The sequence below is a fragment of the Dendrobates tinctorius genome, unplaced genomic scaffold, assembly GCF_039654945.1.
Source record: "Dendrobates tinctorius isolate UK_male_01 unplaced genomic scaffold, ASM3965494v1 ptg000046l, whole genome shotgun sequence".
NCBI lineage: Eukaryota > Metazoa > Chordata > Amphibia > Anura > Dendrobatidae > Dendrobates > Dendrobates tinctorius.
Window position 1 is genome coordinate 27,292,726 of NW_027361714.1, and position 144,179 is coordinate 27,436,904.

Here is a 144,179-nt window from a genome sequence, read left to right on the forward strand (position 1 = left end):
CTGGAGAGAAGTGGCTTCTTTGCTGCCCTCCTTGAGACCAGGCCTTGCTCCAAGAGTCTCCGCCTCACAGTGCGTGCAGATGCACTCACACCTGCCTGCTGTCATTCCTGAGCAAGCTCTGCACTGCTGGTAGATCCCGCAGCTGAAACACTTTTAAGAGACGGTCCTGGCGCTTGCTGGTCTTTCTTGGGCGCCCTGGAGCCTTTTTGGCAACAAGGGAACCTTTCTCCTTGAAGTTCTTGATGATGCGATAGATTGTTGACTGAGGTGCAATCTTTCTAGCTGCGATACTCTTCCCTGTTAAGCCATTTTTGTGCAGTGCAATGATGACTACACGTGTTTCTTTAGAGATAACCATGGTTAACAGAAGAGAAACAACGATGCCAAGCACCAGCCTCCTTTTAGGGTGTCCAGTGGTGTCATTCTTACTTAATCATGACAGATTGATCTCCAGCCCTGTCCTCATCAACACCCACACCTGTGTTAATGGAGCAATCACTGAAACGATGTTAGCTGGTCCTTTTAAGGCAGGGCTGCAAGGATGTTGAAATGTGTTTTGGGGGATAAAGTTAATTTTCTAGGCAAATATTGACTTTGCAAGTAATTGCTGTTAAGCTGATCACTCTTTATAACATTCTGGAGTATATGCAAATTGCCATTAGAAAAAATGAAGCAGTAGACTTTGTAAAAATATTTGTGTCATTCTCTAAACTTTTGGCCATGACTGTACGCAGCTCATATCAGAACACATATATTGTCTAGTGTGTTAACTCCTTCACCACTGTAGTGGTTCGCTATTTACAAGGTCAAATCAGACTTTTGCCACAGTTGGCTGTCAACTATATTTACTGATATAATCCAATCTCTGCACTTTCCAATGTTAAATCTGGGGAGGGGGAAGAGGATTTTTACTACTTCTCATCCTAAGTGTGACATGGACCAGCAGCAGCCTACGGATGGGTGGTCTCTGATAGAAGCGCCGCAGAGCGCTCTGTGTCATGGCGGGTGTAGACTCATTATATAGTCCGCTATATGGATCTATAAAGGGGTATTCTTAAGCTTAAAATGATCCCCTACTGCATAGGGGCTAGGCTTCTGGGGGCCCTAAGTGATCCTGAGAACGGGGACTTTGAAAAACCTCGTGTGAATGGAGCAGAGGTTGATGGTGCGATCTACCACTCTGATCGTGACCAATCTAGCTCCATTCACAAGGGGCTCCCAGAATCATTGGGGGCCCAGCAGTTGGAAAAGTGCCCCTTAGCCAAATGGACACAGACAGAAAAGGGCAATAGAGGGGCCCTGTGCAGCCCAAGAGCTCTTGTAAAAGTAAAATCCCCCCTGCTTTGGGGGTGGAAGTGCCCCCTTACCTCTTGGGCCCCTGTGCACCAGTGCTATGTCAGCCCCTGCCTTATCCAGTTTATAGGGGGTAACTGAGAAGCTGACTTTGGGGGCCACTGACTCCGACACACAGGGGTTCGTGGTTTTCCCACTGTTCATGACTGCAATAGTGCCGCATGCAGTGACAATTGGCGGAGGGTAAGGCCTGGTGGGCTGCTGGAGGGGTCCTGCAGCTGTCATTGCCCCCCAGGCTCCGCCCTCGCCCCCCCCTGTCGGGGTGGAGAGTCTCCAGCACTGATGGCACAGCTCGTCCTGTGTCAGCCACGCTCACAAGGCAGGATCATGAGCCGGCCAGCTGGTGGCGCTGCTGCGTCTCTTCCTACTGCAGCTGAGCCTCGCCTGCATCCGGAGGGCAGCAGCAGAAAACAAGAGCGGTCATCGTCGCCAGCCAGACCCCGGGACTTCGCGGTCAGACCAGCGGCCAGGTCGCTGACGGGAGCCCGGGCTGCTGCTGGGAAGCAGGTGGCGAGAGGCGGCCGAGCATCCTGCAGCAGAGCAGACGCGCAGCCTCCCTGGCACGGAGCTGTCCGCAGCGGCGGTGGTGCTGAACACGCAGCATCCAGGGCGGAGGCCGCTGCGGGACGCCCGTCACCGGGAGCCCTGGAGGCGCAGCGCCAAGAGCCCTCCGACCTGTCCCCTGCAAGGACGGAGCCGGGCAGAGTGGCCACCCCGGAGCAGGCGGGGGACGGATCCCCGAAGAACGTGAAGCCGAAGGGGAAAACGTCCCCCAAAGGCGGGGATGGCGCCCAGGCTGCAGGGGCGGCGGGGAAGAGCCCCAAGAAGCAGAGCAGCGCGGGGGGCTACTGGAAGGAAGGCTGCCTGCACACCGAGCTCATGCAGTTCCACCTGAAGAAGGGCCTGGCCGCTGCGGGAGGGGAGGCAGAGCCGGCGGGTGGGCAGCAGGCAGAGGCGTCCAGGGCGGACAGCCAGCTACAGGAGGAGGTGGACAAGCTGAGGGAGGAGAACGACAGCCTGAAGGTGAGGGGCTGCCATTGTCTGCAGCGGTGATGTCACCCGGCCTGTCTGATCATGGAGAGAGGGCTCCTCATCTGTGCACACATGGTGGAGGGAGTGATGTCATCAGGCCTGTCTGATCATGGAGAGAGGGCTCCTCATCTGTGCACACATGGTGGAGGGAGTGATGTCATCGGACCGGTCTGATCATGGAGAGAGGGCTCCTCATCTGTGCACACATGGTGGAGGGAGCGATGTCACCCGGCCTGTCTGATCATATGGAGAGAGGGGTCCTCATCTGTGCACACATGGTGGAGGGAGTGATGTCACCCGGCCTGTCTGATCATGGAGAGAGGGCTCCTCATCTGTGCACACATGGTGGAGGGAGTGATGTCATCAGGCCTGTCTGATCATGGAGAGAGGGCTCCTCATCTGTGCACACATGGTGGAGGGAGCGATGTCACCCGGCCTGTCTGATCATGGAGAGAGGACTCCTCATCTGTGCACACATGGTGGAGGGAGTGATGTCACCCGGCCTGTCTGATCATGGAGAGAGGGCTCCTCATCTGTGCACACATGGTGGAGGGAGCGATGTCATCCGGCCTGTCTGATCATATGGAGAGAGGGGTCCTCATCTGTGCACACATGGTGGAGGGAGTGATGTCACCCGGCCTGTCTGATCATATGGAGAGAGGGGTCCTCATCTGTGCACACATGGTGGAGGGAGTGATGTCATCAGGCCTGTCTGATCATGGAGAGAGGGCTCCTCATCTGTGCACACATGGTGGAGGGAGCGATGTCATTCGGCCTGTCTGATCATATGGAGAGAGGGGTCCTCATCTGTGCACACATGGTGGAGGGAGTGATGTCACCCGGCCTGTCTGATCATGGAGAGAGGGCTCCTCATCTGTACACACATGGTGGAGGGAGTGATGTCATCAGGCCTGTCTGATCATGGAGAGAGGGCTCCTCCTCTGTGCACACATGGTGGAGGGAGTGATGTCACCAGGCCTGTCTGATCATGGAGAGAGGGCTCCTCATCTGTGCACACATGGTGGAGGGAGTGATGTCATCAGGCCTGTCTGATCATGGAGAGAGGGCTCCTCATCTGTGCACACATGGTGGAGGGAGCGATGTCACCCGGCCTGTCTGATCATGGAGAGAGGACTCCTCATCTGTGCACACATGGTGGAGGGAGTGATGTCACCCGGCCTGTCTGATCATGGAGAGAGGGCTCCTCATCTGTGCACACATGGTGGAGGGAGTGATGTCATCAGGCCTGTCTGATCATGGAGAGAGGGCTCCTCATCTGTGCACACATGGTGGAGGGAGCGATGTCACCCGGCCTGTCTGATCATGGAGAGAGGACTCCTCATCTGTGCACACATGGTGGAGGGAGTGATGTCACCCGGCCTGTCTGATCATGGAGAGAGGGCTCCTCATCTGTGCACACATGGTGGAGGGAGCGATGTCACCCGGCCTGTCTGATCATGGAGAGAGGACTCCTCATCTGTGCACACATGGTGGAGGGAGTGATGTCACCCGGCCTGTCTGATCATGGAGAGAGGGCTCCTCATCTGTGCACACATGGTGGAGGGAGCGATGTCATCCGGCCTGTCTGATCATATGGAGAGAGGGGTCCTCATCTGTGCACACATGGTGGAGGGAGTGATGTCACCCGGCCTGTCTGATCATATGGAGAGAGGGGTCCTCATCTGTGCACACATGGTGGAGGGAGTGATGTCATCAGGCCTGTCTGATCATGGAGAGAGGGCTCCTCATCTGTGCACACATGGTGGAGGGAGCGATGTCATTCGGCCTGTCTGATCATATGGAGAGAGGGGTCCTCATCTGTGCACACATGGTGGAGGGAGTGATGTCACCCGGCCTGTCTGATCATGGAGAGAGGGCTCCTCATCTGTACACACATGGTGGAGGGAGTGATGTCATCAGGCCTGTCTGATCATGGAGAGAGGGCTCCTCCTCTGTGCACACATGGTGGAGGGAGTGATGTCACCAGGCCTGTCTGATCATGGAGAGAGGGCTCCTCATCTGTGCACGCATGGTGGAGGGAGTGATGTCACCAGGCCTGTCTGATCATGGAGAGAGGGCTCCTCATCTGTGCACGCATGGTGGAGGGAGTGATGTCACCAGGCCTGTCTGATCATGGAGAGAGGGCTCCTCATCTGTGCACGCATGGTGGAGGGAGTGATGTCACCAGGCCTGTCTGATCATGGAGAGAGGGCTCCTCATCTGTGCACGCATGGTGGAGGGAGTGATGTCATCAGGCCTGTCTGATCATATGGAGAGAGGACTCCTCATCTTTGCACATATGGTGGAGGGAGTGATGTCATCAGGCCTGTCTGATCATGGAGAGAGGGCTCTTCATCTGTGCACGCATGGTGGAGGGAGTGATGTCACCAGGCCTGTCTGATCATGGAGAGAGGGCTCCTCATCTGTGCACGCATGGTGGAGGGAGTGATGTCACCAGGCCTGTCTGATCATGGAGAGAGGGCTCCTCATCTGTGCATGCATGGTGGAGGGAGTGATGTCATCAGGCCTGTCTGATCATATGGAGAGAGGACTCCTCATCTGTGCACATATGGTGGAGGGAGTGATGTCATCAGGCCTGTCTGATCATGGAGAGAGGGCTCCTCATCTGTGCACACATGGTGGAGGGAGCGATGTCACCCGGCCTGTCTGATCATGGAGAGAGGGCTCCTCATCTGTGCACACATGGTGGAGGGAGCGATGTCACCAGATCTGTCTGATAATGGAGAGAGGGCTCCTCATCTGTGCACACATGGTGGAGGGAGTGATGTCACCCGGCCTGTCTGATCATGGAGAGAGGGCTCCTCATCTGTGCACACATGGTGGAGGGAGTGATGTCACCCGGCCTGTCTGATCATGGAGAGAGGGCTCCTCATCTGTACACATATGGTGGAGGGAGTGATGTCATCAGGCCTGTCTGATCATGGAGAGAGGGCTCTTAATCTGTGCACACATGGTGGAGGGAGTGATGTCACCCGGCCTGTCTGATCATGGAGAGAGGGCTCCTCATCTGTGCACATATGGTGGAGGGAGTGATGTCATCAGAGCTGTCTGATCATATGGAGAGAGGACTCCTCATCTGTGCACACATGGTGGAGGGAGTGATGTCATCAGAGCTGTCTGATCATATGGAGAGAGGACTCCTCATCTGTGCACATATGGTGGAGGGAGTGATGTCATCAGGCCTGTCTGATCATGGAGAGAGGGCTCCTCATCTGTGCACACATGGTGGAGGGAGCGATGTCACCCGGCCTGTCTGATCATGGAGAGAGGGCTCCTCATCTGTGCACACATGGTGGAGGGAGCGATGTCACCAGATCTGTCTGATAATGGAGAGAGGGCTCCTCATCTGTGCACACATGGTGGAGGGAGTGATGTCATCGGGCCTCTCTGATCATGGAGAGAGGGCTCCTCATCTGTGCACACATGATGGAGGGAGTGATGTCATCAGGCCTGTCTGATCATATGGAGAGAGAGCTCCTCATCTGTGCACACATGGTGGAGGGAGCTATGTCATCAGAGCTGTCTGATCATGGAGAGAGGGCTCCTCATCTGTACACACATGGTGGAGGGAGTGATGTCATCAGGCCTGTCTGATCATGGACAGGGCTCCTCATCTGTGCACACATGGTGGAGGGAGCGATGTCACCCGGCCTGTCTGATCATGGAGAGAGGGCTCCTCATCTGTACACATATGGTGGAGGGAGTGATGTCATCAGGCCTGTCTGATCATGGAGTTTGGGCTCCTCATCTCTGCACACATGGTGGAGGGAGTGATGTCATCGGGCCTGTCTGATCATGGAGAGACGGCTCCTCATCTGTGCACAGATGGTGGAGGGAGTGATGTCATCAGGCCTGTCTGATCATGGAGTTTGGGCTCCTCATCTCTGCACACATGGTGGAGGGAGTGATGTCATCGGGCCTGTCTGATCATGGAGAGACGGCTCCTCATCTGTGCACAGATGGTGGAGGGAGTGATGTCATCAGAGCTGTCTGATCATGGAGAGAGGGCTCCTCATCTGTGCACATATGGTGGAGGGAGTGATGTCACCCGGCCTGTCTGATCATGGAGAGAGGGCTCCTCATCTGTGCACACATGGTGGAGGGAGTGATGTCACCCGGCCTGTCTGATCATGGAGAGAGGGCTCCTCATCTGTGCACACATGGTGGAGGGAGTGATGTCATCAGAGCTGTCTGATCATATGGAGAGAGGACTCCTCATCTGTGCACATATGGTGGAGGGAGTGATGTCATCAGACCTGTCTGATCATGGAGAGAGGGCTCCTCATCTGTGCACACATGGTGGAGGGAGCGATGTCACCCGGCCTGTCTGATCATGGAGAGAGGGCTCCTCATCTGTGCACACATGGTGGAGGGAGCGATGTCACCAGATCTGTCTGATAATGGAGAGAGGGCTCCTCATCTGTGCACACATGGTGGAGGGAGTGATGTCATCGGGCCTCTCTGATCATGGAGAGAGGGCTCCTCATCTGTGCACACATGATGGAGGGAGTGATGTCATCAGGCCTGTCTGATCATATGGAGAGAGAGCTCCTCATCTGTGCACACATGGTGGAGGTAGCTATGTCATCAGAGCTGTCTGATCATGGAGAGAGGGCTCCTCATCTGTACACACATGGTGGAGGGAGTGATGTCATCAGGCCTGTCTGATCATGGAGAGGGCTCCTCATCTGTGCACACATGGTGGAGGGAGCGATGTCACCCGGCCTGTCTGATCATGGAGAGAGGGCTCCTCATCTGTACACATATGGTGGAGGGAGTGATGTCATCAGGCCTGTCTGATCATGGAGTTTGGGCTCCTCATCTCTGCACACATGGTGGAGGGAGTGATGTCATCGGGCCTGTCTGATCATGGAGTTAGGGCTCCTCATCTCTGCACACATGGTGGAGGGAGCGATGTCACCCGGCCTGTCTGATCATGGAGAGACGGCTCCTCATCTGTGCACAGATGGTGGAGGGAGTGATGTCATCAGAGCTGTCTGATCATGGAGAGAGGGCTCCTCATCTGTGCACATATGGTGGAGGGAGTGATGTCATCAGAGCTCTCTGATCATATGGAGAGAGGGCTCCTCATCTGTACACATATGATGGAGGGAGTGATGTCATCAGGCCTGTCTGATCATATGGAGAGAGAGCTCCTCATGTGTGCACACATGGTGGAGGGAGCTATGTCATCAGAGCTGTCTGATCATGGAGAGAGGGCTCCTCATCTGTGCACACATGGTGGAGGGAGTGATGTCATCAGAGCTGTCTGGTCATGGAGAGAGGGCTCCTCATCTGTGCACACATGGTGGAGGGAGTGATGTCATCAGGCCTGTCTGATCATGGAGTTAGGGCTCCTCATCTCTGCACACATGGTGGAGGGAGCGATGTCACCCGGCCTGTCTGATCATGGAGATAGGGCTCCTCATCTGTGCACAGATGGTGGAGGGAGTGATGTCATCAGAGCTGTCTGATCATGGAGAGAGGGCTCCTCATCTGTACACATATGGTGGAGGGAGCTATGTCATCAGGCCTGTCTGATCATGGAGAGAGGGCTCCTCATCTGTGCACAGATGGTGGAGGGAGTGATGTCATCAGAGCTGTCTGATCATGGAGAGAGGGCTCCTCATCTGTACACATATGGTGGAGGGAGCTATGTCATCAGGCCTGTCTGATCATGGAGAGAGGGCTCCTCATCTGTGCACACATGGTGGAGGGAGTGATGTCACCCGGCCTGTCTGATCATGGAGAGAGGGCTCCTCATCTGTGCACACATGGTGGAGGGAGTGATGTCATCGGGCCTGTCTGATCATGGAGTTAGGGCTCCTCATTTCTGCACACATGGTGGAGGGAGCGATGTCACCCGGCCTGTCTGATCATGGAGAGAGGGCTCCTCATCTGTGCACAGATGGTGGAGGGAGTGATGTCATCAGAGCTGTCTGATCATGGAGAGAGGGCTCCTCATCTGTACACATATGGTGGAGGGAGCTATGTCATCAGGCCTGTCTGATCATGGAGAGAGGGCTCCTCATCTGTGCACACATGGTGGAGGGAGTGATGTCACCCGGCCTGTCTGATCATGGAGAGAGGGCTCCTCATCTGTGCACACATGGTGGAGGGAGCGATGTCATCAGGCCTGTCTGATCATGGAGAGACGGCTCCTCATCTGTGCACACATGGTGGAGGGAGTGATGTCATCAGAGCTGTCTGATCATGGAGAGAGGGCTCCACATCTGTGCATACATGGTGGAGGGAGCGATGTCATCAGAGCTGTCTGATCATGGAGAGAGGGCTCCACATCTGTGCATACATGGTGGAGGGAGCGATGTCGGCCGATCATGGAGCTAGGCCTCCTCATCTGTGCACATATGGTGGAGGGAGTGATGTCATCAGAGCTGTCTGATCATATGGAGAGAGGACTCCTCATCTGTGCACACATGGTGGAGGGAGTGATGTCATCAGAGCTGTCTGATCATATGGAGAGAGGACTCCTCATCTGTGCACATATGGTGGAGGGAGTGATGTCATCAGGCCTGTCTGATCATGGAGAGAGGGCTCCTCATCTGTGCACACATGGTGGAGGGAGCGATGTCACCCGGCCTGTCTGATCATGGAGAGAGGGCTCCTCATCTGTGCACACATGGTGGAGGGAGCGATGTCACCAGATCTGTCTGATAATGGAGAGAGGGCTCCTCATCTGTGCACACATGGTGGAGGGAGTGATGTCATCGGGCCTCTCTGATCATGGAGAGAGGGCTCCTCATCTGTGCACACATGATGGAGGGAGTGATGTCATCAGGCCTGTCTGATCATATGGAGAGAGAGCTCCTCATCTGTGCACACATGGTGGAGGGAGCTATGTCATCAGAGCTGTCTGATCATGGAGAGAGGGCTCCTCATCTGTACACACATGGTGGAGGGAGTGATGTCATCAGGCCTGTCTGATCATGGACAGGGCTCCTCATCTGTGCACACATGGTGGAGGGAGCGATGTCACCAGGCCTGTCTGATCATGGAGAGAGGGCTCCTCATCTGTACACATATGGTGGAGGGAGTGATGTCATCAGGCCTGTCTGATCATGGAGTTTGGGCTCCTCATCTCTGCACACATGGTGGAGGGAGTGATGTCATCGGGCCTGTCTGATCATGGAGAGACGGCTCCTCATCTGTGCACAGATGGTGGAGGGAGTGATGTCATCAGGCCTGTCTGATCATGGAGTTTGGGCTCCTCATCTCTGCACACATGGTGGAGGGAGTGATGTCATCGGGCCTGTCTGATCATGGAGAGACGGCTCCTCATCTGTGCACAGATGGTGGAGGGAGTGATGTCATCAGAGCTGTCTGATCATGGAGAGAGGGCTCCTCATCTGTGCACATATGGTGGAGGGAGTGATGTCACCCGGCCTGTCTGATCATGGAGAGAGGGCTCCTCATCTGTGCACACATGGTGGAGGGAGTGATGTCACCCGGCCTGTCTGATCATGGAGAGAGGGCTCCTCATCTGTGCACACATGGTGGAGGGAGTGATGTCATCAGAGCTGTCTGATCATATGGAGAGAGGACTCCTCATCTGTGCACATATGGTGGAGGGAGTGATGTCATCAGACCTGTCTGATCATGGAGAGAGGGCTCCTCATCTGTGCACACATGGTGGAGGGAGCGATGTCACCCGGCCTGTCTGATCATGGAGAGAGGGCTCCTCATCTGTGCACACATGGTGGAGGGAGCGATGTCACCAGATCTGTCTGATAATGGAGAGAGGGCTCCTCATCTGTGCACACATGGTGGAGGGAGTGATGTCATCGGGCCTCTCTGATCATGGAGAGAGGGCTCCTCATCTATGCACACATGATGGAGGGAGTGATGTCATCAGGCCTGTCTGATCATATGGAGAGAGAGCTCCTCATCTGTGCACACATGGTGGAGGTAGCTATGTCATCAGAGCTGTCTGATCATGGAGAGAGGGCTCCTCATCTGTACACACATGGTGGAGGGAGTGATGTCATCAGGCCTGTCTGATCATGGAGAGGGCTCCTCATCTGTGCACACATGGTGGAGGGAGCGATGTCACCCGGCCTGTCTGATCATGGAGAGAGGGCTCCTCATCTGTACACATATGGTGGAGGGAGTGATGTCATCAGGCCTGTCTGATCATGGAGTTTGGGCTCCTCATCTCTGCACACATGGTGGAGGGAGTGATGTCATCGGGCCTGTCTGATCATGGAGTTAGGGCTCCTCATCTCTGCACACATGGTGGAGGGAGCGATGTCACCCGGCCTGTCTGATCATGGAGAGACGGCTCCTCATCTGTGCACAGATGGTGGAGGGAGTGATGTCATCAGAGCTGTCTGATCATGGAGAGAGGGCTCCTCATCTGTGCACATATGGTGGAGGGAGTGATGTCATCAGAGCTCTCTGATCATATGGAGAGAGGGCTCCTCATCTGTACACATATGATGGAGGGAGTGATGTCATCAGGCCTGTCTGATCATATGGAGAGAGAGCTCCTCATGTGTGCACACATGGTGGAGGGAGCTATGTCATCAGAGCTGTCTGATCATGGAGAGAGGGCTCCTCATCTGTGCTCACATGGTGGAGGGAGTGATGTCATCAGAGCTGTCTGGTCATGGAGAGAGGGCTCCTCATCTGTGCACACATGGTGGAGGGAGTGATGTCATCAGGCCTGTCTGATCATGGAGTTAGGGCTCCTCATCTCTGCACACATGGTGGAGGGAGCGATGTCACCCGGCCTGTCTGATCATGGAGATAGGGCTCCTCATCTGTGCACAGATGGTGGAGGGAGTGATGTCATCAGAGCTGTCTGATCATGGAGAGAGGGCTCCTCATCTGTACACATATGGTGGAGGGAGCTATGTCATCAGGCCTGTCTGATCATGGAGAGAGGGCTCCTCATCTGTGCACAGATGGTGGAGGGAGTGATGTCATCAGAGCTGTCTGATCATGGAGAGAGGGCTCCTCATCTGTACACATATGGTGGAGGGAGCTATGTCAACAGGCCTGTCTGATCATGGAGAGAGGGCTCCTCATCTGTGCACACATGGTGGAGGGAGTGATGTCACCCGGCCTGTCTGATCATGGAGAGAGGGCTCCTCATCTGTGCACACATGGTGGAGGGAGTGATGTCATCAGGCCTGTCTGATCATGGAGAGGGCTCCTCATCTGTGCACACATGGTGGAGGGAGCGATGTCATCAGGCCTGTCTGATCATGGAGAGACGGCTCCTCATCTGTGCACACATGGTGGAGGGAGTGATGTCATCAGAGCTGTCTGATCATGGAGAGAGGGCTCCACATCTGTGCATACATGGTGGAGGGAGCGATGTCATCAGAGCTGTCTGATCATGGAGAGAGGGCTCCACATCTGTGCATACATGGTGGAGGGAGCGATGTCGGCCGATCATGGAGCTAGGGCTCCTCATCTGTGCACACATGGTGGAGGGAGTGATGTCATCAGAGCTGTCTGATCATGGAGAGAGGGCTCCTCATCTGTGTACACATGGTGGAGGGAGTGATGTCATCAGAGCTGTCTGATCATGGAGAGAGGGCTCCACATCTGTGCATACATGGTGGAGGGAGCGATGTCGGCCGATCATGGAGCTAGGGCTCCTCATCTGTGCACACATGGTGGAGGGAGTGATGTCATCAGAGCTGTCTGATCATTGAGAGAGGGCTCCTCATCTGTGCACACATGGTGGAGGGAGCTATGTCATCAGGCCTGTCTGATCATGGAGAGAGGGCTCCTCATCTGTGCACACATGGTGGAGGGAGCGATGTCATCAGGCCTGTCTGATCATGGAGAGGGCTCCTCATCTGTGCACACATGGTGGAGGGAGCGATGTCATCAGGCCTGTCTGATCATGGAGAGGGCTCCTCATCTGTGCACACATGGTGGAGGGAGTGATGTCATCAGGCCTGTCTGATCATGGAGAGGGCTCCTCATCTGTGCACACATGGTGGAGGGAGCGATGTCATCAGGCCTGTCTGATCATGGAGAGACGGCTCCTCATCTGTGCACACATGGTGGAGGGAGTGATGTCATCAGAGCTGTCTGATCATGGAGAGAGGGCTCCACATCTGTGCATACATGGTGGAGGGAGCGATGTCGACCGATCATGGAGCTAGGGCTCCTCATCTGTGCACACATGGTGGAGGGAATGATGTCATCAGAGCTGTCTGATCATGGAGAGACGGATCCTCATCTGTGCACATATGGTGGAGGGAGTGATGTCATCCGGCCTGTCTGATCATGGAGAGACGGATCCTCATCTGTGCACACATGGTGGAGGGAGTGATGTCATCAGGCCTGTCTGATCATATGGAGAGAGTGCTCCTCATCTGTACACATATGGTGGAGGGAGTGATGTCACCCGGCCTGTCTGATCATGGAGAGAGGGCTCCTCATCTGTACACACATGGTGGAGGGAGTGATGTCATCAGAGCTGTCTGATCATGGAGAGAGGGCTCCTCATCTGTGCACACATGGTGGAGGGAGTGATGTCATCAGAGCTGTCTGATCATGGAGAGAGGGCTCCTCATCTGTGCACACATGGTGGAGGGAGTGATGTCATCAGGCCTGTCTGATCATATGGAGAGAGGGCTCCTCATCTGTACACATATGGTGGAGGGAGTGATGTCATCAGGCCTGTCTGATCATGGAGAGACGGCTCCTCATCTGTGCACACATGGTGGAGGGAGCGATATCATCAGGCCTGTCTGATCATATGGAGAGAGGGCTCCTCATCTGTACACATATGGTGGAGGGAGTGATGTTATCAGAGCTGTCTGATCATGGAGAGAGGGCTCCTCATCTGTGCACATATGGTGGAGGGAGTGATGTCACCAAATCTGTCTGATCATAAGGAGAGAGGACTCCTCATCTGTGCACATATGGTGGAGGGAGTGATGTCATCAGGCCTGTCTGATCATATGGAGAGAGGGCTCCTCATCTGTACACATATGGTGGAGGGAGTGATGTCATCAGAGCTGTCTGATCATGGAGAGAGGGCTCCTCATCTGTGCACATATGGTGGAGGGAGTGATGTCATCAGGCCTGTCTGATCATATGGAGAGAGGACTCCTCATCTGTGCCCATATGGTGGAGGGAGTGATGTCATCAGGCCTGTCTGATCATATGGAGAGAGGGCTCCTCATCTGTGCACACATGGTGGAGGGAGTGATGTCATCAGAGCTGTCTGATCATGGAGAGAGGGCTCCTCATCTGTGCACATATGGTGGAGGGAGTGATGTCATCAGAGCTGTCTGATCATGGAGAGAGGGCTCGTCATCTGTGCACACATGGTGGAGGGAGCGATGTCATCAGGCCTGTCTGATCATGGAGAGAGGGCTCCTCATCTGTGCACATATGGTGGAGGGAGTGATGTCATCAGGCCTGTCTGATCATGGAGAGATGGCTCCTCATCTCTGCACACATGGTGGAGGGAGTGATGTCTTCCGGCCTGTCTGATCATGGAGAGAGGGCTCCTCATCTGTGCACACATGGTGGAGGGAGTGATGTCATCAGATCGGTCTGATCATGGAGAGAGGGCTCGTCATCTGTGCACATATGGTGGAGGGAGTGATGTCATCAGGCCTGTCTGATCATGGAGAGATGGCTCCTCATCTCTGCACACATGGTGGAGGGAGTGATGTCATCGGACCTGTCTGATCATGGAGAGAGGGCTCCTTATCTGTGCACAAATGGTGGAGGGAGCGATGTCATCAGACCGGTCTGATCATGGAGAGAGGGCTCGTCATCTGTGCACATATGGTGGAGGGAGTGATGTCATCAGGCCGGTCTGATTATGGAGAGGGCTCCTCATCTGTGCACACATGGTGGAGGGAGTGATGTCATCAGACCGGTCTGATCATGGAGAGAGGGCTCGTCATCTGTGCACATATGGTGGAGGGAGCGATGTCACCCGGCCTGTCTGATCATGGAGAGAGGGCTCCTCATCTGTACACATATGGTGGAGGGAGCGATGTCATCAGGCCTGTCTGATCATGGAGAGAGGGCTCCTCATCTGTGCACACATGGTGGAGGGAGTGATGTCACCCGGCCTGTCTGATCATGGAGAGAGGGCTCCTCATCTGTGCACACATGGTGGAGGGAGTGATGTCATCAGGCCTGTCTTATCATGGAGAGGGCTCCTCATCTGTGCACACATGGTGGAGGGAGCGATGTCATCAGGCCTGTCTGATCATGGAGAGACGGCTCCTCATCTGTGCACACATGGTGGAGGGAGTGATGTCATCAGAGCTGTCTGATCATGGAGAGAGGGCTCCACATCTGTGCATACATGGTGGAGGGAGCGATGTCATCAGAGCTGTCTGATCATGGAGAGAGGGCTCCACATCTGTGCATACATGGTGGAGGGAGCGATGTCGGCCGATCATGGAGCTAGGGCTCCTCATCTGTGCACACATGGTGGAGGGAGTGATGTCATCAGAGCTGTCTGATCATGGAGAGAGGGCTCCTCATCTGTGCACACATGGTGGAGGGAGTGATGTCATCAGAGCTGTCTGATCATGGAGAGAGGGCTCCACATCTGTGCATACATGGTGGAAGGAGCGATGTCGGCCGATCATGGAGCTAGGGCTCCTCATCTGTGCACACATGGTGGAGGGAGTGATGTCATCAGAGCTGTCTGATCATGGAGAGACGGATCCTCATCTGTGCACATATGGTGGAGGGAGTGATGTCATCCGGCCTGTCTGATCATGGAGAGACGGATCCTCATCTGTGCACACATGGTGGAGGGAGTGATGTCATCAGGCCTGTCTGATCATATGGAGAGAGGGCTCCTCATCTGTACACATATGGTGGAGGGAGTGATGTCACCCGGCCTGTCTGATCATGGAGAGAGGGCTCCTTATCTGTACACACATGGTGGAGGGAGTGATGTTATCAGAGCTGTCTGATCATGGAGAGAGGGCTCCTCATCTGTGCACAGATGGTGGAGGGAGTGATGTCATCAGAGCTGTCTGATCATGGAGAGAGGGCTCCTCATCTGTACACATATGGTGGAGGGAGCTATGTCATCAGGCCTGTCTGATCATGGAGAGAGGGCTCCTCATCTGTGCACACATGGTGGAGGGAGTGATGTCACCCGGCCTGTCTGATCATGGAGAGAGGGCTCCTCATCTGTACACATATGGTGGAGGGAGCTATGTCATCAGGCCTGTCTGATCATGGAGAGAGGGCTCCTCATCTGTGCACACATGGTGGAGGGAGTGATGTCATCAGGCCTGTCTGATCATGGAGAGGGCTCCTCATCTGTGCACACATGGTGGAGGGAGCGATGTCATCAGGCCTGTCTGATCATGGAGAGAGGGCTCCTCATCTGTGCACACATGGTGGAGGGAGTGATGTCATCAGAGCTGTCTGATCATGGAGAGACGGATCCTCATCTGTGCACATATGGTGGAGGGAGTGATGTCATCCGGCCTGTCTGATCATGGAGAGACGGATCCTCATCTGTGCACACATGGTGGAGGGAGTGATGTCATCAGGCCTGTCTGATCATATGGAGAGAGGGCTCCTCATCTGTACACATATGGTGGAGGGAGTGATGTCACCCGGCCTGTCTGATCATGGAGAGAGTGCTCCTCATCTGTACACACATGGTGGAGGGAGTGATGTCATCAGAGCTGTCTGATCATGGAGAGAGGGCTCCTCATCTGTGCACATATGGTGGAGGGAGTGATGTCATCAGAGCTGTCTGATCATGGAGAGAGGGCTCCTCATCTGTGCACACATGGTGGAGGGAGTGATGTCATCAGGCCTGTCTGATCATATGGAGAGAGGGCTCCTCATCTGTACACATATGGTGGAGGGAGTGATGTCATCAGAGCTGTGTGATCATGGAGAGAGGGCTCCTCATCTGTGCACATATGGTGGAGGGAGTGATGTCACCAGATCTGTCTGATCATAAGGAGAGAGGACTCCTCATCTGTGCACATATGGTGGAGGGAGTGATGTCATCAGGCCTGTCTGATCATATGGAGAGAGGGCTCCTCATCTGTACACATATGGTGGAGGGAGTGATGTCATCAGAGCTGTCTGATCATGGAGAGAGGGCTCCTCATCTGTGCACATATGGTGGAGGGAGTGATGTCATCAGGCCTGTCTGATCATATGGAGAGAGGACTCCTCATCTGTGCACATATGGTGGAGGGAGTGATGTCACCAGGCCTGTCTGATCATATGGAGAGAGGGCTCCTCATCTGTGCACACATGGTGGAGGGAGTGATGTCATCAGAGCTGTCTGATCATGGAGAGAGGGCTCCTCATCTGTGCACATATGGTGGAGGGAGTGATGTCATCAGAGCTGTCTGATCATGGAGAGAGGGCTCGTCATCTGTGCACACATGGTGGAGGGAGCGATGTCATCAGGCCTGTCTGATCATGGAGAGAGGGCTCCTCATCTGTGCACATATGGTGGAGGGAGTGATGTCATCAGGCCTGTCTGATCATGGAGAGATGGCTCCTCTTCTCTGCACACATGGTGGAGGGAGTGATGTCATCCGGCCTGTCTGATCATGGAGAGAGGGCTCCTCATCTGTGCACACATGGTGGAGGGAGTGATGTCATCAGATCGGTCTGATCATGGAGAGAGGGCTCGTCATCTGTGCACATATGGTGGAGGGAGTGATGTCATCAGGCCTGTCTGATCATGGAGAGATGGCTCCTCATCTCTGCACACATGGTGGAGGGAGTGATGTCATCCGGCCTGTCTGAACATGGAGAGAGGGCTCCTCATCTGTGCACACATGGTGGAGGGAGTGATGTTATCAGACCGGTCTGATCATGGATTGAGGGCTCGTCATCTGTGCACTTATGGTGTAGGGAGTGATGTCATCAGGCCGGTCTGATCATGGAGAGAGGGCTCCTCATCTGTGCACACATGGTGGAGGGAGTGATGTCATCGGACCTGTCTGATCATGGAGAGAGGGCTCCTTATCTGTGCACAAATGGTGGAGGGAGCAATGTCATCAGGCCTCTCTGATCATGGAGAGAGGGCTACTCATCTGTGCACACATGGTGGAGGGAGTGATGTCATCGGACCTGTCTGATCATGGAGAGAGGGCTCCTTATCTGTGCACACATGGTGGAGGGAGCGATGTCATCCGGCCTGTCTGATCATGGAGTTAGGGCTCCTCATCTCTGCACACATGGTGGAGGGTGTGATGTCATCCGAGCTGTCTGATCATGGAGAGAGGGCTCTTCATCTGTGCACACATGGTGGAGGGAGTGATGTCATCAGGCCTGTCTGATCATGGAGTTAGGGCTCCTCCTCTGTGCACACATGGTGGACGGAGTGATAACATTGAAGCTGTCTGATCGTGGAGAGAGGGCTCCTCATCTGTGCATACATGTTGAAGGGAGTGATGTCATCAGAGCTGTCTGATCATATGGAGGAGGGCTCCTCATGTGTGCACACATGGTGGAGGGAGCGATGTCATCGGACCAGTCTGATCATGGAGTTAGGGCTCCTCATCTGTGCAAATATGGTGGAGGGAGTGATGTCATCAGGCCTGTCTGATCATGGAGTTAGGGCTCCTCATCTCTGCACACATGGTAATGGGAGTGATGTCATCAGACCAGTCTGATCATGGAGTTAGGGCTCCTCATCTGTGCACATATGGTGGAGGGAGTGATGTCATCAGGCCAGTCTGATCATGGAAAGAGGGCTCCTCATCTGTGCACACATGGTGGAGGGAGTGATGTCATCAGACCGGTCTGATCATGTCGTTAGGGCTCCTCATCTGTGCACATATGGTGGAGGGAGCGATGTCGTTAGGCCGGTCTGATCATGGAGTTAGGGCTCCTCATCTGTGCATACATGGTGGAGGGAGTGATGTCATCAGAGCTGTCTGATCATGGAGAGAGGGCTCCTCATCTGTGCACACATGGTGGAGGGAGTGATGTCATCAGAGCTGGCTGGTCATGGAGCGAGGGCTCTTCATCTGTGCACACATGGTGGAGGGAGTGATGTCATCAGGCCTGTCTGATCATGGAGTTAGGGCTCCTCCTCTGTGCACATATGGTGGAGGGAGTGATGTCATCAGGCCTGTATGATCATGGAGAGACGGCTCCTCATCTGTGCATACATGGTGGAGGGAGTGATGTCATCAGAGCTGTCTGATCATATGGAGAGAGGGCTCCTCATCTGTGCACACATGGTGGAGGGAGCGATGTCATCGGTCCAGTCTGATCATGGAGTTATTGCTCCTCCTCTGTGCACATATGGTGGAGGGAGTGATGTCATCAGGCCTGTCTGATCATGGAGAGAGGGCTCCTCATCTGTGCATACATGGTGGAGGGAGTGATGTCATCAGAGCTGTCTGATCATATGGAGTTAGGGCTCCTCATCTGTGCACATATGGTGGAGGGAGTGATGTCATCAGGCCTGTCTGATCATGGAGTTAGGGCTCCTCATCTCTGCACACATGGTGGATGGAGTGATGTCATCAGACCGGTCTGATCATGGCGTTAGGGCTCCTCATCTGTGCACATATGGTGGAGGGAGTGATGTCATCAGGCCTGTCTGATCATGGAGGGAGGACTCCACATCTGTGCATACATGGTGGAGGGAGCGATGTCATCAGAGCTGTCTGATCATGGAGAGAGAGCTCCTCATCTGTGCACACATGGTGGAGGGAGTGATGTCATCAGAGCTGTCTGATCATATGGAGAGAGGGCTCCTCATCTGTGCACATATGGCGGAGGGAGCGATGTCATCGGACTGGTCTGATCATGGAGTTAGGGCTCCTCATCTCTGCACATATGGTGGAGGGAGTGATGTCATCAGAGCTGTCTGATCATGGAGTTAGGGCTCCTCATCTCTGCACACATGGTGGAGGAAGTGATGTCATCAGGCCGGTCTGATCATGGAGAGAGGGCTCCTCATCTCTGTACACATGGTGGAGGGAATGATGTCATCGGACCGGTCTGATCATGGAGTTAGGGCTCCTCATCTCTGCACATATGCTGGAGGGAGTGATGTCATCAGGCCGGTCTGATCATGGAGAGAGGGCTCCTCATCTCTGCACACATGGTGGAGGGAATGATGTCATCGGACCGGTCTGATCATGGAGTTAGGGCTCCTCATCTCTGCATACATGGTGGAGAGAGTGATGTCATCAGAGCTGTCTGATCATATGGAGAGAGGGCTCCTCATCTGTGCACATATGTTGGACGGAGCGATGTCATTAGGCCGGTCTGATCATGGAGAGAGGGCTCCTCATCTGTGCACACATGGTGGAGGGAATGATGTCATCGGGCCTGTCTGATCATGGAGTTAGGGCTCCTCATCTCTGCACACATGGTGGAGGGAGTGATGTCATCAGGCCTGTCTGATCATGGAAAGAGGGCTCCTCATCTGTGCACACATGGTGAAGGGAGTGATGTAATCAGGCCTGTCTGATCATGGAGTTAGGGCTCCTCATCTGTGCACATATGGTGGAGGGAGTGATGTCATCAGGCCTGTTTGATCATGGAGAGAGGGCTCCTCATCTCTGCACACATGGTGGAGGGAGTGATGTCACCAGAGCTGTCTGATCATGGAGAGAGGGCTCCTCATCTGTGCACACATGGTGGAGGGAGTGATGTCATCGGAGCTGTCTGATCATGGAGAGAGGGCTCCTCATCTGTGCACACATGGTGGAGGGAGTGATGTCATCGGAGCTGTCTGATCATGGAGAGAGGGCTCCTCATCTGTGCACACATGGTGGAGGTAGTGATGTCATCGGAGGAGTCTGATCATGGAGCGAGGGCTCCTCATCTGTGCACACATGGTTGAGGGAGTGATGTCATCGGGCCTTTCTGATTGTGGAGAGAGGACTCCTCATCTGTGCACATGTGGCGGACCGAGTTATGTCTTCAGAGCTGTCTGATCATGGAGAGAGGGCTCCTCATCTGTGCACACATGGTGGAGGGAGTGATGTCATCGGGCCTGTCCGATCATGGAGAGAGGGCTCCTCATCTGTGCACACATGGTGGAGGGAGTGATGTCATCGGAGCTGTCTGATCATGGAGAGAGGACTCCTCATCTGTGCACACATCGTGGAGGGAGTGATGTCATCGGAGGAGTCTGATCATGGAGCGAGGGCTCATCTGTGCACACATGGTGGATTGATTGATGTCATCGGGCCTGTCTGATCATTGAGTTAGGGCTCCTCATCTCTGCACACATGGTGGAGGGAGTGATGTCATCGGACCAGTCTGATCATGGAGTTAGGGCTCCTCATCTGTGCACATATGGGGGAGGGAGTGATGTCATTAGGCCTGTCTGATCATGGAGTTAGGGCTCCTCATCTGTGCACACATGGTGGAGGGAGTGATGTCATCAGACCAGTCTGATCATGGAGTTAGGGCTCCTCATCTGTGCACATATGGTGGAGGGAGTGATGTCATCAGGCCAGTATGATCATGGAGTTAGGGCTCCTCATCTCTGCACACATGGTGGAGGAAGTGATGTCATCAGGCCGGTCTGATCATGGAGAGAGGGCTCCTCATCTCTGTACACATGGTGGAGGGAATGATGTCATCGGACCGGTCTGATCATGGAGTTAGGGCTCCTCATCTCTGCACATATGCTGGAGGGAGTGATGTCATCAGGCCGGTCTGATCATGGAGAGAGGGCTCCTCATCTCTGCACACATGGTGGAGGGAATGATGTCATCGGACCGGTCTGATCATGGAGTTAGGGCTCCTCATCTCTGCATACATGGTGGAGGGAGTGATGTCATCAGAGCTGTCTGATCATATGGAGAGAGGGCTCCTCATCTGTGCACATATGTTGGACGGAGCGATGTCATTAGGCCGGTCTGATCATGGAGAGAGGGCTCCTCATCTGTGCACACATGGTGGAGGTAGTGATGTCATCGGAGGAGTCTGATCATGGAGCGAGGGCTCCTCATCTGTGCACACATGGTTGAGGGAGTGATGTCATCGGGCCTTTCTGATTGTGGAGAGAGGACTCCTCATCTGTGCACATGTGGCGGAGCGAGTTATGTCTTCAGAGCTGTCTGATCATGGAGAGAGGGCTCCTCATCTGTGCACACATGGTGGAGGGAGTGATGTCATCGGGCCTGTCCGATCATGGAGAGAGGGCTCCTCATCTGTGCACACATGGTGGAGGGAGTGATGTCATCGGAGCTGTCTGATCATGGAGAGAGGACTCCTCATCTGTGCACACATCGTGGAGGGAGTGATGTCATCGGAGGAGTCTGATCATGGAGCGAGGGCTCATCTGTGCACACATGGTGGATTGATTGATGTCATCGGGCCTGTCTGATCATTGAGTTAGGGCTCCTCATCTCTGCACACATGGTGGAGGGAGTGATGTCATCGGACCAGTCTGATCATGGAGTTAGGGCTCCTCATCTGTGCACATATGGGGGAGGGAGTGATGTCATTAGGCCTGTCTGATCATGGAGTTAGGGCTCCTCATCTGTGCACACATGGTGGAGGGAGTGATGTCATCAGACCAGTCTGATCATGGAGTTAGGGCTCCTCATCTGTGCACATATGGTGGAGGGAGTGATGTCATCAGGCCAGTATGATCATGGAGTTAGGGCTCCTCATCTCTGCACACATGGTGGAGGAAGTGATGTCATCAGGCCGGTCTGATCATGGAGAGAGGGCTCCTCATCTCTGTACACATGGTGGAGGGAATGATGTCATCGGACCGGTCTGATCATGGAGTTAGGGCTCCTCATCTCTGCACATATGCTGGAGGGAGTGATGTCATCAGGCCGGTCTGATCATGGAGAGAGGGCTCCTCATCTCTGCACACATGGTGGAGGGAATGATGTCATCGGACCGGTCTGATCATGGAGTTAGGGCTCCTCATCTCTGCATACATGGTGGAGGGAGTGATGTCATCAGAGCTGTCTGATCATATGGAGAGAGGGCTCCTCATCTGTGCACATATGTTGGACGGAGCGATGTCATTAGGCCGGTCTGATCATGGAGAGAGGGCTCCTCATCTGTGCACACATGGTGGAGGGAATGATGTCATCGGGCCTGTCTGATCATGGAGTTAGGGCTCCTCATCTCTGCACACATGGTGGAGGGAGTGATGTCATCAGGCCTGTCTGATCATGGAAAGAGGGCTCCTCATCTGTGCACACAAGGTGAAGGGAGTGATGTAATCAGGCCTGTCTGATCATGGAGTTAGGGCTCCTCATCTGTGCACATATGGTGGAGGGAGTGATGTCATCAGGCCTGTTTGATCATGGAGAGAGGGCTCCTCATCTCTGCACACATGGTGGAGGGAGTGATGTCACCAGAGCTGTCTGATCATGGAGAGAGGGCTCCTCATCTGTGCACACATGGTGGAGGGAGTGATGTCATCGGAGCTGTCTGATCATGGAGAGAGGGCTCCTCATCTGTGCACACATGGTGGAGGGAGTGATGTCATCGGAGCTGTCTGATCATGGAGAGAGGGCTCCTCATCTGTGCACACATGGTGGAGGTAGTGATGTCATCGGAGGAGTCTGATCATGGAGCGAGGGCTCCTCATCTGTGCACACATGGTTGAGGGAGTGATGTCATCGGGCCTTTCTGATTGTGGAGAGAGGACTCCTCATCTGTGCACATGTGGCGGAGCGAGTTATGTCTTCAGAGCTGTCTGATCATGGAGAGAGGGCTCCTCATCTGTGCACACATGGTGGAGGGAGTGATGTCATCGGGCCTGTCCGATCATGGAGAGAGGGCTCCTCATCTGTGCACACATGGTGGAGGGAGTGATGTCATCGGAGCTGTCTGATCATGGAGAGAGGACTCCTCATCTGTGCACACATCGTGGAGGGAGTGATGTCATCGGAGGAGTCTGATCATGGAGCGAGGGCTCATCTGTGCACACATGGTGGATTGATTGATGTCATCGGGCCTGTCTGATCATTGAGTTAGGGCTCCTCATCTCTGCACACATGGTGGAGGGAGTGATGTCATCGGACCAGTCTGATCATGGAGTTAGGGCTCCTCATCTGTGCACATATGGGGGAGGGAGTGATGTCATTAGGCCTGTCTGATCATGGAGTTAGGGCTCCTCATCTGTGCACACATGGTGGAGGGAGTGATGTCATCAGACCAGTCTGATCATGGAGTTAGGGCTCCTCATCTGTGCACATATGGTGGAGGGAGTGATGTCATCAGGCCAGTATGATCATGGAGTTAGGGCTCCTCATCTCTGCACACATGGTGGAGGGAGTGATGTCGTCGGACCTTTCTGAACATGGAGTTAGGGCTCCTCATCTGTGCACATATGGTGGAGGGAGTGATGTCATCAGGCCTGTTTGATCCTGGAGAGAGGGCTCCTCATCTGTGCACACATGGTGGAGGGAGTGATGTCATCAGACCAGTCTGATCATGGAGTTAGGGCTCCTCATCTGTGCACATGTGGTGGATGGAGTGATGTCATCAGGCCTGTTTGATCCTGGAGAGAGGGCTCCTCATCTGTGCACACATGGTGGAGGGAGTGATGTCACCAGAGCTGTCTGATCATGGAGAGCGGGCTCCTCATCTGTGCACACATGGTGGAGGGAGTGATGTCATCCGAGCTGTCTGATCATGGAGAGAGGGCTCCTCATCTGTGCACACATGGTGGAGGGAGTGATGTCATCGGAGCTGTCTGATCATGGAGAGAGGGCTCCTCATCTGTGCACACATGGTGGAGGTAGTGATGTCTTCAGAGCTGTCTGATCATGGAGAGAGGGCTCCTCATCTGTGCACACATGGTGGAGGGAGTGATGTCATCGGGCCTGTCCGATGGTGGAGAGAGGGCTCCTCATCTGTGCACACATGGTGGAGGGACTGTTGTCATCGGGCCTGTCTGATCATGGAGTTAGGGCTTCTCATCTCTGCACACATGGTGGAGGGAGTGATGTCATCGGACCTGTCTGACCATGGAGTTAGGGCTCCTCATCTCTGCACACATGGTGGAGGGAGTGATGTCATCAGACCGGTCTGATCATGGAGTTAGGGCTCCTCATCTGTGCACATATGGTGGAGGGAGTGATGTCATCAGGCCTGTTTGATCATGGAGAGAGGACTCATCTGTGCACACATGGTGGAGGGAGTGATGTCATTGGAGCTGTCTGATCATGGAGAGAGGGCTCCTCATCTGTGCACACATGGTGGAGGGAGTGATGTCATCGGAGCTGTCTGATCATGGAGAGAGGGCTCCTCATCTGTGCACACATGGTGGAGGTAGTGATGTCATCGGAGGAGTCTGATCATGGAGCGAGGGCTCCTCATCTGTGCACACATGGTTGAGGGAGTGATGTCATAGGGCCTGTCTGATTGTGGAGAGAGGACTCCTCATCTGTGCACATACGCCGGAGCGAGTCATGTCTTCAGAGCTTTCTGATCATGGAGAGAGGGCTCCTCATCTGTGCACACATGGTGGAGGGAGTGATGTCATCGGGCCTGTCCGATCGTAGAGAGAGGGCTCCTCATCTGTGCACACATGGTGGAGGGAGTGATGTCATCGGAGCTGTCTGATCATGGAGAGAGGGCTACTCATCTGTGCACACAAGGTGGAGGGAGTGATGTCATCGGGCCTGTCCAATCGTAGAGAGAGGGCTCCTCATCTGTGCACACATGGTGGAGGGAGTGATGTCATCGGGCCTGTCCGATCATGGAGATAGGGCTCCTCATCTGTGAACACATGGTGGAGGGAGTGATGTCATCGGAGGAGTCTGATCATGGAGCGAGGGCTCCTCATCTGTGCACACATGGTTGAGGGAGTGTTGTCATCGGGCCTGTCTGATTGTGGAGAGAGGGCTCCTCATCTGTGCACATATGGCGGAGCGAGTTATGTCTTCAGAGCTGTCTGATCATGGAGAGAGGGCTCCTCATCTGTGCACACATGGTGGAGGGAGTGATGTCACCAGAGTGATGTCATCGGGCCGGTCTGATCATGGAGGGAGGGCTCCTCATCTGTGCATATATGATGGAGGGAGTGATGTCATCAGGCCTGTCTGATCATGGAGAGAGGGCTCCTCATGTGTGCACACATGGTGGAGGGAGTGATGTCATCAGAGCTGCCTGGTCATGGAGAGAGTGCTCCTCATCTGTGCACATATGGTGGAGGGAGTGATGTCACCAGATCTGTCTGATCATGGAGAGAGGGTTCCTCATCTTTGCACACATGGTGGAGGGAGTGATGTTATCAGAGCTGTCTGACCATAGAGAGAGCTCCTCATCTGTGCACACATGGTGGAGGGAGTGATGTCATCTGAGCAGTCTGATCATGGAGAGGGCTCCTCATCTGTGCACACATGGAGGAGGGAGTGATGTCATCAGAGCTGTCTGATCGTGGAGAGAGTGCTCCTCATCTGTGCACACATGGTGGAGAGAGTGATTTCACCTGGCCTGTCTGATAATGGAGAGAGGGCTCCTCATCTCTGCTTACATGGTGGAGGGAGTGATGTCATCTGGCCTGTCTGATCATAAAGAGAGGGCTCCTCATCTGTGCACAGATGGTGGACGGAGTGATGTCATCAGAGCTCTCTCATCATGGAGAGAGGGCTACTTATCTGTGCTCACATGGTGGAGGGAATGATGTAATCAGGCCGGTCTAATCATGGAGAAAGGGCCCCTCATCTTTGCACATTTGAGTGGAGGGAGTGGGGCTCACCTTCTTTACAGTCATTGTGGACCCCAGTCTGCGACCTCAGACTGTTCTTATGGCTGCATTGTCACTAATTTGGGGCAGTGTTCAAACGATGTGACCCAAAAGGGTTAATGGTGAATTCAGTTCTGCTATAGCTTTTTGCCATGTGAAACAGAGCCAAAAATAATGGGCTATAAGAGAGTTTGGTGTTGTGGAACTTGTTCACCCCCCAAAGTGCGATTAAAAATTTGAAGTTATGTAGCTGGTAAAAATCCTTGAGCTTTCCTGATTCCACCACTCTTTTCCTTTTTGCATTGCTTGCTCTATTGCAGAGATAGTCAGAGGTATTGCTTTTGGAGTGCAGTATGTGAAATCTTCTCTTCTTGTTCAGTTGGGCATTTCTTCAGTCTTCTCAATGTGCATTCTTTTTCAGACCTTCACAGACACTGCCAATTACTGCTTTGCAGTGTCTGAGACTGCTAGATCAGCTGCCAAACTATGATTGCCAGCGTCTGGGAGGGGAGAAAGTGCACACCCCCAGAGAAGACTGAAGAATATCCTTGCTGAATTTTATGCAGAAATTTCACACAGTGTGCTCCAAGAGCAACCGGTGTGAATATCTCTGCAATGGAGTGATTCGTAAAACGGAAAAAAGTGTCAAAATCCGGGGAGCTCAGGGATTATTACAAAATATTTAACACCTTTTTTGAGCAAGTGACAGGTGCTCTCTAAAATACTTATACAGTCATTTGGGGGACTGCACCCTTATAAAGCTCGTACCTGCAGTTTACATTTTAGTTCTTCAGTAGAACAGTAAAATGATTTTATTGCACATGTGAATAAATGGTCTTTGGTCATGGCCAAGGGTTCAGTGCACTGCTCCTCCCACTCACTCAACATGCTGTGAACCTCCTCTTAGCTTGATTGACAACCACGCTTGCCTGAGTGCATCCTGAATTGAAACCCCTGCCCTATACGTTCACACTTGAAGAGGTTTTCCCAGAAACAAAGTTAATTATAAAGTTGATTTTAATCAATAGAGCTTGGGATAATAATAAGTTTCTCAATTGGATGTGTTTAAATAAAATGTTCCTGTGCTGAGATAATCTTATTAATGTGTGCCTGGTGTGTGCTGTGTAATGGCTGTGTCTGAATGTGCAGGAAAAAGGTCTGATCATACCACATCTCTTGGGCGGGGGGGAGGCAAAATATTATATAAACATTACAGCAAGGGATCACAGCTGCTTCTTTTTGCGAGATAAAACATTTCATTGTCTGTTTTTAAAAAATGCTTTAACCTCAAAGAAAGAATCAGCTTCAATCCCCTGCTGTCGTGTCTGTATACTCTTTTTCTTCCTCCCCTGCCCAGGAGCTGTGGTATGATCAGACCTTGTTCTTGTACGGTCAGACACAGCCATTACACAGTACATAGCAGGAGCACATTTATAAGATTATCTCAGCACAGGAACATTTTATTTAAACATATCCAATTGTGGAAATTATTATTATTCCAAGATCTAGGAATTAAAATCAACTTTGTTTGTGGAACAGCCCCTTTAACACTGCATGAACCAAGCGCACACACAGTGTCAATATGGGTGTGCTCTTATCCCTGTCCTGTCTGTAACACACAGCTGCTCGCCCGCAATGTGTATGTGTGCTCAGCTCGCACCGCTTTCTGTGGGCACGCAAGTTCTGCCAATTAAGCTAAATAGAGGTTTGAATCATGTTCATTGGGGGGAGGAACGGTGCACTGAGCTTTTGGCCACCCCAAGGGGGCACCAAGTAGTCCTTGTTTACATGTGAAACAAAACTGGTCTATTAAAGAAGTGGAATCTACACTGCAGTTATGAGTATTAGGCCACTTTCACACGTTCAGTATTTGGTCAGTATTTCCTATCAGTATTTGGTCAGTATATTACATCAGTATTTGTAAGTCAAAACCAGGAGTGGAATAATCAGTGGAAAAGTATAATAGAAACACGTCACCACTTCTGTATTTATCACCCACTCCTGGGTTTGGCTTACACATACTGATGTGAAAAACTCACCAAATACTGAATGTGTGAACATGGCCTTAGAGTGGCTAAGTCCCCAATAGGACTGTATAAGTAGTTTAAATTGCATTTGGGTGTGATTGACACCCTTTAACGGTAATCATTACTCACACTTTATGGTTCTCTCCCCCCCCCCACAAATTTGTGATCAGAGTGAAATTGAAGAGATGAGAACGGAGATGGATGAGATGAGGGACACCTTCTTTGAGGAGGATGCTTGCCAGTTGCAGGAAATGCGTCATGAGTTGGAGAGAGCCAATAAAAACTGTCGGATTCTACAGTACCGCCTCCGGAAAGCAGAGCGCAAGAGGCTTCGCTATGCTCAGACTGGGGAGATAGATGGGGAGCTCCTCCGCAGCCTGGAACAAGACTTAAAGGTAAGAGCTGATGTACAGCTTGGGCCATTTATATGGATACACCTAAATAAAATGGGAATGGTTGGTGATATCAACTTCCTGTTTGTGGCACATTAGTATATGGGAGGGGGAAACTTTTCAAGATGGGTGGTGACCATGGCTGCCATTTTGAAGTCGGCTATTTTGGTTCCAACTTTATTTTTTTCAATTGGAAGAATGTCATGTGACACATCAAACTTATTGAGAATTTCACAAGAAAAACAATGAACTGCTTGGTTTTAGCGTAACTTTATTCTTTCATGAGTTATTTACAAGTTTATAACCACTTATAAAATGTTTTCAAAGTGCTGCCCATTGTGTGGGATTGTCAATGCAACCCTCTTCTCCCACTCTTGACACATTGATAGCAACACCGCAGAAGAAATGCTACCACAGGTTTCCAGTATCCGTTGTTTCAGATGCTGCACATGTTGTATCTTCACAGCATAGACAATTGCCTTCAGATGACCCGAAAGATAAAAGTCTAAGGGGATCAGATCGGGAGACCTTGGTGGCCATTCAACTGGTCCATGACGACCAATCCACTTTCCAGGAAACTGTTTATGTAGGAATGCTCGGACATGACACCCATAATTGATGGTATGGTCTGATACATGGGGTGATATATGCCACTGGATATCTGAAATTGCTACATGATGATGAGTTGCTCTCTTTATGCACTGAAGATGGCACGTTCCCTGAGTTTTTCCAGCAAGATGGTGCACCACCACATTATGGGTGTCAGGTCTGAGCATTCCTACAAGGAATCTGACCCTCTTGGTTTTTTTTTTTTTTTTTTTAGAAAATTTTGGAATTATTTTTCACCACTTAGATAAAAGAGAAACTAGACATGTTTGGTGTCTATGAACTTCTAATGACCTGGAGAATCATAGTAGCAGGTCAGTTTTAGCACGTAGTGAACCTAGCAAAAAAGCCAAACAAAAAACAAGTGTGGGATTGCACTTTTTTTGCAATTTCACCGCGCTTGGAATTTTTTTCCCATTTCCCAGTACACGACATGGTAAAACTAATGGTGTCGTTCAAAAGTACAACTCATCCCGCAAAAAATAAGCCCTCACACGGCCATACTGACGGAAAAATAAAAAAGTTATGGCTCTGGAAAAAAGGGGAGCGAAAAACGAAAAATCGAAAAAAGCTCCGGTCATGAAGGGGTTAAAAACCTTACGTGATGCAGATTTTTGTAGCACATATTCCTGTTCAGCATATCAAAATCTAGAAGATACAATAAAATTTTCTCAGGGGACAAGAACTTCCCTGAAATTTGTTGCACAGTGTTAGTAAAAGAAACTAGACTGCCAAGTAGAATAGCAGTAAAACATACAGTAAAGGTTTGGATTATGCGACATGTTGAAGTAAGATAATAGAGAAATTTGATTTAATGCCAGAGGTCACAAGTTTGGGAAAATGGAGCAAAGAAAAGCATTTCTCCTAAATAAAACCCAACCAACAAATCACCAGTAAATATAGGGCACTGTGTTCTCTTCTTCTGCCAAGTATTAACATCATAGTCTGTAATCACTCAAGATTAGACGTAGAAGGATTAGCAGAGAAAACTGTTTTTCTTTTGTTTTAAAAGACAACCTAAAAGAAAAAAAACTATAATAGTGACAAAGGAATCCTTTTATTTTGTGGTGTCTTCCTATAGGTTTTCTACTTTTGCAGTAAGTTATGATAAAATGCTGCACACATATTAGGTAATCTGGCCTCCATCAGTTTCCATTAATACCAGATTTAAGGATTGCACTGGTTATTCCTATGTTGGGGGGTGCAATAACAGAAAGATACTTTGGATGATACAAAATTAGGTTGGCAGAAAATTCTGCACTGCAAATTCATCAGCAGAATTTATGCCTGGAGTGTGACGTGAACCCTGCTTTAAAGGGTCTCAAGTGATTAAATTACTTTAGTTAACAAGACAGCATACAAACTCAACTGACTTGGCTTTGTCTATCAGTTGCCATTCTCCTGCAATGAGAGCTTTTATCTTTCATAGTTAACAGCTGGTTTCCATTGAGATTGCCGCCACTAGTGCCCAAGTCTGCTCAAAACCCAAGATAAAAGCTTAATAAGTAAATACCCTTCAGTAAATAACTAGCAATAGTGCATGAAAATAATATAGGGTAGTTTGTTAACATAATTTTGATAAAAAAACATAAAAGCTGTCCCATCATGTCTCGTTGACCCTATTCAGGATGGTCCTAACCTCTAGTATAAGATGCTAGCTACATTCCAGGAGAAGAGTTAACTCATTATATCCCAGCCAAATCTCCATCCCATAGAATTCTGTATGCCTGCCTCCACCGCCCCCTCAGCTCCTGACAAACTGCTGTTATAAACAAGCCTGTGGAGCGAAGTCTGTGTCCTTTTTGGTGGAGTCGATATAGTATGGACTCCTAAAATATATAATAAATTTAGTGCAGGATGTGCTGTACATTTTCTCATAAGAATTTGGGAAAGGTATGAAATGTCCTGTCAGTGTCTGTTATAGATCTAAGGATCTCGGCATTTAGCGGAGATGAATCTGTGCTGCACTTTATGCACATGCTCAGTAGTGACCGGAGCTGTGGCGTCGGAGTTGGAGTCAGAAATCAAGGAAATTGAGGAGTCGGAGGTTTGGCATACTGACTCCACAGCCCTGGTTAGAAATCTAGCAAATCACCAGTCTGCAGCATAGGTTTCTAGCAGGTCTCCTAATAACTGCTCTCACTGTCATGAACTGTGCGTTTGTTCAAATACTCAGATTTTTTCTATATGTAAATATAGTGATAGCGGTGTAGGCTCCAGAACAACATATTGATAGCTAATTGTGTTACAGCAAAACTTGTGGTGGGCTTCATAGTTCTATAATTACAAGTCTGCTGCTCAGCAGAACAGTCTATCAGTGAGGAGAGCCCGCCCTGCCAGACACCAGGAAACTGAGGGAAGTGAGGAGACTGCATAGCTCTGAGTTGCTCAAGATACAATTTGAGAATATCCTTTAATCGCATATTCTGGAGCATCTGAATTATTAAACATCTCTAATACGTGCTTGTATTCTCACTGTTTCTAATAAAGTTACTGTCTGGAATTTTTTAAAATTACAAAGCAGGGAATATGATATAATATCTAATGCTTACCAGCTGAATCCCCTACAGGTCTTGTGTGGTCGCTTCAGTAGATCTGCAGTCTTATTTTTACTGCAGTGATGACATACACATATGAGCCATCTATAGCCTCAGCGGGCTTGCGTCCTACAAATAAATGAGTTGTCCAGCCTTTTCTAAAATTCTCAAACAATTTAATAGTACAATATTTGACAGATATATGTGACAGGTCTGTCTACCAGTTCAGGATCTCTTCGAGTTTCCTGGCAGTCTATTAATCACATATGCTTTCTGTTTTAATATTTTATCATATTTGAGATAATTGAGCGGCAGGTGAAATACCATGTATGACTTTCTCTATTGCTCGAGTACTAGTGCACTATTCTACAATTATCTTACTCTAGGTGGCCAAGGATGTATCAGTGAGACTTCATCATGAGCTGGAGAACGTAGAAGAGAAGCGTACTAAAACAGAGGAGGAAAATGAGAAACTTCGACAGCAGCTGATTGAGGTCGATATCGCCAAGCAGGCACTGCAAAATGAGCTGGAAAAGATCAAGGAGGTCAGTGTATTGCACTAATATATTCTGGGAGGATGAAGGCTTCTTCTACATTAATTTTTCTGGCTTATATCTTTTTATAGCACTAGTCTTGCACTAGGGAAAAATATTAAAATTCAAGATACGCCACCTTCTGCATGCCCAGCAATGCCTCTTTGACGCTGCCCTGGTTCTTTGTTGACAAGCTGTAGCAGTGGAGTCACAATCATGGAAGACATGCCGCTGCAGCCAATCAACGAGCTCAGTCGATATGCCTATGTAGACTGCATGAACCGCTGAACCTAGTGATTGGCTGCAGTGATTATATGCGCTGTAGTCTTGACATCATCACTAAAGCCTGCCAAAAAGGATCGGACGAGTGCAGGGGCAGCTGGCAGTTAGTAACTTAGATTTTATTATCTCTCCCTGGCCAAGCCTATGGCAACAAAAAAACAATTAAAACAGAAAATCATTTTAAAGCAGTTATAGACAGTTAATTTTCCCAAGAGGCAACATCAGAGACCGTGACTGTTGTGGAGGGCTGAACCAATAGGCTGAAATTAATTCTGCTCAGTATGAATCCACACACGCAGCCCCTATATACATTGCGATCCCACATACCCCCCTATTTACACTATGATCCCACACACTGTCCCTATATACAAAATGAAATGAGCCCCTACATAGCTCCCATATACACAGTATGAGCCCCATACAGTCCCCTATATATAGTATGAGACCCACACAGCCGCTATATATAGTATGATCCTAAACAGAGCCCCCCTATTTAGAGTATGAGCCTCTTTATACAGTATGAGCCCCCACAGTCCCACAATATACAGTATAAGCCTCCTCATAGACCCCTTATATATACACAGTATGAGCCCTCACATATACTGTATATAGAGAGGCTGTGTGGGGGTTCATACTGTATATAGGCTTATACTGTGCAAAGGAAAACACACAAGAGAACCGGGGGATATGGATATCACCCCGCCGTCACCAATATGTGACGGCGCTTACACAGTCGCAGCTCTCTTGCACCTCCCTTACCCTCAGGTCAGTCAGGGAACTGCACCTAGGATAAGTAGTCGCCAGAGAGGCAGCCCTGTCGCGTACTGGTTATCGGGGCACTCTACAGTGAGGGTGGTATATTTAGTCCCAGGCTGGGAATATATATATAAACCTCCGGTACATCACTGCCAAGATCCCCCAATAACACCAGGACGGTATACTGCCACCAGTTCCTTGTTAGATATAAGCCCGTTAACAAGCTTATATCGGGTCAGAAACCAACCCCAGGTAGCGTATAAGTACTAGCCGGACTCACAGACGTTGGAAATCGGGTTTCGAGATAAAAAAGTAGCCTAAAATTAATTGATATTTTAATTGCCAAAAGGCGTGCTAGATACTACAAATATATACAGAGTAATATACAGATATTACAGTCAGTAGTACAGATAAAAGTAGGGTACAAGTTGGGGATAGCAGTTAGCTGTATGTGTCACGTTCCCGTTTCTTATCACGTGTGGCTGAAGGGAGGCTCTCGTATCCACACGCACCTTCTTAGTTTCTGGTCAGTCTCCACACGTGACATGACGTAGCTTCCATGGCAGAACAAAGACAAAGGCTAAAAGTGTGTAACTAGCTTTTAACCCCTAGCTCACCCCCTCCCATATTTGCCACCACCCCTCTGGGTTGGACTGAATTCTCTCTTGACCTCCTAGCTGAAATAAGTCTCAATATCTAGGATGGGTCATTACTTCCTAGCGGGAGGTACAAACGGGACGACTGAATTCTCAACGAGTTTGTTGGGGCTGGACCGATATGGACTGTCCAAACTTGGGTCGGCTAAGTGGTTCTGGAGAACCAGTCTTGATAGCTCGGTATCCGGGACCGCTAGAGAGAGATGAGATGCAGGGGTGCCTGTGGAGGGCTCCCAGGGTTCCGGTGGTATATTGGACTTAACTCTGAGAATCACGGTACTCTTATAATTCATCTCTAGTTGTCGATGACGCTCGGTCTAGAGTTTCCATTGATAGATAATTGATGCTGGCCACCTTGCACAAAAGACAGCAGAGGACGTCACCTCTGCTTCTCATTGCCTTCATTACAAGGACAGGCTAGCCCAGCATTTCTACTGGCCTAAAATGGGGGCTGATGTGGCTGCCTACTGCTGTTTGTGTGACACCTGTCAGAGGGTGGGGAAGGCGGGTCCTCGCCCCAAAGCCCCACTGGTAACTCTGCCCATCATTGAAGAGCCTTTCAAGAGGGTAGCTCTGGATCTCATTGGACTGCTGTCCATTCCCAACTGCTCCGGGAAATGCTTCATACTGACAGTAGTATTTTATGCTACCTGGCACCCGGAAGCGCTAGCGTTGTCGTCCATTCAGGCCGACAAGGTGGCTAACGCCTTACTGGAGATTTTCTCCCAAGTGGGATTTCCCCAGGAAATTCTCACCGACCGAGCGACCCAGTTCATGTCGTAGCTGATGGAGCCCCTCTGTAGCCAAATGTGCAACATCTGGTGGCCAGCTCGTACCACCTACAGGCTAATGGTCTGTGCGAGCGGCTCAATGGCACATTGAAGCAGATGCTTAAGATGTTGGTCAACTCTCACGGGAGAGACTGGGAGGGATAACTTCCACACCTGTTATTTGCCTCCCGGGAGGTTCCACAAGCCTCAACAGAATTCTCCCCCTTTGAGCTCCTGTATGGGTGGTGTGCGCGGGGTCCCCTGGCCCTGGTGAAAGAGGCATGGGAAGGGGACTTGGACACCCCTGGAGTGTTGATCATCGGATATGTCCGTGCACTTCCGGGACAAGATGATGGCCTTCACACGGCTGATACATGACAATATGGCCCATGCTCAGACTGACCAGAATGCTAGGACCTATCAGGTGGGTCAAAAATTGTGGGTACTGGTCCCCATACCACAGAACAAGCTTCAGGTGGCCTGGAAGGGCCCATATCTCGTGCACCAGCAGCTCAACGCCGTTACGTATCTGGTCACCCTCGACTACGCCCGTGGAAGGAGGTAAGCCTTCGACATGAACATGTGTCAGCTCTGCTCCTCATTGCCTTTAATAACACGTGCCCTCTAGTTCTCTGGCATATGGTAAAGTTCTGTTCTTTTGGGAATTGTGTACTTATCCCAAGGGTGGGGGAAGATCTCTGGATAATCGATGGGGCCTGAATTATTAAATCCAAACTGGAATCTCCCTCGTCCCTCACATACTGTATAGAGTGAGGAAAAGGAAGAACTGAAAGAACGACATCATCAGCTCACAGAATCTGACTATGTTCCGGAGTCTACAGAGAGACTACAGACTGGCGCTATACCTGGAGAAACTCCCGGACCCCAAAGACCGCAAGATCCTGAGCCAATATAGACTCAGAGCCCACAGTCTGGCCATCGAATCCGGCCGACACAGGCCGAGCTACAAGACCAGGGAGGAAAGACTGTGCCAACACTGTGACCAGGAAGCCCTGGAGGACGAAAACCACTTCCTGCTACACTGCTCCAAATACTCAGTAGTGAGGGACACTCACTTCAGGAGACTCTCACATCTCTTCCCGGATTTCATCACCATGACTGAGGAAGAGAAAACATATCCTGCTGGGGGAAGAAGAAAGAGCAGTGGAGATAGCGGCGCGGTATGTGAGCGAATGTCATAGACTGCAAGAAAGAGAACTATGATATGCCATGGACTTCCACCATAATTTCCAAAATAAATCTTGCCAAATCAGACTAGCTGATTTTCTGGATTTGTTTTCTCATTTTGACTCTCATAGTTGTGGTCTAACTATGATGTCAATTACAGGCCTCTCTCATCTTTTTAAGTGGGAGAACTTGCACAATTGGTGGGTGACTAACTACTTTTTTCCCCGCACTATACGGAGGCTATGTGGGGGCTCATTCTTTATATAGGCTGGCTATGTGGGGGCTTATACTGTATATATGCAGGCTATGTGGGGGCTATGTGGGGGCTCATTCTGTATATAGGCTGGCTATGTGGGGGCTTATACTGTATATATGCAGGCTATGTGGGGGCTCATTATGTACATAGGCAGGCTATGTGGGGGCTTATACTGTATATAGGGAGGCGAAGCCCCCACATAGCTTAACTATATACAGTATGATCCCCACATAGCCTCCCTAAATACAGTATAAGCCCCCACATAGCCTGCCTATATGCAGTGTGAGCCTCCACCTAGCCTCCCTACATACAGTAAGAGCCCCCACATAGCCTCCCTTTTTACAGTATAAGCCCCCCACATAGCCTGCCTATATACAGTATGAGCCTCCACATAGCCTCCGCACATGCAGTATGAGCCTCCACATAGCTTCTCTACATATAGTATGAGCCCACATACTATGAGCAGTCACATGTCACACACATTCACACATGTGGGCCTCTGTTTTCAGCATTTCAGCTATCATGTCTGAGGGGCGAACTGGAACAACCAGAGGGCCGGGTATGGCCCGCTGGCTGTTCCTTGCCCAGGTCTACTTTAAAGTGAATCTGTCAGCATTTCAGCTATCATGTCTGAGGGGCGAACTGGAACAACCAGAGGGCCGGGTATGGCCCGCTGGCTGTTCCTTGCCCAGGTCTACTTTAAAGTGAATCTGTCAGCTGAATTTCATCCCCAAACTTTTTATATGTGCATAAATTTCTTTCATAGACAAGTCCACCAATATCTTTACATAGTCAGTCCGTTACTGGCCATGTAAAGGTATTACTGGCCTCATTTGCATATTACTGAATTGATATGCAAATGAGGCTGAAAGACTGTGGTAGATCTGAAGCTTCCATCACTCCAGCTCTATTCCCCTCCCAGCACCTCCTCCTCTTGCTTGACTGAAATCAGTCAGACAATTAGGAGAAGGCGGCGCTGGGCAGATAGCAGAGGTGGACTGACAGAGGCTTTAGATCTATTGTAGCTCTTCGTCTTCATTTGCATATCAATTCAGATTAATTACTAAGTGACAAAGGAACAGACTGGCCATGTAAAGATATTGCCGGAATTGTCTTTCAAAGAGCTACTTGCGATTATAAATAGTTTTGAGGGCGAAATCCTGCTGACAGATTCCGTTTAAAGCAAATGTCAAGATGCCTGCCTTAGAACTTTCCTCACTTATGACATTGTATTCTGCAGAGTTAAGCAGGAATATTTAATGGATCGTTCTGCACTGTCATCAGAGTATTAAGGGTTAGTTGTCAAGAATTGCTTCCATTAACCCAGTTTAAGAAACTGCTATGGCTAAATGTTTCACGCCTTTGGATTTTTACCGCTTTACAATTTTACTTTAACATGAAAAGTGAAAGAGAAGAAAGGAAAATGGCTTTGACATTAAACGAGATGACTCATAAGTTCACTCATACGTAAGAAAATCTGCTGCACTCAGCCAGCAAGCATGAACAGCTGCCGTTTTTCTATACGCACTTCTTCCTGACCCTGGTTTCTGAGACTTGAGAGAAGCAAGGGTAAAGGGAAATGTTGATCATGTTTGCCAGCAGTGTTGTCACCATTTTTCTGTATGTTAACTGATGGAATAAATGAAAATGCTTTTATGGAGTGTGTTAGAGCGGCTCACTCGGCTGCACACGGAGGTAGACACGGATACACTGCAGCTTTAAGAACTTCCTTTTTGTTTATTGTAGGCAGCATAAATCCAGGTGTGTTAAAGAAAATACAGCCCTCTGGGCAAAACAGGAAAACAAAACAAAATGGTGGCAGAACAAATGCACTCTTTCTGTGAGCGGGATCCCTCCCGCTTACGGCTGGCAGAACACACACTGTTTGGTTGCCTGCAATGCTCCTTCCTCTGGCTGATCACAATAAACACTGAAAAGTTCTTTCCTTCAGCCATTTAAGCCCAAATCATGTGACTCCTCAACCATGTGACTGATCACATGACTTCGACCTCTCCCAGGTCCTGTCAGCACCCAGTGGTGCTAGCTCTATATGGGGGGATATGCGGGGACACTCCCCACCCGCTCTATGAATGTCCCCCTAAAAACCAGCCCATAACATAACTTAACCCTAGCAACACTTACTATGCTGGAGAAAATGCAACTCTGGATTTTATAACACTGACGCCATTAGGCCTAGTGAAAAATATCTCCCCTCTATTACATCACCAGTGACTCTGTCACAGGAGTCATGAGAATTAGAGATGAGCGACTTTGCCTTTTTTAGGGTTGAGTCGGGTTTCATGAAACCCGACTTTCTCAAAAGTCGAGTCAAACGAAATCGGCCGACTATAGGGAAAAGTCGGGAAAAGTCGGGAAACATGAAACCCAATGCAAGTCAATGAGGAGAAAAGTCAGCAGTGAGTGGAGGACTGTAAACACACCTGGCATGAATTTTAATCTCTCTCTGTCTTCTCTCTCTCCCTCTCCCTCTCTCTCTCTCCCCCACTCCCACTCCAGCTACGCTACGCTCCGCTTCTCTCTTTGGCTGAAAAAAGTCACGTGCAAGCATTCGGCGAAACCTGACTTTGGCGCTTGGGTCGCCGACTGCATGGCCAACTTCACACTGTGGTCGGGTTTCGTTTCATGAAACCCGACTTGGGCGAAAGTCGGCGACTTTTGAATCTGACCGACCTGTTTCGCTCAACTCTAATGAGAATCATTGTTTTTTCTTTTATATAAGTAACTTTATGCAAGAAAACGCTTTAATGTTTAATCTAAAATTCTCTGATGCAAAAATAAAACATTTCTTTTGATGTTCCTATATAACATAATTGTAAGTAACTTTAGCCATGACTATTGAATACTAGTATGAGGGCCCCAAGTAATTCATTTCTCCTCATTAGCAAGTCTGCATTAAAGTAGAGTCAGCTGCCACTCCATACAATTAGGAAAAGGGAGACTGCCGAGTGGGGGTCCTGTGTCTAGATTTCCTTTTTTGAGGACTCCCCGTAATCTAACATTTCTGTGAGATAGATGATGATGATATAAATGTTGTTACATGTTAAATGTTAAAGAGTTTGGAATAATAATAAATTCCACAATTGAGTGTGTTAAAAAATGCTCCAGCACTGAGTTTTCTTTTTAATGTGCTATTGCTTTGTACTGTGTATTGGCTGTGTCTGACCATACAGAGCTGCTCCAGTTCATGGCCAGCACATACCACATCTACTGGCTGCGGTGGGGAGGAGGGTAAGCATAAGTGACTCATGATAAGTGAGTATACAGACAAAACATCATTTTGTGTGAAGGAGCACATTTCTCTGCCTGTTTGATTTATCACAGCAGTAAGTGATTCTGCCACATCTCCAGCTGTCTGAGTTTGTCATGAAATCAAGTCAATGAAGTAGAAGCTCCAGCATTTGCTGATCTTATACGTCACTGACTTGATTTATTAGGAGCGCACAGGACTGGTGATGTGGCAGAAACACTCACTCCTGTGATAAATTAAACAGACAGAGAAATGTGCTTCCTCGCTCCAACAAACAGCTGTGAACCCCTGCTGTTTTGTCCGTATTCTCACTTGTCATAAGTCACTTATGCTTCCAACCCACCCCCAGGGAGGAGCTGTGGTATGTGTCAACCAGGAACTGGAGGAACTCTACATGCTTCGACACAGCCATTACACATTACAGAATGGGCACATTTATAAGATTATCTCGGCACAGGAACATTTTTTTTAACATATCCAGTTGTGGAACTTATTATTATTCCAAGATCTATTAATTAAATGTACTTTGCTTGTGGGACTACTCCTTTAAATTTCAGTTTGAGCTTATATGTCTGCTATTAGGACAGTGTTTGTAACAGTGTCCTGTATTTCTACTTAGTTATCATTAAAAAGAAGAGGAAGCAAAGATGCCCAGAAATCGGAGAAAAAAACTCTTCAGACACCCACTGAGGTATGTTGAATGTCTTAGTTATAAAGATAAGGAGCTACTTTCATAATATTGTCTTCAAATTAGTAAACATCACACTTACATGGGGACTCTTTTTGTAGTAGTTGATATTTTGTAGATAAACATCAGTAGAGATGACATTTTGGAGCAATTGACCATGCTAACTAAAGTCCACATTATTTGAAATTTACATTAAATACTTCAGGTAGAATCTTTTAGATGTGGACCAGTTTTGGAAAATATGAGTGATCCTGCAAAATTCTGTTTGTTAATTTAGGCCTATTGGTCAGGTGAATAGTGTGTAATCATAGCCCTGATCAAAGGTGTACACAGCCGCTGAGCGTAACGTACGCCCATACACTGTGTTTATAGGGAAAAGTTTTCCGAAAGACCACCTTTTTTTGCCAGCTGAACAACCCTGAGGTTGACCATTTTTTTTTTGACACTGACATTTTTTTTCCCCTCATTTAAAGAGCTTTCATAAACATCCTTTCTATCTATTAGTAAGACTAAGTTCAAGCAAACATTAAACAAACATCCAATTTTCATCTGTATTGTCATCCATACGTTAAAGAATGGCAATATATCCATAAACATTGGACGCTCTCTGATTGATCCATGTAGGATTCAATTATTTTTGCACACCCATAGACTTAAATAGGTGAGCCTCATCTGAAATATGGGAAAGGATAGTACGTACATGCTGTGATTTTTATCAGGCGGACATTCAATCCATGTGGAAAAACTGCCATCTGAAAAGCTCTATTTAATAATATTGGTCTGAGTGCTGTCTATTTTTTCATGGACATCACAAAACTGAGAGGTTGTGAGTTCTCCTCCAATGGAAGTTTTCAAGAAGAGGCTGGACAGACATCTGTCTGAGAAGATTTAGTGAATCCTGCATTGAGCCAGACCAGATGACCCAGGAGATCCCTTCCAACTCTGCCATTCTATGATTCTATGACTGAAAACACTGTTTTGTGAACGCAGCCTAAGTGTGTTCAGAGGGTTTTGGCTAGCTTGTGTCATAATGATCTAGAAAATGGAATGTTGCTGGGTTCCAAATATCAGTGGAGAAGTTACATGCACGTCATTACCCACTAAAGTCAGTGGTAGTTATTGTAATTATTAGGCATTTACTGCTATATGATTATAACTACTTGCAAGTTAATTTCTTTACAAATCAATAGCTTCAAAATGTTTTTCTTTACAGCTATGTCTATTATCAAAAATATAATTTCTTTTTCCTGTGTTGGGAAATGGTTGTGTGCAAAAACTGTCTAGTAAATGCAAAGAATGTAAATATGCACATGTATCTTTTGCTTAAAAATTGAGATCATATCATGCCAAGTTTTACATAAATACCTGTTCATTCCAATTCATAATATATAATAGCCCGTACAGGTTAGATACATTATAAAATTTCATATATAACTTAAAATGTTGACCAGAGGAAGACAAAAACCTTGAGGCAGATGCTAATTTCACAATATTATTGGAAAAATTCACGACTGTAAGAGGTCACAAGCTCAAAAAGGCTACATTGGATGGACTTGGCAGAAACCACACCGTCTGACAGATTCCAGAGGTACCCCAACCTTCACCCTTAAATCACTCTATAGCAGGGATGTCAAATTCAAATACACAGAGGGCCAAACTTGAAAGCTTGGACAAGGACGCGGGCTAACCTTGATATTTATTAAAAAAATGTCTACAATTGAGGAAGTTTTTCCTTATCATTAAATATAACAATGAACTTTTTCATGTGGCAAGAAACTTAAATGGGTTGCCCCACGAACAAATTACATTTTAATTAATTGATCTTAGAGTTAAATATTGGAATAATATGTTATGTAAAAGCAGTAAAAAGCATATGGCCAATTGGCCTAATTTAAATATGTAATAACACAGGAAAAAAAACTTGAATAATACAGATATAAAGATGCAAACAAAAGTGTCACCCAAACACAGTAAGATACTCCAACAGTGAATTCCTCAACAGTACCTTCCACACACATGGTATGATGACCCTACTGTACTCCCCTCCCTCAATCCCTTTACAAAGAATGGTGACCCCATCACAGTATGATTCTCCAACTGTATTCCACACACAGCCCTCCATACAGTATAATGGCCACAAAAAGTGCTCCATACAGCATCGTGAGACCCACATAGTCCTCCATATAGTATAACAGAGCCCTGCATTGCCTTCCATGAAGTATAATGGCCCCACATAGTGCTCCATACAGTATGATGCACACCCAAAGTGATTCATAGAGTGTAATAGTCCCATATAGTGCTTCATACAGTATAATAGGCACCAAATAGTGCTCCACACAGTATAATAGGCACCACATAGTGCTCCATACAGTATAGTAACCAGAAAAAGTGCTATACAGCATTGTGGGCTCCACATAGTCCTCCAAATAGTATATTGGGGCCCTGCATTGCCTTCCATGAAGTATAATGGCCCCACATGGTGCTCCATACAGTATGGTGTACACAAAAAGTGATCCATACAGTGTAATGGCTCCATATAGTGTGTCATACAGTATAATAGGCACCACATAGTGCTCCACACAGTATAATGGGCACCACACAGTGCTCAACACAGTATAATTACCTCCCGTAGTGCTCCATGCAGTATAATGGGCTCACATAGTGCTCCATAGAATATAATGGTCCTACATAGTGCTCCATACAGTATAATGGCCACAAAGAGTCCTTCATACAGTATAATAGCCCCACATAGTGCTCCATACAATATAATGGCCACAAAAAGTGCTCCATACAGTATAATGGCCTCACATAGTGCTCCATACAGTAAAATGGCCTCATGTAGTGCTCTACACAGTATATTGGTCCTGCATTATGCTCTAAAAAGTATAATGGGCCCCACATACTGCTCCATACAGTTTAATGGCCTCACATAGTGCTTCACTCAGTATAATGGGCTCACAAAGTGCTCCATACAGTATAATGGCCTCACATAGTGCTCCATACAGTATAATGGCCACAAAAACTGATCCATACAGTATAATAGGCACCACATGGTGCTCCTTACAGTATAAAGGGCACCACATAGTGCTCCATACAGTATAATGACCTCACATAATGCTCCATTCAGTATAATGGCCTCACAAAGTGCTCCATACAGTATAATGGCCCCACATAGTGCTCCATAGTGATCCATACAGTAAAATGGCCTCACATAGTGCTCCATACAATATAATGGCCTCACATAGTGCTCCACACAGTATAATGGCACCACATAGTGCTCCATACAGTATAATAGCCACAACAAGTGCGCCACAGAATAATAACCCCACATAGTGCTCCATACAGTATAATGACCTCACATAATGCTCCATTCAGTATAATGGCCTCACAAAGTGCTCCATACAGTATAATGGCCCCACATAGTGCTCCATAGTGATCCATACAGTAAAATGGCCTCACATAGTGCTCCATACAATATAATGGCCTCACATAGTGCTCCACACAGTATAATGGCACCACATAGTGCTCCATACAGTATAATAGCCACAACAAGTGCGCCACAGAATAATAACCCCACATAGTGCTCCATACAGTATAATGGCAACAAAAAGTGATCCATACTGTTTAATAGGCACCACATAGTGCTACTTACAGTATAATGGGCACCACATAGTGCTCCTTATAGTATAATAGCCACAAAAACTCCTCCATACAGTATAGTACCACTACAGTGTAATGGGCCCCACATAGTACTCCATACAGTGTAATTCTCCCCACATATTGCTCCACATAGTATAGTGGACCCCACATAGTGCTTCATACTGTATAATAGTCACCACATAGAGTTTTATTGACACCACAAATTTTGTTGTATAGACAAGCTAAGTTAGATAATAGGTCTGATGTGGATGCCTTTTCTGCTAGTCCTCAATTTCAAAGGCTGTTGTTATTCCTAAAAAAACAAAACAAAAACAAGTGGACCTCTAAAATATAATTTTTATTATAAAATTTTAAAAAACCTTGCAGGTTAGGCAAGTGAAATGCACGGCAAACAATGCCAAGTGTGGAAAAATCAAAAAGGGGAATGTTTTTTTTTTTATAAGGGTATAAGGGTCTACCACAAAGAGATCAAATAAATTCACAATATGTATGGGTTAGTATGCCCTAAAATTCCCTCAAGGATGCTCTACCTATCAATGGAGGTCGGATCCCTTAGTTTCTGCAGTGTGGCGCCCCCACTCATCGGCAGCCATCCCTAAATGCCCTAAGATACGCTTAACCTAACGTGTAGTAGAAATAATCAAATAACACCACAGTTATGTGTAAGAATAGCAAAGATAATTTATGATACAATACAATATCACAAATATAGGTAATATGGCCAAAGACCACAGGGTTAAAAATGTGTGTATTGTGGCCACTAGCCTATTATTGGGGTTAGGAGCAGAGGGTGTAGACACCATATAGTAAACGTGTCCACGGGAAAACAAAGGGATCAGGCACTCTAAAGGAACCACAACCTAAAGATTTACTAGGGATGCAGTCATATGTATGAGTCAGCATTTGATTATGCATAGATGTGGCCTATTGAAAGGAATATCAGATCCCAGTTCCTGCTGCATTATTCTACCAGAGATAGAAACAAAAGACAACACAGAAATACATGTTGAGGATATAATTGCAGACACCCAATACATGCAGATGACCCAAATATATGAGGTTCCAAGATGGAAAAGACAGAGAAAATTGTTCTAGAGGGCAATCAAACACATAACATCACCGGTATTGGCAAAAAAAAGTCCTCTAAATAAAGGTATAGAGGTAAGTAATAATATACTCATCTGTGATGCATATTAGGTATAACAAAGTTCTTTTAAAGCCAGAACCATCAGGTTTCACCACTGTTTGTGGCCATAGGACAGAGCCAGCGATCCCCTGATGAACCCCAGTGCTTCTGGAGGGGAAACGCGTTGGGACATTGAAAGTGTGACTTAACTGAAGTGTGACTTACCTGCTGGGTCTGGCTTTATAAGAACTTTGTTATGCCTATGCTCCATCACTCCTCCATGACTGGCCACGCTCCCCCTTCCACCATCACATTTTTTAGGCTGAGTGGAGTCACTTCTTTCCCCTCCCCCAGCCTAATAAACTCATCATTCACTCTGAAAATACAGCTCATATCCATCTTGCCATACTGGAAACAAGTGCGTAGATATAACCCTTAAAATTAATTCATATTTATTAGCGAATATTAAAGAGACACCTAGACAAAACTGTTAGTGCACAACAATAATACAAAAAAACAACACGGAACGTCTGGGATAACAGACTAAACTATCAAGTGTCTGAGAAAATCAAAGCACGGTAGTCTTATGAGTCATATTAGTTCATAAATCCAATAAATTGACACTTAATATGTCTCCTCTTTTTGCATGTATCATTATCTATTAGGAATATAACAGTCAATTGATCACAATGTCAAAAAGGACAGGTGTACTTATTTAAGTTATGAAACGATATGAAATCCCAGGTCATACCACATGTGGCCCATGAAGCTCTGAGATATATTCTATATTCTCCCTGCCTGGCAGTGGAGGTTGGCACCCTAGATAACACAGTTTTGGCACCCCTGCTCCATGGCGGCTCTCCCTCACTTTCCCTATATGTCCCTGATTACACAAATGAACCTAAACTAGACAGTCATCTACTTTCTTTTTGGGAGAGTTTTTCCAAACAGGAAAAAACATGATGTCATATAAAGCATAAATCACTAATCATTCTGATTCTTGTCAATGCGACATTTCTTGTATTCCTCTGCCTTAATGCGTTTCTCCTGTAGTGCTTCATCAGGGGAATAGAATTTTTGTTTTTAAGAGGTACAGATGCCGAGAGATGATCATATGCCCATTGTGGTATACATCTTGCTCAAAACAAGACAGGCTGTGCCAGGTCAGCTAGGTGTCCCTAAAGGGAGGGGGGAGGAGTTGTAAGAAGCCAAGTGAATAGTAGAGAAACAGATGCGGGTTATAGCTGTGTTATAGGAGAGCTGGATTCATACCTACACTGCTCAGTACTTGTATATAATTTCCTAAATGCCTCTGCTTCTTCTGTCTGTGTGCTACCAAAGGGAAAGAAAGAGGAATCTATCACTGTATGTTGTGATTTCTATAGGAGGCATCATAGCAACAAGTCCTCACCAACTAGCTCAGACACAACTGAATATTAGAGATAGAGCTTACAGGGGAAAACTGGTAAAATTGCAGGATACAGGCCCTATTATGGCCAGAAATATTGTTATTCCTCGTGTAATCAATGGCATCTTGTTTTGAAAAGGTTCTTGAAATTGATTTAACCTGTATCAGTATCCCTGTAATAGTACAATGCTGTAAATGTTTAGGAAAGAATTTACATGTATTGTAATTTAAAAAAAATGGGAAAAGCAGATAACAAATGCAATTATATAAAACATTTCCTCAGAAGGAGAATCATTACAAGAACAAATATGAAACAAATGAAAACCTCTGAAACACAGACTACACCCGACATGCATTATGCCAACAGTTTTCCTTTGGGTGGGTGGTGGAAGGATAGCTCGCAAAGTGAGCAGTGCATTTGAGGTCACATCTCTCAGAAAGAGAGGTAAAATAACAAAACCCCTGTATGTTATCTGTAAATTATAGATCTTAGTCCTGATAATGTGTCCCCATGAGAAAACTTACTGGCCTGTTTCCTAATAAGTCATTATTATAGAGAAAGTGTGTGGATTAAAGTCTGTTTTTAAGCAAGTTCACACATGATTGCCAATTTGCACAGTATTGCCAATTTGTAAGCCAGGGAAATGTCATAATCATGGTCATGTTTGGCATTGGATATTGCATGCAACACTAATTACTTTGTTAGTTCTCCTTTAACCCTTTCCCAACATCTGATGTGCTGCTTCCTTTCAAGCAGACTCAGAAGCTGAGCCTACTTTACTGCCAGCAGACGATGTCTGTGTTAATCAGCCATCACCTACCTGTGGGGAATGTGAACGTGCCGCCGATACACTTCTTGTTCCTCCACTGGCCTCCACTTGTTTCTCTGAAAGAGGACCTCATTAGAGGGTGATGATAGAAAATGGGTGTATGACACCAGTAGCAACCCATAGCTTCTGTCACCACCATAAAACTAATCGTCAGCATGAGTCTGCGCCAGTGTCACTCACACTGCTTCTATCACTGCACCCTTATGACATTCTGTTTTATACAAATAAGCTGTTGGTTGGCTTTGACAGAAGAAGTGTGCTGGCACTGCAGTGACCTCTCCCTCTATCAGTGAGATTGATTCTGCATATCATCATTGCAGGAAACTGTTGTAAGTGACCACAGCGCTGTCCTCTGATGATGTCCTGTTCCTGGCAGGATTATAGAAGGGAGAAGTGACCGCAGGGCTATCTTCCTGAGACTCTCCTCAAACGAAACATCACGAGAACTAAAGTAAAGAAAAGCACATATAGGGATTAGCTTAATAGGGAGAATATTAGGGAACTCTATTAAAAAGCAAATTACAAAAGTGGTCAAGCGTTAAAAAGGTACCTTCATATCAGAATAACTTCAGCACACATGCAACAACTTAAATCTACAGCTTAAACAATCTCCCATGTAAATTGATATATTCTAGATATCTATTTTGTGTGGACGTTTTCTGTTAAGTGGGTTCACCTTTGAGCACCATCTTTATTTTCTAAATGCAGCTCTATACTATAGCACAAGCTATAGTAACGGACTAGAGCAAAACAAGCAATTATTGACTTATTGTTGACTTACCTCCAAATTTATGAGTCTTGTTCACTATTGTAATAACTTTTTCTTCTTTGTACAAGGAGGACAGTGAAGATTTGAAGTGTCAATTACAATTTGTGAAAGAAGAAGCAATGCTGATGAGAAAGAAAATGGCTAAGATTGACAAAGACAAAGACAGGCTTGAACATGAACTTCAGAAATACAGGTCCTTCTATGGTGACCTTGATAGTCCATTACCAAAAGGAGAGGCTAGTGGGCCACCTACAACAAGAGAAGCTGAACTGAAACTCCGACTTCGTCTGGTTGAAGAGGAAGCTAACATACTTGGACGAAAGATAGTAGAGTTAGAAGTAGAAAATAGAGGCTTAAAAGCTGAACTTGATGACTTAAGAGGTGATGATTACTCTGGAGCTTCAAACTCAGTCCCAAGGGAGCAAAGCGAATCTGTCTCAGAGTTGAGACAACACTTACAGTTGGTGGAAGATGAAGCAGAACTGTTGCGACGGAACCTTACTGACTTAGAAGAACAGAACAAACGTATAACTGCAGAAATGAACAAGTATAAATTTAAAGCTGGAACACATGATAGTTCTCGACATAGTGACAATGTCAAGACTGAAGCATTGCAAGAAGAGCTGAAAACTGCCCGTTTGCAGATCAATGAGTTAAGTGGGAAAGTTATGCAGCTCCAATATGAGAACAGAGTTCTTATGTCTAACATGCAACGCTATGACCTGGCCTCTCACTTAGGAATCCGAGGAAGTCCCAGAGATAGTGATGCTGAGAGTGATGCCGGTAAAAAAGAAAGTGATGATGATTCTCGACCTCCCCATAGAAAGCGAGAAGGACCTATTGGGGGTGAGAGTGACTCTGAAGAGGTACGCAATATTCGCTGCCTTACTCCTACTAGGTCATTCTATCCTTCCACTAGTGTCTGGCAAAAGAACTTTGCAGAAAGACAACAAATGAAAGATATTCGATCTGAAGCTGAACGTTTGGGGAAGACTATTGACCGTCTTATATCGGACACCAGCACCATCATCACTGAAGCTAGGATTTATGTAGCCAATGGTGATCTGTTTGGACTCATGGATGAAGAGGATGAAGGAAGCAGGATAAGGGAACATGAGCTGCTCTACCGTATTAATGCACAGATGAAGGCATTTAGAAAAGAGCTTCAGACCTTTATCGATCGTCTTGAGGTTCCAAAGTCATCTGAAGACCGAAGCGCTGACGATCCTCTTTCAGTCAGTCAGGTATGTTTTAATGATCAAATATTACATTTATTTCATAGTGTTTATCTAGTAATGCTATAGTCTTGTATATGTAGTAGTATATATATTAGACAACACATTTATTAAGATAGAGCTTAAATTCATTTACTAATAAGTAAACACAAGTTTGTCTAGAAATGTTGACTCTAGAATTCAGCACAATAATGAAGAACAGAATAAAGAGATGGTCACAAATCGTGAAATCTTGGTTTCCAGGAGCAGTGGTTTTTTTTTGAAAAAGACAAACCACTCTTTACTCATCATCCCTGAATCAAGCGTTGAGTCTCTGCTACTGCTCCTGATGTTCGGTTTTGGATGCGGTACTTATGTCACATCGACACCTCAGCAGTAGTGATGCGCGAGTGTACTCGTTGCTCGGGTTTTCCCGAGCACGCTCGAGTGACCTCCGAGTATTTTGGCACGCTCGGAGATTTAGTTTTTTCGAAGTAGCTGCATGATTTACGGCTAATAAACAGCCTGAATACAAGTGGGGATTCCCTAACAAACAGGCATTCCTCACATGTATTCAGCCTGTCCAGCAGCCGCACACCATGTAGCTGCGTTGACACAAACTAAATCTCCGAGCACATCCAAATACTCGGAGGACACCCAAGCATGCTCGAGAAAACCCGAGCAACGAGTATACTCGCTCATCACTACTCAGCAGTCAATCAATGAGCTCAATGGCTGGACCCATGTAGAGTACTAAATGCTCCGCATAGAGCCTCTGAGCTCACTGATTGGCTGCCACGCTGTCAAAGTGATGTGAGCACCGCAGCCTATACTGGACACCTGGAGAAGCGGCAGATATTCAGTACTGGACCCAGGGATGTTGCATAAAGCGCAGTTTGTTTTTATATCAAACTGCAACTGGGGACAAATATTTTCTGAAAGGGGACAGCCCCTTTAACTTCCTAGGCTTTGCGTAATCACATAACATAAATAGTGTTAAATCTGTGCAAGAAAAAAATGTGCTAGTAAAGCCAAAATCTAAAAATTCCACTCCAAAACCTACCTAAGGTTATAAGAGATTTTGTAATTTAGAGGGATTCCTAAAGATTAGCTGTAAAATTGTCACCTTTTGACTATGCTTTATATACACTGCTCAGAAAAATAAAGGGATGACTAAAATACCACATCCTAGATATCACTGAATGAAATATTCCAGTTGCAAATCTATATATTCATTACTTAATGGAATGTGATAAGCTGCTGAATAACAGGCTCTGTGCTGGTGCCTGTTTAAAAGAGCTAAAACTGATAAGAAAAGAAATACACCACGCTATACTGGGAAATGAAAAAATAATATAACTGAGTACTCACTTGCTGGTGTGAAAAAATCACGTTGTGGTGGATGTATAGCACACCAGCAACTGAGTACTCAGTTATATTATTTTTTCATTTCCCAGTATAGCGCGGTGTATTTCTTATCAGCTTTAGCTCTTTTAAACAGGCACCAGCACAGAGCCTGTTATTCACCAGCTGCATCTGGGAATAGTGGACCTTCCTTCTCTGTCCAAGTGGACTGGCGCCAGTGTGTTAATCTTAAACTAACTTATTGGAATGTGTTTATAACCTTAAAACATAAAAATGATCAATGCAAATCGAAATTAATATCCCATGGAGGTCTGGATTTGAAATAATATTCAATAGCAAAGTGGAAAATCAAATTACAGGCTGATCCAACTTCAGTGGAAATTCCTCAAGACAAATAAATGATGCTCAGTAGTGTTTGTGGCCTCCATGTGACTTTATGACCTCTCTACAACACCTGGGCATGATCATGATGAGGCTACGGATGTTCCTTTAGGGATCTCATCCCAGATCTGGATTAAAGCATCAGGCAGCTCCTGGACAGTCTGCGGTGCATTGTGGCATTAGTGGATGAAATGAGACATGATCTCATTCCGGTACCTAATGACAGTCAGGGTATCTCTGGTTACCATAATGAGGACTGTGCAGCCCTCCAAATATATGCCTCCCCACACCATTACTGACCTACTGCCAAACCAGTCATGCTGGAGGATGTTGCAGGCAGCAGAACATTCTCCACGCCGTCTCTTGTCTGTCACATGTGCTCAGCGTGACCCTGCTCTCATCCATGAATAGCTCAGGGTGCCAATGTCGAATCTGTCAATCTTAGTGTTCTCTGAGAAATACCAATCGCCCTGCATGGTATTGGGCTGTAAGCACAACACCTGCTTATGGACTGATAGTTTCAGCAGACACATGGGTGTTAGTGGCTTGTTAGAGGTCATTTTGCAGGGCTCTGGCAGTGCTCCTCCTGTTTCTCCTTGCACAAAGGAGATGGCAGGTGTCCTGCTGCTGGGTTGTTGCCCTCCTACGGCCCGCTCCACGTTTCCTGGTGTACTGGCTTGTCTCCTGGTAGCGCCTCCAGCCTCTGGAGACTACGCTGACAGACACAGCAAACCTTCTTGCCACAGCTTGCATTGATGTGTCATCCTGGATGAGCTGCACTACCTGAGCAACTTCTGTGGGTTGTAGACACCGACTCATGTTACTGTACCTCTAGGTGTGAGCGACTTTACATTACTGAGCATCATTTCCTTGTCTTGAGGCATTTCCACTGAAGTTGGACTAGCCTGTAATTTTATTTTCCACTTTGATGTTGAGTATCATTAAAAACCCAAACACTATGTAATGACTGTAGATTTGCAAGTGGAATATTTATTTCAGTGATACCTACGATGTGGCATTTTAGTGTTCCATTTATTTGTTTGAGCAGTGTAAATAAATAAATATATATATAAATATATATATATATATATGTATACTGTATATATATATGGCTCCTCCTTATTGTATATATAAGTAGAAACCACTACTCGTTGTCACACACACTGTCTGGTGTATGCACAATGTAACAGACGTAAGAGCCTTCTTTGTATGTTGGGAATGATGAGAAGAAAGTCTAATAGCGCAGACTATTGTGCTGCCAGGGTTTCTTTCTAATCACCAAGATTCTTAAAACGGTTTTCTCCTGATGTATTTTCAGGAATACACCACTCCCCAAATTCCTGGATTAAAATTAAAAATCCCTCCTTTCTGTTTTATCAGTTAAAGAAATTGACAATAACCCTTTAAGGGTTCTTACAGTAGCCCACAAGATGAGACCTCACTAATAATCTTTAAATAGATGTAATATATCATATATATTCTGTAGCTATTCTTTTGATTAGCTGCTTGGCTTTAATAAAATACTTACCTCCTTCTAGCCATCCACTATATTTCTTACACTAAATTTCTGTTCCTTAAAGGAGCTTTCTCAATTAAAGAGGATATTCTGGCATGTAGTTGCTAGCAGAGGAACTACCTGCCTGTTGTACCCGGTGCCGGTCATTGTTCGCTCCTGCCAGAGATTCAGCTGCTCATTGTTTACAGAGAAGCAGTTTCTCTTCCTGTTGACAGGGCGGGACTACTTGCATCATGCTGATTGACAGCTGGATTCCCCCAATTAAGCAGGGGAGGGCCAGCTATCAATCAGCATGATGCAAGTAGTCCCACCCTGTCAAAAGGAAGACAAACTGCCTCTCTATTGATGTGATGTCAGTAGAAGTCTGAGACCGCTCTGTGGCAGTGGAGAATGATGCCGGGCCCAACAGGCAGGTAGGTAGCAACTTAAGCTTAAAGCTTAAGCTAATTTTTTGTTTTTTAAAGTCCCAGATATCCAGCAATACCTTTTTATGGCCAGTCCATTCCTCAGTTGCTGAGAAATCAGCAGCTGAACTGATGTGCAAATGAAGCTAAAGATCAATAGTAGATCTGAAGCCACTGTCACTCCAGTTCTAATGCCTTCCGAGCGCTTCCTCCTGCTTGACTGACAGCTCTTTTGCCAGAAGTCACATAGCATAGAGGTCATCGGCTAAGCAAGAGGAGGCGGCACTGGGCGAGGAATGGAGCTTGAGTGACTGTGGCTTCAGATCTACCATAGCTCTTTAGCCTCATTTGCATATCAATTCATGTGCTGATTTCTCAGTAACGGAAAAACTGGGCTGGCCATGTAAAGGTATTGCCGGACTTGTTTTTGAAAGAGCTACATGTGCATATAAGTAGCATATAAGTAGCATAAGGTCAAATCCCACTGACACATTCCCTTTAAGACAACTGTGAATAATGTTGCATTATTTTTATTGCTATATGGTATATTGACAAATGTTTCTAGCTTCCTTATTTGACAAGCGATATAAGATTACAATGCCTGTAACTGTTCTACATCTTTGTCCTTTCGACAAAACTTCTTGCCTCATGCATGTCAAGTAATAATACCCCTGGCGACGAAGCTAGCTATAAACAAATCATATTTTTTTCTACATATTTTTATTTGCTTCTCTAAATCTTCTAGTTCGCCTTTAACCCTGAAATAATGATGTGCCCTGTTTTATATTTCCTCTGCTCAGGAAACTATTCAGGGACTTGTCTTGCAGATGATAAAACTTCCTGTAAATGATAAATCCATGGCCGTGTTCTTGCCTGCAGTTCTTGCTTGCTTTTTCATGTGTACTGTCTTTTGCTGGCAGCACTAAGTGAATAAATCTTTCTGTCTCTGTATTTACCTTCCCAGATGTTCCAGCCTATTATTTTACTTATCCTCATCCTAGTATTATTTTCCTCTCTTTCCTACACAACTATATTTAAGCTTGTCTTCCTTTTCACCCTCTTTTTTGTCCTGTAACATTTTCCGCCATTTTTCTTTTTGTTTTGTGTCGTTATTTATTTTCAGTTTGGTTTGTTTTGTCCATTCACCAAGATAAGAAGTAAAAGAAATATAGTTTCTGCTCCCGCAATTCTTACAGAAAACACTGAAGACTACATACTTGTATATAGAAACCAGCAAACACTTTTGGCAGCTTCTACAAGTAAGTTCCAGGAACATATGCCTTCTGTTACCATCAATAAAGCTTATTTCCTCTCTTTTCTTACAAAGACGCTCCTCATGATGAACTATGAAATCATGATATTTTAAGTTTAAAATGACACGTCTTAAAGAGAACCTGACAGGCCCCCCTATCCTCCAAATCACCAGCAATCCCTTTATATTGTTTGATACATTAACACATCTTTAGAAAAAGTATTTGTTTGCCCAGATTAGTTGTCCCACTCGGCATGATATCACGCCCACATTTTCTAAAGATCTGTTAATGTGTCCAACACTATAAAGAGACTTTTAGGCCACGTGTTTATATGGGGGGGTTGTCTACCTTCGAGGAAATCTGTTTTGTAATTGTGTTTCATTAAAAATGTTGCACCCATTTGCTTTTACAAGCTCTTTGTTTCCCTGTAAATTCAATTTCGCTGTGGTCTGGGACCATAAATCGGCCAAAAGGAGATCAGAAAAAAGAGATAAAGCGATATAAACTCTCTTCTCATATCATCAGAACAAGCTCACTGATGGATTCTCAGCCCTTGCTGCCTCCCTGAAACGAAGCATCATCGGGGCAGAGACTGTAGTCACTGTTGCAGCCCCTGCTTCCCTCCCTGAAGTAAAGCGCCATCAGAGGCTGAGACTGTGGTCACTGTTGCAGCCCCTGCTCCCTCCCTGAAACGAAGCATCATCAGGGACAGAGACTGTGGTCACTGTTGCAGCCCCTGCTCCCTCCCTGAAACAAAGCTCCATCAGAGGCAGAGACTGTGGTCACTGTTGCAGGTTGCAGCCCCTGCTCCCTCGCTGAAACGAAGCATCATCAGGGGCAGAGACTGTGGTCACTGTTGCAGCCCCTGCTCCCTCCCTGAAACAAAGCACCATCAGAGGCAGAGACTGTGGTCACTGTCGCAGCCCCTGCTCCCTCCCTGAAACAAAGCACCATCAGAGGCAGAGACTGTGGTCACTGTCGCAGTCCCTGCTCCCTCCCTGAAATGAAGCACCATTAGGGACAGAGACTGTGGTCATTGTTGCAGCCCCTGCTCCCTCCCTGAAATGAAGCACCATCAGAAGGCAGAGACTGTGGTCACTGTCGCAGCCCCTGCTCCCTCCCTGAAACAAAGTATCATCAGGGGCAGAGACTGTGGTCACTGTTGCAGCCCCTGCTCCCTCCCTGAACCGAAGCATCATCAGGGGGAAGAGACATTGATCACTGTTGCAGCCCCTGCTACCTCCCTGAAATAAAACATGATCTTGGCGCAGAGACTGTGGTCACTATCACAGCTTCTGATGCCTCCTTGAAATGAAACATCATTGAGGGAAGAGACTGTGGTCACTATAGCAGCTTCTGCTCCCTGCCTGAAACGAAATATCGTCAGGGGCAGAGGCTGTGGTCAATGTCGCAGCCCCTGCTCCCTCCTTGAAAGAAACATTATCAGTGATGCTCGTATCAGGGGCTGGTCCCTGATTGTCTCCCCCCCATGACCAGTTTCCCCCAGAGCCCTGTGTGATGAACGCAGTGTCCAGTCTACTTTCAGCTTAGATGAATAGTAATAAGCCAGTTGCAGAGCTGTTTCACTGTACCCAGCGGAAACCAGTGATGTCACTTGCAGGGGCGGCCTTTTAGTCTGCACGTTGGATACAGTGACACCGCTCACAAACTCTCAGGCACAGAACAGGGACCAGCCCTGGAAAGAGTGTCCCAGATGACACTTCATTTCAGGAAGGGGGCAGGGACTGTGATGGTGACCGCAGCATCTGCCCCCCGGGTGATGCTTCGTGTGAGTATCCCAGCATGCACTGGTGATGTTCCCAGGAGTCTTTGTCCTGAGAGTGGAGCTGTGCTGTTTTTTCAGCACAAGAGATAGCGAGGAGCACCACTGTGCTGGAGAAATAATGAAGAGTGAATGGGCTACAGCACAGAACTTCAGGCTCCTTCAGACCTCCACCGATGAGAAAGCTATGGCATATCTTAGCAATATGGCATTACTTCCTATAATGTAAAGACCTCTTTAAAGCAAATGTTCACCTTTGAATATTTTGGATTTAGTTCCAAAATTCTCAGTGATCCTCATACAGTGCCCTGTACAGCAACATAGATAAAGAGGTATCAAAAGTTGACAAACATGGTGGCTTTGTTCCAAAAACTGTAGCACACCTGTTCATGTGTTGTGTTTGCTACCGCATCTCATCTCCAGTGAATGATGTAAAGCTTTGTCACAGAATAGCAGAGTACTGACCCCATAAGGATATATCACAGTGGACCTGTCACCAGATTTCCAGATACAAACTGCATACATTCTTAAACTGATCACTTAAAATTGACAAGACTAATGTACTTACTTTGTACATTTATGTGAGAATTATTCTAGATTCATTTTGGAAAGTTTCCTGTACTAGTATTGGATTCAAAGGAGTAATGTTTCTCCTTGTTTAGAGTGACATGGCAGGTTTGACATGCCAGTATGAGGAGACTTAAACACTTTGGACATTCTTCTGGAAAATTAAATTTGTAAATTGTCTCTTCAGGGAGGAAGGGGACTTGATCTCTAGTGCTACCTATTGAAAGTCACAATCTTACAAGTCAATATTGACCCTTTAGCCCCTTCCCGACCAATGACGCCACATAGGCGTCATGAAAACCTGTGCCATTATGACCAGTGACGCCTATGTGACGTCATGACTTTCAAGCCCCCTTGCGGGTCGGGTGACTGGGGTCACTGAAAGGTCACCTGACCCGCAGATACAGGGGGCTTTGTACTTTACCATGGGGGGGTGGCTTCGCCCCCACGTGGCTACGATCGCTCTGATTGGCTGTTAAAAGTGAAACAGCCAATCAGAGCGATAGTAATATTTCATCAATGAAATTTGATGAAATATTACTATCCAGCCATGGCCGATGCTGCAATAGCATCGGACATGGCTGGAGACCGTGATCCGACCCCCCCCCACCGACTGACAGCCGCCACCTATTAACGGCGGCAATCGGTAGCCGCTGCAATAATCTGCTTCCCCCTGCCTTCCGATCGCCCCCTATAGCCCCCCCCGGTACCTCATGAGTCCCGGTACCTCCCAGTGTCCCGCCGTCTTCACTCCATGGCCGCCGCTATCTTACAAAATGGCGGGCGCATGCGCAGTGTGCCCGCGAATCTGCGAATCACAGTGATCAAAATACAAAAAAAGTAAATAAAGCCCCCCTTTATCACCCTCTTAGCTAGGGACACATAATAAAATAAAGAAAATATATTTATTTTTATTTTTCCTTTAGGGTTAGGCTATGTTCACACGTAGCGGAACTCTCGCGGAAATTACCGCGAGAATTCCGGATTCCATTCCGCGGGAAAATCGCATTTTAAATTTCCGCTCCGACGTCATCGCGAATGACTGCGAGACGTCGCGATCCCGGACGCCATCGCGGTCATTCTCGCAAAGGATTACTGGGACCGGGAGCGTGGAGAACGGCGGGAAGGCTGCGTGGGATGCTGGAAGGTAAGAATAACAATATTTTATATTTTAATTCTATTTTTTACAGGGATATGGTACCCACAGCCCGGAAGAGAGTCTCCTCTCCTCCGGACCGTGGGTACCATCCGCAAATGTTCTGCTTACTTTTCGTATGGTGTGCACAGCCACATGCGGAAAGTAAGCAGAACAATGCATTCCTATGGGTGCGGGATCGCCGCGATTCCGCTAAATTAATGAGCATGCTGCGTTTTTTACCGCGAAGCGATTCCGTCGCGGAAAAAACTGCAGCATTAGCACAGTATTGCGGAATCCCATAGGAATGCATGGGATGCTTATTTTTCGCATTTTCATGGCAAAATCGCACGTTTAAATCTGCCACGATAACACGAAAAAAACGCTATGTGTGAACTCAGCCTTAGGGTTAGAATTAGGGTTAGGGTTAAAATTAGGGTTAGGGTTGCAATCAGGGTTAGGGTTGCAAGCAGGTTTAGGGTTAGGGTTGCAATTAGGGTTAGGGTTGCAATTAGGGTTAGAGTTAGGGTTGCAATTAGGGTTATGGTTGCAATTAGGGTTAGGGTTGCAGTTAGGGTTAGGGTTGCAATTTGGGTTAGGGTTAGAATTAGGGTTGGGATTAGGGTTAAGGGTGTGGTGGGGTTGGGATTGTGGTTAGGGTTATGGTTTGGATTAGGGTTGGGGTGTGTTGGGGTTAGGGGTGAGTTAGAATTGAGAGGGTTTCCACTATTTAGGCACACCAGGGGGTCTCCAAACGCGACATGGCACCACCATTGATTCCAGCCAATTTTGCGTCCAAAAAGTCAAACAGTGCTCCCTCCCTTCCGAGCCCCGACACGTATCCAAACAGTGGTATCAGCGTACTCAGGAAAAATTGCACAACAACTTTGGGGGTCTAATTTCTCCTGATACCCTTGGGAAAATAAAAAATTGGGGGCTAAAAAATGATTTGTGGAAAAAAAATGATTTTTTATTTTCATGGCTCTGTGTTATAAACTTCTGTGAAGCACTTGGGGGTTCAAAGAGCTCACCACACATCTAGATAAGTTCCTTAGGGGGTCTAGTTTCCAAAATGGTGTCACTTGTGGGGGGTTTCCACTGTTTAGGCACATCAGGGGCTCTGCAAACACAACATGGTGTCCAATCTTAATTCCAGCCAATTCTGTGTTGAAAAAGTCAAACTGCGCTCTTTCCCTTCCGAGCTCTACCGTGCACCCAAACAGAGGTTTACCCCCATATATGGTGTATCAGCCTACTCAGGACAAATTGCTCAACAATGTTTGGGGTCCAATTCCTTTTGCTACCCTTGGTAAGGTAAAAAATTGGGGGCAAAAAGATCATTTTTGTGAAAAAAATATGATTTTTTATTTTTACGGCTCTACATTATAAACTTCTGTGAAGCACTTGGGGGTTCAAAGTGCTCACCAAACATCTAGATACCGTATATACTCGAGTATAAGCCAACCCGAGTATAAGCCGACCCCCCTAATTTTGTCACAAAAAACTGGGAAAACTTATTGACTCGTGTATAAGCCGAGGGTGCACAGTGAGTGGCCTCAGTTATCTGCAGTGTGTGGCCCCAATTATGATGCACAGTGAGTGGCCCCAGTTATCATGCACAGTGAGTGGCCCCAGTTATGATGCACAGTGAGTGGCCCCAGTTATCATGCACAGTGAGTGGCCCCAGTTATCATGCACAGTGAGTGGCCCCAGTTAGGATGCACAGTGAGTGGCCCCAGTTATGCTGCACAGTGAGTGGCCCCAGTTATGTGCACAGTGAGTGGCCCCAGTTATGTGCACAGTGAGTGGCCCCAGTTATCATGCACAGTGAGTGGCCCCAGTTATCATGCACAGTGAGTGGCCCCAGTTATCATGCACAGTGAGTGGCCCCAGTTATCATGCACAGTGAGTGGCCCCAGTTATGATGCACAGTGAGTGGCCCCAGTTATGTGCACAGTGAGTGGCCCCAGTTGTCATGCACAGTGAGTGGCCCCAGTTATGATGCACAGTGAGTGGCCCCAGTTATGATGCACAGTGAGTGGCCCCAGTTATGTGCACAGTGAGTGGTCCCAGTTATGTGCACAGTGAGTGGCCCCAGTTATCATGCACAGTGAGTGGCCCCAGTTATCATGCACAGTGAGTGGCCCCAGTTATGCACAGTGAGTGGCCCCAGTTATCATGCACAGTGAGTGGCCCCAGTTATGCACAGTGAGTGGCCCCAGTTATCATGCACAGTGAGTGGCCCCAGTTATGCACAGTGAGTGGCCCCAGCTTTGCTGCACAGTGTCTGGCCCCAGTTATCTGCACAGGGAGTGGCCCCAGTTATCTGTACAGTGTGTGGCCCCATCATGTTGCTGCTGCCGCTGCCTCCCTTACAAAAAAAACCCAAAAACCTGTATACTCACCTCAGTCGCTGCCCCCTGCTCATCAGCGTTGCGCTCTGCAGTGACTGTGCAGGCAGAGAGCGATAGCGCTGCAGAGGACGCAAGACAGCAGAGCGCAGGGACAGGTGAATATGCCTCCCAACCCCCCATCATACTCACCGGGTCCTGGCGCTTGTCTCTGCAGCTCCCCTGCTTGTTCCAGGTTGTCGGTGCTTCTCTCTTCCTGGTTCAGCGGTCACGTGGCACCCGCTCATTAAATATGCGCATATTTAATGAGCGGGTACCATTTGACAGCTGAAGCAGGAAGAGAGAAGCGCCGACAACATGTAACAAGCATGGGAGCTGCAGAGAAGTGTGAGTATGATCTGACACCCCCGCTCCCCCTCCCCCGCCGCTCCCCCGGTATATGACTCGTGTATAAGCCGAGAGGGGGACTTTCAGCCCAAAAAAATGGGCTGAAAATCTCGGCTTATACACGAGTATATACGGTAAGTTCCTTAGGGGATCTAGTTTCCAAAATGGTGTCACTTGTGGGGGGTTTCTACTGTTTAGGCACATCAGAGGCTTTGCAAATGTAACATGACACCCGCAGACCATTCCATCAAGTCGGCATTTCAAAACGTCACTACTTCCCTTCCGATCCCCGTCGTGTGCCCAAACAATGGTTCTCCCCTACATATGGGGTACCAGCGTACTCAGGACAAACTGGACAACAACTTTTGGGGTCCAATTTCTCCTGTAACATTTGTAAAAATAAAAAATTGCGGGCTAAAAAACAATTTTTTGAGGAAAAAAATAATTCTTTTATTTTCACGGCTGTGTTATAAACTTCTGTGAAGCACTTTGGGGTTCAAAGTGCTCACCACACATCTAGATAAGGTCCTTAGGGGATCTAGTTTCCAAAATGGTGTCACTTGTGGGAGGTTTCCACTGTTTAGGCACATCAGGGGTTCTGCAAACGTAACATGGTGTCCAATCTCAATTCCAGCCAATTCTGCGTTGAAAAAGTCAAACGGTGCTCTTTCCCTTCCAAGCTCTACCGTGCACCCAAACAGAGATTTACCCCCACATATGGGGTATCAGCATACTCAGGATAAATTGCACAACAACTTTTGGGGTCCAATTCCTCTTGCTACCCTTGGTAAAATTAAAAAATGGGGCAAAAAGGTCATTTTTGTGAAAAAAAATATGATTTTTTATTTTTACGGCTCTACATTATAAACTTCTATGAAGCACTTGGGGGTTCAAAGTGCTCAGCACACATCTAGATAAGTTACTTGGGGGGTCTAGTTTCCAAAATGGGGTCACTTGTGGGGGGTTTCCACTGTTTAGACACATCAGGTGCTCTGCAAACATAACATGACGCCCGCAGACCATTCCATCAATTCAACATTTCAAAACATCACTACTTCCCTTCCGAGCCCCGACGTGTGCCCAAACAGTGATTCCTCCCCACATATGGGGTACAAACTGGACCACAATTTTTAGGGTCCAATTTTTCCTGTTACCCTTGTGAAAATAAAAAATTGCGGGCTAAAAAATCATTTTTTGAGGAAAAAGAATGATTTCTTATTTTCATGGCTCGGCGTTATAAACTTCTGTGAAGCCCTTAGGGGGTTCAAAGTGCTCACCACACATCTGGATAAGTTCCTTGGGGGGTCTAGTTACCAAAATGGGGTCACTTGTGGGGGTACTCAATTGTTTAGGCACACAGGGGCTCTCCAAACACGACATGGTGTCTGCTAACGATCGGAGCTAATTTTCCATTCAAAAGTCAAATGTTGCTCCTTCCCTTCTGGGTCCTGCTGTGTGCCCAAACAGTGGTTTATGACCACATATGAGGTGTTGGTGTACTCAGGAGAAATTGCCCAACAAATTTTAGGATCCAATTTATCCTGTTACCCATGTGAAAATGAAGAAATTGAGGCTAAAACAAATTTTTTTTTAAAAAAAAAAGTACTACTTTTCTTACGGATCAATTTGTGAAGCACCTGAGGGTTCAAAGTGCTAGCTATGCATCTAGATAAGTTCATTGGGGGGTCTAGTTTCCAAAATGGGGTCATTTGTGGGGGAGCTCCAATGTTTAGGCTCACAGGGGCTCTCCAAATGCGACATGGCAGCCGCTAACGATTGGAGCTAATTTTCCATTCAAAAAGTCAAATGGTGGTCCTTCCCTTCCACGCCCTACCGTGTTCCCAAACAGTGGTTTATGACCACATATAAGGTATCGGTGTACTCAGGGGAAATTGCCCAACAAATTTTAGGATACATTTTATCCTGTTGCCCATGTGAAAATGAAAAATTGATGCTAAAAAAAATTTTTGTTGGAAAAATTAAAATGTCCATTTTTTCCTTCCACGTTGCTTTAGTTCCTGTGAAGCACCTGAAGGGTTAATAATCTTCTTGAATGTAGTTTTGAGTAGCTTGAGGGGTGCAGTTTTTAGAATGGTGTCACTTTTGGGTATTTTCTGCCATATAGACCCCTCAAAGTGACTTCGAATGTGAGGTGGTCCCTAAAAAAAAATGGTTTTGTAAATTTTGTTGTAAAAATGAGAAATCGCTGGTCAACTTTTAACTCTTATAACTTCCTAAGAAAAAAAATTTTTGTTTCCAAAATTGTGCTGATGTAAAGTAGACATGTGAGAAATGTTATTTATTAACTATTTTGTGTCACATAACTCTCTGGTTTAACAGAATAAATATTCAAAATTTGAAAATTGCGAAATTTGCAAAATTTTTGCAAAATTTCCGTTTTTTCACAAATAAATGCAAAAATTATCGCCCTAAATTTACCACTATCATGAAGCTCAATATGTCATGAAAAAATAATCTCAGAATCGCTAGGATGCGTTGAAGCGTTCCTGAGTTATTACCTCATAAAGGGACACTGGTCAGAATTCCAAAAAATGGCCTGGTCATTAAGGTCAAAATAGGCTTGGTCATGAAGGAGTTAACGAGCCTTGCAATATGACTTAGGATAAAATCCAAATCAGAATCTCAATTTGCAGATACAGTGTTTAGGGATATTGGCCCCTCATCAACGCAAAGTATGAGATCTAATTTGGCTAGGTGAGAGACTAAGACTGGGATCTAAGGGGTAAGGTTTTTCCTTGTGGATAGTGACATGCCAGGTGTGGCATGCCAGAACGAGGAGACTTAAACACCTTGCATGTTCCTCTGGGAAATTAAATATGCAAATTGTCTCTTCAGAGAGAAAGAGGACTTCAACTCGTTAAAGGGTCATTATTGACTTGTAGGATTGCTACTTCCAATAGGTGGCACTAGAGTTCAAGTCCTCTTCCTATGAAGATAAAATTTGCATATTTAATTTCCCAGAGGAGCATTCCCAGTCTAAGATTTGCACCATGCCAAATCAGATATCATACTTTGCAATGATGGGAGGCAATACCCTAAAACATCATGTCTGCAAATTGAGATTCTGATATAGCTTTTATTCTGCGTCATATACCAAGGCTCCTTAAATGGTGAATATTAATTTGTAGGATTGCTACTTCCAATAGGTGGCGTTAAACGTCAATTCCTCTTCCTCTCTGAAGAAGAATTTGCATATTTAACTTGCCTAATATTAAAATAATCTTGATACACAGTTTCTATTATGAATTAAATGACTAATCCGATCTTAAACATTATAAGATTTTTGAAGCATTAAAAAATGTGGACAGTTATGAGCAACTCCATATTTTTATTATAGGGGATGTATGTAACATGGGGAGGAGCATGAGCATGTAGAAAGCACTTTATAATACCACCCAAACACAGTATATAAATATCAAGCTCTAGCATTGAACATGGGGGTAAAGCCCCATTCTCACATAGCGAGATCGCTGAAGCGTCACCGATTTTGTGACGCAACAGCGATCTCACCAGCTATCTCGCTACATGTGACACGCAGCAGCGACCCACCCCCCCCGCTGGATATCGCTGATCGTGCTCGAATGTCCTGGACCATTTTTTCATCGTCGGCATCCCGCTGGCCAGCGCGCATCGCTGTGTCGCTGTGTTTGACGCCGACGAGCGACCTTGTTGGCGACGCAGAACACAGGGATGCAGGAGGGAATCGTTTGAAAAGCTGCTGTGTGACAAGGTACCAACGACCAGCTAGGTCGTTAGATGGATCGCCGGATCATTGCTGCGTCGCTGAAGAGATCTGCTTGTTTGGCAGCTTACTAGCGACACACCAGCGATCCTTTCCAGGTCATATCGTTGACGGGATCGCTGGTGCGTCACTAAGTGAAACGGGACCCTAATACATTTTGTTTACTGGAAGTGGCTTGGTATTTATTACTATATCTAACTGATGGTAGGACATAGCCTAGGGGTTAGTATTCCTATTTCTCTTATTTTTGGAGAGCTTTAAGCCCTTTATCTATGGTTTATGTAGAGGAAGGTGTAAATGGTGATAATCTAGGGGGTCTAAGCAAGTGAAAGGGTTACTGTCTCATGCCTTGTGTCCTGTGTCTCTGACAGATGTAATTAGGGAGGGTGAGTAATGTGCTTCGTTCTGGGCCACATCTGTTAAGTTTTTGGAATCACATCACATTTATTCAGTGACACACCCTGAACTTCAGACCGAGTAAAGAAACAAGGCTTAAAGGAAATTCCTCAGTAAATCAATGCAAAATGGAAATGGAAACCTTATTTTTGCTATTCACTATGATACTGAAAAAGATTTTCAAGAGTTAAAGAAATAACCTTACGGAGGAGGCAGATGGGTCTGTTTACTGTATTCTCATTGTGATGCAGCGTATTCCTCAGCTATAGAGATGGGCGGACACCTGGATGTTCAGGTCTGGCGGGTTCGGCCGAACAGTTACAAAAAGTCCGGGTTCGGGTACCAGAACAGGACCCGAACCCGGACCCCATTCACTTGAATGAGGGGCCTGAACATCCAGTGTTTGCTGCGCTGTCAATGTGCATGACAGCGCTGCAAACACCGCTTCTGATCGGAGGAGAAATCACCCCCGTCAGTCAGAGAGCCGCGGTTCCCACGCTGTAAAAAGACAGCGTGATCGCTCAGCGGTGATCGGAGGTATAAACTTTACCTCCAGTCACTGGTGTCGGCTGATGGGACGGCTGTTCCCATCATCTGACACCTATTGCCGCTAATTACAGTGAGAGCAGGAGCGGCGGATGGCAGTATTCATTAGCTGCTCATGCGCTGTAAATAAATAATTTAAAAAAAAGGAGTTTGTTCCCCTGTATTTTGATAACCAGCCAGACAAAATTCACACCTGGGGGCTGCAACCCTCAGCTTCAGCAAGGCTAGTTATTAAGAATAGAGGGGTCCCCACACTGTTTAAGTATTTAAATAAATAAAAAAATGGCGTGGGGTCCCCCCTATTTTTGACAACCAGCCTTGCTAAAGCAGACAGCTGGGGGCTGGTATTCTCAGGCTGGTAAGGGGCCATGGATATTGGCCCCTCCCCAGCCTAAAAATAGCAGCCCGCAGCTGCCCAGAAAAGGTATATCTATTAGATGCGCCAATTCTGGCGCTTTGCCTGGCTCTTCCCATTTGCCCTGTAGTGGTGGCAAGTGGGGTTCATATTTGTGGTGTTGATGTCACCTTTCTATTGTCAGGTGACATCAAGCCCACTACTTAGTAATGGAGAGGCGTCTATAAGACACCTATCCATTACTAATCCTATAGTTGTATGGTAAATAAAGACACAGCAAGAATAAAGTCCTTTATTTGAAATTAGACTAACTACAGGTTTCCATTTTTATTTAAAGCAAACCTGTCAGCAGTTTTGGCCACTATAAGATACGGCTAGTGCGAAGGTGCCGGGAAAGGTCAGAGAGGCCCAGCGCCTGCGCACTGCAGTACTTTGTTGTCCTCTCAACAGGGCAGAGAAGTACAGTGTCTTGCGAAAGTATTCGGCCCCCTGGAACTTTTCAACCTTTTCTCACATATCATGCTTCAAACATAAAGATACCAAATGTTAATTTTTGGTGAAGAATCAACAACAAGTGGAACACAGTTGTGAAGTTCAACAAAATTTATTGGTTATTTTAAATTTTTGTTGAAACTCAAAAACTGAAAAGTGGGGCGTGCAATTTTATTCGGCCTCTTTACTTGTAGTGATTCAGTTGAGGGCACAGCTCAGGTAATAGGAGGGCACAGCTCAGGTAAGAGAAGGGCACAGCTCAGGTAAGAGAAGGGCACAGCTCAGGTGAGAGGAGGGCACAGCTAAGGTGAGAGGAGGGAACAGCTCAGGTGAGAGGAGGGCACAGCTCAGTTGAGAGGAGCACACAGCTCAGGTGAGAGAAGGGCACAGCTCAGGTGAGAGGAGAGCACAGATCAGATGAAAGGGTGGCACAGCTCAGGTGTAAGGAGGGCACAGCTCAGGTGAGAGGAGGGCACAGCTCAGGTGAGAGAAGGGCACAGCTCAGGTGAGAGGAGGGCACAGTTGAGGTGAGAGGAGGGCACAGCTCAGGTGAGGAGGGCACGGCTCAGGTGAGAGAAGGGCACAGCTCAGGCGAGAGGAGGGCACAGCTCAGGTGAGAGAAGGGCACAGCTCAGGTGAGAGAAGGGCACAGTTGAGGTGAGAGGAGGGCACAGCTCCTGCCTAGCGCACACTCAGAGTAGTGTGGGTGCTGTAGAAAGCATACTGGAGTTGTGCACTTATGTCACCTGAGCTATGCTTTTCTAAGATGACTTTTGATCGATAGACTGGGTCTTCGGGCCTGGACCATTAGAAGCCCTAAAACATAACAAAAGAAAATAAAAGTTTACTTACTCATTTTAGATCTGTGAGGCCAAATCCCCTATGAATGATAGAGAAAGCATGTGAGCCTTAGTCAACACTGAGTAATTGACATCTTTTACCGCATGACTTTTCAAAATGCTATCAATAACTCTGAGTGTGGGGGTGGGGTAATAGGACTTGCAGGCTTTCTGCGACTCACTACATGATAGGCATCGTAATGTTTTATAGCTAAAGAATTCTACACTTCAACTATAAAATCCTATCCAAAGTTCAACATGTAAATTTCTATTGTTTTCTGAGTACCTTTATAATGATGTTATGCTGTAAGCAGAGGCATAGCTAGTATTAAGTATTCAACAAGTCACCAATTTTCTAATAGAGTGGATGGACATCTATGATTTGATTTCTTTGCCTGTGTGGATTGGATGGGTTGTTACTGACATCTGATGAGAATTTCATCTCAATATAGCACCTTTAGAAATATGCAGTATTTAGTTAGAGACTTGGTTACGTTCAATACTTATTTGAGCCTTCTACATGGTAAAATTGACCTTTAGAAAATGTTTATGCCCTCTGTGAGTTCCCTAGAAGATAATATCGCCACCTGTTTGCCCTCTTAAGTATCCCCACAACAATTTGAAATGCCATAATTGCCCCCAAAAAGTAATAATACCCTTACCTCAGTGCCGCACAAAAAGTGGTAATGTCCCGTGAGCTCCCCTTTTACAATAATTCCTTAAATGCTCCACTAAAAGTAATAAATTCTCCCACTTACAGTAATAATGTCCCTTTAAATTCTAAATTTCTCCACATATAGTATTTGTATTTGTAGTCTTTGTATAAGCAAGATGAAATGCCAGCATAGCAATGTGTAGGGTTAATCAGCCAGAGGAGGGCAGCATAGTGAGGAACAAGCATACATAGGCAGATCAACCTGCAGCTGCTAGCAAATATATTTCACTTTCACGTTCTGGATTCACAGCCACACAGCTCAGTACTGCTTAATAATATCTGCAATGATGCTGCCTCTTTGTGCTACAGAGATAAAAAGCAGTAATCAATCTCTGCTTTGTACGAGAGACTTTATGGCAGCTAGGCTCTAGCCATTTGGTCGGAGACAGCCGAAAGTTAGTGATAGAGCCTGCACAGGTGAAAATAGCTTGTTCTAAAAAGTTTCACGGAACAACAGGAGCAATATAAAGTCAAAGAAAGCATTGGATTTTGTCTAATTAGATGAGAAGAATGTTCCCAAAGTACGTCTTCCTGATTTCATAAGATTTGGCTCTAATCATACAGCTTTTGGACTGAACCCCTAGTACACTTATGTGCAGAAGCGCTTTATACTGAGAACTTGCTACATTGTGTCCAGTCCAGGTAATCCTATAAACACTACAATTTTATGGGCTGACATACCGAAATTATCAGCTTGCAAATAATCAAGAAGGTTCCTGTTCTTTCACCACATACATACAAGTAGTAAGAATGCATTTTTCTGACATTTATATGTATCTAGCATACAGTAAACTCTTTTATTAAACCTAGTTAGGAGTGTATTGCAGCAAATATCACTCGTAATGATCAGCCTGCCACAATATGCCAGAATGCCAAGAAATTTGTAATAAATTCCAAGTGTATAAAAGGGTTCTGCCAACTCTTCTTATTTTCTGAATTTACTCATATGAGTCATGTTTGGCCACTATTTTGGCCAGTATTTTGCATTAGTATTTGTAGGTTAAAGACTGCAATGCAACAAACACAGAGAGAAAGTAATGGAAACATTTTAATGTTTTCTGTGCTCAGACCTGCTCCTGGGTACGACTTATGGACACTGACCAAAATTCTGCTGTATGATAGAAGCCCTAAGTTGCATAGAGACATTGCCTACTGAGATGCATGCAGTGGCGTATCTAGAGTCTGGTGGGCTCCGGTGCAAGATTTGTTCTGGGGCTTAATCCACTGATTTATTTATATGTCTTCAATCCTGGTATATTTGTCCCTAATTATGGTATATATGTATGCCTTCCATCCTGGTATATGTCCCTTATCTTTGGCCCCATCCTAGTATATATATAACATGTATTTAACATATAGAAACAAAGTAAACCATTAAACTCACTAGAGGTGAATATAGAAGTATAATACACTTCACATAGTCCCCTCTATAGTATAATGCTCAGCCTATAGCCCCCCCTACAGTATAATGAACACCCATAGTTCTCCGCATAGAACTATGCACTGCCCATACTCCTCCATACAGTATAATGAACCCCATAGTCCTACATACAGTATAATGCACAGCCCATAAACCTCCCTATAGTATAATGCACCCCATTGTACTCCAAATAATATAATGCACTCCCCATAGTCCTCTATAGAGTATAATGCACCTCCCATAGTCCTCCATACAGTATAATGCGCAGCCCATAGTCATCCATGTAGTATAATGCACAGCCCATATTCCTACATGTAGTATAATGCACAACTCATAATCTTACTTCTTGTATAATGCACAGCCTATAGTCCTACATATAGTATAATGCACAGCCCATTCTGGTATATATACCTAATCCTGGTATATGTCCCTCATCGTGGTATATGGCCTCCATCCTGGTATGTAGCCCTATCCTGATAAATGTCCCCTTCCTGGTATATGTCCCCCATCCTGGTATATGTTCCCATCCTAATATATGTCCCTCATCCAGGTATATGTCCCTCATCCTTTTATATGATTGACATTCTGGTATATGGTCCCTCCACCCTAGTATATGGCTCCCATCCTGGTATATGTCTCCCATTCATGAATATGTCCCTCATCCTAGTATCTGGCCTCCATTCTGGTATATAGCCCCAGTCTGATATATGGCCTCCCCATCCTGGTATATGGCTCTCATCCTGGGCCCCATCCTGGTATATGGACCCATCCAGGTATATGGCCCCTCCATCCTGGTATATGGCTCTCATTCTGATATAAGGTCCTCATCCTGGTATATGTCCCCCATTCTGGGGTATGGCTCTCATCCTGGGCCCCTTCCTTGTATATGGCCCCATCCTGATGTATGGCTCCTCCATCCAGGTATATGGCCCCCATCCTGGTATATGTTCCCTCATCCTGGTATAGGTTTCCTTATCCAGGTGTATGGCATTCATCCTGGTATATGGCCCGCATCCTGGTATCAGTGGCGTACCGTCATTAGTAGCAGACCACGCAGCTGCTATGGGGCCCGGACAGGTGAAGGCCGCTGCGGTTTGGCAGCTGTGCTGTGCTGAGACAGTACTATCTCCTTTAATTAAATGTAAGCGCCGGCCGCTGTATACCCCCTTGAAGCTCCCCTTTCCTTGTTTCCTGGTCAGCAGTTGGCTGAAGTCTCTGACTGGATTTGCATAAGAACGCCATGCCTCCTGGCAGCCAGAGAGCAGCACAGGGGCATTGCAGGAAGCAGAAAGCAGAAAACATTCATGAGCCTCTCTCACTCAGGGAGAGGGACACACACACAAGATGATGAGCCCGGCTGGGGGTGGATTTTTTTTTGTTAAATGTGTCCCACGCACTGTGGAGGGTGGAGGAGGCCATGCATGCACTACAGGTGTGTGGATTCCTCTGGGCCTCTCCTGACGTCATCTGTGCTGCTGTGGCTGCCTCTCCTGACATACTCTGTGCTGCAGTGGCTTCCTCTACTGGCATCCCTTGTGCTGCTGTGGCTGGCTCTCCTGACATTCTCTGTGCTTTTGTGTCTGGCTCTCCTAATATCCTTTGTTTTGCTGTGGCTAGCTCTCCTGACATTCTCTGTGCTTTTGTGGCTGGCTTTCCTGACATCCTCTGTTCTGCTGTGGCAGGCTCTCAAGACATCCTCTGTGATTCTGTGGCCGGGCCTCTCCTGAAATCATTTGTGCTGCTGTGGCAGGCTCTCCTGACATCCTCTGTGATGCTTTGGTAGGCTCTCCTGACATCCTCTGTGCTGCTGTGGATGGTTCTCCTGATATCCTGTATGCCGCTGTGGCTGACTCTCCTGACATCCTCTGTGCTGCTGTGGCTGGTTCTCCTGACATCCTTTGTGCTTCTGTGGCTGGCTCTTCTGACATCCTCTGTGCTGCTGTGGTTGTCTCTCCTGACATCCTCTGTGCTTTTGTGGCTGACTCTTCTGACATCCTCTGTGCTGCTGTGGTTGTCTCTCCTGAGATCCTTTGTGCTTCTGTGGCTGGCTCTTCTGACATCCTCTGTGCTGCTGTGGTTGTCTCTCCTGACATCCTCTGTGCTTTTGTGGCTGACTCTCCTGACATCCTTTGTTCTGCTGTGGATGGTTCTCCTGATATCCTGTATGCCGCTGTGGCTGGCTCTTCTGACATCCTCTGTGCTGCTGTGGTTGTCTCTCCTGAGATCCTTTGTGCTTCTGTGGCTGGCTCTTCTGACATCCTCTGTGCTGCTGTGGTTGTCTCTCCTGACATCCTCTGTGCTTTTGTGGCTGACTCTCCTGACATCCTTTGTTCTGCTGTGGATGCCTCTCCTGATATCTTGTATGCCGCTGTGCCTGACTCTCCTGACATCCTCTGTGCTGCTGTGGCTGGTTCTCCTGACATCCTTTGTGCTTCTGTGGCTGGCTCTTCTGACATCCTCTGTGCTGCTGTGGTTGTCTCTCCTGACATCCTCTGTGCTTTTGTGGCTGACTCTCCTGACATCCTTTGTTCTGCTGTGGTTGCCTCTCCTGACATCCTCTGTGCTGCTGCGGCAGGCTCTCCTGACATCCTATATGCTGCTGCGGCAGGCTCTCCTGACATCCTCTATGCTGCTGTGGATAGCTCTCCTGATATCCTGTATGCTGCTGTGGCTGACTCTCCTGACATCCTCTGTGCTGCTGTGGCTGGGTGTTTGACCTATAACATGCATGCCTGGAGTTAAGAGCACCTGTTGATTTTTTTTTTTTTTTTTTGGGGGGGGGGGCATTCTGACTTTTGCTATGGGGCCCCATGATTTCTATGTACGCCCCCGCCCCATCTGTCATGCAATCCATCAGCGCCATACATTCATATTCAGAGACTGTGGTATATACATACAATGAGGGCAAATTCATTAGAAAAGGAGATGCTACTCGGAATAGTCAGTGGTTAAAGGAATGCCAAAGGCCTGTTCACTGCATAATATTAAGAAGGACATGGGAATGAACATCAAGAAAGTGAAAGAAGCCATGGAAAGTTAGGAAACGTGGCGAGAACTGGGCACCAGAGTATCCAAGGGTCAGACACATCTGAATGGATAGAAACAGGGTATGCAGTGTATAAACCTGGTATGACCATAGCTGTGCTAAGCCGTAGATTCAGATTACCAGGTCATTTTTACCACAAAGTGAAGGAGATAAAAATAACACCCTCAAACTACTTGTGGAATTGCAGGTGTTTTTCATTGCTGAAGCTGCTTCTGGGTGTATCAATGTCAGCGGGAGCGGTTGTCAATCAGAGTCAGTGAACTGCCCAGTATACAAATTGGGGTGGGTGTAACTGTACACCAAGCTCTTAGCCACACCAAGTGTGCACCAAAGCCCTTCCATTTGCATATGAAATATAAGGCATTTTCAATAATGGTGCTATATAAAGAAATAATAGTAAAACTTTTTTTTTCAGTTTAGTTTAGATTTCAGGGGTGACCGACTCCCTTTAAACAGTTTTTCCATCCCAGGGAAACTTCTGCCTAGCAGTGCAGTTGCCAAAAGTCACTGATCGGATACCGCTCTGCTAGCCGCGTGAAGCAGGCGGTCACATATGCAATTTGCATACTGGAGGTTACATGCTGAATAGCTCCTCAATCATGGCTCTCAATGGAACATTGAGAGAAGCAGGAAAAGTATCTAGTTGGCACGTGATTGCAACCATGCAAATCGCATTCTTGCGCTTCTTTCATGACCGTTCGAGCTGTCAAAAGAACAGAACCCTAACTGTGCAAATTGCACAATGTCAGCAATCAGCAATATATAGTGACCGCAGAAATGTATCTGAATCTTGAAAACCCCCTCTAGCCTTCATTTCATCTCTTGAACCCAGTACAACAAATATGTAATGTGAATCCATAGAAAATGCGTTTTTTGATCTCTTCTGTAAAAACTCCCTCTGGAACTGCGTCTCATCGACAATTGTGGTTGCCTCACTGACGACTCGAGAACTGCCCTTGGTTCAAGCAGCACTGTCATAGCGTAAAAATAAAATCTGCTACATGTTGGAATACAAATCACGGTAATAAAACTAAAAGTTTTAGAGATTATCCAATCAACAACATGTAAAACTAATCCACGGGATAGGTGATAAATGTTGGATAGCTGGGGATCGGACCAATGGGTTCTCCACCATTTATGAGATTGGGGATCCTGTGCAATGTTGAACACTCCTACTATACATGAGAGCAGTGGTCACTATCATTCATGTAGACTTGTTGAAGTTATGCATAGGCTGTGCTGCTCTATTAATCTGAGGGACATTTAGATGGTCTTCTATTCTTTAGTCCCACAACGTACTGCCATATACATACAATGTAAAGCGTGGGTGGTTAGAGACGAATTTTGGGAGTGACAAAGTAGTAGTAGTTTGTGCCCCCTACAGTGCAGAAGAAGTTAAGTACGCCAGCATCTTAGCTGTTCTTTATGTGGTTCGGACTGTCCTAAATATAAATGTGGTCTTTTCCAAACACTTGTTTTTGCAACGGCTTAGGCTATGTGCACACACTGCGGTTTTTGCTGCGGTTCCGCTGCGGTTTTGAAACTGCAGCAGTTCCGCAGACATGGTACAGTACCTTGTAACCCTATGGGTTTTCAAAACCGCAGTGCTCACGCTGCGGTTTTTTCCACGCTGTTTTGCTGCGGTTTTTTTTCCGCAGCATGTCAATTGTTTCTGCGGAATCTGCTGCGGTTTCACACCTTTAACATAGTAGAGGTGTGAAACCGCAGGAAAACCGCAGGTCACTTTACCTGCGGTTCCGCAGGAAAAAAACTGCAGGTGAAACCGCAGTGTGTGCACATAGCCTTATACAGTTATTTATACTTGATACATTGCAGGTAATGCACTTGTCAGATTCAGAAAGGGCCAGAGCAGGTGTGAAAGTCTCATTCTCCAACCAACAAAGGCGTTCCCTATTGAGTAAGAGAGATTGCATTATACCGCATTCACACACGTGTGTCACAGTCCGAATTCTGACCTGCGGGTCTCCTGCCTGGAATTGACAGTCTTATTAATGCCTATTCTTCTGCCAAGTTGAGGTCAGGAGACCCGTAGACAATCCGTTCATCATGGTGTGTATTCGGGCTGTGACACAAGGATGTGTGAATGAGGCTTCAGTCTAGAGATGAGGACACCTGCAGCTTTTATTGCAATTATGCAATGTTTTTGTAGAAACACCATAGTTTTTCTACAGTTAGGAAAATCACAATCAAAAACATGATAATGACAGTGATAAAGATACATCTAATCAGTGTACATTGGCGGGTGTCTAAGAGGGGGTATAAGAGAGCAAGTGCTATAATTTGGTTACTGCTCTTCTCTGAGTGCCAAAATGGCATAAAATAAGTTTCGAAAGTGTTCTCATATTGGAGTATTCGCATTATGGGTCGTCAAGTTGCAGACTTTGACTGCAAATCGCCTTGTAATTCCCAATAAACTACCATGAGCTCACCCTAAAGGCCTAAATGCATATTACACTGAAGTAATCTGAATGGGCCGATATTGACTAGATTGGTCATCAGTCTAATATATATGGGGGGGCCTCCCAGTTTTTACCCAACTGGTGATCTAAGGAAGCCCCTATACACATTAGGGATAAGTGTCTGGCAGTTTGAATTGAAACAGCCAACACTTTTCTATTCTGGAGTAAAGCTCCTGCCAGACATGTCTGGCAGCAGCTTTGTCCGCTTCGAAAACCCATGACCGTTCAGCCATATAAAGGGGGAGTTGGGAGAGATGGCTGTCAACCAAACTATCATTCGGCCAACAGCTACTGTACCTAATGTGTATAGGAGTCTTACAACGCACCTACACTATTACAAGGAAACAATTATAATGCTGGAATTTGCATTATACCGGTTATCATTTTTCTAAATCATTGTATTACAGATTTTTTCTAGTAACCCACAGTACGGACCACCCAAAGTGTGTGAAGTGGGCTACACTAAACTAAGTGGCATCCTTTTCCTGCTGCTATACTACCATCTTTAGTGCAGGAGCGAGTGTCATAGGATTTTTCAGTGCTCTCTCCCACACTGAACACGATAGCTACAAGGGACAAGTAAGACATTATTCAGTGTATACTTTGGGTGGTCCGTACTACAGGTTTTTGGCAAAAATTGCTAATAGAGTAATTTAAAAAAAAACTGATTATAATGCAATGCAGTTGATTTGTGAAAGTGGAAGCAGCCTTTAGGTGAGACCAGTGGAGTGGGCAGATGTAAGCATCTTAGTGGGTGAGCTCCTGAGTATTGGTATGACTAATAAATTAATTGACCCATAAAACTGCATTCCAAAAGGTCATCATCTTTAAACTGTAGAGTATCCTGAACTTTGTCAGGAGCTTTCATTACATTACCGTTCCCCTTGGTAAGCGTAGATTATTAATTACATCTTTTATTTCCTATTTGCTTTCATTTCTGTCCATTATGACATTCAGCCCTTGTCTTCTTTAATTTGAGACTGAACTGGCAGATCACAGCGTTCGTGTGACTTCACATTGCTTCGATTTTAGTCTCATGAATTTCCGAGCTACACTATAAAGTCTAAAAATGTCTTGGACTTGAAGTTGTTTACACAGAATACCAGCAGATCTAAAGTTACAGAATGGGGGCTGGATGTGAAGGCATAAAAATGGTCTACTCCCAGGTTTACGTCACTGGAGACTCATCTGCCTGGGTCACTTTAATCTGGATTAGTTTACTTTCAAATGTTGTGGGATTTTTTTTTTCTTTTTTTAAACGGTTTGCTCTGCACATCCTAGCTGAAGTGACAGCCTTGATCCTTGTCGTTGTAGTTGGAAGAACTTCATAGAGATTCTGTAGCGCGATCCATTCCGCTAGACAATGTCCTCACAGTAAGCCTGCATCCAGCTGCCAGTGGTACCGCATTCAGTCAGCTACGTTCACCAGATAATCCCTTAGCCGCAGAAGGTAAGTTCTTCCAGATGTTGTCAAATATTCTTCCTAAACCTCAGTAACAATCCGAGTACCGGAGTGCTTTGCTGAAATGTGACTCTGCCTTGGAAGACAGAGACGGGATCTTCAGACACCTCAGCTGTTCATCTGCTCTTCTGGCCAGTGATTTATTAACAAGATAATATTGACAAGTCGTAATGTCTCTCGGAGGTAATCACGACATTCCTTCTATGTAGGTTTCCTTCAACAGCTGTTGAGGGAAATGACAGCATGAGCTTTTTATTTGGGCCAGCACGTTCCTTATTTAGAAAGATGGTTTCACCTGTAGTATTTTTTATGATCTTCCATGTATATACATATATATGTTTACACAGAATGCCATACCACAAAGAGAACGTGTTAAAAATACCATCCCTGCTTTACGTCAGAAGACGTTTAGATTTAGAAGCTGTACTCGGTTCATATGCTCTGACCCTCTTTTTCCAGCTAGCAGGCATTAGCTATAGTGTAGGATCCGCGAGAGGAAAAAAAGGAAAGTTGGCCGCATGACAAGGATAGCGACTAAAGTAAGGATGTTTATTAGTAGAAGTATGAAGGCAGCGTCCTGGTGACCTTGAAGAAGACGCGTGGAAGATGCCAAAGACCCATGATCCAGAAGGAAATTATGACTCCAGCTAATAATATGGATATTTACACCTAAAGAGAAACCATGCGGCATCAAGGGGGAGGGAATGAGTAGATTTCCCATCTGTTGAGACTGATCAAGCTATGTGGAATGAAAATGAGAACACTCCAGAGTTATGTAACATCCTGAGATACCAGGGCAGGTATGGGGCTTGTCATTTGTCTGGGAGCAGCAGTAAGGTAAAACATAGAGACAGAAGTCACAGTACTTCCCAGAACAGGTCCATCAACGCTAAAGCCCTCCTGAATAGTGGTGGCCAAGACGATAGATTGGGACTTCAGGAGCAGAATCTGCAGTTGAAGAAGAAATGTGACAATCTCCGGAGACGCCACATAAAGGAACGGGAAGTGTGGACGAAAGAGAAGGAAGGACTTTTGAAGGAAGTTACGGATTTAAAAGTAAATTCTGTGTTTTATTTGTGAATTATTCTGGAGGGATGATGGTAATGTGGGGGGTCCTAAAAATGCAAACTTAAAATGTTTGTCAAATGACTGCGTAAAATAGTAATGTGAGGATAGTTTTAGTAATAGGAGATATTTCCGAGTTTCTTGCTGAAAGTTTTAGTATTTTCTCGTTCTCCATTTCCGTAGATTACCGTATTTTATAAATTACACCGTAGATGCCTTTTGCATAGTAAAATAGATAATCTTTTATTGCTACAGACATCAGTCTTTTCTGTAATGAGAACAAAACCACAGGGCTGCATGAGTGAGAAGGCTGGCATAGTCCTGTGCATGGTTTACATAGGAAGTGGACAATATGGTTTACGTGATCACATTCTAAAATAGTGTACACACTACATTATGTCACTGATACAGTGTATGGCTGAGACGCCTATGGCAAGTCATTTGGGAATGTAATCTTTATGAAAAAGGGGTTTCCAAGACTCTAGTTTTTTTATCCCTTTGAGGGAACTGATACTTTTAAAGTAAAATGTGAAAACATTAGCAATTTTGTGTCACCCTCGCTCTTGATATCTCCGATACATATAGGTAGCCTAAGTTACAAAACTTTTCAGCAGTTGCCTAGAAGGTATTTTGTTACCTATTGTGTTATTAATAAGTAAATCAGGTGGTCTACATCATCACATAAGTTAGGATTGTATCTGGTGTGATGTATTAATTGAGAAAAGGAAGACTTGAGCTTCATTGGGAATACATTTGGCTGGGATGCATCATGCAACACCAACTGTATTACCTGCGCTTTTTGAAATAACTATAAATATCATAGGCAATATTTTTTTATTTTCAGTCAGTGGAAGAGATATAGGCGTATGTTTGGCCTCATCGTCTCAAATGGTCTGGCCGATTGTAATCACCGACTACTGTCTGAATTTAGCCTAAATCCCCAGCTGTGGCAATACAGCTAGAAGAGTAAAATAATTCACTGCCCTTGTGGATCCAGTACAGGCAACTCCTGAGGTCCTCGCTGGTTCTGGAAGTGGTGTCTGCCCTGTTCGGAAGTCTTGGCACCACTGTTGCCTGATCACTGCAGCAGTATTGTGACTTCTGGATGGAGCAGACATGGCTTTCAGAAGGTGTGAATACATCCGTTTTTAATTTTTAACCAATCCATGCCAAAAAAAAAAATGAAAGGACAACCCCTTTATAGTTAGGATAACAAAATAGATTTCAACTGTTTCATTCTTCTTTTTGGGAATCCTCTCTGACAACCAGTATAGTCACCATTTTGACCCTCACAATGGTTGGCACTGGTGATGAGCGAACGTGTTCGAATAAGGTGTTATCGTTCCCGAATACTGTTCCAGTTGCATCGGCTGCATGTCTCACTGGTGTTCAACAGCCACAACATATGCAGGGATTGTCTAACAAACAGGGAATCCCTCAAAGTGTTGTGACTGTCGAACCGCTGCAAGACATGCAACCGCGGGGAGTTGAACATGATATTCAAGCATGCTGAAGATACTCTATTAGCACTCAAGCATGCTCGCTCATCACTAGTTGCCACACAAGATTTCCCAGATGTTGAATGCTACGTAATCAGTGAAACCAAAGCAGATTGTGTTATTTAGGAGAATATGGCGTTCATAGGAATAATTTGCAGAGTGTCACATAATGTGTTTGTTTGGCACAGGGCGTGTGTTTTAGCTTTCAGAGTCCAGCAGATGAATCACTGACAGATGTTGTTTCTGAACGCAGATCAAACCTTTTAGAACGGGAAGTCTCCAAGGCTCATATTCGGAGGGATGGGCATACCATTAAGGGAGAGAAGTGTGACCAATTGTTCACATTGTTACTGTTTTTCTGTTTTTTTTTCTATTCTAATGCCGAAAGTGTGTATGTAAAAAAAATTGCCAAAAGTTGATTTTCCAGAGTACAATCTGAAGATGAAGAGCAGAAATGCTGAGTAGAACCAGGATGATATCATAAAATATTCAGAAAGAATTCCTAATATATATGGCAGCACTGACTATCATGTGATAACATATCGGCATGGCACAATGCTTCCATACAAATTGTCATGCTGCTTGCTTGTGGGTTGATTTTGCTGACTTTTTTTTTTTCTTCTCTTGGAGGCTGGGGACTTGGCTTGTCCAAAAGTAGTAACAGATTTATTTCGTCTCCGGAATGCTGCGTCCTTTGTGTGTATGGTGATATTCCATCACATCTTGCATGTTACAGGCAGGTGAAAACAGGGGGAACCTACTTGAGATCAAGGCTGTTTTGGAAGTGATTCAGAGAGAACAGAGAAGAGAAGAGAAAAAATGGACTGACTCTCTCCTGCAGTGTCTCAGTGATCGATGTGGGTGGGAGACTGAACGGATAGAGCTGAAGCAGCACATCTCCAAGGTATTGTAATGTAACCCATTGTCAGTGAATAATGCAAACTGTACGCTAGGTAAAAGAAAGGTGAAAATGTCTGTAATCATTTACTGTAGTGCATCAGTATTCCCATCCGCTCCCGTAAAAGAACACATTTTTTATATTTAGATGCTAGCCAGTCCTGTGATTGACAGTAGTACGCCAGTTACCATGCCAACCAAACATGCCAAATTTAGTCGGGGCCCTGTTACAGGAAAATAATTTCTGTTTTAGTTACAATCTTCTGTAAAATGTACTCTGTGGGCGATTACGAGTGAAATGGGTGGGTTATCCTATTGCACTAATCCTGCAGAAAGTCTGAAGTTCACACAATCCATAAAGAATGGCAATCGGGCTAACCTATGATTCCATCTATTCCAGAAGCCTCATAATTGCCAAAGGGGCTGTCATCAGTTAAGAGGAGGAGGGGACCCCCATACACATTTTGTCTATCCCCCTGGTTGTCACTAAGGCAAAGATAGTTATATTTCCCACACAACTTATACAGCTTTTAACATGTAAATGCCCAGCTTAATGTAATGCTAAAATGCAACTTTTATTACTAGTGTGTGGATATCCTAAATATTTATTGAAAAGATGATTACTCACGTTGGATCGGTTCATTAAGGCTGTTGTTTTGTACGCCACTTAAGGAGTACAATGCGTCAAATTCATTAAGAAGCCCACGCCACTTAGTGAGTTTGTGGCTTCTGCTCAGTGGCAATTTCCTCCTTGTACCTTGCCGGAAATGCTTACATTTTTGGTGTAAGACACTTTGGCACTTCAGCTGAATTTGATGGAAGGCAGTAGCCAAGCCCCATCCAGTAAAGGTCCACCCATTTTGGCGAAGCCGTTTCGAACTCTTGTGAAACTGCAAAAACTTTGTGATGTTGCTGTAAAAACTTTGATGAATCGGGGACAAAGTCAATTATGTGTATTTTGGAGCACTCATGAGACTGCTATACAGACTACAAACTTTCTAAATTGATATGATACAATGTCAGGGTGCGTCCACCTCTGCAATCCTGTTGATTTATGAGGATTACTTTTTGTCACAGCGATTTAAATCATTCTGCAGTCACAATGTGTTATGTACTTCTGAGCAACAGTCCCACCACCCTTAATAGTTATAGTTTCTAACTCGCTAAAGGGGTTGTCCCATGAAAGACAATTATTGCATAGAAGTAGGGGCAGCTGGACTGCTGTGATTCCCACTAAGTGGGAGGAAAACACTGTGCCACTCCTGCTGTCATTATTTGTATTGGATCAACCGTTTGGACACTGGGAAAGGTGTGAAACAAGTATCTCATAACTTTATTAGTACCTTTGTCACTTTATTTTAGTGACCTTCGGGAATAACCACTGACAGGACCCAAATTTTGGCCATTTGTTGAAATTTCCAACCAATAATTAAAGGGGTTGTCCACCAATTGGATCAATATTTTTTTTCTTAATAAATTCATGCAATTGGAGCTAAAAATCATTTTTCATTAAAATTGTTGGGTTTAAAACCAGTTATTGGAGTCGGCCACACTATCTTTATTTCATCAGATTTTAAAGGACATTATTTTATGGCCCTTACTATTATATAGGTATGACAGATCTCCTGTCCATAAAATGGCTGCTGGTAGAGGAGCATCTGACCAGATCTGTCCATGAGTCTCTCCAATAGGAAAGCAGCTTTCTCATCTGAGGTTTTCAATTGGAGGAGACTGATGGACAGGCAGGGCCGGACTTCTGCCTGTCTGGTTGTGAGCTGCCTTATCTGCTACATTGTTAACAGAATCCGTGTTCACAAGACAGCCATACTTTTAAGAGTAGTGACGGAGCACAAAATCGCTGACTCCATCACTTACCCCCGCAGGCCACAGGTATCATTAGAAATATTGGTCTTGTAGTAAATCTTCCTTTCCTCCATCCAGGGTAATATTAGTAATATACAGTATCCTATCTGGTGCTTGGGGACTGGGACAGCATGGGCCTGTGTGATTTCAAATGCCAGGGCTGAATTTCAGCCCCAGTCCGTACCTGTGGACAGGTCTGGTCACATGCTCGTCCACCAGCATTCATTTTATGGACAGGAGAGCTGTGGGGTCTGTGAGGGATGCTGCACTATCTAGATTGATTCCAGTGATACAGTGGCAAAGAATTCCAATTTTGCCGTCCTGAAGTGATAAAATCTTACAGTATAGGGCCCAACTCTAGAGTGCTAGATATTATTCTGTTACTTTACTATATGGTGTTCTGACCAACTTCTCTTGCTCAACATTTTAATAGCTAGAAGATCCCTCTGCCAAGACATGTGCAACTCAGGCAACTTGTAAGAGCCCGGAAGACACAAAGACAGAGAAATCAGAACAAGAACAGTTACTAGAAGATAAGAGTGCTACCGTTATGGAGCTTAGGACCCAGCTAGAGAATAAAGAACTCAACTGGAAAGTGGAAAAGATGGAGATGTTAGAAAGGTTTGACAGTGAAAGAAAAGAGTGGGAATGCCAGTGGAAAATGATGCAGAGGAAAATAGAAGAGGTCAGTATTATCCACAATGGGAACAAAAATCAGTTCTCAAGACCCTGTGACTTTACACTGAAAACCACAGGGTTAATAAAGTAGCAAGATTTGTTCACTGAAGGCCTTGCAGTGCTGCCTGTTTCTAGAATTTTCCATGAGTTAGGATCTTTTTATTTACACCGTTTTTGATTAAATGGTGCTGTTTTTCTCTCTCCTATCCTAGCGTTCTGTATATTCTGTCTATCTATCTATCTATCTATCTATCTATCTATCTACCCCATATCTATCTATCTATCTATCTATCTATCTATCTATCTATCTATCCCATATCTATCTACCCCATATCTATCTATCTATCTATCTATCTATCTATCTATCTATCTATCCATCTATCTATCCCATATCTATCTACCCCATATCTATCTACCCCATATCTATCTACCCCATATCTATCTACCTATCTATCTAATGTGGCTTGCAAATGTATTCACCCCCTTGGCTTTTTACCTATTTTGTTACATTACAATCTGTGGTTAAATATTCTCGAAATCCAGTTTGTGTGTGATGCATCAGCACTGAATAGTCTAAGTTGGCGAAGTGAAATGAGAAAAATATAGGCATAAATTAAATTTATTTGAACTAATAACTATAAAATGGCATGTGCATATGTATTCACCCCTTTTGCTTTGACGCCCTTAAAAATTTCTGGTGCATGCAATAACCTTCATAAGTCACATGCTTAGCGGAAGGAAGTCCACCTGTGTGTACTATAAGTGTCACGTGGTCTGTTAGTATGTACACACATTTTCTGAAAGGCCACAGAGGCGGCAACACCATTAAGAAAATGGCACCACTAACCAAACAACACCATGAAGACCAAGGAGATCTCTAAACAGTCCAGGCAAGGAGGGCATTAATCAGAGAGGCAGCACAGAGACCCTCCCTTAAGGAGCTGCAGAGTTCCCAAGCACAGACTGGAGTATCTGTCCATACGACCACAATAAGCCGTACATTCCATAGAGGTGGCCTTTATGGAAGAGTGGCCAGAAAAATAGCCTTTACTTACACACAAAAATTGCGAGGCTCCCCAAATGTATGGCGGAAGGTGCTCAGATCAGACCAGAATTTGAACTTTTTGTCCATCAATGTAAATGCTGTGTCTGGCGCCAAAACAACACAGCTCATCACTCCAAACCATGTGTCAATGTCATGAACTCTGATACTGGTTGTCAGGTGGTTCTTTTGGCGCCGGATTTTGAATTTTGAACATGCTTATACAGCTATCCATCACTGTTTTTGATATGTATGTGGTAATTCCTGAGGAAGAAGTCATATACAGACTTCGAAACGTGTTGAATAAAACCACCATTCCTTTTCTTCAATACGTCCGGACTTCTATTTGTTCAGCAGCGCAGATGATATCAACAAAATTCCTTTGTATAGTATCATGTTATGGGGATGTTTTTCGGCAGCAGGGACAGAGAAAATAGCTGAGTTGAGGAGAAGATGGATGGTGCAAAATACAGGGATGTTCTTGAGCAAAACCTGTTTCAGTCTGTCAGTGATTTGAGACTGGGATGGGGGTTCACCTTCCAACAAGACGGTGACTCAAAGCATACCGCTGAAGCAACACTTGAGTGGTTTAAGAGGAAACGTGTAAATGTTTTGGAGCGGCCTACTCAAGCCTAGTCCTTAATCCAATTGAGAATCTGTGGTCAGACTTGAAGATTGCTGTCCACCACAGGAAACCATCTAACTTGAGGAGCAGGTTTGCCTTGAAGAATGGGCAAAAATCCCAGTGGCAAGATGTGGGAAGCTTATACAGACTTATCCAAAGTGACTTGTAGCTGCAATTGCTGCAAAAGGAGGCTCTACCAAGTACTGACTTTAGGGGTTGAATAGTTATGCACACTGAAGTTTTCAGTTATTTTGTCCTACTTGTTGTTTTCTCCACAATAAAAAGAAAACCAATTGTTCACAGAAGTTGTAGGCATGAATTAATGCAAACCTAGTGAAATTCCAGGTTGTGAAGTAACAAAACACAAAAAATGCTTCTATCTATCTATCTATCTATCTATCTATCTATCTCTAAAAAAGATGGACACAGCATTCCTGGTTCCATCTTTTTTTGATATTTTAAGGACTGGTATGTGCCTGGGAGGCGTTGCACTCATATTACTGGTGCTTTCCTTTTATCTATCCCATATCTATCTATCTATCTATCTATCTATCTATCTATCTATCTATCTATCTATCTATCTATCTCTCTATCTATCTGTCTGTCTGTTTGTCTGTCTATCTTTCTACCCCTCTATCTATCTATCTATCTATGAACAAAAAAATGGTGCAGCACCAGCAACAGCAAAAAGGTATGGAAGTAGTAGGTGCAAAGCCCCCCAGGCAATACCAAACATTGATAATATCCAAGCAAATAGAGGCATCACTCCAAGATCAAAAGGTATAAGTGGTTTATTAACCCACTGCTCTGACTTCTGATAACGTTGAGCAGATAGCGTCACAATAGAATAATGTCAATACATTACACAACTTTGATATGATTCGGTTAGTAATAGTTGGTCGCAACATTTTCTTTCACTAATTCACATTTATTAAAGTTATAACAATGTGATAGGACAGTTTTTGAGAACTTAGATAATGATCGGTTGCTTCAAGAGTAGCTAATCTTTGAGGACATTTTTCATACTTGTTAGGCGCTTTAATTGCCTGCAGATTGGTAGGAATCCAGGTCCAAAGATCCACACTGACCGCTCAGTAGACCCCCTGGACAGTGCTCAGCTCAGTAATTTCAAACGCACAGATCTTTCAGAGGACAGAGTTAGTAGAAGGCATCGGCTCCATACACCAATCTGTGTGCTCTCTGGCAGGAGCTGTGTGCTTGTGTCTTCTAAACTGCGCACTCTTCAGAGGGTCTGTAGAGCGATCGGTGAGGAACTCGGGATCCAGACCCCACTGATCTGCAGATTAAAGTGCCTGACAAATAGGAAAAGACATCCTGAAAGTTTCGTTATCCTTTCATACTCTTTTATGCTCATATATTAAATTCTAATGTATACTTTTTGCAATTTGCTTTTTTTTCCAGCTGTATCAGGAAGTCAAATTAAGAAGGGAGAAGAACTTGAATGGCACCGAAGAAAGGCTTGACGAGAAAATGCTGCCGTTCTCTATGTCGTTTTCACCAGCTGAAGCTACTAAAACAACAATTGTAGAAAGACAGAATGACATGTTCAGCATGAAATCTGACAGAAGTGACAGAATACGGCTTAATGACTCTCCCCATAGCAAGACAGAGAAGGCAGAACTCAAGATACCCAGTCAAAATCATCATGTGTGCAGTGTTGAGTCTGAAAAAAGCATTGCCCAAAGAATGTCCAAGACAGAAAACGACACCCTAAATGATGTAAGTGTGCGGAAATAGACTTGATCAGATTGGATATAGTTGCAAATTACAGCAGCCATTAACTGCAATCCAAATGATTTTTTTTATCTGCAGGCGTTAAAAGAGATTGCCAGGGTAAGCGAAGAACTGTGTAAATTCCAGGAAGAAATCCGGACAAGAACCATCTGCAAAAAGTATGTATGGAAAATTCTCAGTCATTTATAGTGGTTCATTATAATTACAGTACTCAGGCCTGTGACTGGTTCAGCTCTTTTTCTTCCACTGACATACAGTATTAGGTTAGAAAGTGACAGCTTTATTTAATAATTTAAAATACTGCCTTTCTAAAATTTCTGTGCATATTCCATTGCTTAAAGAAGTTTCCAGTATCTGAAAAAATGTAAAGAACAGAAATAAAAGAAACTCTGCTTACCGCTACAATTTCCTGCCAATCCAGCATAGGTGCCCCAGCATTCCCTGCCAGTGCAAGGCTGAGCCATAATGCCAGTTGGTATACTACTTAACGATCAGCCAGTCACTAACCGTTCACAGAGAAATGCTGTACACGTTGGCATCATGGCTCAACACTGAGAGGTGATATGAGTACTACAGGACTTCTAAGGCCTCTGATTGGCTGAACCAGTCAGATTATTGCAGTAGGGCAGCAAAAACTGGCTGGGACCACAGGGGCATTTGTACTGAATTGGCAGGGAGTTGAAGGCATGTGTGGTGTTTTGTTATGTTAAAGATTTAGTGGCACTTTTTATATTATTTTTAGAAACTTCAAACCATGACTAGCGTCAGTATCGGGCAACCCAGGGCAGATGCCAGGTATTATTTTTTTTAGCAATGTGATGGCGAAGTAGGCATGGATCCTTCCTAAAATTATAAAAGAGCAGAGAAAGAAAAGAGATCAAGTATTCCAATCTGCTCCATCACCTGATCCTTGGGATACTTGGGTAGTATACCTGTACAGTGAAAATGTTTGAGTATGTGAATACCAGATTACTTCCCGTCTAAGAGAGCGCAAGATAAGATTAGTCCAAAATTGAGTGCTTTTAGAAAAGATATTCCTAGTATAAGAGCTGAGATGCATTTTATAATTGACAGTCCCTTTGGAAGCTGTAATGGCGTGGAACATATTTTCGTGCAAGCCTAATAGATTATATGGAATGGGCTAGTACAGATGAGACCACCCCTGCAAATGTAAAAGAGTAGGATGTCCTGTGTCAGCACACTGTAACCTATAGCAAAAATCAATTTCAAATAAAAATTTTTAGAGATAAAAAAAACTTCATGAAGATCCCATTACCAAGGACTGATGTGCTGAAATGTTGAAATGTGTTTTAAATGCTTTTAGGTTCTAGATTTTGTGCGATTCGATTCGCAGGACTTTGTACATTGGCCATGTCAGTAATCTGTGGCTATTGAGGACCTCTTACCTGACAGTATACACAGCCTGGCGTGAAGTCATTGTTGTGCCGTGACGACATGTGATGTCACTCTAGGTTGATTTATCAAAAGAAGAGCCGCAGATGCTGGAAGATAGGAGGTGGTTCGCAGGGCTCCTGTCCAGCATCCACAGAATATTGAGGTGACCATTGGACAAGGTCCTGCGAATCAGTTGGCACCAACTCTCATTGGATCTATTATGCAGATAAATAATAAGGATTGCACCAATCATTTCTGCTTTTGAAACAATTCTTTATTTCCAAAATGTTGAAGAAATGCTCACAAGAATTATGTTTTTGGTCTCATATCAGGAATCACATTTCCCACGAGGCTTTAGTAATGTTTCCAAATTTATTTTTTATCCCTGAGTTTTACTTGAAGCGGCAAATATTGGAATAGATTCAGTTGAGTTAAGAAAGAGGTTTTTATATAAAATAAAACAATATAATTTTATGCTTACCAGATTAATGTCTTTTTGACACAACCAGAAACATTACTAGTTCCCTCCCCCACCATCAAAGAAGAGACAAACACAGTGAAATACTTCTGGGACATAGTGTACCGGCGCATGCGCAGTAATGATTTTTGGCTTTGCCCGCAGTTGGGCAAAGCATACTGCGTGTGCGCAAAGCAAGATTGCTTTGCACATGCGTGAACAATGGAGAAGAATACCAGAGAAGAGCGCGGATGGGGGCCACGGATGCGGTGGAGAAAAAAGAAGAAACACCGCCCATCGGACCGGACCCAGGCCATTTAGATAGGCCTGCAACTTCCAGTGACAGATTCCCTTTAATGGCAGACAATTTTTTACTGACAACTAATAAATTCCTGTGAGGGGGGAGACATAATAGGTATGTTGTTGATAAATGATATGTATTGGCTTGAGAAAGTTGCCAATCAGAAATCATTAGATGTCTCTGTAACAACTGACTTCATTGTGTATAGGTACAATATTTCATTAAAGGGAAATGAGGTATATAAGTCTAAAGAAGTCTTTGCTAAGATGCTATTGTGCAAAATCTATCATCCACCTGGAAAGGAAATTTAGTTTTCCCTTTAAACATTGTTCTTGCCATTTGATTTTATATTTTAAAAAGTAAATAATATATTCTTTTTGATGGTGACATAAGCAGCTTAATGACCACTTTTAGCCCAGAAGCTCAACTCATTGTGCAAGTTCTTTTATAGCGCAGTGGCATCATTGGCTAACATAGACACCTGGCACCACTTAAAGGGAATCTGTCACCAGGTTTTTTCTACCTCATCTGAGAGCAGCCTGATGTAAGGCAAGAGAGACAGAATCCAACAATGTATCACTTAGTTTACTGGGTGCAGCCGTTCTTGCAGAATCAGAGATTTTAGATTTAGCAGTACAGCAGAGCTGAAGAACGTAACCCCGCCCACACCAGGCTATGTATATACAATATCCATAAATGGTGAAGTACTTATCACAGGAGGGGCGGAGTCACACTACCAGACACACACTTCTGTGCCCCAGCAATGATAAGCTGGTGCTAAAACAATCATTGCAACTAAACAAAAGCACAGAGCTAGACAACAGAGGAAATGCTGAAATCTGTGTTTTAATGCCTTCATCATGCTGCCTTCAGATTACACAGCAGAAACCTGCTGACAGATTCCCTTTAAATCTAGAAAAAAAATAATGAACTACTTCTACTTTAAATTCTGTCTGGCAGATATTTATGCCATACCATTATGTAACCTAATATATAAAGCACAATGTGTGTGTGTATGTTTGTATGTATGGATGTGTGTATGTCCGGGAATGGCATCTGCACCATCGTAGCTACAGCCACAAAATTTTGCACAGTCACATGTCTGGACCCCGAGAGCGTCATAGGCTATGTTGTGAGGCGAAATTTTAAACCCGCGCGTTCCAATTCACCAAACAATTTGGCCTATTATTCTTATCATTTCTATGGTGTTATCGTCCTTCTGTAAAGCTGGAGTCACACATAGCGACTTACCAGCGATACCGACAACGATATCAAGGTGTCGGGATCGCTGGTAAGTCGCTAAGTGATCGCTGGTGAGCTGTCACACAGACAGCTTCACCAGCGATCAGCACAGCGATGCCGAGCGCCCAGCATCGCTTGCCATCCCTGTAAAAAGTAGAATTAAAATAAAAAATATAGTTATTCTCACCTTCCGACGTCCCGCGCAGCCATCCTGCCTCTCTCCACGCTCCGGTCCCAGTAATCCTTTGCGAGAATGACCATGAGACGTCACGGTCTCGCGGGAGCGCGAAGTCTCGCGGTCATTCGTGCAAACGATCACTGGGACCGGAGCGTGGAGAGAGGCAGGATGGCTGCGCGGGACGTCGGAAGGTGAGAATAACAATATTTTTTATTTTAATTCTATTTTTTACAGCTGATCGCTGGTCTCCCGCCTGTCACACCCAGCGATGCGTGCTGGCCAGCGGGAGACCAGCGATCAAAAAAATGTCCAGAGGTTTCTTACAGCGATTAGCGATACCGGCAGGGGGGCTGCTCGCTGATCGCTGTCACACACAACGATCTCGCTGGTGAGATCGCTGTTACGTCACAAGAGTTGTGACTCAGCAGCGATATCACTAGCGAGATTGCTATGTGTGACTCCCGCTTAAAGCTGGAAATAACACAATTTATTACCGTGCCAACACAGACCACCCTCTGTCAGAGACTGCAGGGGGAGCCCAGTATCACACAGGATAAGATTAGATACACAGCTCAGCAGTCAGTATCACACAGGATAGGATTAGATACACAGCTCAGCAGTCAGTATCACACAGGATAGGATTAGGTACACAGCTCAACAGTCAGTATCACACAGGATAGGAATAGATACACGGCTCAGCAGACAGTATCACACAGGATAGGATTAGATACACAGCTCAGCACACAGTATCACACAGATTAGTATTAGATACACGGCTCAGCAGACAGTATCGCACATAATAAGATTAGATACACAGCTCTGCAGTCAGTATCACACAGGATAGGATTAGATACACGGCTCAGCAGTCAATATCACACAGGATAGGATTAGATACACGGCTGAGCAGTCAGTAACACATAATAGTATTAGATACACAGCTCAGCAGAAGGTATCACACAGGAGAGGATTAGGTAGACAGCTCAGCAGACATTATCACACAGGATAGGGTTAGATACACAGCTCAAAAACAGGGTGTGCCAAAGGAGAGGACATTTTCATTCCAAGAATTCCACTCATTCCATCTGATTTGTTTTTTGATTTTAAACGCCTCCAGTTTCCAGTTCAACTGCTATTTGCAATGTCCATTAACAATGCTCAGGGACAGTCCTTGAAAGTAGTAGGGATCGATTTGCAATCTCCATGCTTTTCTCATGGTCAACTTTACATGGTCTATTCAAGAGCTGGAACTGCCAAAAATCTGTTCATCTTTGCACCGAAAGGAAAATCCAAAAATCTTGAATGAGTTGAAAATAAAATACTATCAATACTTGGGTAATCGTTTAGTTAATTTGTGTTGCAAATCTGTAGTGTTGAATATATGATGTGAAATGTTTTTATGTGCAATATAATCATTATAATTTGTTATAACTAACCACAGTTGGTTACTATGCCCAGGCAACGCCGGGCTCTTTAGCTAGTTATAGTTATTTGTAGATGTTTTATACAGATGGTCAAAAGAACAGTTTGTGTGGATGTAATTTGAGGTACTGTTGGAGCTTATAGATGGGGGTACCACAGCAGCTTGTTATTTATCTGAAGAAAGGAGGCTTGTCGCTGGCACTTGGGAATGGAGGATTGGCTGCACATGTGGGGTTCTCTCCATTCATTTTTATGGGAACCACAAAAATTACTGGCACACTTAGAAATTTTTGCACTTCCGTGCAAAAAAAAATTGTAAAGATCAGCACATACACAGCCACTTATCCATTCCTAACTGCACATAATAGGAGCCCTACTCTAGAAAAAGAGACAGAACACAGCTGGGGACCTGCTTCTACTGGACTTTTAGGAAATATCTTGTCAATATGCCATACATGTTCAAGACGTAACACCTTTACATTGATCACATGGAAATGCTGGATTTATGGCAGATCTTCATTTGCTTGTTGAACACTTTGTCAGCTTTTAATATTAAATTAGAATTTTTATGGTAGGATGTTCTTCAGGTTCGGTCGCACATTAAAAAATTTTATGTCAATTTTATACATTTGTTTTGTACAGAGCTGTGTCAGAATCAGGAGTTGGAGAATCCAATAGAAATCTTCATGTGAAAACACCCAGAAATCATACACGATGTCCCAAAGTGTCTACCAGCAAGCTAAAGGACTCTGTCATCAGCAGCGAAAACACCTCCTCAACTTTCACTGCTGACTCACAACAGCACGAAAGAGATAGTTGGTCCTTGGAGACTCAAGACGCAGCTTTTCCTTCCTTGAATTTTTCAGGGCCTTTGTCCATCTCTCTGTTTCATGATAAAATTCCATTGATAAATGAAAATCTAGTTCCTATCGCAAGCAAAAAAGTCTCTACCGACATTGAATTAAACAATAACGATGGAGAGCTTTGCCACCTGGAATGGCTATGTGGTATCGGAGGGCTTGAAGATGGAGATTTTGCTGAGTCTTTGTTTAATAGTTTTACAGATATTAATCACTTTACTCCAGAAATGAACAAACAAAATCTTTCGGTGTCACAGAATCACTTTTTCAACTCTGATAGTTTATATCCAGAAGTGATTATGTTAGGACATTCAGCCGTAGGCTCTCCTTATAGCTATGAGAATACGATAAAGAATGGAAAATTAGCTGCAAAGATTGATGAGTTTAACAGAGTAGTATTTAAAGCTGGAAAAGGAAATGCAGTTAGCAATGATGACATGTCAATGGATGTGGCACTGGATATAGATGAAGAATATTTGAGTCCCCCGGTGTCCCAGCATTTAACTACTGGAAAAACTGTTACCAAGCCACTTACCGTATCTGAGATAAGGGAACCACCTTGTACAATTAGCACATCCTATAATGGTGGCAAAGTGGAGAAACCTACAGCTCAACAATGTCAACAGGCAAATGGTCCTCTTGCTACGAGTTGCTACAAGAACACGCTGCAAAAACACAACTGGAAAGGTATCAATTTGTCAGGACGACCACGGTCAGCAGACTCTAGATCCAACTATGGGGTTGTGGAAAAGCTTCTAAAAAGCTATGAGACCAAAGTGGCTGCTCCTGTTTGTCATTCTAAGCCCTCTGTTAGCACATGGACACAGTCAGACTTCCTGCTGACCGATAACAGTGCTGAGACACTGACTCAATGTTTGGAGATGCTTCATCTTGAACAAACTTCAAAGGTTCTACAGAATGACATTCACTGGTATCCACATCAAGATTCCTCAAACCCAAAGCTGCCAGAGGTGAGAATACAGTTTTGTTGCTACAATTTATTATGCTAGTTATCTATCAGGAATCTGATAACATACAAATAGATACAAGATCTGTTCTTTACTTATTGGAGACCTGTTACGTATCACTAAAAAAATAGTTTTGTTAACTTGTCAAAATCCCAGTGTTTTCTTGTTTTTGCTTTTTTCATTTTGTTCCACTGTTGAGGAGATGTGCCATTTTCTCCTTTTTGGTGCCCAGTATACTAATTCCTGTCTTGTAGTCCAAGAAGGTGTGTCAGAAAAGTTTTCCTCTGGAGTGTGTAGTCCTTTCTATGACGTTGCCCAATCACCCCTCGGCAGCATCTGAAATTGATTGAACAGAGTACTGAGACGGAATTTCTCTGCAGAGAATATACAGTACACCCATGTAATCCTTTTGCACAGTACTACATATAATAATGTAGTTGCACCATTCTATCTGAAAATTTATGGTATACATCTTTTCAGTCATTTGATCCCACTATGTCCCCCGAGAATTAAACTGCTGTATGTGTATATATCTATATGTACATACAGTGGCATATAAAAGATTGGACACCCCTGGTCAAAATGAGTGTTATTGTGAACAGTTCAGCAAGTTAAAGCTGAAATAATCTCTCAAAAGCCTAAAGTTAAAGATTATACATTCCGTTTGTATTTTAGGCAGAAAAATACATATTGTCATTTTTTACATTTTAAAAATTAAAAAATGGAAGTTGGCCTGATACAAAAGGTTGGGCACCGTTGGAGATTTGTGTTCTGAGATAACTTAAACTAAGGTTTTAGACCTTATTTAGCCTGTTAGGGTTATGGATTGTTCACTATCATCGTTAGGAAAGGCCAGATGATACAAATTTCCCAGCTTTAGAAAGCCTCAGCCTCCTCTAAACTTATGCCAAAAAACAGCAACCATGGGTTCTAAGCAGACACCTAGCACTCTGAAGATGAAAATGGTGAAGGCCCACAAAGCAGGAGAAGCGTTTCCAAGTTGCCCTTTCCTCAGTTCGAAATGTAATCAGCAAATGACAGTTAACAGAAACAGTGGAAGTCAGGATAAGACCTGGAAGACCAAGCAAAATTTCAGTGAGCTGTTCGTAGGATTGCTAGAAAGGCATATCAGAACCCCCGCTTGACAACACAAGACCTTCAGAAAGATTTAGCAGACTCTAGAGTTGTAGTACATTGTTCTACTGTTCATCAGAACAAAACCTCTCCTGCATACTCACCATAATAATAATCTTTATTTATATAGTGCCAACATATTCTACAGCATTTTACAGTTTAACAGTTTCAAACACAATAGTCATAAGTAACAACATTAACCATAATGCAATAATTAAAGCAAAATAAAACGACCCTGCTGGTAAGAGCTGACAATCTACAATGAGGTGGGGGAGATACAAAGACAGGTGTGTATTTACAATGATGGTCCAGCCACCTTGAGGGAGTTGGGGATAGATAGAGATAGTGAATGGGCTACACATACTTACACATAAAATGACTATGGTTGGGGAGCGTGGTAGGCTGCTCTGAACAAATGTGTTTTAAGGGAGCGCCTAAAACTGTGCCAGTTGTGGCTGGTCCTAATTTCTTGGGGTAGAGTATTGCAGAGGATTGGGGCAACACGGGAGATGTCTTGGAGTCGGGAGTGGGAGGTATGGATTAGTGCAGAGGTTAGTCGAAAGTCGTTTTCAGAGGGCAGCAATCGGCTAGGCAGAACTGAGGAAGGAGATGTAAGGGGGTGCCGCATTGTGGAGAGCTTTGTGGGTGAGAACAAGTACTTTGAATTGGATCCTATAATGAATGGGCAGCCAGTGTAACGACTGGCGAAGAGCGGACGCATCCGAGTACCGATTAGCCAGATGGACAACCCTGGCTGCTACATTAAGGATGGACTGGAGAGGGGAAAGTCAAGAGAGGGAGAGGCCAATTAATAGAGCGTTACAGCAGTCCAGGCGGGATTAAATCAGGGCGAAAGAGAGGGTTTCTGTTGTCTCCATGGTGAGAAAAGGGTGGATTCTAGAGATGTTTTTAGGTGTAAGCGGTAAGAGGGGGCAAGAGATTATATATGGGAGGTGAAGGAGAGATTGGGTGTTATGTTTGACACCAGACAGCGCGCCTACTGCCAGGGTGTAATTATGGTGCCACCCACAGAGATGGAAGTGTCAGATTTAGGGAGTTTAGTAGATGGTGTTAGCAGAAGTTCAGTTTTGGAAAGGATGTGTTTAAGATAGACAGTGGACATGATGTTGGAGACTGCGGACAGACAGTCACTGGCGTTCTGTAGTACAGCACGGGGGTAAGGTCAGGGGATGACGTGTATAATAGTGTGTCATCAGCATAAAGATGGTACTGAAAGCCAAATCTGCTGATGGTCTGTCCAATTGGGGCTTCCCCCTTATCCCTAGCATGGTATGCATTTCCCCATTATCTCTAGCCTGGTAGGCATGGCCCCCTCATCCCTATCCTGGTAGGAATGGTCCCCCTCATCCCCTTCTTGGTATGCATACCTCCTCATCCCTATCCTGGTATGCAGTGTCCCATCTTATCCTATTATGCATAGTCCCATCCCTATCCTGGTATGCAGGATCTCATCCTTAACCTGGTGTGATTGACCCCATTCGGGTCCTGGTGTGCATGGGGCCATCCTTACCCTGGTATGATTGGCCCCCACCCCCATCTTGCTATGCGTGGCCCCATCAGAAAACATAAAAATAAACAAACCCTTAGACTTAACTTCCCGGTGCTCCCTCTCAGCGTCCTGCTCCATTGCCAGCAGCTGCTGTATGCTTCTAAGCAACGCATGGCAGGGAAGTCTTCAGTAGTGCGCACATGGGAGTGGAATGTGGTGAATATTCATTTCTCTTAAGTAGCGGCACTCCTGACCACCTGCTGACAGCTGCAGGAAGGCTCAGGCTGACACTGTGCCTGCTATTAAAGAGGAATGAATACTCACTGCTCTCCATGCACGCTGTCCCGGTGTGCAGAGCAGTGAGTATTCCAGCAGCTGCCCTTCGACTTGCAAGCAGTGCAAGACGTCCCTACCATGTGAAGCTTACAAGCATAAAGCAGCTGCTGTCAAGGGAGCAGGATTCTGTGAGGGAGCGCCAGGAAGGTAAGTCTAATGGTTTGTTTTTTTAATGTTTTCTGATGGGGCCATGCATACCAGGATGGGGGTGGGGGGCATGCATGCCAGATTAGGGGTGGCAGCCAATCATACCAGGATGAGGATGGGGGCCAATCATACCAGGATGCTAAAGAAAAATGAATATTCATTGCCCTCCACGCCCATGGGCATGGACTGCTCTGAATATTCATTTCACTTTAGCAGTGGGCACAGGAGTTAGCCCCCGCAGCCAGCTCCTGCCTCTGTGACCCACTGCTCCTCCGCAGATGCCACTTCCCCACCACAGCCAGAGCTGGTATATCCGGACTATAAGATGCACCTCCCATTTTTCTCCACATTTTTGGAGGAAAAAAGGACGTCTTATAAAAACCAAAACCGAAAAATGCAGTAATTTACATTCATTTTCCATGGAGACGCCATACACAGCTGTTCTACTTATGGAGAGTCAAAGGGCTCCCAAACTTATGTGATAGAAATGCTTTTTGCAAAGTTTATAATCATATTACTCCTGTTATTCAGTCCTTGTACCTTGATCATCACCTCCCCACACCTCACACAGTATGATGTCCTCACAGCCCCTCAATCAGTATCAGATCCCCACACACAGTCTGATACCCCTAGAGTCACCCACATTATATGATGGTCCTACAGCTTCCTAACACAATTTGATGGACCTCACATCCCCCACACACAGTGTGATGTCTTCACACACAATATGATGTCCAACAGCCCCCCAACACAGTATGACAGACCTCCCCCCAGAGTATAATGGTTCCTAGGCTTTCTGCACACAGCATACTCCCCACACAATATGATGTCCCCCAGAATGATCTCCCACGGCTCCCCTATGCACAATATAATCTCCCACAGCTCCCCACACAGTGTGATGGTCCAAGAGACCCCCACTCCATATGATGGCTCCACAGTTCTCCACACAGTATGATGGTCCCCACTGCTCCCTACACAGTATGATGGGCCCTACAGCCCTCCTCCCCCCACACACAAAGTATGAGGGTCCTTACAGCCCTCCACACATTATGATGGTCTCACAGTACATTCCCCCTTTTGAGACAGGTTTATTTTAATTCATATTCTCCTCTTATTGGTGGTCTCAGCTGCCACCAACTCCGCTCACCCTAGTAATTTCTGTCCTGAATTTGTCAATTAGTTGTCATGTTGGATTCTGAGTTCCTCGTCAAAAGCTCCAAAAATGCTGTGACAGGCGCTGCTCAGCAGCTCATAAATGGTCTCATGAACTGTATTAATCCTATTGACTGTATTGTGCTCATGCATGCTGATCAGCATGCTTTTCTGAGCTGTAAGCGGGATTTTCACAAGCTGGAACCCCACACATCTGCAGGACATGAAAGTTGGGGAAAAATATATATTAAGAAAAATTTTTTACAAACGTTATAGGGTTGTCAGCTGTCCTGCCCAATTGTTTGCCTATCATCTGGTTTCCTTGACATTATATGGCTTGGCATCCTTCCAGAAACATGAGCACTTGACCGCTGCCCACTATTTACAGCTTCTGTACATTAAGCATTGATTTCTCACCTAGGTATCAAGAACATCTTCAAGTGAGAAGGGATTTTCACGTCCTGCACGACCAGCAAATCGACGTCCACCTTCTAGATGGGCTTCAGCAAGATCTCCCTCAATGCCGGCACCTATCAGGAGAGCCACCCACTAGTGTCCATACTGTTGCTAACAATCCACATTACATGTGATGTAGTGACTTTTGTTCTATACAGGGGTTTAAAAAGTGGAACTTTTGAAATGAAGAAAGGTTCTTGGCACATTTCATGGTGGATCATATTATGGGTTGTGCCTATACGGCAGTAACAGAAGGCAGCTGTGTCACAGGAAAGTAGGACACTGGAAATCATAGCATATTTACGGCATATTTGTTTAAGGAGCCACCATGTCTAAGTATCATAAAATTATCCCAAAAGTGAACATTTGAGGTTACAATTTGCTCCTTTAACATTTTGTGCCTCTGGAAGCTACGATAGTGTGCTAGGCATCTTATACAGCCATGTCGTCAGTACTTCAGTGTTTATGACTAGCAGAAACATATTTCTGTACTTTTTACATGTCATTGTTTCTTATATATTTTATGTTGCCATTTATTCTGGGATGTTTAGTGGATTTTTGTACAGTTCCATTCAGTTAAACGCATCAGTTCTTGCATGTAACACGATCATAATGCATGTTTCTAAATACAGGCTATACTGCGTTTAGAAATTGCTGACGTGATGTACACATACATACCACGGATCACATACTTATTATTTCACCTAGCCGTCCTTTATGTGTAAAAATATCCACTATGTATTCTTCATTTTCTATTAGGCTACTTTTAAACATGCCGTGTTTTTGCGGGCTGTTTTTGCGGCCCCAATAAATTTGTATGGGGCCGCAAAAACGGGCAGCAAAAATATATCGGAGCGCCGTGTCCTGTATGGCCATGAGGGCCGTATATACGGCCGTGAAAAAATATTAAGATTTGTCGATATTTTTCAGGGACACGGTCTCCATTTAAATCAATAATACCGCAAAAAAAACCAGTAGCTTGTTTTTGCGGTACACAGTCTTTGCGGATCGCCGTTTTTTTCCCTGCAATTTGTTACAACAGGGAAAAATGGTGATCCGAGAAGGTTTTTTGCTGCCCGCTTTTGCGGGAGACCGTAAAAATAATGGCAACACGGCCCGCAAAAATAGCCCGTAAAATCGGGCCGCAAAAAACCCGGCATGTGTAAAAGTCTCAAGATAAGCTTTCTACTGTATGGATCATCATACATATACTCGCTCTGGTTATAAAAGGCATGTATCTCTGTTGATATACTTGCTGTATGATCTTATGTTCTTCTGATGGAAGGTCCCCTATGAATATAGAGGAATTCCAATATATATATATCCTAATAAGCTTTTTAGTAGCTAATATCCAGTTTTCAGCCTGATTCGAAAGGTAATGTTTTGATAGGCTGGATAATAATATTTATTAAAAAAAATCTAGAAAATGCGGAGCGGCTGATTCTGTTAAATCGCTTGTTTTTATAACGATGGCTTTTTATGTGCGAGCCATTCCAAAAATGTATTTATCTCATGACATAGGACCATTACATATTGATTGCCAAACTGTAGTGTCTTAGTAGTCCTAGTTCTATTGTGTGGATCAATGGTTTTCTGGTGAAATTTCAGATTTGAGGATTTCATGACGATTGCGAGATCCTTGATATCAAGTTTCTATCAAAGTGTTTTTATGTACAGTAGACGGAAGGAAGGACTAGTACGTACGTTAGCAGCTTCAAAACCCTGTTAGCATGTCTCCTTCAGCCAATGGTGAACTATGTTGACTGATATATTAGAAGTACAGTTATAAACTTAGCCTGTATTTTGGCATCCGCTTGCATACACAAATATTGCATCAGTAGCTGAAAAGAATATGATACGCTGGTGCCAGAGATCCTACTATGCACCTACAAATATGTATTTATCATCTCCAGTTACTGATCATAAATTACATTTACTCTTCGGCTAAGGCAGCTTCTTACTGATGCTGTCAGACTCGGAATTTGTATCTAGATTTCCTTTTAGTTACAGTACGAACTGATTTTTTTTATTTGTATCATCTGGCACCAAAGGTTTAAAAAAAAATAAAGACCTTTCAATTTTATATTGAATATATTTTTAGTTGCTTTCAAACTTTTTACATTTTATAAACAATATATATATATATATATAAAAGTTGTTGTTACCCCTTCTGACATGCGTTTTAAAAAGTATATTTCATAACCCTGGGGCCGCCCCAGATTGGTGATTCTTCGAAATAACACACTGTCTACACAATATAGAGAAAAACTATGAGTGTGTAGAATTATTATGTAATTCCATGAAAAACGTACATGTTCAAGTCTCAATTGTTTTTTTTTTTTTTCTATTTGTTAAGGTGAGAATAATAACCAAACAACTCAAAATGTGCAAAAGGACATTTCTGACATTTTAAAAAAAAATATTGCTCACCAATTCAGTCACCATTCTTTTCAGTCAAAACCTCTTAAACTGCTGATGGTCAACTCTCCAGGTAGCACCAACCACAGCCTCCCAGATGCTATTCAGAAAGCAACAGCTAACCTCATATGAATTCATATAGGGCAAAGAAGAGATCCCACAAAGTAAAACATTAAATTTTTATTGAACATTACTAAAAAAAACAGAGTAAAAAAGCAGTGAATCCGTAATAGGGGATGCCAACATAAATATCAAAATGTAGTAGGTAGGTCCATGAATAGCATCAAAGAAAAAGGCCTATAAACATACAATGGCACCCATGAGATGAATCTCTCTATAAGTATATATCAAGACTGATTACCTGTAGATAAGGTGCTCCTTGCGTCCCTCACCCCGACGCTGGTTTCGCCACCATTCTTGATATATGGCACTTACTTGGATGTTAGGGGCTTTTTGTATAACCTTATGGTACCGCATTGTACTTAAAATTGATCTTCTAGGCTGATTTATAGCCCATTTAATTACAGTTAGGTCCATATATATTTGGACAGAGACAACATTTTTCTAATTTTAGTTCTAGACATTACCACAATGAATTTTAAACAAAACAATTCAGATGCAGTTGATGTTCAGAATTTCAGCTTTCATTTGAGGGTATCCACATTAAAATTGGATGAAGAATATTAATTGTAAATAAATAATAATTGTAATTGTAAATAAAGAAAATGTTCATTTCTAGTACTTGGTTGAAAACCCTTTGTTGGCAATGACTGCCTGAAGTCTTGAACTCATGGACATCACCAGACGCTGTGTTTCCTCCTTTTTGATGCTCTGCCAGGCCTTCACTGTGGTGGTTTTCAGTTGCTGTTTGTTTGTGGGCCTTTCTGTCTGAAGTTTAGTCTTTAACAAGTGAAATGCATGCTCAATTGGGTATATTCCACTTCTTTGCATTAATAAACTCCTGGGTTGCTTTGGCTTTATATTTCGGGTCATTGTCCATCTGTAGTATGAAACAACAACCAATCAGTTTGGCTGCATTTGGCTGGATCTGAGCACACAGTATGGCTCTGAATACCTCAGAATTCATTCGGCTGCTTCTGTCCTGTGTCACATCATCAATAAACACTAGTGACCCTGTGCCACTGGCAGCCATGCATGCCCAAGCCATCACACTGCCTCCGCCGTGTTTTACAGATGATGTGGTATGCTTTGGATCATGAGCTGTACCACGCCTTCGCCATACTTTTCTCTTTCCATCATTCTGGTAGAGGTTGATCTTGGTTTCATCTGTCCAAATAATATTCTTCCAGAACTGTGCTGGCTTTTTTAGATTTTTTTTTTAGCAAAGTCCAGTCTAGCCTTTTTATTCTTGATGCTTATGAGTGGCTTGCACCGTGCAGTGAACCCTCTGTATTTACTTTCATGCAGTCTTCTCTTTATGGTAGATTTGGATATTGATACGCCTACCTCCTGGAGAGTGTTGTTCACTTGGTTGGCTGTTGTGAAGGGGTTTCTCTTCACCATGGAGACTATTCTGCGATCATCCACCACTGTTGTCTTCCGTGGGCGCCCAGGTCTTTTTGCATTGATGAGTTCACCAGTTCTTTCTTTCTCAGGATGTACCAAACTGTAGATTTTGCCACTCCTAATGTTGTAGCAATTTCTCGGATGTTTTTTTTTCTGTTTTTGCAGCTTAAGGATGGCTTGTTTCACCTGCAAGGAGAGCTCCTTTGACCGCATGTTTCCTTCACAGCAAAACCTTCCAAATGCAAGCACCACACCTCAAATAACTCCAGGCCTTTTATCTGCTTAATTGAGAATGACATAACGAAGGGATTGCCCACACCTGTCCATGAAATAGCCTTGGAGTCAATTGTCCAATTACTTTTGGTCCCTTTAAAAACAGGGTGGCACATGTTAAGGAGCTGAAACTCCTAAACCCTTCTTCCAATTTTAATGTAGATACCCTCAAATGAAAGCTGAAAGTCTGAACTTCAACTGCATCTGAATTGTTTTGTTTAAAATTCATTGTGGTAATGCCTAGAACCAAAACTGGAAAAAACTGTAGCTCTAACCTCACCTTAGTTTGGAGCTATGCATGTTTATGCTTAGATTTACATCCCCTATCCTATTGTGATTATGTGATTTGGGCAATTTTTTATCACTGTATCCTTTGTTATTGGTTCGTCCTGTGATAGGGTTATTTTTACTTCAAACAAAAGGCACTATAGTGTTATTACCTATATAGAGATTCATCTCATGGGTGCCATTGTATTTGATGCTATTCATGGACCCACCTATTAGGTTTTGATATTTATCTTGGCGTCCCCTTTTATGGTTTTCCTGCCTTTTTTACTGTTTTTTTAGTAATGTTCAATAAAAATTTAATGTTTTATTTTTTTGGGGGGGATCTCTTCTTTGCCCTATATGAATTCATATGAGGCTAGTTGTTGCATAATGTGTGAAGTACTCTTGTGATGTTGGGACTTTTGTTGATTTAACTATTCAGAAAGGTGGACTGTTTTCCTTTACCATAAATATCCCATTTAAGAAGGACCCACAACTTCTCAATAGGGTTTCATCAGGTGAGGAAGGAACCATGTCATTATTTTTTATCTTTAAGGTCTTTACTTTCTAGCCAAGCAGTGGAGTATTTCAATGCCTGAGATGAAGCATTGTTCTACATAAAAACCATGGTTTTCATGAAAGATCCAGACTTTTTCTGTTCTATTACTTGAAAAAAGCATCTTCTAAAAACTTGCAGTAGGTTTAGGAGTTGATGGAGTCCATCTTCAATGCAAAAAAAGTTAATCTAATTTATCTTTAATATCAGCCCATAGTATTTCCACACCTCCACCATGCTGGCGTCTGAGTCGAAGTGGAGGTCTGTGCCCATTACTGATCGAGCCATGGGCTCATCCATCTGGTCTGTCAAGACTCACTTTTATCTCATCAGTCCATCAAGCCTTTGAAAAATTCGTCTTCAGATGTTTCTTGGCCCGGTCTTGACGTTTTAAATTACTATGTCTTGTTTACTGATGGTCAGGTTTCATCCTTACTTACCTTGTCTATGATTACTGAACACCTCTATGACAGCACTGGAGGATAATGGGTTCCTGGGCTCTTCACATTTGATTCCTCTCAAATCTTTGACAGTTATTCTGCTTTATTTTTCTCAAAACATTTTTTTGAGACCCTGTTGACTATTTGCAAGAAAACGTTAGCTGGTTCTGCAATTACACTTCAATACTTTAGCATTTACAATAGGGCTGCATTGCTTTGTAAGACTTGTAACAATTTTAAATTGGTCAGAGTCCGTTAAATCTCTTTTTTTGGCCCTTTATGCATGAGGAAAACAAGCTGCTTAATAATTCTACACATCTTCATAAAGGATATTGTTATCATTAGGCCACATCTTCCATACACAAACACACATCACCTAAAATACTTCATCCAATTAGCAATCAAGTTTATACAGCTTGGAGTTGGAAAATAGGTATAAAAATGATGATGTGGTCAAAATACTCACTTGCCTAATTATTTTGCACATGGTTTATTAACAAAAGTAGTTTGAAGGGCCCTCAATGTCCCCCGAAAGGACTTTACTTTTTAACAAAATTTGGGTCTGATATTCTGGGTTACGGCTTCCCGACAAGCAGCGTGGGATCCCACAATCCGCTGCAGCCCACCTCACAGTGAAAGCGCCAAATTTCACTCACTACTGATCAAATAATAGTACTGTTCAGTAACCACTGTAGGATGTGTTAGTTTCCATCAGCAGTATTGCACGATAAGGCCTGTTTCACACATCAGTTTTTTCTCGTCAGTTAAAATCCGCCAAAATGGCGGAAAGCGGATCTGTTGTTAACTGATGTGAACGGATGCCCCAGGAGCGTTTTTTTGACGGATCCGCCGAATGAAGAATTTTTAAAGGAACCGCTGCCCGGGAAGGGGAGAGAGAGATTTCAGGGTTAAATTTCTGCCTGACTTCATTCCTCCGGGCATGCGTACTATAAAAATGCGGATCCTGCAGCACAAAAAACGTTACATGGTCCGTCCAGGCATCTCGGCGGACGCAAAAAAATTGACGTATCCGCAAAAAAACGGATCCAACGGATGGCCATCTGTCAAGATCCACCGGTAATGCAAATCAATGGGGAAAAAACCGGATCCGCCAAAAACAATGGCGGATCTGTTTTTTTGCAAAAACGGCGGATTTTGACTGATGGTCAAAAACAGAAGTGTGAAACAGGCCTAACATGAAAGATCTCACGGTTTTGCAAAGAGGAGGGCCATAGAGGGTTGTTGGATCCAGCTCCGTTGAATTCCTCAGAATTTCGAACCCAGCTTTTGCTAGAAAGTCCTTCAGGATCTATTAGGGATACTTTTAACTTATTCATTAAGTGTTATTTAGAAGAATCACCAGTACGAGTACGCTTTCATTTTTTATTCCCAATAAAATTACACTTCTGGAGCATTTTTTTATAACTCTTTTTATTCTTCTATTTTTCCCGCTAAAAATGTATGAACAAATTCCCAGTTGAGTATTGCCATTCTCCTCTTCAATAAAGTCTGTCCCTGTACAGACTGACACTATATAATCGGTACTGACGGTGTAAAAGTATATATGGATACATCTTGTTGACTTAAGGAATGGTAAGTTGTTAAAGAGGCTGTCTAACTATATTGAAAACTGGGCATGGATGTATAAAAAATAGCAAACTGAGCCATAGTTCCCAGTTGTCATCTTCACGGATCAAGTGCCTACCACTTTGTTGGCTGTTTTTTTGATTGATGATGTGCTGTTATAATTAGAGATGAGCGAATTTGTTCAGATTCGGTTCCGAATACAATCGGCATTGAATATTGTTTTTGCAATATTCGTTGAACACAGCCGAACGTCATTAGAGTCAATGGAAGTAGAAATTACCGAATATGTTCGGAACCAATCATAAGAAATACATTCGGCACAAATAGTGTTCGAATATGGCACAAAAATGTCAAAATCAGATTTGGGGACAAAATCCGAACAAATTCGCTCATCTCTAGTTATAATCACCTGACTTCTGCAATCACAGCAGTCCCGTCAGAGAACAACAGTGACATCATCACTTCCGATGCAGCTGCAGACCACCGGAGCAGCCTTCACTGCATCCATGTGGCTTAACACAGGTGAATTTTGTTCAGGTTGTTATTTTCATTTGTTGTATGCCCAAAATAAAGTTCTTGTTTAATGAATAACAAGGGACACATTACAAGTAATATTGTTATTTTATGGGGAATAAAAGTATACACTCACTGGCCACTTTATTAGGTACACCATGCTAGTAACGGGTTGGACCCCCTTTTGCCTTCAGAACTGCCTCAATTCTTCGTGGCAGAGATTCAACAAGGTGCTGGAAGCATTCCTCAGAGATTTTGGACCATATTGACATGATGGCATCACACAGTTGGCGCAGATTTGTCGGCTGCACATCCCTGATGCGAATCTCCCGTTCCACCACATCCCAAAGATGCTCTATTGGATTGAGATCTGGTGACTGAGGAGGCCATTTGAGTACAGTGAACTCATTGTCATGTTCAAGAAACCAATCTGAGATGATTCGAGCTTTATGACATGGCGCATTATCCTGCTGAAAGTAGCCATCAGATGTTGGGTACATTGTGGTCATAAAGGGATGGACATGGTCAGCAACAATACTCAGGTAGGCTGTGGCGTTGCAACGATGCTCAATTGGTACCAAGGGGCCCAAAGAGTGCCAAGAAAAAATTCCCCACACCATGACACCACCACCACCAGCCTGAACCGTTGATACAAGGCAGGATGGATCCATGCTTTCATGTTGTTTACGCCAAATTCTGACCCTACCATCCGAATGTCGCAGCAGAAATCGAGACTCATCAGACCAGGCAACGTTTTTCCAATCTTCTACTGTCCAATTTCGATGAGCTTGTGCAAATTGTAGCCTCAGTTTCCTGTTCTTAGCTGAGAGGAGTGGTACCCGGTGTGGTCTTCTGCTGCTGTAGCCCATCTGCCTCAAAGTTCGACGCACTGTGCGTTCAGAGATGCTCTTCTGCCTACCTTGGTTGTAACGGGTGGCAATTTGAGTCACTGTTGCCTTTCTATCAGCTCGAACCAGTCTGCCCATTCTCCTCTGACCTCTGGCATCAACAAGGCATTTCCGGCCACAGAACTGCCGCTCACTGGATTTTTTTTCTTTTTCGGACCATTCTCTGTAAACCCTAGAGATGGTTGTGCGTGAAAATCCCAGTAGATCAGCAGTTTCTGAAATACTCAGACCAGCCCTTCTGGCACCAACAATCATGCCACGTTCAAAGGCACTCAAATCACCTTTCTTCCCCATACTGATGCTCGGTTTGAACTGCAGGAGATTGTCTTGACCATGTCTACATGCCTAAATGCACTGAGTTGCCGCCATGTGATTGGCTGATTAGAAATTAAGTCTTAACACACAGTTGGACAGGTATACCTAATAAAGTGGCCAGTGAGTGTATATCTATTGATGTCAGAAGAGATATAAAGTGATATATTAAAAGATATAAGAAACATTTAAAAGGCGTTATAACTATTATGAAAAAATGATTAATGAGTAGTAAAGTTGAATTCACTTTCTCAATTTGAACTCCTGTCAAGCACATCACAGTTGATCCTATATGTTTTTAGTAGGCATGAGTAGCATTTTGTGTTTAGGCCTTATGTTCATATGGTCAAACTAGAAGATGAAGTAAAAATAAGAAAAATTAAATAGAAAGAGAAGGAAGCCATGTTTTGCAAATTGGGGCACACTGATGATGAATGATGTTCTAAATAATTGTTGCTATTTTATGGCTGCCTTCCTAATTAACATTACTTATACATCCACAATATAGTGATGCCCTTTCATATAAAATTACCCTTGATGAGAGTTCTGTAGGTCTCTTTAAAAAAAAAGAGCAACAACAAATGTCTAAAGTTTTTATTATAGATTTTGAAGATTGGTTTCACACATGAATGTTTTCCAGAAGCGTTGAGCATCTCCCCTATAGGTTTTATTCCAGAGTTTTAGATGTTGCTTGTGCACCACATTATTCACTGAATTTATTTATTACTTTCTATGTAAAATATGGGTGGTTGAATTGTAAAATCCAAAAGCTTTGGTGCCTTTAATTCTATGTGATACGCATTGAGTTTTTTATGGCTGTATGAATAAAGTGTTCTTTGAAACAATAAAACATCGATGTCTGCTGATAGTGGGGAGTGATCGTTTTCTTCAAGCCCTTTTTCAAATCTTATTGGCTATTTGTAGAATTGATTTAGATTGTGGTAATAAATTGGATTCAATAATTTGCATTCTCATTTATTTTTTTGTATCAGGCTATGTGCACAAGTTGCAGAATTCCCGCGGGAATTCCGGAATTCCATTTCGCGGGAAAACCGTATTTTAAATTCCCATGATTTTCCCACGGAAAAACTAGCGATTTGACGAGTGTGACCAACTTTTTACTATTGAGGCTGCCTATGCAGCATCAGTAGTAAAATGATCTAATGTTAAAAATAATTAAAAAATAAAAAAATCGTGTTTTTCTTACCTTCCGGCGTCCCACGCAGCGTTCCCGATCATCGCGATGCTCCCGGCAGGTCCCGTTCCCAGTGATGCCTTGCGACAATGACCTTTGATGACGTTGCGGTCTCGCGACGTTATCAAAGGTCATTGCCGCAAGGCATCACTGGGAACAGAACCTGCCGGCAGCATCACTGAAGCCTGGTGATGCTGCGAGGGACATCGGAAGGTGAGAATATGACGATTTTTTTATTTTAATTCTATTTTTTACAGGGATATGGTACCCAGAGCCCGGAGGACAGTCTCCTCTCCCCCGGACCGTGGGTACCATCCGCAAATGTTCTGCTTACTTTTCACATGGTGGGCACAGCCGCATGCTGAAAGTAAGCAGAACAATGCATTCCTATGTGTGCGGAATCGCTGCGATTCTGCAAAATTAATGAGCATGCTGCGTATTTTTCCGCGATGCGATTCCGCCGCCGGAAAATCCGCAGCTTTAGCACAGCATTGCGGAATCCCATAGGATTGCATGGGATGCTGTTTTTTGTGTTTTCGTGGCAAAATCGTGCGTCTAAAATCTCAGCGAAAACGCAAAAAAAGCTACGTGTGAACACAGCCTTACAGCTAAATCTAATGATTCACAATTTATATTTTCTCTGATTGTATTATTTCATGTTTTCAAATTTTTTCCACCTGGTCTGTTTTCACATTTTATTTTTAGAGTTGCAGACTTATAAAATATCAGAGGGGCTGTATTTAGCCTCCCCGAGTCCAGCGCTACCTTTCCAACACTGCTCCAGGCTTTGATGATAAGCCACAGCAGTGACATCACAACTACAGATCATGTGACCATTGCAACCAACCTCTTAGATCCAGGGGCGGACACTGACAGCTTGGCGCCCTGTGCAAGAAATGTGTCTGGCGCTCCTGTGCAAGAAATGTGTCTGGGCCCCCCTCACTGCCAGGTATTCTGCTGTGGATGAGGACAATCTGGTAATGGGACCCCTGGATCCTCTAGTCTCTGAGAAACAAGCGAGATTGTCCTCATTATTACTGCCCTGCAAGCAGGGGTGTACACAGCAATCACACGGCCCCCACACCTAAAAAAATATATTTTTTTTTTCACTGAGATGGAGGTATACTGTATATACTGTATGTGTGAGTGTAATATATATATACAGTATATACTGTATATATTGGTTAGCTTTTGGTTTTGTTGGTTACAGCACAGTCATACACACAGTCAGTTGACAACTAGTGTCGGCTGTCAGACGTGGCTGATGCTCTAGTTGGCACATGACAGCAAGTGTGCAGAGTGCCTCCTCGTGGTTACGTGGTTATTACTGGAACCGGCAGAGCCCAACCATGTATATATTATATGTTTGGTATCTGTATTATCTGGTATCTGCTCTATTCATTGTCTACGGAACAGATGGAAATAGCCGAGCGCAGCCCTCAGCAGCTCTATACTGTAGATAATGAAGAGAGCAGAGGCCGAGCATCTGCTCCATCTAGGACGAGACTGCAGACCCCTGTTCTCAGAATCACTGGGGGGCCCAGTGGTCGAAACCGCAGTGATCAATAAGTTACCCACAATCCGATGGATCACACATACATTGTGCATATACCCTACATACATACATATACTGTACATACATCTACCGTACATACACACAGATACATATACCATACATGCAGACATACACCATACATATAACGTACATACCTATACCGTACATTCACACACCGATACACATATACCGTACATAAAAACAAATACCATACTTATATACACACATACACTGTACATACATATACCATACATACATACACGCACATTTATATACACATATAGTAAACACATATCGTATATACACACATACACACACAGATGTACAGGCACATACATAAATACCCACATATACTGTATATAGATACACTCACAAACACATGGATACACATATACATATACTGTACATACATACACATATACATACACAGATATACACACACATACATAGATGCACACGGATACACATATACATATACATACACATATGTATACATATACATATACACACATACATGCATATACCGTACATACATACACAGATGCACACACACATATATATACTTTACACACACACATATACATATACAAACACACATACTAATTTCTGATCTCAGGTATTCAGATGAGCCGTGGAGGAGGTCGGCCTTATAGTTCAGCTGCAGAAACGACTGTGGGGGATTGGGAAACTGAGCAGAGAGGACTGATATCAGCTCCCTGCTGCTGCTCTGCTGTCCCATGCAGTGAGCCTCCTCCCCGACCTCTGTGAGGAGATGCAGTCTGCTGGGAATAGAGCAGTGGAGGAAGCAGAAGATGCACTGTAAGTCCTGCTCTTCCTCCACTGTTGTCCCCTGTGTGTTGTGCGGTCTGAGCACCTGACTACAGGTGAGTACTCACCATTGGGACCTGCCATGCAGGAGGACAGAGATGGCAGCCAGTGACCACTCTCCTCAGTCTGGTGAGGAAAGCGTTCATTGGCCAGCATCTCTCAATGCATGGCACACACCATTTTTGAACTCCTGCACAGTGCCCTCTTCCCGGTTCTGGATAGTGGTGGTATGATTATGGGAGGGAGTGAGAGGGGCCCGATGCTGCATGACACCGGCCCCTCTCACTCCTGCCCCTCATCTTGATTCAGTGGCCCTATAGCAGCTGCATACTGTGCTGCTATGGGAAATATGCCCTTGCCTGCAGGGGCCCCCTCCACCTTCGGGCCCTGGTGCAGTTGCACTGGCAGTATGTCTGCCCCGCTTAGGTCAACTGCTCAGGTCAACTAAATCGACATCACTGCTGAGGCCAGTGGTTGGCTGCACTTGTCATATGCTCTGTAGTCATGATGTCATCATGTTATATACTGTAGGTCTGCTGCCCTATGAAAACTAAGATTTTAAATGGACCTTCAAATTTCTTGTACTAGAGTAAAAAAAAAAAACATGGGGCACAATTCATTATGACTTGCTGTACATGCTAGCCTTAATTAAGGGGCGTTTTGGACAAGGTTACCTCAAATTCATTAAGAGGCTAATGAATTCGGCAAACACATCTTTTCAGTAGTTTGCACCTCATCAGAAATACTATTCTGGTCAATGACTAAAGTAGCATTTCTCGCTTAAAAAATGCAACAATTGGAGGAATTTGATGGGCGGGAGTTGCCACCCTGTCCCAGATCAGATTCTCCCCAGCTCCACCCATTTTGGTGGAGCTGTCCAAAACTAGGGTGAAAAGGACAAAAGTTACACAAATTTTGTTCAACCTTATTTATCATGCTTACTGAAATATCGCCGTCATATTCCACAGGGCTTTACAGATATTGTCATCACTGTCCCTATTGGGGCACACAATCTATATTCTCTATCAGTATGTCTTTGGAGTGTGGGAGGAAACTCACGCAAACACAGAGAGAAGAAACAAACTACTTACAGAGCAACAGTGCTATCCCTGAGCAATAACTACTGAGTTGTCCAACTCTGTGTTGTGTAAAAATTTTTTGACTTTTCAAATTGTTTTACTTGTGTAAATACTTTGATCAATTGGAGCCTGTGTGTTTTATATAAGAATCTAGTTTTCAAGCAAAACCTTTGGAACTGTGAATTCTGACAGTTTTGTATTTGCATTTTTTCCATTTCTCCCAAATTGTACAGAATCCGAGAAAGACAAAGGAGCCATCCTAGAGTACATGAGAAGAGAACAGACTCCTAGGTGTTGCATTCTTATTAAAAAGCCAACCCTTTTGATGGAGTAAAAAAGAGAGAGAAGCCAGCGCTGCCTATGGTCAGAATGCAAATACATAAAGTGCATATGCACATAGTGATTTCTAACTGTACTTCAAAAATGAGACATTAAGCAAACAATTGATCAATGTTTTGAGCCACCCCACCATGCCAAGGCATTCTCACATGGGGCAGTCCTACTCTATGCTTTTTATATTCGTTGTACCATTACGGCCTCCTATATAAAAAGCAAGACCACATTTAAATGCAAAATGTACCTGAAGCTTTTCTGAATCATTCCCATAGTGCCAGAAAGGGCGAGCGCAGATAAAGATTGACCAAGTCCAGACATAGACATATCAGGTCCATTCTCCACAATGCTTAACCAGCAACCACAGATGAAGGGTGAAACAGGCACAGACACAAGTGCACAACTGAACAGAGCCTGGGGCAGGGCAGGGCTGCTGTATGTGTGTACAGCAGCCTATATCAATCACAATCAATACAGAAAGAAGGGCGTGCATGACCCAGCGTGCACGGCAACAGTGGTGGTCAACCACAACCAATATCATATAAAAAGAGAGAGAAGCCAGCACTGCCTATGGTCAGAATGCAACTACATAAAGTGCATATGCACATATTGATTTCTAACTGTACTTCAAAAATGAGACATTTAGCAAACAATTGATCAATTCTTTGAGCCACCCCACCACGCCAAGGCATTCTCACATGGGGCAGTCCTACTCTACGTTTTTTATATTCGTTGTGCCATTACAGCCTCCTAAATGTATTAAAAGTAAGACCACATTAAATGCAAAATGTACCTGAAACGTTTCTGAATCATTCCCATAGCGCCAGAAAGGGCGAGCGAATATAAAGATTGACCAGGTCCAGGCATAGACATTTCAGGTCCAATCTCCGCAATGCTTAACCAGCAACCACAGATGAAGGGTGAATCAGGCACAGACACAAGTGCACAATTAAACAGAGCCTGGGGCAGGGCAGGGCTGCTGTATGTCTGTACAGCAGCCTATATCAATCACAATCAATACAGAAAGAAGGGCGTGCATGACCCAGCACGCACGGCAACAGTGGTGGTCAGCCACATCCAATATCAAATAAAAAAGAGAGAGAAGCCAGCGCTGCCTATGGTCAGAATGCAACTACATAAAGTGCATATGCACATATTGATTTCTAACTGTACTTCAAAAATGAGACATTTAGCAAACAATTGATCAATTCTTTGAGCCACCCCACCACGCCAAGGCATTCTCACATGGGGCAGTCCTACTCTACGTTTTTTATATTCGTTGTGCCATTACAGCCTCCTAAATGTATTAAAAGCAAGACCACATTAAATGCAAAATGTACCTGAAACGTTTCTGAATCATTCCCATAGCGCCAGAAAGGGCGAGCGCAGATAAAGATTGACCAGGTCCAGGCATAGACATTTCAGGTCCAATCTCCGCAATGCTTAACCAGCAACCACAGATGAAGGGTGAATCAGGCACAGACACAAGTGCACAATTAAACAGAGCCTGGGGCAGGGCAGGGCTGCTGTATGTCTGTACAGCAGCCTATATCAATCACAATCAATACAGAAAGAAGGGCGTGCATGACCCAGCACACACGGCAACAGTGGTGGTCAGCCACATCCAATATCAAATAAAAAAGAGAGAGAAGCCAGCGCTGCCTATGGTCAGAATGCAACTACATAAAGTGCATATGCACATATTGATTTCTAACTGTACTTCAAAAATGAGACATTTAGCAAACAATTGATCAATTCTTTGAGCCACCCCACCACGCCAAGGCATTCTCACATGGGGCAGTCTTACTCTACATTTTTTATATTCGTTGTGCCATTACGGCCTCTGAAACATATTAGGAGGACAGGGGTCTTTATATTAGGAGGACTGGGTTTTGGCCGTTGCAGCTGAAAAGAGGAAATCGGAAAAACCGCGCGCCTATCGGCGCGCAAATTTTGGCTCATCTTTCATCGTTTTTAAGAAATCTCAAGATGGAAGAGGCCAGGAGCCATTTGGTGAGTTGCATTTCTTGCTACATGTTCACAGATTTACCAGTGGAAAAGCCAAACTTCACATGCCACAAATGCAAGCTTGTGTCCCTGTTGGAGGAAAAGTTGCAAAATCTCGAAGAGAGGTTAGCTACGTTGAAGATCATTAAGGAAGGTGAAGAGTTCATGGACAGAGCAGAATTATCTCTTCATGTTACAGAAAGAGCAGAAATTCGAAGTGCACCTGAAGAAACAGAGGAATGGAGACATGTGACCCAGAGAAGCAGGAGGATCAGGAGGCAGTCAGCACCCATACTGCTCAGAAACCAGTACCAGGCTCTCACGCAGGAAAACGATGAAGTAATACATCAGGATAAGACTTTGCCAACAAACAGCAACCTTGTACGCCTTCAGAGTCCTCCTGGGTGGAGAAAGAAAAATGTTGTGAAGAAGAAACAGAGAGTGGTGGTCATGGGGGATTCCCTGTTGAGAGGAACAGAGGCCGCTATCTGCAGACCGGATATAACTTCAAGAGAAATGTGCTGTCTTCCAGGTGCAAAAATTAAAGATGTGTCTGACAGGATATCAGGACTCTTCAGACCTACAGATGAATACCCATTCCTGCTACTACATGTGGGGACAAATGACACCGCAAGAAACGACCTGGAAACCATCTGCAGAGACTTTGAAGACTTAGGCAAGAAAGTGAAAGAACTGGGAGCGCAGGTGGTCTTCTCTTCCATCCTCCCAGTGGATGGCCATGGAACAAGGAGGTGGAATAAGATTCTGCAGGTGAACAACTGGCTACGTCGACGGTGCCGTCAGCAACGATTTGGATTTCTGGATCACGGAGTGAACTAATTATACGATGGACTACTTGCTAGAGATGGGGTGCACCTTACGAAGACTGGAAAGCATGTATTTGGAAGTCACCTTGCTACACTTGTAAGGAGAGCTTTAAACTAGAACAACATGGGAAGGGAAGCAAAAGACCAGAAAAAGCCATACACCTGACAAATGCTATTGAGAACTCTGCTATTAGAAGTGGAAAGGAAGAACAAAGACGAAAGAATCTAATTAATAAAAATATTGGAGAAAGAGAAACCAATCACATACTAAAATGTTTCTATACTAATGCACAAAGCATGGGCAACAAACAAGGAGAATTGGAACTACTAACACAGGAAAAGAAATATGATGTCATTGGAATCACTGAAACTTGGTGGGACAATACACATGATTGGAATACAAGACTAGAAGGATACAACTTATTTGCAAGAAACAGACTTGATAAACGAGGAGGGGGTGTCGCATTGTATGTTAGAAACACGTATATCTGCACAGAGATTGAAGCTTCAGAGACTGGGAGTTCTGTGGAAACTGTTTGGGTAAGAATACAAGGACAGAACAATGGAAAGGACACCATTGTAGGCATTTACTACAGGCCGCCTGTGCAAGCTGAAGATATGGATGAACGCTTTATGCATCAAATGGCCAAGTTCTCCAAAAAATATGACATAGTTGTCATGGGAGATTTCAACTATCCAGACATTTGTTGGGAATCTCTCTCAGGCAAAACTAACAGGTCAAGGAAATTCTTATCCTCTCTTGCTGACAACTTTATCTTCCAAAAGGTAGGGGAGAAAACAAGGGGAACTGCTACCTTGGATCTAATCCTTATAAACAGGGAGGAAATGGTTGAGGAGGTAAAAGTGGCTGGAACCCTAGGAGGTAGCGACCATGCTATTTTAGAATTTTGGATAACTAGAGGTGGAAGACCTGTGAAGACTCAGACGTCAAGGTTAGATTTCAGAAAGGCAGATTTTAAGGGATTCAGAAAGATAATTGGAGGGATCCAATGGCTGGATATCCTTAAAGACAAAAATGTCCAGGAAGGATGGGAAATCTTGAAAAATGAAATTCTCAAAGCACAGTTGTTAACAATTCCGAAAAGAGGGAAGAATAGGAAGCATTTAAGGAAACCAGGATGGATGAATACAGAACTTAAGCACATGCTAAAAAGGAAGAAAAAAATGTTTATAAAATGGAAAGAAGGAGGCATATCTAAAGAAGAATATAATGCTGTCTGCAGAACCTGCAGGGCACAAATCAGATTATCTAAAGCTGAAAATGAATTGAGGCTTGCAAGAGATGTCAAAAGCAATAATAAAGGATTTTGGGGATATGTCAAAAGTAAAAGAAAAGTCAAAGATGCTATAGGATTTTTACAGGATGAAAATGATGAAATGGTAAGACAGGATGTTGAGAAGGCTGAACTTTTAAATTCCTATTTTGCATCTGTTTTCTCTCAGAAAGGAAATGTAACATCAACTGTTATTCACTGTCCTATTAATGGAATAGAAGAATCCAGGATATCTAAAAACAGAAAGATAGTGAGGAAACACTTAGCTAACCTAAATGAATTCAAGTCTCCAGGTCCAGATGAATTACACCCCAGAGTACTGAAGGAGATAGCAGAAGAAATTTTTGAACCCCTCTCCATAATCTTTGAAAATTCTTGGAGAACAGGAGAAGTGCCAGAAGACTGGAGAAGAGCAAATGTTTTTCCTATCTTCAAAAAGGGGAAGAAGGTGGACCCAGGCAACTATAGGCCGGTGAGTCTGACTTCTATACCAGGAAAGATCTTTGAACAAATTATTAAACAACATGTATGTCAATACCTGGATAAGAATGAAGTGATCAAACAGAGTCAGCATGGGTTTGTAACTAATAAGTCATGTCAGACTAACTTAATTTCCTTCTATGACGGTATCACTGATTGGGTGGATCAAGGAAATGCTGTAGATATAGTATATCTTGACTTCAGCAAAGCATTTGACAAAGTCTCTCATACAATCCTTATTGAAAAAATGACTAAGTATGGAATGGACAAGGCAACTGTTAGGTGGATTCATAACTGGCTTAGTGATCGGACCCAAAGACTGGTCGTAAATGGCTGCACATCCAGTTGGAAGAATGTCTCAAGTGGGGTACCACAGGGCTCTGTCCTGGGCCCTGTATTGTTCAACATCTTTATCAACGATTTAGATGAAGGAAATGAGGGTAAACTGATTAAATTTGCTGATGACACAAAGCTAGGAGGGATAGCTAATACTAGAGAAGAGAGAGAGAGGATTCAAAAAGATTTAAATAAACTGGAGAAGTGGGCAGCAACTAACAGAATGGTTTTTAACAGGGAGAAATGCAAAGTACTACATCTGGGCAATAAAAATGAAAAAAGCATATATGGAATGGGAGGAATAGGGCTAAGTGACAGCACATGTGAAAAAGACTTGGGTATACTAATAGATCACAGACTGAATATGAGTCAACAGTGTGATGCAGCAGCAAAAAAGGCAAATGCAATTCTAGGATGTATTAACAGAAGCATACAGTCTAGATCACGTGAAGTCATTATTTCCCTCTACTCCTCTTTGGTCAGACCTCATCTGGAATATTGTGTCCAGTTTTGGGCACCACATTTTAAAAAAGACATCAACAAACTGGAGCAATTTCAGAAAAGAGCGACCAGAATGGTGACCGGTCTGCAAACCCTGTCTTATGAGGAAAGGTTGCAGGATTTGGGAATGTTTAGTTTGCAAAAGAGAAGACTGAGAAGAGACTTAATAGCTGTCTACAAATATCTAAAGGGCTGTCACATTGTAGAAGGATCAACTTTATTCTCATTTGCACAAGGAAAGACTAGAAGCAATGGGATGAAACTGAATGGGAGGAGACACAGATTAGATATTAGAAAAAACTTTTTGACAGTTAGAGTGATCAATGAGTGGAACAGGCTGCCACGAGAAGTGGTGAGTTCTCCTTCAATGGAAGTCTTCAAACAGAGGCTGGACAGACATCTGACTGGGATGATTTAGCGAATCCTGCTTTGAGCAGGGGGTTGGACCAGATGGCCCAGGAGGTCCCTTCCAACTCTACGATTCTATGATTCTATGATTCTATGATTTAGTTTGTTTAAGGTCAGTATTTTTTAAGGGATCCGGTTCAAGGTCTCAACTCATTTTGGGAGTCATGTCTGCAGTCAGAGTGGTTTAAGGTGGTCTTGTCTGATGAACAAGCAACCTACTCAAAAGAAGAGCCAGGGCATATGTATGTTAAAAATTGTAATAGGTTTCTTCTCTGAATCTTGAAGATGTCACTTGTCAAAACTTGCTGGCTAGAATGATATTCACTTTCAATGCCAACCAAGGTGGTTTATGTGAACAAAGAAGCCTCAGGAGCTGACAAACAAATCCAAGGTAGAGAGGCTCAAATCAAACAGTACCAGAACATAAGGTACCATACCAGGATATAAAGTACCTGTACCAGAACACAAGGTAAATATACCATGTGATTATAAGTCACATAAACCTCCAGATGCTTACAAAATTACCTAACGCATTAACCAAAAATAGAATTCAGACTTGTAGATGCAAGCAAGATGGAAAAAAGTTTAGGCTACAGCCTTCTTTATTGATGCTTGAATATGAACATTAAACTATTAAATTAACTACATAATAGCTGGTAGCCATAGAATTCACAAAAACTCTCTTTTATACCTAATATTTAAATGTCAACAAATATTCAACATTCACAGACTTACAATACAACTCACCTAATGGATGACCACCTTACCCCAACTGGTGCTATGTATCATGTGGACAGTACTCCCCTTCTGTCTCGGCCCATGGCATCAACTCCCACAATCTTTTTAATAGCAAACGCCTTTATTAACTGAGTGCAATAAAATATGCTTATTACTAAAAAAAACGTACCCCACAGAAATAGCGCAACAACTACGTGAAACAATAAATTGTCTGTTACCCCATTATCGACCAAGTATGGGTGCCATTTAACTGCATATCACCTGGTCTTAAATACCCCTTGAACCCACAAACCCTTATGCATCACTGAACCAATGCAAAGCCATAAAATTATATTGCTAAACACACCTACCAATAAATTCAGATACAAAATCCAGTCAAACACTTAAATAATCCTTCACCTCCCCACCTATGTGTACATGCAAAATTTTCTGATACCTGTAATCCTAGGAGATAAATGCCTGCAAGATATCTGACTCATGGGCATTATTCTAGCACAGAAAGCAAGAAGACCTACCATAGATTGCATCGCTTTGACAGTAGGTTTATATTAATTCTAAATTGCAGAAAAAACTTTACAGGGAACCTATCACCAGAAAAAATGCTATTAACCTGCATCCACAAACCTGTAGCCATGCTCCCTGTCCTGACTGATGGCAGCTCTGCATTGGGGCTGGATGTCAGTCAGGGCCAGACATGTCACTCGAAGCAAGGATCACAAAGCTATGACTTGCCTACTTTGGGCACATCATACTATGAGTACAATCACTGGAGAAGAACATCATGGTAGGAAGAATAGAAGGAACAAGGCATAGAGGAAGACAAGCAACCCAATGGCTTGATACTATCAAGATAACTGTGGAGAAGAGCCTGATGGACATATCTAAGCTTGCACAAGATTAATCTTCCTACAGAGTGTTCATCCATTAAGTGACCATGGCTCGAGATTGAGCCACAGGCCATTAATAATTGTAAGTATGCAGTAGTAGGAGGCAAAACAGTTATATCTAACGCAGCAGGAAAACCAAGTACAAATGGGCAAACAAATTCAACAAAGTAAAACAAAAATCGGGAATCATCTGTACCGGCAAATAAAAAATCATCCAGGTAATGGCAAAATTAAAAACCATTAGCAGTCATTTATGAAAACAGTAATAATCTAAAAACCAAGAGAATTTAAACCTGAAGAGTTGATTAGCAATAGCCAAAATGCAGATTGAACATCATCTTTACCTATATAGGCCTAAGGACTAGTGATGAGCGAGTATACTCGTTGCTCGGGTCTCCCAAAGCATGCTTGGGTTGTCTCTGAGTATTTTGGTGTGCTTGGAGATTTAGATTTCATCGCCTCAGCTACATGATTTGTGACTGCTAGACAGCTTGAATACAACTGGGGGTTGCCTGTTTGTTAGGGAATTCCCACATGTATTCAGCCTGTCTACAAGTCGCAAATCATGCAGCTGAGACTAGGAAAATTAAATCTCCGAGCACATCAAAATACTCGGAGATCACCTGAGCATGCTCAGGGAGACCTGAGCACCGATGCTACTCGCCCATCACTACCCAGGACCAAAGCTTTTTACCAGTAGAATAGCATGATAAAGCTTGCAAAGGACACAGAAGACAATGAGTTATCAATTTAATCATTAAGTGATTGACCACAATGGAAACAAAAACGGTGAATGAGCCCCCCAAAAAATCTTAGGCTCTACACCCAAAGGGGATAAACAAAAATTTGCAAAGGGAAAAACCAAGTAGGGCCAAGCCATTCCTACCAAGCTTTTCCCATTCTACCTCTACATGCATAGCAGAAATCAAGTAACCCATTTACAGCCAGAGCCAACAAACAAAGGAATTCAAAAATCATCACAAAAACCGTTAACGAGCAGCTACATGATCTGTCTGTTTGGAATCTGGTCACACCAAGGAAGCTTGCTCAATAATTTGTCAATAGCAGTGCTTTTGGTAACATATTTGTTAATGGATGGTTACCCAGGGATACTGACTCTTTTAAAACATAGACACAGGGTGATTGCTTGCACAAAATGAGCACTCATGCTTTTATTGTACTAGCTGAAGAGCCCGGCATTGCCCGGGCATAGTTTATAATGATTATCCTCCATCCCTTAGTCCAGTGCCCATATACCCATCATACACATCATCCATCCCATAGTCCAGTGCCCATATACTCATCATACATATCCTACATCCTATAGTCCCATGCGCTTATACCCATCATACATATCCACCATCCAATAGTCCCGTGCCTATATACCCATCATACATATCCTCCATCCCATAGTCCAACAAATTATAATGATTATGCTCCATCCCATAATCCAGTGCCCATATACCCATCATACATATCCTCCATCCCATAGTCCCATGCCCATATACCCATCATACATGGCAACCTTTATGACATCATCATCGCTATGGCAACCTACTTTGACATCATAGTCACCATTGCAACCATTATGACATCATCATCAACATGGCAACCTATTATGACATCATCGCAGCCATGACAACCCATTATGACATTATCTTTGCCATGGCAACCATTGTGACATAACCATCACCATCGCAACCTATTATGACATAACCGTCACCATGGGAACCATTATGACATCATAATGCGTGGCAGGGCTTGATACACACACACACATACACACATACATGCACACATACATACACATGTACACACACTCGTTTTTATATTTATAGACTAGCTGAAGAGTGCGACGTTGCCCGGGCATAGTAACTAACTGTCGTGTATTTGTTATAACAAATTATAATGATTATATTGCACATAGATTGTTGCCTGGGCATAGTAACTAACTTTGATTAGCTATAACAAATTATAATGATTATCCTCCATCCCATAGTCCAGTGCCCATATAGCCATCATACATGGCAACCTTTATGACATCATCATCACTATGGCAACCTATTATGACATCATAGTCACCATGGCAACCATTATGACATCATCATCAACATGGTAACTTATTATGACATCATCTTCGCCAAGGCAACCATTCTGACATAATCGTTGTCATGGCAACCTATTATGGCATCATCGTCACCATGGCAACCATTATGCCATAACTGTCACCATTGCAACCTTTTATGACATTAGCGTCACCATGGCAACCATTATGACATCATAATGCGGGGCGGGGCTTGATACACACACACATACACTCATTTTTATATATATAGATTTATAAGTATTAGGCCATGTGATTTAATAAAAGAAAACAGGTGCCTTTTTTGAACAAACCTGCAGGCACGATGCCACCCTGTGACTTAGCCAAAGTTAATAGAGCCACTTGTGACAGTTTTAAATTTAGCCCTAGTCATATGTTTTGCTTAACAGGTTAGGGAATGTCAACAACTTCTGATAAGAATGTTTTTCATATTGAAAAAAGCCTAAAACCCCAAAGTTTTTGTACACCTCCAGGAAAATGTCTAAATGCTGGAAAAGGTCGGAACATTTAAGAGGAATATTTTCTCCCATAACACTGCTAAAAATAAAAAACGTATTAAAATTTTCAACAAAAGGACATCTCCTGCCTTCTTCAGAATTATCCTGCTTTTCTAACCTATCTACAAAGTTTTATTAATAAACAGAGAGAGAAAATCAGTAAATTAATTTTTAAATTTTTTTTATTTAATGAACATAGGGAGCTAACAACCTAATGGAGATTTCATAGGAAATCATCTCTATAACATGTATCTACCACCCCTTTACATCTGGGAAACACCATCATCACTGTCACTTTCTCTAGCTATAGGAGACTCTCTGGATAGCCAAACCTCGGCATTATTACCCTGTTGAGTTGTGGCCTGTAAACTAGGAAAGGCAGCAAACGGAAATTGCACTAAAACTTGAAAAGAAAACAAGACTTGAGACAAGAAAGTCAGTACCGGGATCAGCTGAGACTCTGCTCACCATTCTGTTCATCTACTGCCGTCAATTGCTGAATGATGATATTGAGGTAAACCCTGAAATGACTCTGAAGTCCCAAGAGGCACAAGAACACCAGATGACAAAAAAAAAATAGTCCTTTGACTCCATAGGTTTCAGACATGTTGTTAGGCGGCAAGTGATCCATTCTGGACAACAGGGGCTTCAGCCGGTTGGGAAGCAAATATGGCAGATGCAGCAATTCTGCTGCCTCTGGCTGAAAAGCCTAAAGATGAGACTGGAACAAAATTCCTTGAAGATCCAGCATCCTCTCGTAAATGAACAAACTCCAAAATCAAGATAACCCCTTTTCATTACCTTTGGAGTAAAGTCACATAGATTTATAGAATCCAATAACTCACCTGTCACTGTATAGATGTTAACATCTTTCCCCAGCATCTTAGCCTCATAGATGACGAGTTGACACAATGAGCTGCTGTTACTGACCTACAACATCTGCCCAGCAATACTATAACCAAAATTAGATTCTAAACGTGAAATAGTCCCACCTGAAATTCACAAAATCAAGAATCCATCATGGTGACTAAAATCCCATGTGAATCTTTTATTATAGTCCAAGATCCTTCCAGAACATAAGATAGCGGGAACACAACATCACGGTAGCTGTTCCAGGACATAAGATAGCTGCACTAGAACATAAAGTAGCTGTATTACAAGATAAGATTGTTGTATGAGAACATAAGGTACCTCTACCAGAACATAACGTAGCTGCACCAGGACGTAAGGTAGCTGCACGTGGACCGAGATCATAAGGTAGCTGTACAAGGACATAAGGTAGCTGTTCCAGTACAGAAAGTAGCTGTACTAGAACATAAAGTACTGTAGCTGTACTGCAACATAAGTTAGCTGCACAAGCACATACAGTAAGGAAACTCTACAAGGACATGAGAAAGCTTTAAAAGAATAAAAGGTATCTGTACTAAAATATAAAGTAGCTTTATCACAACTAAAGCTTGCTGTACCACAGCATAAAATAGCTGTACCAGGACATAAGGTAACTGATCGAGGACATAAGTTAGCTGTATGAGGACATAAGGTAGCTGTAACTGAATATAAGGTGTATGTACTAGGGCATAAGGTAGCTTCAAAAAATGAAATAAGGTAGCTGTACCAGGACTTAAAGTAACTGTATTACAACATAAGTTAGCTGTACGAGGACATAAGATACCTGTACCAGAATATAAGGTAGCTATAACAGATCATAAATTGGGTGTACCAGGACATAAGTGTGATGACTCCTGGAGTGGACCCTCTGGGTCGTGGCACCAACCCGCCCAGGGCAAGCTGACCAAGTGAGGACCACACTATACAGGGAGTGTCAGGGGCAAGCCCCAGGGGCTTAGGTACCACGACTGCTGCCACCAGGTGGTCCGTTCACAGGAGACACGAGTGAGTGTGTCTGCAGGAACATGCAAAGCGGGATGCGTGCAAAGGAGCACGCTGGAATACAGAGCTAGACAGCAGGTGTGCCAGGAGGCACAACAGAGTACTGGAACGGAGTACAGGATAGAGCGAGTGCCAGGAGGCACAACAGAGTACAAGGCAGAGAGCAGGTTCAGAGCGTGTTCCAAGAGGCACAGCAGAGTACAAGGCAGAGTGCAGGTTCAGAGCATGTGCCAAGAGGCACAATAGAGTACAAGGCAGAGTACAGGTGCAGAGCGTGTGCCAAGAGGCACAATAGAGTACAAGGCAGAGTGCAGGTTCAGAGCGTGTGCAAGAGGCACAATGGAGTACCAGGCAGAGGACCTGAATGCAGCGCACAGCCAGGCAGGGACACGGCAGACCAAGCCAGGAAGCACAGCAATAATCAGGCACCTCCCATAGGAAGAGGTAGCCTGATATAGCACCTGAGTCCTAGAACTTCCGGGTCAAGTCCTCCAGTATCATAGAGAGGACAAGACCAAAGACAGAGCTGGGCAGAGGATGCGTGCACACTGGAATATAGAGCAACCCCGGAGCTAGGAGCGAGAGGTGCGCGTGCGCACCCGACGGGACCCTCGGAGTGGCCGTGGCACCGGAGGTGGTGATGACGAACCCGAGGTCCCGCCCCCAGGTGGGAGAGCGGCCTGACAGGCGGCGTGACAATAATTTGCTGTACGAGGACTGAGGATATAAGGTAGTTGTACAAGGACTTAAGGCAGAAATACTACGACATAAGATATTTGTATCAGGACCTAAGTTAGCTGTACCAGGACATAAGATAGCTGTAACAGAACATAAGGTAGCTGTACAAGGATGTCAATTTGCTGTACCAGGATATAAGCTATCTCTATCACAACATAAAATAGCCATATCACAACATAATTTAGCTGTATGAGGACATAAGTTAGCTGTACAATGACATAAGGTAGCTGTAACAGAACGTAAGGTACTGTAGCAGAACATAAGATAGCTGTACCAGATGTGACAAACTGGCAAAATACTGGAGGGGAAATATATTTCACTGAGGCTATTAGATTCATTGATTTGAAACTCAGAAGTTTTGCTCCAGCACACAAAGTGTTGAGACTTGAGAGGGGTTAAGCAGCCATTTTAAAAAGGCTGTTTTTTTTAGAACAACCATAGAGCTTTTAGGAGGTTGTTCTCCATATCTCCACCCCCCCAGGGTATAGTCTGGGGTTTAAATAGCCTTTGGAGTCACTCAGTTTTTGGTAGGCCTGGAGCGTGGAACTCCAGTGCTATGTGTCCTGAGAAGGAAGTTGAACCAGTGTATGTTTTTTTCCCCTAAACGGACAGATCTCTGCAAAAACACGGACTGAGATGTATGTTATGTTTTGTTTCCCTTTAGGCCAGAAAGGCCTTGTTTATTTTTGCTAACTCTGCACTGGGATATGCAGCACCTCTAATAAATCAGTAAGAGACTTAAAGAAACAGTGTTTCTTTGTCTACCTCCATGTGCAGCCGAGTGAGCCGATCTACCACAGTTGGTGGAGAATGCAGGCACTTTCCCCGGCGAGCATGTGTGTAACCTGCATGTCTTGACTGAAGTTGGCAGCGAACAAGGATGCAAAGTCAGACAGCAAGGAGGATCCCATTAAGCATCTTGTGAAAGCACAGCAGCTGCAACAGCTAGCACATCAAGAGACAAGTAAGTTGCTAATGCAACAAATGCAACAACAGCAGCACCAGCCAGCAGCAGCTCTAACAACAGCAGCAGCAGAAACAAGACCAGTTCCAACAACAAAACCCCAAAATGTGACCAAAAAAATCATAAGGTACACTTCCAAATATAGTGGGGTTTTGTACTTCCTTTTGCTTGGTTTCTTCAGTTCCCACAACAGCAGCAGACTGAGTTGCTTGCAAAGGCAGTTTATGGGAGGAGTGAGTTTGAAAGAGTGGCTGAGCGGAAAAAGCTCCCGCCAGAGCAGTGGGTGGAGGTGCTAGCCCCCCATGTAACTGGCGAGCCCCAGAAAGCTTATTATGAACAGGCCTTACAAGACGCCTGGAAAATGCCAAGCTAAAAACTGAGATATTGGCACGCTAAGGAGTCACTATGTATGTCCAAGCTCATGGGGTCCACCCCCAGCCCATATGGTAGAGCAGTTTGTAATGGACAGATTTATCCACTCCTTTACTAGGCCAGGGCAGATCTGGGTTGCCCAGGGAGACACCCAAAATGTGGACTACCTGGTGGGCCTAGTGGAAAGGTACCAGTTGGTTGAGAGGTCTTTAAGGAAGCCGGGGAGTGTTAAATCCCCATACTGGGGAACCCAGAGGGAGCCCGAATCCCAAAAGAGGGGTAGTAGAGCCACCACTAGGGGAGTCAGAGGTCCAAGGGGTCACTAGGGGGTGCCAAAGGCTGCTGGTAAAGACTTGCTATGCTAGAGATGTCATGGTCCTGGACATATGCTGTCCTATGTCCTACGAACTGATGGACTGCAGCATGGGAAGACTCTTTTTATAGCATGCGTACCCCACCTGCAGTGTGGACTATCAGCCCAGTCAGGGGCCACAGGCATGTCCCATGACAATAAATGGGGTACTGGTGTCGGGACTCTTGGACTTTGGGAGTTTGGTGACCCCACAGTCAATTTTTACAATTCTGACCACTGTCATTTTATGAGGTAAAAACTCTGAAATGCTTCAAATGATCCCACTGATTCTGAGAATGTTTGAGAAATATTGCACTTCATGATAATGGTAAAATGTCTGATATGACTTGCGTTTATTTGTGAAAAAAAAACGGAAATTTGGCAAAAATTTAGAAAAATTTTTTCAATTTTCAAACTTTGAATTTGTATGCCCCTTAACTCAGAGAGATGTGTCACACAAAATAGTTGATAAATAACATTTCCCACATGTCTACTTTACATCAGCACAATTTTTTAAACTCATCTTTTTTTGTTAGGAAGGTAATAAATAATACATTTTATTTTTATAGCGCTGACATATTCCGCAGCACTTTATATTTCAGAGGGGACTTGTACAGACAATATTTATTACAGCATAACAATAATCACATAGATCATAACAGATACCAAGAGGAATGAGGGCCCTGCTTGCAAGCTTACAATCTATGAGGAAAAAAAGGGAGACACAAAAGGTGGGTGGTAACAGTTGCCCTGATTGTATGGACCAGCCATAATGTTAAGTGTGTAACAGTACGGATGCAGAGGGCTGATACATGCATAAAGCATGTGGGAACATGATGCGGGGAACCTGGTTATGGTAAAAAAACTTTTGGCTGTGCCACATAGGGATAGATTAGGTTAATGTGTTGAGGAGGTAGGCCAGTCTGAATAAATGAGTTCTCAGGGCACGCTTAAAATTGTGGGGATTGGGGACTAATCGTATTGACCTGGGAAGTGCATTCCAAAGAATTGGCGCAGCACGTGTATAGTCTGTTACAGTAGTAAGTTACAGTATAAGGGTTAAAAGTAGACCAGCAATTTCTAACTTTTCCAACAAAATTTACAAAACCGTTTTTTTAGGGACCACCTTACATTTGAGGTGACTTTAAGGGGTCTACATGATAAAAAATACTCCAAAGTGACACGATTCTAAAAACTGCACCTTTCAAGATGGGTCATTTGACTTTTTGAACAAAAAATTTGCTGGTATCATTAGCGGATGCCATGTCCAGTTTGGAGAGCCCCTGATGTGCGTGAACAGTGGAAACCCCACACAAGTGACCCCATTTTGGAAACTAGACCCCTCAAGGAATGTATTTAGATGTGTGGTGAATACCTTGAACCCCCAGGTGCTTCACAGAAGTTTATAACGTTGAGCCTTGAAAATAAAAAAAAAAATCAAATTTTCCCCACAAAAATGTTTTTTACCCCCTAATTTTGCATTTTCAGAAGGGTAACAGGAGATATTGCACCATACAATTTGTAGTGAAAACTCTCCTGAATATGCCCATACCCCATATGTGGGAGAAAACTACTATTTGGGTGCACGACAGGTCTTGGAAGGGAAGGAGCATCATTTGACCTTTTGAATGTGAAATTTCCTGAAATCATTGGCAGAGGCCATGTCCCGTTTGAAGAGCCCCTGATGTGCCTAAACAGTGGAAATTCTCCCACAAAAGACCCATTTTGGAAGATAGATCCCTCAAGGAATGTATTTAGATGTGTGGTGAGCACTTTGAACCTCCAGGTGTTTTGCAGAAGTTTATAACATTGAGCCATGAAAATAAAAAAATCACATTTTTCCCCACAAAAATTTTTTTTAGCTATTGTTTAGGTGCATGGCAGGACTTGAAAGGGAAGAAGTGTTATTTGACTTTTTGAATTTAAAATTTGCTGAAATCATTAGCAGATGCCATGTCCAGTTTGGAGAACCCTTGGTGTGCCTAAACAGTGTAAACCCCCCAAAAGTGGCCCCAAATAGTTTATAGTACAATTTGTCCTGATTACGCCGATACCCCATATGTAAGAGAATACTACTTTTGAGTAGAGTTGAGCGACTTTTGGTTTTTTAGGGTCGAATTTCGTTTCATGAAACCCGACTTTTCCAAAAGTCGGGTCGAGCAAAATCGGCCGACTATAGCGAAAAGTCCGGGGTTCGACCGAAACACGAAACCCAATGTAAGTCAATGGGGAATTAAAGTCGGCAGTGAGAGGAGGACAGGAAACACACCTACAGTGTCCATTTGAATGCCAAAAGCATCAATTCTTATTACTTAAGCTTGTCAACCTTAATTTACTTCATAATACTAGTTACGTACTGAAAAATGGGGGTTATTTGGCTACAGTTGTGGGGGGGTAGGGCTGACTCCAGGTTTTCGTGGGCCCAGGGCCAAAGAGCGCCCCTTTATCACATACCACAACTCATGATGCTCCGATACGGCAGAGAAATAGCAGTATAGTACAATGAAAAATACTTCACTTCTTACATCTCATGACTGATATCCATTTTAAATTCTCCAATACCTCCAAAAACAGACAGTATATACTGTAACTCCATACAGTATTATGGCCAGCGCTTAGTGCGCTATACAGAGTATTGAGGCCCATATATTTCTCCATATGGAATCATTGATCCCATATAATGTTTCAAACCGTATATGATGAGCTCCACATAATGCTATAGTATATGTTGGTCCCAATGGATGAAGCTCCACTGTCTTATGGGCCCAAATAATGCTCCATATATAATGGGCCCCATTTCTACTGCTCTAGTGTATAATGGGCCCTGTAAATGCTGCTCCAGTGTCTGATGTCCACCTTTGGAATGCTCCAGTGTATAGTGGGCCCCATATATCATTCACCAGAGTATAGTGCTCCCCAAAAATTGCTGTCCCAACCTTGAAAACAATTACATAAGTCTCCTTGCTAGGGAATCCCAGCACTACTCTGAACTCCTTGTCGTCCCCATCTTCCATCTCACTGCACTTGGCGGTTTAGGCCCTCCCACCGGCAGAGACACTTTTGCGCACTATGCGGTGCCCTGTGCCAGTGCCATCGCCCATGAGTATGCCACCCCCACCTGCTCAAGGAACCTGCACTTTCATCTGCACCTTCCTCTTTGTCACCGTGTAAGGTGGTATAGTATGTGGGAAGGGGAACCTGAGTTTCCTCTGGGTCAGATTCTGGCAGTGTAGAGTGCGAGGGGAATGTAGTGGTCTGGGTCAATGTACCAGCAGCATCATCCAGCAGTGGCTGGGCCTCAGTGCACTTGTGGCGTCCCCAAGAGTACGGTCGCCACTGTGGCATTACCTCCTCCTAGGGAGTGTGTTGTCAAGCTTGGGAGCAACGAAGGATCTCTCTAGCAGTGAAAACAACACCCAACACATTTCCCACTCCAGGCTAGCAGGGAGACCTCTGAACTTGACTGCTGAGGAGCTGCTCTCTGTGGTCGGGAGGAGGTAAGTTAGGGCACTCTGTGCAGGGAAGGGGAAGTGTGTGGACGTGAGAAGGGGAGCTGGAGGATGAGCAGAGTTAAGGCTCACTCCTAGCTGGAGCGCATGGTCCCGATTCCGGTCTCCGAGTTTGTAGGGACACTGACGTTCCTACAGCAGAAACCGGGGGAAGTAGCAGCTATAAATGCTCTGTACACAACTAAGGCTCGGAGGCCCCAGCATCGACGTGTGGGAGCCAGAAGGAAAAGGAGCTGTCTGCCATACAAGTAAAGTCTGAGGAACATCTGTTAGACAGGAGGCGTTTCAGTGAACCACGGTCCTGTGAGTGCTTCCCCCACAAGCGCTAGAAAGGAGACGTTCAGGAAGGTACATGTTGGCGGAGTGTTGGAAGGGAGCTTTCCATTTTGGTCCCGGAGGTTGGCTGAGGTCCTGACCCGGAGGACACAGCACGGAGGCAGGCATCTGTGTAACCTGCAGACTGTGAGTAAAGCTTTGGAACTGCACGCTCTGGTGTCCTACAGTTATTCCAGCACCGCTACATCTGGGTACCAGCACCTACACCACCTGTGCCTTTCCCCCATCACTACATCTACACTTCCCTGGGACTCCAGCTCCACCTGTGGGGAGCTTCACCATCTTTGCTGCACAACACCATCAGTCCCAGAGGATCTGCATGCAGCGTCGGCCTAACATCTATGTTGCCGAACACCACAGGTGGCATCAAACTATCTATATAAACTCTTTACCATTATACCACGCCATTTACATGGGCGCCCAGGGCCACCGTCCGGGTCACCGCTGCTGTGACACATCCCACTGACACCAGCCCGGTACCGAGTACCCCACAGCCCTGGGAGGGCGACCCATATGCCGACTGCTGATCGGGTGGCGTTATTCCCACGAACCTCCAAACAGCGTCCATGAAGGCAAAGTTTTTGGTTTCCGTGGGCAGTATGATTGCAAAGCTGAACCTTAAAGGAATGTCCAAAAGGGCACCACCAGGAGTGGAGCCTGTGGCTTAATTGGACTCCACCCGGGAAACCACAACCATGCCACCTAAAGAAAAGATGCCCACTTTGAAAGCTTTGTCGATTCTGTGTGTGGTGTGGTATGTGTGTTTGTAGTTGTGCTAGCGATTTCTCAGCTTTACTCCGTTAACAACCGTGACTCCGGCATGCCCCCGCAGTATGAGTCAAGCTTACTAGAGGGATAAGCGAGGCTCTGGCACGTGAGATCGAGCAATAACAGGTCTAGCATTCCCGTACATGTCCAGGGCTGCATGCACACTACACTGAAAGGACCAGCTTTTGTTGCTTACAGGTGCAGATAACCTGCTGAACTCCATTAGTGATCGGGATCTGGGATTCAGATTATTCACCGCGAATGAACGATGATTTCCCAGTAAGTTCAGGTCAACCTCAATTCCGGAGTTAGGCCTAACCGTCATTCCTGAAAAAATTACGTGTCCAAACCACAGGTGCTGTAGCTTGCTTAACAGCTCGGCAGCCGTTCTCAGGCCCAGTATGGATTCAACAACATTGAAGAAAGTTGATAAAGGGTACAGTTTCACCGGATAACACGTATATATGTAGCCTAGTTTACACATTAAAAATATATGTCTAAAGATCAGGAGACAGACTCAGATGTTCTCAGGCCCAGTATGGATTTGACCAGATTGTACAAAGTTGAGAAAGGGTACTTTATCACTGGATAGCAGGTATATATAGCATAGTTTAAACATGTAAAATCTCCGTGTTCTCAGTATGGATTACACAGCAATCTAAAAAGTGGAAAAAAGGAAATGCATTTGAGGCGTATACAACTATATACTTTTGGTGTTATTTTTAAATCTTCATATATATTTCTGTCTCAGTAATACAGTCCAGCCTCTCCGCCATAGGAAACGAGATGCATACAATTACTGACATAAAGGCTAGTGATTGCAGAAATCTAGGAATTACTATTCACGGGAAAAACTTCCGTCACAATTCTCATAGGCAATGCTGACCCTCAATTAATTTGTGTGTTGAGACAGTGAAAACATTTTTTTGTGAATAAAGTCTTGCTGTATCGCACTTCCGTTGATTCCATCACTGTTACTCATCTCAATCAAATTTTTATCACAGGGAGCGATGTAAACATGGTGCTCACTGGCTATCATGATCTGTCACGTAACTTGGAGTGCAAAAGAAAGAAGCCACAGGCCATAGGCGATTCTATTTGATTGGCATGAGAGGGCACATTTTGAAATGTGCGCCGGAATGTCACACGTTTGTGAGTAGGAAAACTGTGAAAGCTGATGATAAACCACCACTGCATGTCATTGTGAGTCGACGTCCATAAGTAGCTACATCTTAACCATCATCCTTCAGTTCAATCAATTTGTAGTGGCACTCCCAGTGAAGGATTTGACAGCCCAGACTACACAGCGGAGGAGCAGGGAGAGGTAAACATTGCAAATGCTGGGGCCCTGCCCAAGCAAGGGGGGCACACTCGTAGGCGTCGGTACTGGCACTGGGCCCCTCATAGTACGGCGGTGTGTCTGACGGCGGGTGTGCACCACCACCGTCAGAGACACTTGATTGCACTATGAGGGACCCTGTGCCAGTGCCCGCGCCCAAGAGTTGGCCTACCCACCTGTCCAGGGCAACGGCACTCGCACGGTTTCGTGCGCTAGGTGGTGACCCCGGCCATGGGGGGGGGCAGCCCAGTTAGGGCGGTTTACAAAGTGGCATATGTTGATGTGGGACATTCAGCTGCTGCAAAAGGCGAAATAGGTCAAGGTCGCGGAATAGGAGGAGGACCAAAGCAGGCCATTTTTCTGGCAACCTATGTGTCATCAAGGGAAGGTGGGACAAAATCCTTGAAAACCCATGCATGGTTCATTTTAATGAAGGTTAGATCATCCACATTTTGGGTTGACAGACGGGTCCTTTTTTCTGTCAGGATTGATCCAGCTGCACTGAAGACTCTTTCCGATAGCACACTTGCAGCTGGGCAAGCGAGCTCCTGTAAGGCATATTGTGCCAATTCAGGCCAGGTGTCCAGTTTAGCGGCCCAATAGCCAAAGGGGAATGACCTGTGCGGGAGAACATCGATATGGGAGGAAAAGTAGTTTGTAACCATAGTTGACAACTGCTGTCTCCTGTCACTTTCCATCGATGCAGTATTACCAGTTGTGTGAGCGGTACTTGAAAATTCAGTCCACAACATTGTCATGAAACCCCTGTCTCCAACGCCACTTCTGCTGTGTGCACCACGAACACCTCTGCCAAGCTGCCCCCGGCCCGTACGGCTCGTGTGAGAACCATCACCACTGCAGTGTGCTGGGAATGCCTCAACCAACCAATTTACCAGAGTTGCTTGTTTATTAGCCAATATTAGGTCAAGGTTCTCGTGTGGCATGATGTTTTGTAATTTGCCTTTATAGCGTGGATCCAGGATGCTGGCCAACCAGTAGTCGTCACCGTTCATCATTTTGGCAATGCGGGGGTCCCTTTTTAGGATCTGCAAGGCACAATCTGACATGTGGGCCAATGTTCCCGGTGTCAATGATGCACTGCGAGTGCTGGTTGGAGGAGCACTTTCTGGCAAATCCACATCCCTCCAGTCACGCACAAACCCTGTACTGTTGTGAGTTCATTTTCCCCTTCGTCACTGAGGTCTGGTGAACTCCCTATTCTGGTAAAGGAAGGTAATGAGCCTGATTATCAGGCACCTGAGACTAATGAGGATGACTGGCTGAGTGGAGTCACTGACTGGATATAAGGCTGCCGACGCCCTTCTGCCCTGTGGGTGATTTCTCTGTGGACTTCTAGGACACCAGTCTGATTCCTGCTTCCCTAAAGCTAAGTTTTCTGCTTTGCCTGTTTGCATTTATGTTTTGTTTTTGTTTTCCTTGCTTTTCTGGATTCTGCCATTCCCTGCTGGGGTGAGCTGACTCTCCTTTTGCCTGTTGCTCTGTCTTCAGAATATTCCTGAGTACTGACATAGCTTTTTTGAAGCCTAGCGTCTTCAGGGCCTTTTTCACTGTCAGTCTGTTGGCTCTTATTTTCATAGGGTTTTTCACGGATTGCAGACAGCAGCCTTCCTGTCCTTTCCTATCTAGGTAGTTTGGGCCCCGTCTTTGCTCAGTCTATCTTTCTGTTTGTGTTAGTGTTTTCATCTTGCTTCACCGTCATTATATGTTGGAGGCTGCCTATTGCTTTGGGGTCTGCTCTGGGGCAGTTTAGATTTCCCCTTTCTTTCTGTAGGCCTATTTAATTCTCCGGCTGTGATCGAGGGGTCTAGGGCATCGTAGGAACCCCCCACGGCTACTGTTAGTTGTTGTGATAGGATCAGGGGTCTGCAATCCGATAGCTGCCAACTGCTCTGGTTTTCTGGACTTAGCTAGCATTTCTGTTTTTGCCTCCTACGGTGACTCAATCATAACACTGTACCAGACCTTGCCACGCCAACATTTTCACTTGCCCCACGAGATGCATCCTCCTCCCCTAAGTAATCATCCCCATCATCACCCTCCTCCTCCTCTTCTTCCACCACCTCGTCCAGGAGAGGTCCCTGAGCAGACAATGGCTGAATGTCATCAAGGATTCCCTCCTCCTCTTCCTCCTCGTCAACATTGGCTGCAGATGCCTGCTCCTTAAGGTGCGTCAAAGTTTGCATGAGCAGACGCATAAGTGGGAAGCTCATGCTTAGGATGGCGTCGTCTGCGCTTACCAGCCGTGTGCATTCCTCAAAACACTGAACGACTTTACAGAGGTCTTTCAGCTTCGACCACTGCACACCTGTCAACTCCATGTCTGCTCTCAAAGTGCCTGGCCGTGTATCCTCCCACAAATGCATTATGGCCTGCCTCTGTTCGCACAGCCGCTCAACCATGTGCAGGATGGAGTTCCACCTTGTTGCAATGTCGATAATGAGGCGGTGGTTGGGAAGGTGGAGCAATCGCTGAAGCTTCTGCATACGAATGGAGTTTACAGGCGACCGGCGGATGTGTGCGCACAGTCTTCGCATCTTCTGGAGCAGGGCTGTTAACTCCGGGTAATAGTTGAGGAAGCACTGCACCACCAGGTTCAAGGTGTGAGCCAAGCAAGGTATGTGGCTGAGTTTTGAAAGGGCTATGGCTGCCACAAAATTACGGCCGTTATCACTAACTACCTTGCCTGCCTCAAGATGTATACTGCCCAGCCATGACTCAGTTTGTCGCTGAAAGTACTCGGCCAGCACCTCCGCGGTGTGTCTGTCGCCCAAACACATCATCTGCAACACAGCCTGCTGACACTTTCCACCAGCTGCTCGATAAGGGGACACCTCGTGTGCAACAGTGGCAGCTGCAGATGGAGTGCTCGTACGACTGCGCTCTGTGGACGAGCTTTCGCTTCTGGAGGAGGAGGAGGAGGAGGAGGGTCGAACGCCTACAGCCAACTGTTTCCTATACCGTGGGCTAGGCAGCACTGTCCCAACAACGCTGTCCCCTGTGGACCCTGCATCCACCACATTAACCCAGTGCGCAGTGATGGACACGTAACGGCCCTGGCCATGCCGACTGGACCATGCATCTGTTGTGAGGTGCTCCTTTCCACTCACTGACTGCTTGAGTGCATGGACAATGCGGTCTTTCACATGATGGTGGAGGGCTGGTATGGCTTTGCGAGAGAAGAAGTGGCGATTGGGTAGGTCATAGCGTGGTACTGCATAGGCCATGAGTTCGCGGAAAGCTGCGCTTTCCACCAACTGATAGGGCATCATCTCTAGCGAGATTAGTTTGGCAATGTGGGCGTTCAAACCCAGTGTACGCGGATGAGAGACTGAGTACTTTCTTGACCTACTCATAGTCTCTGGGAGGGTGAGCTGGACTTGAGAGCTGCACATGGTGGAACTAGCAGTGGACAGGGCGGACTGAGAGAGGGTTGATGATGGTGATGGAGTTGGTGTTCTTTCTGATGGCCTAGATTCAGTCTTTCGTTGATATAACAGTGGGATTCCCTGACTGCTTTGGCCTTGCAACGACACCTCAACATTTGCTGCTGTGCTAACCGGTGGGCTTACAGTGGGGGAAACAATGTAACGTTGCTGACTACCTTCTTTGTGATCAGTTGCACATGTGGTACTTGAGGTTTGGTGTTGTGTCCACGCTTGCAAGTGCATGCTGGTTAAATGTCTAAGCATGCAACTGGTATTCAAATTTTTCAGATTTTTCCCTCGGCTAAAGGTCTTTGCGCACTTCTTACAGATAACCTTGGCCTGATCATGAGGATTTTGTTCAAAAAAGTGCCACACTGCACTCTTCCTACTTTGGAAGACATTTTGCGGCGTAGCACGCTGTGCTATTTTGACCGTCTGGACAAGCTGTCCAGCAACTCTTTTGATTTTTGGAACCTGTCTTTGGAGTGCTCCGGGCCTGCCAGATAACAGCTGTTGCGATGTCGATGTCTGCTGTGGATGCTCCTCCTCCTCATCTGAGCTATTGGAAGCAGCACCCTCTTCCCCCAATGGATGCCAATCTGGGTCAACAACTGGGTCATCCATCACCTCCTCTTCAATGTCATGTGCACCTTCCTCTGTGTCACCGTGTATGGTGGTATAGTATGCGGGAAGGGGCACCTGAGTCTCATCAGGGTCAGAATCTGGCTCATTACACTGCGAGGACAATGTAGTGCTCTGAGTGAATGTACCAGCAGAATCATCTATCAGTGGCGCATCAGAGCACTCCATGTCAGATTCATCTTGGCCTGGGTAATTCACCATTTCACTTGATAACCCAGGCATGGTATGTGAAAACAGCTCCATGGAGTAATCAGTTGTATGGCCTGCGTCATCCTTCAATCTTGGTTGGGGTGAAGGACACAAGGAAAGGTGTGGTTCATGAACATGAGCCTCCAATGATGACTCAGTGCTTTTATTTTTTACAACTTCAGAAGAGGAGGCGATAGAGCTGGAGGATGAGTCAGCAATGTAAGCCAAAACTTTTTCCTGAAGCTCTGGCTTTAAAAGCGGTTTGCCAACTCCTAGAAAACTAAGCCTTCGAGGCCTTGTGTAGCCAGATGATGACGCAGGCTCAACACCTCCTGCATTCGGTCCTATTTTCTTTTTGCCACTACCATCAGATCTACCAACAACACCATCATTACCAGCTGGCAACCCCTGCCCAATTCCACGGCCTCTTCCACCAGCCTTCCTCATTTTTGGTAAAAATGTACACAAAATCCCACAAACTATATAGTAATGTAAAACAAGGTACAAGGTGTATATAGGACTGGGGAGATGTAGAATTTCTGAACACACTTGTGGACACTGTTGGATTGTGTGAGGCCCAGTGAATATCACACCGCTATGTCACAGTCTCAATGTCGCAGGTGTGAAAAATGTCACTATAGGGCAGGGGAGAAGTAGAATTTCTGAACACACTTGTGGACACTGTTGGATTGTGTGAGGCCCAGTGAATATCACACCGCTATGTCACAGTCTCAATGTCGCAGGTGTGAAAAATGTCACTATAGGACAGGGGAGATGTAGAATTTCTGAACACACTTGTGGACACTGTTGGATTGTGTGAGGCCCAGTGAATATGACACCGCTATGTCACAGGCTCAATGTCGCAGGTGTGAAAAATGTCACTATAGGACAGGAGAGATGTAGAATTTCTGAACACACTTGTGGACACTGTTGGATTGTGTGAGGCCCAGTGAATATCACACCGCTATGTCACAGGCAGAAATTGGCTAGTGTATGACAAACTACAATGTGTATATAGAATTGGGCAGAATAGGAATCTCCCTAGAGGGTAGGTCTGTAAGAATGGAACATGTCCTCGACTTATTCTTACAAAGTCACACACAGATAGCTTCACTGTGGCCGTGATAACAGCCGTTACACGGTACTGAGAGAGGAGCGTGCACGTACACCGCTGTCCGGAGTCCGTAAAATTGTCAAGCTCCGTGTTTTTTAAGTATACGGACTGACACACGCTGTCTCTCTATAGTTTTGAATGTGATCAAACAGCAAATATATTTAACTGTTTGAAAAACAGACACAACTAGAAGGTGGAGGTCTGTAAGAACAGAACATGTCCTCGACTTATTCTTACAGAGTCACACACAGATAGCTTCACTATGGCCGTGATAACAGCCCTTACATGGTACCGGGAGAGGAGCGTGCACGTACACCGCTGTCCGGTGTCCGTACAATTGTCAAGCTCCGTATTTTTTAAGTATACGGACTGACACACGCTGTCTCTCTATAGTTTTGAATGTGATCAAACAGCAAATATACTTAACTGTTTGAAAAACAGACAAAACTAGAAGGTGGAGGTCTGTAAGAACAGAACATGTCCTCGACTTATTCTTACAGAGTCACACACAGATAGCTTCACTGTGGCCGTGATAACAGCCGCTACACGGTACTGTGTGAGGAGCATACACTGCTGTATGGTGTGAAAAAATGCACGCTCAGTACCTCACAAGGACAAGAAAAAAAAAATTGGATTGCTTTTAAAAAAGCAGTTTGCAGAGCAGTGGGAAAACAGCAATGCAGCTATCAGGAAGCCTTATAAGGCAGCCTAACAACCAACACAGCTGATTCAGCAAAATATAGCCTCCACTTGCACTGCACACACATACTGGTGTGTTGTACAGGCAAAATCGCTAGCAGCAGAAGCAGTTTTTGGTGTCTTCTTCCATGCCTAACGCTCTCCCTACAGAATCATCATCATCATCAGCTCTCCCTATTCTGAGATCAGCATGAGTAACATGGCGGTCGGCGTGCACGCCCTTTTATACCCCCTGTGACGCCCCCCAAAGCAAGCCAATCACTTGCATGCCCTTCTCAAAGATGGTGGTGACCCCTGCCTATGTCATCACTAGAGTTGAGCGACTTTTGCTTTTTTAGGGTCGCGTTTCGTTTCGTGAAACCCGACTTTTCCAAAAGTCGGGTCGAGCAAGATCGTCCGATTATAGGGAAAAGTCGGGGTCGTCCCGAAACACGAAACCCAATGTAAGTCAATGGGGAATAAAAGTCGGCAGTGAGAGGAGGACAGGAAACACACCTACAGTGCCCATTTGAATGCCAAAAGCATCAATTCTTCTTACTTAAGCTTGTCAACCTTAATTAACTTCATAATACAAGTTACGCACTGAAAAATGGGGGTTATTTGGCTAAATTTGTGGGGGGGGAGGGCTGGCTGCAGGTTTTCATGTGCCCTGGGCGAAAGAGCGCCCCTTTAACACATACCACAACTCATCATGCTCCGATACGACAGAGAAATAGCGGTATAGTACAATGAAAAATACCTCACTTTTTACATCTCATGACGAGGCCCATCTATTTCTCCATACAAAATCATTGGTCCCATATAATGTTTGAAACAGTATATGATGAGCTCCACATAATGCTACAGTATATGTTGGTCCCCATGGATGAAGCTCCACTGTCTTATGGGCCCAAATAATGATCCAAACATAATGGGCCCCATTTCTACTGCTCTAGTGTATAATGGGCCCTGTAAATGCTGCTCCAGTGTCTGATGTCCACCATTGGAATGTTCCAGTGTATGGTGGGTCCCATCTATCATTCTCCAGAGTATAGTGCTCCCCAAAAATTGCTGTCCCAACATAGAAAACAATCAAATAAGTCTCCTCGCTAGGGAATCCCTGTACTTGTCTGGACAGGTGATGTAGCTTGCTTAACAGCTCGCCAGCCGTTCTCACGCCCAGTATGGATTGCACGTGATTGCACAAAGGTTAGAAAGGGTACCGTATCCCTGGATAACATGTATGGATAGCGTACACATTCAAAATATATGTCTATACAGCATGAGGCAGGCTCAGACGGTGTTAGGCCCAGTATGGATTGCACGTCATTGCACAAAGGTTAGAAGGGGTACCGTATCCCCGGATAACATGTATGGATAGCGTACACATTCAAAATATATGTCTATACAGCATGAGGCAGGCTCAGACGGTGTTAGGCCCAGTATGGATTGCACGTCATTGCACAAAGGTTAAAAGGGGTACCGTATCCCCGGATAACATGTATGGATATCGTACACATTCAAAATATATGTCTACACAGCATGAGGCAGGCTCAGACGGTGTTAGGCCCAGTATGGATTGCACGTCATTGCACAAAGGTTAGAAGGGGTACCGTATCCCCGGATAACATGTATGGATAGCGTACACATTCAAAATATATGTCTATACAGCATGAGGCAGGCTCAGACGGTGTTAGGCCCAGTATGGATTGCACGTCATTGCACAAAGGTTAGAAGGGGTACCGTATCCCCGGATAACATGTATGGATAGCGTACACATTCAAAATATATGTCTATACAGCATGAGGCAGGCTCAGACGGTGTTAGGCCCAGTATGGATTGCACGTCATTGCACAAAGGTTAGAAGGGGTACCGTATCCCCGGATAACATGTATGGATAGCGTACACATTCAAAATATATGTCTATACAGCATGAGGCAGGCTCAGACGGTGTTAGGCCCAGTATGGATTGCACGTCATTGCACAAAGGTTAGAAAGGGTACCGTATCCCCGGATAACATGTATGGATAGCGTACACATTCAAAATATATGTCTCAGGAGGCAGGCTCAGACGGTGTCAGGCACAGTATGGATTTGACGGCCCAGATTACACAGCGGAGGAGCAGGGAGAGGTAAAGATTGCAAATGCTGGGGCCCTGGCCAAGCAAGGGGGGCCCACTCGTGGGCGTCGGTACTGGCACTGGGCCCCTCATAGTACAGCGGTGTGTCTGACGGCGGGTGTGCACCACCACCGTCAGAGACACTTGATTGCACTATGAGGGACCCTGTGCCAGTGCCCGCGCCCAAGAGTCGGCCTACTCACCTGTCCAGGGCAACGGCACTCGCACGGTGTCGTGCGCTAGGTGGTGACCCCGGCCATGGGGGGGGAGGCAGCACAGTTAGGGAGTTTTAGAAAGTGGCATATGTTGATGTTGGACATTCAACTGATGCAAAAGGCGAAATAGGTGAAGTACCAGGAAGAGGTGGACCAAAGCAAGCCATTTTTCTGTCACCCTATGTGTCATCAGGGGAAGGTGGGACAAAATCCTTGGAAACCCATGCGTGGTTCATTTTAATGAAGGTTAGATCATCCACATTTTGGGTTGACAGACGGGTCCTTTTTTCTGTCAGGATTGATCCAGCTGCACTGAAGACTCTTTCCGATAGCACACTTGCAGCTGGGCAAGCGAGCTCTTGTAAGGCATATTGGGCCAATTCAGGCCAGGTGTCCAGTTTAGCGGCCCAATAGTCAAAGGGGAATGACCTGTGTGGGAGAACATCGATATGGGAGGAAAAGTAGTTTGTAACCATAGTTGACAACTGCTGTCTCCTGTCACTTTCCATCGATGCAGTATTACCAGTTGTGTGAGCGGTATTTGAAAAATCAGTCCACAACATTGTCATGAAACCCCTGTCTCCAACGCCACTTCTGCTGTGTGCACCACGAACACCTCTGCCAAGCTGCCCCCGGCCCGTACGGCTCGTGTGAGAACCATCACCGCTGCTGTGTGCTGGGAATGCCTCAAGCAACCGATTTACCAGAGTTGCTTGTTTATTAGCCAATATTAGGTCAAGGTTCTCCTGTGGCATGATGTTTTGTTATTTGCCTTTATAGCGTGGATCCAGGATGCTGGCCAACCAGTAGTCGTCATCGTTCATCATTTTGGCAATGCGGGGGTCCCTTTTTAGGATCCGCAAGGCATAATCTGACATGTGGGCCAATGTTCCCGGTGTCAATGATGCACTGCGAGTGCTGGGTGGAGGAGCACTTTCTGGCAAATCCACATCCCTCCAGTCACGCACAAACCCTGTACCAGACCTTGCCACGCCAACATTTTCACTTGCCCCACGAGATGCATCCTCCTCCCCTAAGTAATCATCCCCATCATCCTCCTCCTCCTCCTCCTCTTCTTCCTCCACCTCGTCCAGGAGAGGTCCCTGAGCAGACAATGGCTGAATGTCATCAAGGATTCCCTCCTCCTCTTCCTCCTCATCAACATTGGCTGCAGACGCCTGCTCCTTAAGGTGCGTCAAAGTTTGCATGAGCAGACGCATAAGTGGGATGCTCATGCTTAGGATGGCGTCGTCTGCGCTTACCAGCCGTGTGCATTCCTCAAAACACTGAAGGACTTTACAAAGGTCTTTCAGCTTCGACCACTGCATGCCTGTCAACTCCATGTCTGCTCTCAAAGTGTCTGGCCGTGTATCCTCCCACAAATGCATTATGGCCTGCCTCTGCTCGCACAGCCGCTCCACCATGTGCAGGGTAGAGTTCCACCTTGTTGCAATATCGATAATGAGGCGGTGGTTGGGAAGGTGGAGCAATCGCTGCAGCTTCTGCATACGAACGGAGTGTACAGGCGACCGGCGGATGTGCGCGCACAGTCTTCGCACCTTCTGGAGCAGGGCTGTTAACTCCGGATAATTTTTGAGGAAGCACTGCACCACCAGGTTCAAGGTGTGAGCCAAGCAAGGTATGTGGCTGAGTTTTGAAAGGGCTATGGCTGCCACAAAATTACGGCTGTTATCACTAACTACCTTGCCTGCCTCAAGATGTACACTGCCCAGCCATGACTCAGTTTGTCGCTTCAAGTACTCGGCCAGCACCTCGGCGGTGTGTCTGTCGCCCAAACACATCATCTGCAACACAGCCTGCTGACGCTTTCCACTAGCTGCTCGATAGGGGGACAAATTGTGTGCAACAGTGGCAGCTGCAGATGGAGTGCTCGTACGACTGCGCTCTGTGGACGAGCTGTCGCTTCTTGAGGAGGAGGAGGAGGAGGAGGAGGGTGGAACGCCTACAGCCAACTGTTTCCTATACCGTGGGCTAGGCAGCACTGTCCCACCACCGCTGTCCCCTGTGGACCCTGCATCCACCACATTAACCCAGTGCGCAGTGATGGACACGTAACGGCCCTGGCCATGCCGACTGGACCATGCATCAGTTGTGAGGTGCACCTTTCCGCTCACTGACTGCTTGAGTGCATGGACAATGCGGTCTTTCACATGATGGTGGAGGGCTGGGATGGCTTTGCGAGAGAAGAAGTGGCGACTGGGTAGGTCATAGCGTGGTACTGCATAGGCCATGAGTTCGCGGAAAGCTGTGCTTTCCACCAACCGAAAGGGCATCATCTCAAACGAGATTAGTTTGGCAATGTGGGCGTTCAAACCCAGTGTACGCGGATGAGAGACTGAGTACTTTCTTGACCTACTCATAGTGGGAGGGTGAGCTGGACTTGAGAGCTGCATATGGTGGAAGTAGCGGTGGACAGGGCGGACTGAGAGAGGGTTGATGATGGTGATGGAGTTGGTGTTCTTTCTGATGGCCTAGAATCAGTCTTTCGTTGATATAACAGTGGGATTCCCTGACTGCTGTGGCCTTGCAACGACATCTCAACATTTGCTGCTGTGCTAACCGGTGGGCTTACAGTGGTGGAAACAATGTAGCGTTGCTGACTACCTTCGTTGTGATCAGTTGCACATGTGGCACTTGAGGTTTGGTGTTGTGTCCACGCTTGCAAGTGCATGCTGGTTAAATGTCTAAGCATGCAACTGGTATTCAAATTTTTCAGATTTTTCCCTCGGCTAAAGGTCTTTGTGCACTTCTTACAGATAACCTTGGCCTGATCATGAGGATTTTGTTCAAAAAAGTGCCACACTGCACTCTTCCTACTTTGGCAGACATTTTGCGGCCTAGCACGCTGTGATCTTTTGACCCTCTGGACAAGCTGTCCAGCAACTCTTTTGATGTTTGGAACCTGTCTTTGGAGTGCTCCGGGCCTGCCAGATAACAGCTGTTGCGATGTCGATGTCTGCTGTGGATGCTCCTCATCTGAGCTATTGGAAGCAGCACCCTCTTCCCCCAATGGATGCCAATCTGGGTCAACAACTGGGTCATCCATCACCTCCTCTTCTATGTCATGTGCACCTTTCTCTGTGTCACCGTGTATGGTGGTATAGTGTGCGGGAAGGGGCACCTGAGTCTCATCAGGGTCAAAATCTGGCTCTGTACACTGCGAGGACAATGTAGTGCTCTGAGTGTATGTACCAGCAGAATCATCCATCAGCGGCTGTGCATCAGTGCACTCCATGTCAGATTCATCTTGGCCTGGGTAATTCACCATTTGACTTGATAATCCAGGCATGGTATGTGAAAACAGCTCCATGGAGTAATCAGTAGTATGGCCTGCGTCATCCTTCAATCTTGGTTGGGGTGAAGGACACAAGGAAAGGTGTGGTTCATGAACATGAGCCTCCAATGACGACTCAGTGCTTTTACTTTTTACAACTGAAGAAGAGGAGGCGATAGAGCTGGAGGCTGAGTCAGCAATGTAAGACAAAACTTTTTCCTGATGCTCTGCCTTTAAAAGCGGTTTGCCAACTCCTAGAAAACTAAGCGTTCGAGTCCTTATGTAGCCAGACGATGATGCAGGGTCAGCACCTCCTGCATTCGGTCCTATTTTGCTCTTGCCACTACCATCAGATCCACCACCAACACCATCATTACCAGCTGCCAACCCCCGCCCAATTACACGGCCTCTTCCACCAGCCTTCCTCATTTTTGGTAGAAATGTAGACAAAATCCAACAAACTATATAGTAATGTAAAATAAGGTACAAGGTGTCTATAGGACAGGGGAGTTTTAGAATTTCTGCACACACTTGTGGACAGTGGACACTTGTGGATTGTGTGAGGCCCACTGATATCTGAGTGCTATGTGAGACGCTCGATGGCACAGCTGCCTGTGGCCAAAGTGACGAGAGGATAATGGAGATTTTGAATCTCTGCGTACACTTGTGGACAGTGGATACTTGTGGATTGTGTGCGGCCCACTGATATCTGAGCGCTATGTGACACGCTCGATGGCACAGCTGCCTGTGACCAAAGTGACGAGAGGATAATGGAGATTTTGAATCTCTGTGTACACTTGTGGACAGTGGACACTTGTGGATTGTGTGCGGCCCACTGATATCTGAGCGCTATGTGACACGCTCGATGGCACAGCTGCCTGTGACCAAAGTGACGAGAGGATAATGGAGATTTTGAATCTCTGCGTACACTTTTGGACACTGGACACTTGTGGATTGTGTGCGGCCCACTGATATCTGAGCGCTATGTGACACGCTCGATGGCACAGCTGCCTGTGACCAAAGTGACGAGAGGATAATGGAGATTTTGAATCTCTGCGTACACTTTTGGACACTGGACACTTGTGGATTGTGTGCGGCCCACTGATATCTGAGCGCTATGTGACACGCTCGATGGCACAGCTGCCTGTGACCAAAGTGACGAGAGGATAATGGAGATTTTGAATCTCTGCGTACACTTGTGGACAGTGGACACTTGTGGATTGTGTGCGGCCCACTGATATCTGAGCGCTATGTGACACGCTCGATGGCACAGCTGCCTGTGACCAAAGTGACGAGAGGATAATGGAGATTTTGAATCTCTGCGTACACTTTTGGACACTGGACACTTGTGGATTGTGTGCGGCCCACTGATATCTGAGCGCTATGTGACACGTTCGATGGCACAGCTGCCTGTGACCAAAGTGACGAGAGGATAATGGAGATTTTGAATCTCTGCGTACACTTGTGGACAGTGGACACTTGTGGATTGTGTGCGGCCCACTGATATCTGAGCGCTATGTGACACGCTCGATGGCACAGCTGCCTGTGACCAAAGTGACGAGAGGATAATGGAGATTTTGAATCTCTGCGTACACGTTTGGACACTGGACACTTGTGGATTGTGTGCGGCCCACTGATATCTGAGCGCTTTGTGACACGCTCGATGGCACAGCTGCCT

General features: G+C 45.2%; 1 protein-coding gene across 1 annotated transcript; it reads left to right on the top strand.

The window, feature by feature from the left end:
* The first annotated feature begins 1,646 nt into the window (after nt 1-1,646).
* Nucleotides 1,647-98,746, top strand: MTCL3 (MTCL family member 3). Its single transcript, XM_073575777.1, has 11 exons — nt 1,647-2,376; nt 28,260-28,484; nt 32,011-32,169; nt 39,953-40,024; nt 47,883-49,058; nt 78,985-79,152; nt 81,442-81,693; nt 84,776-85,093; nt 85,187-85,266; nt 90,743-91,931; nt 96,629-98,746. The coding sequence occupies exons 1-11, from the start codon at nt 1,681-1,683 to the stop codon at nt 96,758-96,760; spliced, it is 4,467 nt and encodes a 1,488-aa protein (XP_073431878.1). The 5' UTR covers nt 1,647-1,680; the 3' UTR covers nt 96,761-98,746.
* Nucleotides 98,747-144,179: the final 45,433 nt, after the last annotated feature.

Coding starts and splice junctions, on each gene's coding strand:
- MTCL3 (XM_073575777.1), top strand. CDS start 1,681: ATGAGCCGGCCAGCTGGTGGCGCTGCTGCGTCTCTTCCTACTGCAGCT. Junction 2,377..28,259: donor AGGAGAACGACAGCCTGAAG/GTGAGGGGCTGC, acceptor ATTTGTGATCAG/AGTGAAATTGAAGAGATGAG. Junction 85,094..85,186: donor AAAACGACACCCTAAATGAT/GTAAGTGTGCGG, acceptor TTTTATCTGCAG/GCGTTAAAAGAGATTGCCAG.